Source organism: Erythrolamprus reginae, unplaced genomic scaffold, assembly GCF_031021105.1.
Source record: "Erythrolamprus reginae isolate rEryReg1 unplaced genomic scaffold, rEryReg1.hap1 scaffold_99, whole genome shotgun sequence".
NCBI lineage: Eukaryota > Metazoa > Chordata > Lepidosauria > Squamata > Dipsadidae > Erythrolamprus > Erythrolamprus reginae.
The window spans coordinates 5,436-149,614 of record NW_027248821.1 but is presented as its reverse complement, the minus strand read 5'-3'; the positions used below and the strand labels follow the sequence as shown (position 1 = coordinate 149,614).

Sequence of the window (144,179 nt, the reverse complement as noted above, 5' to 3'; positions counted from 1 at the left end):
GGAGGAGAGGTCAATTGTAGATAATCTAAGGTTAAAGGTTTGGGGGTTAGGAGTAGAAACACTATTGCTGAATAGAGAGAGAGAGAGAGAGGTGGGGAGGGAGGGAGAGAGAGAGGTGGCCTACTTCCCGGACGGGAGGGAACGCAGTGGGATAGCAAAAATGGAGCTCCACCCCAGAGCACCCAATTTGCACTGAAAGATGTTGAAAGAAAATGCAGGGCGTGTCCTGCATAAGCCACACCCACAGAGTGGTAGCAAAAATTTTGGTAGCCCTTCGCTGGAGATAGATCCTCATTTGACCCACCTCGGAAGGATGGAAGGCTGACTTGAGCTCATGGTGAGATTTGAACTGCTGAACTACAGCTAGCAGTTAGCTGAAGTAGCCTGCAGTGCTGCACTCTAACTACTGCGCCACCCCAACTATTTGCAAATATGCTATTTGCAGCTACACTTCTCTTATAAATAAAATAAAAATACAGTGATCCCTCGAGTTTCGCGATCTCACCTATTGCGAAACGCTATATCGCGAGTTTTCAACCCGGAAGTAAACTCCACCATCTGCGCATGCATGCCCTTCCACGCATGCGTAGATGGTGGAGTTTCCCCGCCGGGCAGAGGCTTCCCTGGGTCTTCCCCCTCTTGCCCCGGTAAGGCGCGAGCAACGGCGTGGGCGGGCGGGCGGCACGCGCGCAGGGAAACCCCAGGGCCGCTTCCCAGCTGGGAAGCGGCCCCAGCAACAGCGTGGGCGGGCGAAGGGCGGGCGGCGCGCGCGCGGACAAGCAGCAGCAGCGAGGCGGCGGGGAAACCCAATCTTCGGCTCCTCGCTGCTGCGGTGGAAGTAAAAACACCATCTGCGCATGCGCAGATGGTGTTTTTACTTCCGCACCGCTACTTTGCGAAAAATCGATCATCGCGAGGGGTCCTGGAACGGAACCCTCGCGATGATCGAGGGATCACTGTACTTCTTTCCGATCTGGACAAAACAGGGAGCTGAATGAGTTTTAGAAACATAGAAGACTGACGGCAGAAAAAGACCTCATGATCCATCTAGTCTGCCCTTCTGTATTTTATCTTAGGATGGATATATGTTTATCGCAGGCATGTTTAAATTCAGTTACTGTGGATTTATCAACCACGTCTGCTGGAAGTTTGTTCCAAGGATCTACTACTCTTTCAGTAAAATAATATTTTCTCATGTTGCTTTTGATCTTTCTCCCAACTAACTTCAGATTGTGTCCCCTTGTCCTTGTGTTCACTTTATTTATTTATTTATTTATTTATTTATTTATTTATTTATTTATTTATTTATTTATTTATTTATTTATTTATTTATTTATTCGATTTTTATGCCGCCCTTCTCCTTAGACTCAGGGCGGCTTACAACATGTTAGCAATAGCACTTTTTTTAACAGAGCTAGGCTATTGCCCCCACAATCCGGGTCCTCATTTTACCCACCTCGGAAGGATGGAAGGCTGAGTCAACCTTGAGCCGGTGATGAGATTTGAACCGCTGACCCTCAGATCTACAAGTCAGCTTCAGTGGCCTGCAGTACAGCACTCTACCTGATGATTAGTTTCCACAAACAGAAAACAATAACTTAAATCAAGGCGGGAAAACCACATCCCTACCAACAGTGGCATGGCAATTCTATATAAACAGAGCCAACACCACACTTACTAGCGCCTACTAGATCAAGCTTACATAATCGTATAATGAAACTTCTGCAAGAAAGCAACCAAGGTCAATGAGCGCCAGCAGGTCCTCAGTTTTGATGGAGGCTTTTTGAGTAATTTTTCCAGTAACTAAGGGTGTCTTTGATTAATATTTTGAGTTCTTCGAAGTTAACAAAGCGAATTCTGCATGACGAATGCAGAAACTGATAAGAACTGGTTCAAACCTGCCAAGGGGAAGAATCGTACGTGGATCTGAACTTTAGTAAACTCGCCAAAATCATTACAATGTGGGAAGCACACCTCCTGAATGGGACAAGTATTAACATGGACCGCGCTAAGAATGTTATGGGATGTATGTCACACCTAAAGTTCCTGGGCATGCGCACTGGATTGCCAGGTGAGTCAAATGACGCCAAGCGATGAGAGAACTCATTCAGAATAATAGAACAGGAGAATAACAGGGGTGTTAAACTTGCGATGTCATGTTGTCACGTATTGTGATTTTCCCCCCCCTTTGCTAAACCAGGGGTGGGCATGGCCAGTGTATGACTTATATGGCCCAGAGGCCACAAGCTTATTATTATTTATTATTATTATTATTTATTAGATTTGTATGCCGTCCCTCTCCATAGACTCGGGGCGGCTCACAATAATGACAAATCTAATAATTTAAAAAACACTAAAACCCCCATTATTAAAAGCAAACACACACACAAACATACCATGTATAAACTGTATAGGCCCGGGGGAGATGTCTCAGTTCCCCCATGCCTGACGGCAGAGATTGGTCTTAAGAACTTTACGAAAGGCAAGGAGGGTGGGGGCAGTTCTGATCTCTGGGGGGAGTTGATTCCAGAGGGTCGGGGCTGCCACAAAGAAGGCTCTTCTCCTGGGTCCCACCAAACGACATTGTTTAGTCGACGGGACCCGGAGAAGGCCAACTCTGTGGGACCTAACCGGTCGCTGGGATTCGTGCGGCAGAAGGCGGTCCCGGAGATATTCTGGTCCGATGCCATGAAGGGCTTTATAGGTCATAACCAACTTTGAATTGTGACCGGAAATTGATCGGCAACCAATGCAGACTGCGGAGTGTTGGTGTGACATGGGCATACCTTGGGAAGCCCATGATTGCTCTCGCAGCTGCATTCTGCACGATCTGAAGTTTCCGAACAAAGCTTGACCCAGATTTGTTGAAGGTGATACGTAAATTGCTTAGAGAGGGCTGTAAAACACTGTGAAGCAATATATAAGTCTAAGCGCTAATGCTGGTGCTATAACTGAGTCAATTGTCAAACATCCGAATGTAAATCACATGACCACAGGGATGCTGCAATGGTCATAAATGTGAAAAATAGCCTTAAGTAAAGACTATTTACTTAAAATTAAAAAAATAGTCTTAATATTACATCTGTCGCGGCCGAACTGTACAGTGGTACCTCTACTTAAGAATGCCTTCTACTTATGAACTTTTCTAGATAACAACCGGGTTTTTAAGATTTTTTTGCCTCTTCTCAAGAACCATTTTCCACTTATGAACCCAAGCCTGTGAAACTGTAACTGGAAAAGGCAGAGAGAAGCCTCTGTGGGGCCTCTCTAGGAATCTCCTGGGAGGAAACAGGGCCGGAAAAGGTGGGGAGAAGCCTCTGTGGGGCCCCTCTAGGAATTTCCTGGGAGGAAATAGGGCCAGAAAAGGTGGGGTGAAGCCTCCGTGGGGCCCCTCTAGGAAGCTCCTGGGAGAAAACAGGACTGGAAAAGGTGGGGAGAAGCCTCCGTGGGGCCTCTCTAGGAATCTCCTGGGAGGAAACATGGCCTCATACTCCCTGTGGTTTCCCCAATCGCATGCATTATTTGCTTTTACATTGATTCCTATGGGAAAAATTGTTTCTTACGAACTTTTCCACTTAAGAACCCGATCACAGAACGAATTAAGTTCGTAAGTACAGGCACTACTGTATGAGCGGTACACATGCATGTTGATTCGGTTGTTTGCCTTGTAGGGTTTAAAATGGGGTTTTATTGTCTTAATTTAATACAGTGGTACCTCATCTTACAAACGCCTCTTCTAACGAACTTTTCAAGATACGAACCCGGTGTTTAAGATTTTTTTGCCTCTTCTTCCAAACTATTTTCACCTTACAAGCCGCTGCTGCTGGGATGAAGGGGGGGGAGTTCCCCCTTTTTTGAAGAAAAGGGAGGGGCGGGCTTGGAGGGGGAAAAGACTCCATTTAAATAACTAGGAGAACAGCGTGCTTGCAGAGGCACTGAAAGGGTGTCTTTTGAAGAAAGAAAAGGGAGGGGCAGCTTGGAGGAGTAAAGATTTTGCATGCTTGCAAAGGCACTGAAACGGTGTCTTTTGAAGACAGAAAAGGGAGGGGCGCCCCCCTTGCCTTTCTTCCTTCCCACTCACCCTTTAGCCTAGCCTGGCTTCTTCCACCCGCCCCCTTTAGCTGCTCCTCCCTGCCCTCTGTTCGCCTCCCTTCTAAAGTTTGGGATTTTCCTGAAGGATTTGCAGGCATTATTTGCTTTTACATTGATTCCTATGGGAAACATTGTTTCGTCTTACGAACTTTTCACCTTAAGAACCTCCTCCTGGAACCAATTAGGTTCGTATGATGAGGTACCACTGTATTTTGACTTCTTTTATATTGTACTGTATTTTTCATATTGCTATGAGCCGCCCTGAGTCTCATTGCGAGTCGATGGCATAGAAGCCTGAATGAATGCATAAATACATACATACATACATACATACATACATACATACATACATACATACTACTTTGTCGGTGCCGTTGTGATTTCGAACAGTCATTAAGCAAACAATGTGTTGGTTATGGCCTATAAAGCCCCACATGCCATTGGAGTAGATTACTTGTGGAACCGTCTTCTGCATCATGTATCCCAGCAGCTGGTTAGGTCCCAAAGAGTTGGCCTTCTCCAGGTCCCGTCAGCTAGGCAATGGTGCCTGGCAGGACCTAGGGCAGGACCTTCTATGTGGTGGCCCCGGCCCTCTGGAATCAACTCCCCCCCAGAGATTCATACTGCTGCCACCCTGCCGGCCTTCCGTAAAGCCTTAAAAATGCACCTCTGCCGACAGGCTTGGGGCCACTGATCATTAACATGTAGCCCGGTCTATCTTTGAATGAATAATGTTAGGACAAAATGTAGAGGATTGTTTTTTTATATAATTTGAGATTTTAGAATATGACTTTTAAAGATTTTTTTACATGAGTCTAGATTTAACGGTTTTTAGTATTTTTAGTATTAGTATTTTCACATACTGTACTTTGTATTGGTTTTGTTGTAAGCCGCCCTGTGTCTCAGGAGAAGGGCAGCATAGAAATATAATAAATATTTTATTTATTTATTCATTTGTCCAATACACAATACATATGGAAGAGAATAGACATGAAGTAATATATATAAAGATAATATGTAAAAATAGAGGAGAGGATATATGAAAGAAGAAAATATATATCATATATGAGATAAAGGAAAACAATTGGACAGGGGACGAAAGGCACACTAGTGCACTTATGTACACCCCTTACTGACCTCTTAGGAACCTGGAGAGGTCAATCTTGGAGAGTCTAAGGGAGAAATGTTGGGGGTTAGGGGTTGACACTATTGAGTCTGGTAATGAGTTCCACGCTTCGACAACTCGATTGTTAAAGTCATATTTTTTACAGTCAAGTTTGGAGCGGTTAATATTAAGTTTGAATCTGTTGCGTGCTCTTGTGTTGTTGCGGTTGAAGCTGAAGTAGTCATTGACCGGTAGGACGTTGCAGAATATGATCTTGTGGGCAATACTTAAATCGTGTTTTAGGCGCCGTAGTTCTAAGCTTTCTAGACCCAGGATTGTTAGTCTATTTTCGTAGGGTATTCTGTTTCGAGTGGAGGAGTGAAGGGCTCTTCTGGCGAAATAAACTGTTGTAAATTGAGGACTCCCTGTACGTGCATCTAAACATACCTCCTCGTGAATTGTAAGGATTGGCAGGAGGTCATGAATAAAACAGAAGCATCATCTGAGAACGGCTAAATTGAGAAACCGGATACCGAGCGCGTCAACCGTAAGAGAGTTTCAGGTTCGCCCCAAATACCCGCTAAGAAAAGAGAAATTTCTTCTCTTCACAGGAAACAACATACACTGCTGAAAAAAATAAAGGGAACACTTAAACAGCCCAATATAACTCCAAGTAAATCAAACTCCTGTGAAATCAAACTTGCCCACTTAGGAAGCAGCACTGATTGACAATCGATTTCACCTGCTGTTGTGCACATTCAACTTTGTACAGAACAAAATATTCATTGAGAATATTTCATTCATTCAGATCTAGGATGTGTTCTTTGAGGGTTCCCTTTATTTTATTTTTTTGAGCAGTGTATTTATAAAGGGGTATTCCAGCCACAATTCAAAGTGCTGGTTATGACCTATAAAGTCCTTCATGGCATCGGATCAGAATATCTCCGGGACCGCCTTCTGCTGCACGAATCCAAGAGACCGATTAGGTCCCACAGAGTTGGCCTTCTCCGGGTTCCACCAATATCTAAAAACCCTTTATTTAAAAAGCCAAACATACACACAAGCATACCATGCATAAACTATATAAGCCTGGGGGAGATGGCTCAATTCCCCCATGCCTGATGGCAGAGGTGGGTTTTAAGGAGTTTATGAAAGGCAAGGAGGGTGGGGTCAATCCTAATCTCCGGAGGGAGCTGGTTCCAGAGGGTCGGGGCCGCCACAGAGAAGTCTCTTTATTATTATTAATATTTACTAAATTTGTATGCCACCCCTCTCCGTAGACTCTTCCCCTGGGTCCCGCCAGATGACATTGTTTAGTCGACGGGACCCGGAGAAAGCCAACTCTGTGGGACCTAACTGGTCGCTGGGATTTGTGCGACAGAAGGCGGTCCCGGAGATGACATTATTATTATTATTATTATTATTATTATTATTATTATTATTATTATTAACGCTCTCTACATGGGGCTACCTTTGAAAAGTGTTTGGAAACTTCAGATCGTGCAGAATGCAGCTGCGAGAGCAATCATGGGCTTTCCCAAAAACGCCCATGTCACACCAACACTCCGCAGTCTGCATTGGGTGCCGATCAGTTTCCGGTCACAATTCAAAGTGTTGGTTATGACCTATAAAGCCCTTCATGGCACCGGACCAGATTATCTCAGGGACCGCCTTCTGCCGCACGAATCCCAGCGACCGATTAGGTCCCACAGAGTGGGCCTTCTCCGGGTCCCGTCAACTAAACAATGTCGTTTGGCGGGACCCAGGGGAAGAGCCTACTCTGTGGCAGCCCCGGCCCTCTGGAACCAACTCCCCCCAGATATCAGAATTGCCCCCACCCTCCTTGCCTTTTGTAAGCTCCTTAAAACCCACCTCTGCCATCAGGCATGGGGGAACTGAGATATTCTTTCCCCCTGGGCCTCTACAGTTTATACATGGTATGTCAGTATGTATGTCTGGTTTTTATAATAAGGGTTTTTAGTTGTTTTATTATTGGATTGCTACATATTGTTTTTATTACTATTGTTAGCCGCCCCGAGTCCACGGAGAGGGGTGGCATACAAATCCAATAAATAAATAAATAAATAAAGTATTATTATTATTATTTAATATTTCTTAACAACTTTTTTTTTTTTTTAAGAGCTACTCTGGATTTTAGTTGCCGTATTTGAAAACAGAGCAGCCTCATCTACGATGGCTGTCCTTAGCAAGGTGTAAAAGCGAAAACAAAAGAGATACTGAGGCAAGATGGCTACGGCAGCCCCATTCTGTAGCTCCGGTAGCCTCCTCCTCCCATTTCTGGAGAAGAGAAAAAGAGAGTTCATTTCAAATAAACATTTCAGTGGATTCCAGCAAACTGCGAGTCTCGTTTGTTCTTTAAGGGCTTTTTTTCACGAAGGCTTTGAACCAAGATCATACATGAAGCTCTACAACTCAGGGAAGAAAATCTACAGGCAGAAATAAAAATAAATTAAATAAAATTAAGATCCACATGTTTCCAAGCTCAAACTCGGTCACACAACAGGTGTTAACCATCTTTTAACACACAACCTCCTTGCCTGCTTCTCCCTCCCTCCTTTTTGTCAGCACCTGTTTTTAGAAAAGACCAATAATTTTTATCAGCTGTTACGATACCCGCCGTGAACTGAAAACGAGACCTACTTCCTATCTGTTCTGAGTTGGGGAGCCTCTTCGTCCAATTTTAGTTTGCAGGCTTACCTGAGATTTAGGGAATTCCTTCGCTGGCTGTTGGTTGTTTTGTTTTGTGGCTGTCTTCTCTCCTTCCGATCAAGACTGTCAACTCTTCCTCCTTCCCCGAGGCTCATGTCAACATCACCCAGTGGGTTTCACTTTCTTCTTTGAAGACACTCCTAGGTTTAAAAAAAACAAAGAAAGAAAGAAAGTCCTTGTTTGAATTTTCCTGCTTAAGATTCATGTGTAATTTCCAGCCTCCAATACTTACAGGGAGCCCTTGACTTAACAATATTTATGTATCAGGGCGGCTCACAACCTATCAAAAGAATAATAATAATAATTAATAATAATAATAATAATAATAATAATAATAATAATAATAATTTATTAGACTTGTATGCCGCCCCTCTCCGGAGACTCGGGGTGGCTCACAACAATGATAAAACAATATTTATTATTTATTTATTCATTCATTTGTCCAATACACAAATACATAGGAAGAAAATAGACATGTGATAATGTAAAAAGAGGGTGAAGGTGAACTTAGAGGAGAGGATATGTGAAAGGAAGAGAATATATAAGATAGGTGAAAGAAAGGAAAGACAATTGGACAGGGGACGAAAGGCACACCAGTGCACTTATATACGCCCCTTACTGGCCTCTTAGGAACCTGGAGAGGTCAATCGTGGAGAGTCTAAGGGAGAAATGTTGGGGGTTAGGGGTTGACACAATTGAGTCCGGTAGTGAGTTCCAAGCTTCGATAACTCGATTGTTGAAATCACATTTTTTACAGTCAAGTTTGGCTTTGTAAAAGTACAAATCTAATAATTAAAACTATGGCTAAAACCCATTATCTTTAAAAACAAGCAATAGTACAATATCACAATCATTACCACACATAACTTTTAATGGTTAGAAGAGGGGCACGTGCTAGTTGCCCCATGCCTGGCGACATAGATAGGTCTTAAGGCTCTTGCAAAAGGCAGGGAGGGTGGGGGCAGTCCGAATCTCCGGAGAGAGCTGGTTCCAGAGGGCCGGGGCCGCTACAGAGAAGGCTCTTCCCCTAGGCCTCGCCAGACGACATTATCTGATCGACAGCATCTGGAGAAAGCCAGCTTTGTGGGACCTGATCGGCCGCTGGGATTTATGCGGCAGAAGGCGGTCCTGTAAGTAGTCTGGTCCGATGCCGTGTAGGGCTTTATAGGTCATCACCAACACTTTGAATTGTGTCCGGAAACCAATTGGCAACCAATAAACAATATATATATATATCTAAAAAAGTCAATTAATATTGATAAAAAACTTAAAAAACTCTAATAACATTTAAAAACATTCATTCCTATTCACACTGCAGGACATACTACACTCGTTGGCTAGGGGACTGGGGTGTAATGGCCCCAAGCCTGGCTTCACAGATAGGTCTTTAAACTCTTATGGAAAGCGAGGAGGGTGGGGGCAGTGCAAATCTCCCGGGGGAGATGATTCCAGTGGGCCGGGGCCCTCACAGAGAAGGCTCTTCCCCTAGTTGACGGGACCCGGAGAAGGCCAACTCTGTGGGATCTAACTGGTCGCTGGGACTCATGCGGCAGAAGGCAGTACCGCAGATAACAATAGCTTGTTTAGGGACCGTTCAACATTACAACAGTTCCGGGGGGGGGGGGAGTGATAGACAGTTTTTCACGCTTAAGACTGTTGCGGCGTGCCCTGTGGTCATGTGATCAAAATTCATCAACTAAGGCAGTGGATGGATGGAAAAGAAAGAAGAAGAGGAAGGAAAGAAGGGAGGGAGGAAGGAAGGAAGGAAGAAGTGGAGAAAGAATGGGGAGGGAAGGAGGGTGGGAGAGAGGGTGAGAGGGAGGGAAGGGAGGGAGGGAGGAGAAGGAAGGAAGGAAGGAAGGAAGGAAGGAAGGAAGGAAGGAAGGACATCAGTCTCTGGAGAGTTCATTCCAGAAGGCTGGAACTGCTACTATCAGCCCTCTCAAGTAAACAAGGCAGGGAATATGTCCAGATGAGCAAATGAACGAATCCCAACCACCGGTTAGGTCCCACAGAGTTGACCTTTTCCGGGTCCCGTTGACAAAACAATGTCATCTGGTGGGATCCAGGGGAAGAGCCTTTTCTGTGGTGACCCTGACCCTCTGGAATCAACTCCCCCTGGAGATTAGGACTGCCCCCACCCTCCTTGCCTTTCTCAAACTCCTTAAAAAAAACCTCTGTCACCAGGCATGGGGAAATTGATTCCCGTGGGCCGTTTCCGCTTTACGTATGGTTTGTATGAGATGTATGATTGTTTTTTATATTAAGGGTTTTAAATTGTTTTAACATAGAATAGATAGAATAGAATTTTTATTGGCCAAGTGTGATTGGGCACACAAGGAATTTGTCTTGGTGCATATGCTCTCAGCGTACATAAAATAAAATATACATTTGTCAAGAATCATGTGGTACGACACTTAATAATTGTCATAGGGGTCAAATAAGCAATGAAGAAGTAATATTAATAAAAATCTTAGGATATAAGCAACAAATTACAGTCATACAGTCAACATGGGAGGAAATGGGCGAAAGGAATGATGCGAAAAACTAGTAGAATAGAAGTGCAGATTTAGTAGAAAGTCTGACAGTGTTGAGGGAATTATTTGTTTAGTAGAGTGATGGCGTTTGGAAAAAAAATTGTTGTTGTGTCTAGTTGTCTTGGTGTGCAGTGCTCTTTAGTGATGTTTTGAGGGTAGGACTTGAAACAGTTTGTGTCCAGGATGTGAGGGGTCAGTAAATATTTTCCCCGCCCTCTTTTTGACTCGTGCAGTACACAGGTCCTCAATGGAAGGCAGGTTGGCAGCCATTGTTTTTTCTGCAGTTCTGATTCTCCTCTTTTAAGGGGTAGTGATTTCTGACAGTCTCAAAATGGGTGAGCAGTGTGGTCGGGCAGTAGGAAAAGCAAGTAGGATGCTTGGCTGCATAGCTAGAGGTATAACAAGCAGGAAGAGGGAGATTGTGATCCCCTTATATAGAGCGTTGGTGAGACAACATTTGGAATACTGTGTTCAGTTCTGGAGACCTCACCTACAAAAAGATATTGACAAAATTGAACGGGTCCAAAGACGGGCTACAAGAATGGTGGAAGGTGTTGAGTATATGTAAATAGTTAACTGAGGTAAAAAAGCTGTCTCCGGGCAGAAATTGTAAAAAATACAAGGTCGCGTCTGATTGGACCAGACGCATGACAGTTCCTTTTGGCGCGAGCTACAAACAGTATAAATAGAGCTGTATTTTCCACTAACAGCTCAGACGAGTTCCATGCTGGAGTCACTTTTCAAAAAGAGCTAATAAAGGAACCGTCTACCGAGTACTTGTCTGGTCTCACTTCATTTCATTGGCGACGAGAACCGAAGAAACCACGCGTGCAGGATGAACAATCTCCAGATCGGCCGGGTTCCTGACTTTTTCGACCCCCAAAAGTCGTCGTGGAGCGCCTACATGACAAGATTCGAAATCTTCCTTGAAGCGGCTGGAATGGGAAACGCCGAAGCCGACAGGAAGTGGGCTATTTTTCTCAACTATTGCGGTCAAGAAATCTTCGACCTCGTGCAGACTCTAACCGACCCGCTCCCGGCGAAATCCGTTCCATGGGACGACCTACAAGCAAGACTCGCAAATCACTTCAAGCCCACGAAGCCAGCCGTGGTGTTCCGACACCAATTTTCAAGAATGGCTCAACGGGACTCCGAGTCCATCAATCAATTCGCTACGCGACTTCGAACGGTGCTGTCAAAGTGCAAGTTTGACAGCCCGGAAGCTCGCCTCACCGACGCCCTTATCTTCGGGATGAAAAACTCCACCGTCCGTAATAAGCTCCTCACCGAGGACGAGCCTACACTCCAAGCTGTCATTAAGTTAGCTCAAACCGCCGAGGTCGCCGACGCGGCTGCAAAAGAGCTTAAAGAGCACGAGAAGAAGGAAACCGTCTCCAAAATCACCTCTTCTGATCTCCAAGCCGAGCCTTCCGACGACCTCAGCCCACCAGCCAGCGCCGACGACACCTGTCTCCTATTGGCAGCAGACCCATCTAGACATCCCAGATACCCTCGCCCCTCCACCCCCTGCTCCGGCTGCCGAGGGAACCACCCACGACAACGCTGCCCCTTTCGGGACGCCATCTGCTGCCGCTGCAACCGGCGCGGCCACATCGCCGAGGCTTGCAGAGCCCCCCTACCCGAGGAGTCCTTCTCCACTCCTCGGCCACAGAGATACAACAACCAGGCACAACAACCGCGGGACAACAGGTTCTCCAGAGGCTCAAACCGGAGAAACTACGCGGCTGCTAACCGCGACTACTCAAGAGGTAACGCACAACTTTACGTTAATAGCACAAATACAATGCAAGGGAACAAAATTGTAATCTCCCTGCTCCTCAATGGCAAGCCTTGCGATCTAGAACTGGACACAGGGTCTAAATATTCTATTATGCCTTGGGGCAAGTTTAAAATGTATATTCCTAATCTGCGTAAATCTGACTTAACGCAAACCTCATTGGTAATTAGAGATTTTCAGGGAAATGTCATTCCTGTGTTGGGAGAAGTATATGTGCCTGTACAATTTAAAAATGTAAAATGTTCTCTTCCAATAATTGTGGTTGCGGGGGCTAAACACTCTCTCCTTGGTCTAACTTGGATGTGCCCTTTGGGCATTGAAATCTCAGGGGTTTGTATGTTTAATGCTGATACTGATATTCCAAACTTTGTAAACGAATTCCCAGAGGTATTCAGCCCCACTTTGGGTACTTATAAGGGGACCCCTATCTCTTTTTCTATAGACCCTAACGTTCCCCCGGTCAGACTCAAGCCTCGAAGGGTCCCTTTACCTCTTCTACCCAAATTAGACCAGCAGCTAGATAAACTCATATCTCAGGGCATACTAGTCCCTGTTGAGCAAGGGCCTTGGGAAACACCCATAGTCACGCCACTAAAACCAGATGGCTCCTTAAGGGTCTGTGCGGACTATAAATCAACACTAAACAAAGCCCTCCAGCATCACCCATATCCAATCCCGGTGGTCCAGCATCTCCTTCATTCACTAGGAGAGGGGAGGGTTTTTGCAAAAATCGACCTTGCGCAAGCATACCAACAACTTCCGGTCGATGAGCCTACATCTCTGGCGCAAACCATTGTGACCCACAGGGGGGCCTTTAGGTGCACAAGGTTACAATTTGGGGTAAGCATAGTCCCCGGCATATTTCAATGCTTGATGGAGCGTTTATTGGCGGGTATTGAGGGAACTATCCCCTACTTTGATGATATACTTATTTCAGGACAAACCCAGTCACAACTGAATCAAAGAATCCGAGCAGTATTACAGAGGCTACAATCTAAGGGCTTAAGGGTCAAAGCAGATAAATGCGTATGGGGGACTGGAAGTGTTGAATTCCTGGGATATAGGATAGATGGTAACGGCATCCACCCCACTACAGAAAAATTAAAAGCTATAACTGAAGCACCCGAACCAAAAACTAAGACAGAATTACAAGCGTTTTTAGGCCTTCTTAATTTTTACTCTATCTTTTTGAAACAGAAGGCAACGGCCACAGAACCCCTACACCGGCTGCTTCAGAAGGGAATTCCCTGGACCTGGGGCATACCTGAATGCGAAGCTTTTGGTCAAATTAAAAAATTGTTGACCTCCAAGAGCGTGGTGGTTCAATATAGTTCAGTATTGCCCCTAAGGCTTACGTGCGACGCTTCAGCTTATGGGGTGGGTGGGGTATTGGCTAATGTAATGCCCAACAATACCGAAGCGACAATCGCATTTTTCTCTAGAACTATGTCATCCTCTGAAAGGAACTAAAGCCAACTGGACAAAGAGGCTTTGGCCTTAGTAGCAAGTGTAAAAAAATTGCATAACTATCTTTTTGGGAGGAGATTTGAATTAATCACTGATCACAAGCCCCTATTAGGTCTTCTGGCTTCTAACAAGCCAACACCTCCTTTCATGCCCCCCAGACTAATTAGGTGGGCATTGTTCCTCTCAGGGTACCAATATGACCTAATCCACAAAGGGGGAAAGTCAATAAATCATGCAGACGATCTAAGCAGGTGCCCCATGGCTGAATTAGTGGAAGACCCAACCCCATCAGAAGATGTATTACTTTTAGATTTTGAAGAAAACCCTTTGACTACAGCCAAAGAGGTGGCTGAGCACACCAAAAAAGACCCAATTCTGCAAAGGGTCATCAATTGCATACAGAAGGGTTGGCATGGAGACCCTGAGGAAGCACGGTTAGCAGATTTTAAAACTAAGAGGTTAGAGTTGTCATACATGAGGGGTTGTGTGTTATGGGGTGATAGAGTGGTCATTCCTGATGGTCTAAAACAAAAAGTACTCATTATGTTGCATGTGGGCCATCCTGGCATTGTCAGAATGAAAGGTTTGGCCAGGGGACATGTGTGGTGGCCAGGCCTAGATACCGACATTGAACAGCGGGTAGCCAAATTTGACCCATGCCAGGAGTCACGACCTAATCCCCCTAAAACTACTCCAACAGAATGGGAGAAACCCACAGGGCCATGGTCAAGAATACACATCGACTTCGCAGGCCCAATAGGGTCTCAGTACTTCCTAATTGTAGTAGACGCCTTCTCTAGATGGGTTGAAATAATAGCCATGCATAATATAACCACATGTGCCACTATTAAAGCCTTGTACCATTTGTTTGCAACTCATGGATGTCCAGATTTACTAGTCTCTGATAATGGGCCGCAACTAACAGCTAGACAATTTGAAATGTTTCTGAGCAATTTGGGGGGTCAGACACGCACTCATATCCCCTTACTCGCCATGGGCTAATGGTCTTGCAGAACGTTATGTTCGCGTAGCAAAGGAAGCACTACGCAGAGCAGGTCCAGGGGAAGTACAGCAAAATTTAGACCAATTTTTATTAATGCAACACATTACACCCAATTCTATTACCCATAAGAGTCTTGCAGAAATTTTAATGGGTAGAAAACTAAGATCTCCCCTGGACAGGTTGCACCCTCGGTATTGCACTACCAATTGTTATGATGTTATATCTGTACCACCAGAAAGAAATTTGTACCTTGGTCAGTATGTATTTGCTAAAAATTTTGATGGGGGGTTAAATTGGATCAAGGGAAAAATAATACAACAAACCGCTCCAAAAACGTATTTTGTACAACTTGAGGACGGCCGTATATGGAAACGGCACATTGATCATTTGCGAGGGCGCATTGAATCAAACCGTGAACAAACCGCTAACATGAATTCTTCCCCCCAAGCAGACTTTTGTACACAGCCTGATTTGTTGGATTTACAAATGGACTCACCCGGACAGGAAAGGTCCTCCGGCGACACCGAGCCAACTTCATCTTCTTCAGAGGTCGGTACGATGCCTGCATACTCGACTCAGCAGGCCAGAGCCCCAACTCGGGCCCAGCCACACTCAGGAGCTAGCAGCGAACCGACCTCCACCGTGGAAATTCCGGACTCAAATGATCTGCGCAGGTCAGAGCGAGCCTCGCGCAGACCAAGCAGATTGGCGGATTACATCACATGGCTCACTGATTGACATTACTACAAACTAAGGAGGGAGGGGTGTTGAGTATATGTAAATAGTTAACTGAGGTAAAAAGGCTGTCTCCGGGCAGAAATTGTAAAAAATACAAGGTCGCGTCTGATTGGACCAGACGCATGACAGTTCCTTTTGGCGCAAGCTACAAACAGTATAAATAGAGCTGTATTTTCCACTGACAGCTCAGACGAGTTCCATGCTGGAGTCACTTTTCAAAAAGAGCTAATAAAGGAACCGTTTACCGAGTACTTGTCTGGTCTCACTTTATTTCAGAAGGTCTTAAGTATAAAACATATCAGGAAAGACTTAATGAACTCAATCTGTATAGTTTGGAGGTCAGAAGGAAAAGGGGGGACATGATCGAAACATTTAAATATGTTAAAGGGTTAAATAAGGTTCAGGAGGGAACTGTTTTTAATAGGAAAGTGAACACAAGAACAAGGGGACACAATCTGAAGTTAGTTGGGGGAAAGATCAAAAGCAATGTGAGGAAATATTATTTCACTGAAAGAGTAGTAGATCCTTGGAACAAACTTCCAGCAGATGTGGTTGGTAAATCCACAGCAACTGAATTTAAACATGCCTGGGATAAACATATATCAATCCTAAGATAAAATACAGGAAATAGTATAAGGGCAGATGGACCATGAGGTCTTTTTCTGCCGTCAGTCTTCTATGTTTCTATGTTTAACCATTGGATTTGTACTGTTTTGTTGTGAGCTGCTCCGAGTCTCCAGAGAGGGACAGCATACAAATGTAATAAATAATAATAATAAATAAAATTCCATTTTATCGTAAGAGTCTTTTTAACAGAATCTCGCCAATCTGAAGTTAAAATGGTTTGCAAATCGGAGTCACCCCTCATAGAGGGGGAGAATCAAAGTCGATTCACTTTCCCTTTCTTTGTCTTACAGATAGTCTTAAGACCATAACCGACACCCAGAATGATGCCCAGGCCCTCTCCCTTCCTCCCACGAGAGGAACAGCTCACCAAAGAGAATAAACATGAACATAAACTTAGCAACCAGATAAGGAAGCTGCAGGCTCTATAATATCACCAGATGTGGCGTTATCTGCAGGGCCATAGGGGAAAAATAAAATAGAAAGTACTAGCAGTATGTACTCCGAAAATAGGCAGCCGGGAAAAAGGTGCTTTCCAGATTATTGTGCCAGGTGTCAAAGTACAAATCCTTTACCTGTTGATCCTGAATTGTTAAACTTCTGCTTGGTGAAATTATTTCCTGGCTGCCAATTCCCGTAACCTCAAGGTGGTTGAACTGGAGATGTTGGAGATCCAGGTTTCTCAACCATGGTGGCTTTAAGATGTAGGGACTTCAACTCCCAGAATTCCTCAGAGAGCACCAAGCCCCGCTCATTTCAACCCTGAGCTACAAATATTTCCCTTTATTATGATAATAATAATAATAATAATAATAATAACAACAACAACAACAACAACAACAACAACAACAACAGAGTTGAAAGGGACCTTGGGGGTCTTCTAGTCCAACCCCCTGCTTAGGCAGGAAACCCTACGCTACTTCAGACAGATGGTTATCCAACATCTGCTTTAAAACTTCTAATGTTGGAGCATTCACAACATCTGGAGGCAAGCTGTTCCACTGATTGTTCTGTAAGAAAAATTCTCCGTAGTTCTAAGTTGCTTCTCTCCTTGTTTAGTTTCCACCCTTTGCTTCTTGTTTTACCCTCAGGTGCTTTGGAGAATAGCTTGACTCCCTCTTCTTTGTGGCAAGCCCTGAGATACAGCTCATCTGTTTGGAACCCATATTGCATCTCAGACATCAACACCCTTGAAAATGTCCAAAGATACTTCACCAGAAGAGCCCTTCACTCCTCCACTCAAAAGAGAATACCCTATGAGACTAGACTTTCAATCCTGGGCTTAGAAAGTTTAGAACTAAGACACCTTAAACAAGATCTAAGTATTGCCCACAAGATCATATGCTGCAACGTCCTGCCTGTCGGCAACTACTTCAGCTTCAACCACAACAACTCAAGAGCACACAACAGATTTAAACTTAATATTAACCACTCCAAACTTGACTGTAAAAAATATGACTTCAGTAACCGAGTTGTCGAAGCGTGGAACTCATTACTGGACTTGATAGTGTCATCCTCAAACCCCCAACACTTTACCCTTAGATTATCTACGGTTGACCTATCCAGATTCCTAAGAGGTCAGTAAGGGGCGAGTACAAGTGCACTAGAGTGCCTTCCGTCCCCTGTCCTATTGCTCTCCTATACCTCCTATACCTTTCTTCTATTCCTATATCTCTTCTTCTATTCTTTCATTGATATGTTCTACTCCTATATCTTCTTTTCTATTATTTCTTAGATATATTTTGTATCTCCTCTATAACCTTCATCATGTATTTTACTATGTGTATATTGATATATACCCACTAAAACCCTCATTGTCTATTGGACAAAATAAATAAATAAAAAATTAAAATTAAAAATTAAAAAAAAGACTGCTATCCTGTCTTTCCTGGTCCTTCTTTTCATTAAATTAGCCATGCCCAGTTCCTGCAACCATTCTTCATATGTTTTAGCCTCCAGTCCCCTAATCCTCTTTGTTGCTCTGCTCTGCACTTTTTCCAACATCCTTTTTGCATCGTGGTGACCAAAACTGAATGCAAGTGTGGAAAGCAAAATTCAGACGCCTAGCAAGTGACTCATATTTATGACCATTTGCAATGCCCTGGGGTCATGCGATCCCCTTTTGCGACCTTCTGGCACGCAAAGTCAACAGAGAAGCCAGATCCACTTAATCAGGTTACTAACTTCCATAACTGCAATACAGTGGTACCTCTACTTACGAACCTAATTTGTCCCGTGACCAGGTTCTTAAGTTTGTAAGAAGAAGCAATTTTTCCCATAGGAATCAATATAAAAGCAAATAATGCGTGCGATTGGGGAAACCACAGGGAGGGTGGAGGCCCTGTTTCCTCCCAGGAGATTCCTAGAGAGGCCCCACGGAGGCTTCTCCCCATCTTTTCCGGCTCTGTTTCCTCCCAGGATATTCCAAGAGAGGCCCCAAGGAGGCTTCTCCCCATCTTTTCCGGCTCTGTTTCCTCCCAGGATATTCCAAGAGAGGCCCCAAGGAGGCTTCTCCCCATCTTTTCCGGCTCTGTTTCCTCCCAGGATATTCCAAGAGAGGCCCCAAGGAGGCTTCTCCCCATCTTTTCCGGCTCTGTTTCCTCCCAGGATATTCCAAGAGAGGCCCCAAGGAGGCTTCTCCCTGTCTTTTCCGGCCCTGTTTCCTCCCAGGAGATTCTTAGAGAGGCCCCACGGAGACTTCTCCCCATCTTTTCCGGCCCTGTTTCCTCCCAGGAGATCCCTAGAGAGGTCCCACAAAGGCTTCTCCCCGTCTTTTCCGGCCCTGTTTCCTCTCAGGAGATTCTTAGAGAGGCCCCACGGAGGCTTCTCCCCGTCTTTTCCCGCCCTGTTTCCTCTCAGTAGATTCTTAGAGAAGCCCCACGGAGGCTTATCCCCGTCTTTTCCGGCCCTGTTTCCTCCCAGGAGATTCCTAGAGAGGCCCCACGGAGGCTTCTCCCCGTCTTTTCCGGCCCTGTTTCCTCCCAGGAGATTCCAAGTGTGACTTTACCAAGGCCTTATGCCAGCCTGCAAAGTTAGCTCGCCCTACCAGCCGACTTTAGCTTTTTGCAGAGGCAGCTGAAGGCGAGATATTTTTTTTTTGTCCCGGCTCCACATCCTGCAGAAAGAGACAGACAGGCTGGCTCTCGGGAGGTGGGGCGGGGTGGAGGGGAGGGGTGCCAGTAGTATCTTGTTCAGATGCAGACGATGCAGGCTGTTGCAGTCGGCCTCCTGCCTCCTGGTGCTTTGCGCCCTCTCCAGCCAAGTCCAGTTAATCCATCCCTCCCTTCTTCTGGGAACCAGCTTGCCCTGGAAGGCAAGATTTCCCAGCAGTTCACACACGAGCAGTTTCCAGAAGTTTCAATCACAGGCCAAAAATGGATCCCACCCCCCCATGCCGAGGGGCACCAAAAGTGATGAAGGAGGCTTTTTTTTTTTGGGAGGAAGCCCTGCGCATCGCTTTTGAGATTTGCCATTGGATCCAGATCCCAGAATCTGAAAGTATTTCCGAGATGGTCCGTCGTAGGCGGCTTTGGGTTGGATTCCCTCCTTTCGGTTGCTCTGCAGCCTGGCTACCCTGCGAGAAGCGTACAAATCGGTGGTGAAATTTACTTACCATAACTAAGACGCCTTAAATATGATCTAAGTATTGCCCACAAGATTATATGCTGCAACGTCCTGCCTGTCGACGACTACTTCAGCTTCAACCGCAATAACACAAGAGCATATAACAGATACAAGCTTAATATTAACCGCTCCAAACTTGACTGCAAAAAATACGACTTTAGTAATCGAGTTGTCGAAGTGTGGAACTCATTACCGGACTCCATAGTGTCATACCCTAGCCTCCAACATTTTACCCATAGACTATCCACAGTTGACCTCTCCAGATTCCTAAGAGGTCAGTAAGGGGCGTTCATAAATGCACTAGAGTGCCTTCTGACCACTGTCCTATATCTCCTATATCTTTTCTTGTATTCTCTCATTGATATATTTTATTCCTATATTCGCTCTTCTATTCTTTCTCTAATTCTATTTCCTCAAAGGTGTCCTCTATTACCTTCATTGTGTATTATTGTGTTTTGGAACAAATAAATAAATGAATAGATAGATAGATAGATAGATAGATAGATAGATAGATAGATAGATAGATAGATAGATAGAAAGAAAGACACGGGCCTAGATTTTAGAGGTGGAAAACAAGGGAAAAATTATTCTGAACCACAGTATTGGACAGCCTCCAGTATGCCTGGGATCGCCATTCTTGCTGTGCCCCCGCATGTCCCTGTGCACCCTTGTGTGTGATTCTACTTGCACGCCTGCACGAAAACAAAGAAATCAGCGAAAATCACTGAAATCTCACACGGGGACTGTTGCACCCGTGAGATTTCTGCAATTTTTGTGCGTTTTTTTGCCTCTGTGCATGCGCGGAAGCGAAGAAATCGGCAAACATCACCAGAATTTGGTATGTGAGAGTACCCACGTGTGAGATTTTGGCAATTTCTCCCAATTTCTTTGCTTTCGCACATGTGCAGAAGCAAAACCTTGCACAGGGGTGTTTGTGCCTGCCGCCCCACGCACCGGCCTGCAGGAGCAATCCGGTAGGAAAAGGTACGTGCGGCCCTTCATTGACCAAATGCTACAGTAATATATTATTGAATAGAATACCCATGGAGCAGAATACTTTTTTTACAACCAAGTACACTTTTTACAAACTTCAAACTTGACAGCTTGAAAGCTAGTGGACTTCAACTCCCAGAATTCCTCCTCCAGTCATGCTAGCTCAGGGATGGAAGTCTTCATCTTGCCAAGTTTGAAGACCCTGGCATCCAGGTGCGGGCTACCAATCCCACCATGCACAGAAGTGAAAAGAACCCGGAAATGGGCAAAGGTAAGTGCCCGCTTGCCGCTGCCCACCGCTGTTTGTCCCCCTCCACTGCCCCCTCGCCACTGTTCATGCTACATGGTGCCTTTCCCCCCGCCGCCCACTCGCTGCCGTTCGCCCACCTCTACCCACGCCACGCGCCTCTCACGCCAGCTTCCTCCCCACTCTCGCCTGCTGTGCCACACTGTGAGAGGCCCGCCCGGTCCTTACCTTGCCTGCAGGGGCGCCGCAGGCATGGTGCTCCCCTGCGCTGCAGGCATCTCTCTCCTGTGGCGCAAGAGAACATTGCGTGGCCAGGGATGGGCAGCACCTGTAACAGGCAGGCCAATTTTGGCAGCTGCTGCTCTAGGCACCTCAGCGAGATTCCAGCTGCTGTGCATGTGCAGCAGCCAAAATCTCTCACGCGGACGTCTTTCCGGCAGCAAAAATTGCTGGTTTCTTTGCTTCCGCGCATATCCAGAAGCCAAAAACCCAGCAATTTCTTTACCGGAATCGCTCCAACTGCTCATGCACATCATCATCATCATCATCATCATCGTCATCATCATTATTATTATTATTATTATTATTATTATTATTATTATTATTTATTAGATTTGTATGCCGCTCCTCTCCGTAGACTCGGGGCGGCTCACAGCAATAGTAAAAAACAATATACAATAACAAATCTAATAATTAAAAAATCTAAAAAACCCTTATTTAAAAAGCAAGACATACACACAAACATACCATGCATAAACTGTATAGGCCCAGGGGAGATGTCTCAATTCCCCCATGCCTGACAGCAGAGGTGGGTTTTAAGGAGTTTACTAAAGGCAAGGAGGGTGGGGGCAGTTCTAATCTCCAGGGGGAGTTGGTTCCAAAGGGTCGGGACCGCCACAGAGTAGGCTCTTCTCCTGGGTCCCGCCAGACAACATTGTTTAGTTGATGGGACCTGGAGAAGGCCAACTCTGTGGGACCTAACTGGTCACTGGGATTCGTGCATGCAGCTAGAACCGGAACGGGCCTACGTGCTCCACTTTCCACAGCAGAGCAATGGCTCAGGGCTTACAGGCTGGAGCCCATGACTGCTTGCACCCCTTACTCAGGGCTCTTCAAACCTGACAGCTTTTAGACAACTGGATTTCAGCTCCCAGAATTCCTCCTCCAATCATGCTAGATGGGGTAATTAGAAGGCAAAAACACCTCGGTTTTTGTGAAAAACAGGCCATTTTCGGCCATTTTTTTCCGCAAAAAATGGGGTGGGTTTTCATTCTCTCTTTTTTTAATCTTTATTGAAGATAAATAGGGGAGGGGATACATAAAGCAAAAGGATTATGTGAATATTGGTACAAATGTATGTGAATTTAGAGTATGCAGTTATAAATCAAAATACACACTTACATAAGGAAAGAAAATAAGGAAGAAAATAAAGCTAAAGAGAGAGAAAGAAAAGGTGACCAAGGAGAGATTCAACCTGGAAACAAGGAAGAACTTCCTGACGGTCAGAACGATCAACCAGTGGAACAACCTACCAGCGGACGTTGTGAACTCCAATACTCTGGACATTTTTAAGAGGAAATTGGACTGCCATTTGGCTGGGATGCTATAGGGTTCCTGCTTAGGCAGGGGGTTGGACTTGATGACCTGCATGGTCCCTTCCAACTCTAACAATAAATAAATAAACAAATAAATAAAAAGAGAGAAAAGGGGGAGGGAAAGACAAGAGGAAAAATAAAAAAATAAAGAAAAGAAGTTTTTATTCTCACCAGGCATTGAATTATAGGTGTGGGCACTTGTGAATGTGCGATAGCATGCGTGCACACTCTTTCGCCACCCAAGGGGAAAAAAGGTTCGCCAGGAAGGGTGAGTGGGTGAGCCCACCCACGATTTCTGCTACCAGTTTGGGTGAACCGGTCTGAACCAGCTAAATAGCACCTCTGAATTGGACCATCAATTGAATGTGTGTGTTCCAGCTGCCCCCAAAGCCAAATGCAGTCCTGTGCTGCATCGACAGAGGGGAGCAAATGTCCTTTTTTTCAGGAGGCAACTTGGACCTTCTTGGTGACAGGCTTTCAAAAACTATGGAAGGAAAGAAAGAATGGTGGAGTTGCAGCAAGACCAAGAGATGGCAGGAGTGGAGCCGTTTCATCCTTTCTCCTCCTTTGCAAGACTAAAAATCCAGAGGACTTGGTTCTTTGCCTTGCGTGTCTTGACTGCCTCTTAGTGGTGTGTGCTTGACATACAGTAAAGAAGGATGCAAAAGGAGGTACAGTGTGACATTTCTGAACTTCTTTTTTGTTTCATTCAACTTATCTGCAGTGCAACTCAAAGGGCAGAATCCACGCCCCCCCCCCAAATGTTTTGGCTAACCAGACAGAAAACCTTCCTGCCTCCTTTGGCACCGTAAATAATTTTCTTTCTTTTCTTTCTTTCTTTCTTTCTTTCTTTCTTTCTTTCTTTCTTTCTTCCTTTCTCTTCCTTCCTTCCTTTCTTTTTCTTTCTTTCTTTCTTTCTTCCTTTCTCTTCCTTCCTTCCTTCCTTCCTTCCTTCCTTCCTTTCTTTCTTTCATATTTATCATACTTATAAGCCTTATAAGCATTCTTCTTCTTCTTCTTCTTCTTCTTCTTCTTCTTCTTCTTCTCCTCCTCATCCTCCTCGTCCTCGTCCTCTCCCTCCTCCTTTTGGGCTTCAGGCCAAGTCCTCAGGGTCTTTCAGAAAGCCAAAAATATGGGTGCCCCAAATCCCCAAACTATGGAACTTTGCATCCAGGTCATAAAACCTGTGTGTATGTTTTAACTTTGAATGGTCACTAAGCAAGCGGTCGTAAATCGAGGATTAAGTCTAGGCTTAGATTTACAATAACTTGATTGTTCCTTTATGTACACTAATTTGCATACATTAAAATGAAATTTCGTGGAATACAGCTCTCAAAGGGTCTCCACCCCCAATACAAACTATATTTGCCAGTTGCGACGTTGTTTGTTTATTTATTTATTTATTTGTTTGTTTGTTTATTTATTTAATTCATTTGTCCAATAAACAAATACATAGGAAGAAAAATAGACATGTAGTAATATATATAAGGGTAAAGTGAACTTAGAGGAGAGGATATATGAAAGAAAGAAAATATATATGATAAGTGAGAGAAAGGAAAGACAATTGGACAGGGGACGAAAGGCACACCAGTGCACTTATGTACGCCCCTTACTGGCCTCTTAGGAACCTGGAGAGGTCAATCGTGGAGAGTCTAAGGGAGAAATGTTGGGGGTTAGGGGTTGACACTACTGAGTCCGGCAATGAGTTCCACGCTTCAACAACTCGATTGTTGAAATCATATTTTTTACAGTCAAGTTTGGAGCGGTTCGTATTAAGTTTGAATCTGTTGCGCGCTCTTGTGTTGTTGCGGTTGAAGCTGAAGTAGTCACTGACCGGTCCAATCCATCGCGACCCCATGGACAACGTTCCTCCAGGCCTTCTACCATCCCCTGGAATCCATTGAAGCTCACGCCGACTGCTTCAGTGACTCCATCCAGCCACCTCGTTCTCTGTCGTCCCCTTCCTCTTTTGCCCTCCATTGTTCCCAGCATTAGGCTCTTCCCCAGGGAGTCCTTCTTTCTTGTTAGGTGACCAAAGTATTTGAAGTTCATATTCCGGCCTTCTAAAGAGCAATCAGGGTGGATCTCCTCCATGACTGACCGGTTGGATCACCTTGCAGTCCAAGGGACTCACAGGAGTCTTCTCCAGCATCAGAGTTCAAAGGCCTCCATTCCTTGACACTCAGCCTTCCTTATTATGGTTCAACGTTCACAGCCAGACACTGCAAATGGGAAAACCACAGCCTTGACTATATGTACTTTTGTTGGCAGGGTTTAGTTTGTTGGCAGAATATACACACTACATAAAAATGACAAAATAAATAAATAAATTCAAAATTATTTTATTTATTTATTTATTTATTTATTTAATTACATTTGTATGCCGCCCCTCTCCGTGGACTCAGGGCGGCTCACAACAACAATAAAAAACAGTTCATAACAAATCTAATAATTTAACGATTAAAAAAGAAAACATTAAAATCCCCGTTATTAAAGCAGACCTACACACAGACATACCATACTTAAATTGTATACGCCCGGCGGAGATATTTCAATTCCCCCATGCCTGACGGCAAAGGTGGGTTTTAAGGAGTTTACGAAAGGCAGGGAGGGTGGGGGCAGTTCTAATCTCCGGGGGAAGCTGGTTCCAGAGAGTAGGGGCCACCACAGAGAAGGCTCTTCCCCTGGGTCCCGCCAAACGACATTGTTTAGTTGACGGGACCCGGAGAAGGCCAACTCTGTGGGACCTAACTGATTGCTGGTCGCTGGTGTGGCAGAAGGCGGTCCCAGAGATATTCTGGTCCGATGCCATGAAGGGCTTTATAGGTCACAACCAACACTTTGAATTGTGACCGGAAACTGATCGGCAACCAATGCAGACTGTGGAGTGTTGGCATACTTAGGGAAGCCCATGATTGCTCTTGCAGCTGCATTGTGCACGATCTGAAGTTTCCGAACACTTTTCAAAGGTAGCCCCATGTAGAGAGTGTTACAGTAGTCGAACCTCGAGGTGATGAGGGCATGAGTGACTGTGAGCAGTGAGTCCCGGTCCAGATAGGGCCGCAACTGGTGCACCAGGCGAACCTGGGCAAACGTCCCCCTCGCCACAGCTGAAAGGTGGTTCTCTAATGTGAGCTGTGGATCGAGGAGGACGCCCAAGTTGCGGATCCTCTCTGAGGGGGTCAATAATCCCCCCCCAGTGTTATGGATGGACAGATGGAATTGTCCCTGGGAGGCAGAACCCACAGCCTCTCCGTCTTATCTACCCCCATATATTATGTCATGGAAAAATAGCACAGTCTAATTCAGATGTTTGACATTCAGATACATGCTGAGAAAAAGGAATCTTGTGAGTTTACCAGATTATTTATTATTTATTATTTATTTCTTCGATTTTTATGCCGCCCTTCTCCTTAGACTCAGGGCGGCTTACAACATGTTAGCAATAGCACTTTTTAACAGAGCCAGCCTATTGCCCCCACAATCCCGGTATGTATGTATGTATATATGTATGTATGTATTTACTTGACCTCTATACCGACTCAGGGCGGTGTACAACATAATAGGGAACAAAGCTGTTACAAAATCTGGTAATCCCGTTAGAAATATTTCGAAACCTCCTCCCAGAGTTTTGACTTAGTTTTGTAATCTGGGTCTGCCAATCCAGGATTCTTTCGTCTTTCTGTTTTCAATTCTGCTTTAAATCACTGGAAGGAGATGAACGCATCCCCTGGCCACATCTGTACAATTTGTGGCAGCCACAGCAGGTGTTCTGTGCCGCCCAATCCTTCATAGAAGTCAAATGAATGAATGAATAAATAAATAAATAAATAAATAATACACAATTCTTTCTTGCCTTTTTCCAATCTGGTTTAGCCCACCGGTCCTGCAGTTGTTAAAAAAGCCACAAGAAAGATTCCAACCCCATCCCCTCTAGGAAGGCGTATTTCAAAAGCCAAGTTCAAGCAAGGCAGGGTACATTGCTGAGGTTTCACACCTGCTAAATTTAGTGTTCAGGGTTACAGATCAGGAAAACAGGTCAGAGGAATATGATGGGGTTTACAGTATACAGTGGAACCCCGACATAAGAGCTGCTCTACTTAAGAGCAACTCGAGATAAGAGCTGGGAGGGGAGAGATATTTTTGTTCTACTTACAAGCCCAAATTCGAGATACAAGCGCCAAGGAGCTGTCTCCTGAAGCCGAACGCTAACTTCCGCGTTCGGCTTCAGGAGACAGCTGCGAAGCGGCACGCGTGTTTTAAAAGGTTGCAGCCGGCCTGGGGGGCTCGGGGGGTGCTTGCAGCCAGCCTGGGGGGCTTGCCAGCACCCCCCCGAGCCCCCCAGGCCGGCTGCAACCTTTTAAAACACGCGCGTGGCTTCGCAGCTGTCTCCTGAAGCTGAACGCGGAAGTTAGCTCTTTTTCTTTCTCTCTTTTACCTTCCCTTCCTCTATTTCTTCTTTTCTTTCTCCTTCCCACCTTCTTCCCTCCCTCCCTCCCTCCCTTCACTCATTCCTCTCTTACTCTCCCCTTTCATAAGTTTCCTTGCTTCCTTCCTCTGTTCCTGTCCCTTCCCTCTTTCTTTCCTTCCTTCCCACCCTCCGTCCATTCATTTATCCCATTCCTCTCTTGATCGCTTAAAGCCGGTCCCTGGTGCAAAAAGGGTTGGGGACCTCTGTCCTACAGGATTGGGTGGCAGAGAAGTTGAACATATGTAAATTTAAAAGTTTAAGAAAGTTTACAAGTTAAGTGAAAGAAACTTCATTATTCATTTATATGTACATGTACATTTCTTCATTAAAAACTTGTCTTTCTGCATAATTTAGACTAACTTTGTGAGTTTTTTGAGGGCTGGAACCAATTAAAATTATTTACATTAATTCCTATGGGGAAAAGTCGTTCGAGATAAGAGCTGCTCGACTTAAGAGCCCAGGTCAGGAACGAATTAAACTCGTATCTCGAGGTACCACTGTACTGTATATGTTATGGTTGACAGCAGCTTTCAGCACCAGACATAAAAATAGTACGTCTTTCTCTTTTTCCTGGTTTTTTTTTTTTAAATTGGAGATTGAACGGAATATTTCTCGCAGGTAAACTAGGATAAGCTTTGAAAGTCACCTCTGCCGTCAGGCATGGGGGAATTGAGGCATTCCCCTCTCCCCTGGGCCTATACAATTTATGTATGGTATGTCTGTGTGTATGTCTGGTTTAATAATGGTTTTTTAAAATGTTTTAAATTTATTAGATTTGTTGTGAATTGTTTTGTTGTATGTTGTGAGCCGCCCCGAGTCTACAGAGAAAGGCGGCATTCAAATCAAATCAAATCAAATCAAATCAAATCAAATCAAATCAAATCAAATCAAATCAATACTTTCTCCTAAACATCTTTTTCAGCCGCAATAATGTCAAATCCTGTCTGAACATTTGTCTGGCTGTGTAGTGAGCCGAGAGGGTGCAGCAGGTAGAGTGCAGTACTACAGGCTGCTAAAGCTGACTGTAGATCTGCAGGTCAACGGTTCAAATCTCATCACCGGCTCAAGGTTGACTCAGCCTTCCATCCTTCCGAGGTGGGTAAAATCAGGACCCGGATTGTGGGGGCAATAGGCTGGCTCTGTTAAAAAGTGCTATTGTTAACATGTTGTAAGCTGCCCTGAATCTAAGGAGAAGGGCAGCATAAAAAATTGAATTAATAAATAAACAACAACAACAGGGTTCTGTCCTGGGCCCTGTGCTCTTCAACATTTTCATCAACGACTTGGACGAGGGAATAGAAGGGCAACTGGTCAAATTTGCAGACGACACCAAGCTGGCGGCGGTAGCCAATACCCTAGAAGACAGGCTAAAATTACAGAAAGACCTAGACAGACTAATACAGTGGGCCCATACCAACAAAATGATGTTTAACATCGACAAAAGCAAAATCCTTCACCTAGGCAGAAAAAATCCTGGACACACAAACAGCCTGGGAGAAACCCCTCTTAGCAGTAGCGACTGCGAAAGAGACCTCAGAGTCTTGGTGAATAATCAACTAAACATGAGCCAGCAATGTGCAGCAGCAGCTAAAAAAGCCAACACAATCCTAAGCTGCATCAACAGGGGAATACACTCCAAGACCAGGGAAGTCTTAATACCACTCTACTACGCCCTGGTCCCACCACACCTGGAGTACTGTATTCAGTTCTGGTCACCACACTTCAAAAGAGACATTGAAACTCAGGAGAAGGTGCAAAAAAGAGCAACCAAGATGATTAAGGGACTGGAAACCAAGACTTACGAAGAGAGACTGAGGGAACTGGGCATGGATAGCCTAGAGAAAAGGAGGGCCAGAGCAGACATGATAGCAGTCTACAAGTATACGAGAGGATGTCACAGAGAGGAGGGGATCACTTTATTCTCCAGGGCACCAGAGGGCCGGATGAGGAACAACGGCTGGAAGCTGACCAAGGAGAGATTCAACATGGAGATAAGGAGGAACTTCCTGACGGTCAGAGCGATCAACCAATGGAACAACCTACCAGCGGACGTTGTGAACTCCAACACTCTGGACATTTTTAAGAGAAGATTGAACTGCCACTTGACTGGTGTGCTATAGGGTTCCTGCTTGGGCAGGGGGTAGAATTTGATGGCCTTCATGGTCCCTTTCAACTCCAAATTTGTGTTGTGAAGCAAAACATTTGTCAAGTGAGATTTGCCCCATTTTATGACCGTTGTTAAGGGAGTCCCTGCAGTTGTTAAATTAGTTTTACAGTTGTTAAGTGAATCTGGTTTGGCTTATCAGAAGGCCACAAAAGCTGTTCACATCACCCCGAGCCACTGAAACTGTCTGTTGCCAAGAATCTGAATTTTGATTGCATAACCCCAGGGAGGTGACATCAGTCATAAGTGTGAAAAACAGTCATACTTCACTTTTGTCAGTGCCTTTGATCACTAAATGAACTGTTGTAATTCCAGGGCTACCTGTATGCTATTCTTCATGTTTTAGCCTCCAATCCCCTAATCATCTTTGTTGCTCTTCTCTGTACTCTTTCCAGAGTCTCAACATCCTTTTTGCATTGTGGCAACCAAAACTGAACAGATTTGTTGTTGTTGTTGTTGTTTGTTTGTTTGTTTATTTATTTATTGTTAAACAAACAAACAAACAACAACAACAACAAATCTGTTCAGTTTTGGTTGCCACAATGCAAAAAGGATGTTGAGACTCTGGAAAGAGTACAGAGAAGAGCAACAAAGATGATTAGGGGACTGGAGGCTAAAACATGAAGAACGATTGCAGGAACTGGGCATGGCTAGTTTAATGAAAAGAAGGACCAGGGGAGACAGGATAGCAGTCTTCCAATATCTCAGGGGTTGCCACAAAGAAGAGGGAGTCAACGTATTCCCCAAAGCATCTGAAGGCAAGACAAGAAGCAATGGGTGGAAATTGAACAAGGAGAGAAGCAACTTAGAAGTAAGGAGACATTTCCTGACAGTGAGAACAATTAACCAGTGGAACAGCTTGCCTCCAGAATTTGTGGATGCTCCAACACTGAAAGTTTTTAAGAAGATGTTGGATAACCATTTGTCTGAAGTGGTGGAGGATTTCCTGCCTAAGCAGGGGGTTGGACTAGAAGACCTCCAAGTTCCCTTTCAAGTTCCAACTCTGTTGTTCTCAATTTCCCAGGATCCCCTCTGACCTTGGTTGCTGGGACATCATACAACATCTGGTATCTCAGGTCCTTGGCAAATATTTGATAGTTGCACAAAAATGCCCAAACCAGGCCAAACATTTTGCTGACTGTGCAACAAATCACTGCAGTTATTTTTATCATTAAACAATACAAAATTATAGGGCAATGGTTTACATTGCCTTATAGTTTTTGGAACAACAAAAAAAGGAAATTTATATTGGTTGTGCAAGAGTAAACTGTTTGGATTAAAGCCGTCAAAGCCAGAACATAAAAAAAAAGGCAAATGATTCAAAGTGCAGATTGTGCAAAAAAGTAGAAGAAACAGTACCCCAGCTTGTGCAAGAAGATTGCACAAAATGATTCTAAACAACAGAATACATACCAGTAGTTGCTGAAATTATTTACTGGAACATCTGTAAAAAAAACTATCATATGCCCGTAATGAAAACGTGGTGTGAATGTTGTTTTTAAAAAGTAGTTGAGAATGAGCATGTTAAAATATTATGAAATTTCCAAATTTAAATGCCATTAGATAATACACCAGATGTAATTAATTGAAAAGGAGAAAGTGTGGATAATTGATGTGGCAGCACCAGGGGGATAGGGTCACTGTAGATAGGGCTGCATCCATCCTTAATTATCTGAAAAGTCATTAAAATCAAGTAAGTTACCAGGAATTAGTCAAATTTAATCATAATGTACCGTACTTACGTCTCCACACATTATTTGCTTTTACATTGATTCCTATGGGAAAAATTGCTTCTTCTTAAGAACGTTTCTACTTAAGAACCTGGTCACGGAACGAATTAAGTTCTTAAGTAGAGGGACCACTGTATTGTCAATATAATTTATTTGGACTTCAGTAAGGAATTTGATAAGTAGGCCATAACCTCTACTAGATAAAAGTGCAAAAATGTGGGTTAGGACAGCAACAGATGGATTCAAAATTGGTTGACCAACCACAATCACTCAACTCAACCCTCCTTGCCTTTCGTAAACAACTTAAAACCCAACTCTGCCGCCAGGCATGGGGGAATTGAGATCCTCTTTCCCCCTAGGCCTTTACAATTCTATGCATGGTATGTATGTATGTATGTATGTATGTATGTTTGGTTTTTATATTAATTGATTTTTAATCATCAATACAAAATTACTATTGTACACTGTTTTATTGTCGCTGTTAGCCGCCCCGAGTCTCTGGAGAGGGGCGGCATACAAATCCAATAAATAAATAAATAAATAAATAAACTTGTGGTCCTCAATAGAACTTCATCTACATGAGGGAAGTATGCAGTGGAATATCCCAAGGCTGTTTTAGGCCCAATACTCTTCAACATCTTCACCAATGACTTGGATGAGGGGATAGATGGGGAACTCATCAAATTTGCAGATGACACCTGGCAGGAATAGCCAACACTATTGACAATTCTGGGAGTTGAAGTACACAATCCTAGGTAGCTTCTGCTCCGGCAATCTCACACTACTCACAAGAGCCTACAAAACTTTTGCCAGACCCATCCTAGAATACAGCTCATCTGTCTGGAACCCATACCACATACATCAACACCCTTGAAAACGTCCAAAAATATTTCACCAGAAGAGCTCTTCACTCCTCCACTAGAAACAGAATACCCTACGAAAATAGACTAACAATCCTGGGTCTAGAAAGCTTAGAACTACGACGCCTAAAACACGATTTAAGTATTACCCACAAGATCATATGCTGCAAAGTCCTACCTGTCAATGACTACTTCAGCTTCAACCGCAACAACACAAGAATACGCAACAGATTCAAACTTAATATTAACCGCTACAAACTTGATTGTAAAAAATATGACTTTAACAATCGAGTTGTCGAAGCGTGGAACTCATTACCGGACTCAATAGTGTCAACCCCTAACCCCCAACATTTCTCCCTTAGACTATCCACGATTGACCTAAGAGGTCAGCAAGGGGCGTACATAAGTGCACCAGTGTGCCTTTCGTCCCTTGTCCAATTGTCTTTCCTTTATCTCATATATCATATATATTTTCTTCCTTTCATATATCTTCTCCTCTATTTTATATTTTTCTTTATAGATATTACCTCATGTCTATTCTCTTCTATGTATTGTGTATTGGATAAATAAAAAGTATGAAAGTAGGTAAAGTTGGACATCAGTGTCTTGGTGTAACATACAAAAACAGTTCTGTCATTTATTCCATAAACTGCAGCTAAGGATTCCCAGATTTATCATGATGTGTGTGAAGAATGTTTCTTTCCCATGTCAATTGAGCCCCTGCAAAACGCTGAGGCCTAAAAAGGATGGTTTGGCTTTGGCAGAGTGCATTGTGTGAATCCAACTATTTGGTAGTTTGATAAATTATAGTTCAACTAGTAGTGTGAACATGGGGCTCTTGTCTTTATGACACAGCCATCCACACGGGACTCCATATTGCTAATCCTGCTACAGGCCACAGGATTAATCCAGGAGGCACAAGATTGGAGAAGGCATCTTCGGCGCGGCGTCGCCATGACAACCCCTCCATTACTGCATTCCAAACCCCACCTCCCCACCGGTATTCCTCTGCGCCCCGCCTCCTTCGGTCAAAATCCCGCCCTCTTCCAAGTCACCGCCCTCTCCTCCGGACGGTGGAGGGGTAGGAGGTGGGAGATCCTCCTTAGGGGACCCTTCGAACCAATCAGAGAAGGAGGGAGGCGAAGGGAGGGTGAAGAAAAAAAATAATAAAAGAGCGAACGGGGAGGGGAGGGGGAGTCTCCTCGTCGGCCGTCGCTCCGCCCTTTTTTTTTTTTGATCGCGCGCACATGCGCGAGGAAGGAGCCGGTTGAGCGTCAATGAGGGCGCGCACAGGGGGGGGAGGGCAAGAGGGGGAGGTAAACAAAATGGCGGCGGCGTGTTAGTTGCGGCGGCAGGAAGGCAAGGAGAGGGCGACGTTGGGTTGACGTTGGGGGAGAAAGAGGAGCAAACAGGCCCCCCTCCGCCGACGCTGCACCTAGGTGGGGACACGACCCCCTTTTTCCTCCGTAGGGCTCGTTGGAGGGAAGCTTACAGAAGAAGAGCGGCTCCCTTTCCCGGGTCTGCCTGCCTTGTCTTGTCTGTCTCTCAGATGAAGTGAGACGCCGCGGCCTTCTCTTTCTTGAAGTGGGAGGGGGGAGCCTTTTAGGGAAGACCCCCCACAGTGAGGAGAAGCCCGTCCCTGTCGTGGCGTTCTGGCGAGTGAGTGACAGGGAGGTTGAGGGGGGTTAATTTGGGAAAGGTGGGCGGTGTGTGTATATGTGTATGCTGAGGGGAGAGGTGGAAGCCTAAGAAGGGGAAAAAGGGGTTTTTTGAGGGGGGGTTGTGAGTTGAGTTCCCTTAATTTGAGGGGGAAAAGACTCTTCTTTGAAAGGAAATATTTTCACTTGCCCTCCAATTTCATACGTTGTAAGGTTCTGCGCGTTTGTGTGCAGGGAGAGGGAAAAAATCTGCATATTCTCTTTTTTGGGGGGTGGGAGATGCCTATTAATGTCTCTTCTTGAATGAGACAAACCGTTCACTGGAAATAGAAAAGTTATAATTAAAAGCCCCTTACTTACTTTCTTTCTAAATGGGAAATGGATAGTGATGAGCAATCATTAAAAAAACCACCAACACCACCAAATTGTTATTTTTACATGTTCAGTTTTAAGAATCCCTTCAGTTGGACCTCTCTTTTGCAGACAGATAAAAGTATTATAAATTTTCTTGAGTTTTTTTTTAAAACAAAAAGAACGGGCATTCTCCTTTGGTGTCAAGTGTGTATTTTGGATATAAAAAACTGTGATGATTTCCATGGCATCCACTCAATTGTAAAGAAAGTCATTAATTGAATTATTCTTTTTTTTTTAGAGGGCAGTTATATTTCCTGCAAAGTTGGGTTATGGCAAAAAGGGATATCTTACCGCCTTAAACTTGGGGAAAGGTAAGCCCTGTATATAAGGGCATCTTTTTGTATTAATGATCTGATTGGCGGGGGTAACAAGTCACCAAAAAAAAAATCTTATTCAGGAAAGAAGATAAGGTCAGTGTACTTACATTTTCCTCACATGTTTGACATGTGCCTTGCTTTCTGACTTTATGGGAACCTACTTGTTAACCTACTTGTTACTTTACCTGCTTGTTAAGAGTAGGAGCTGGTTTCTTTTTATTGTTACCTAGGAATAGCCTTTTTTAACACTCAGGCATATTGAGGTCCATTTTTTAATATTTAGCTTAAAAAGTGTGTGTGTGTGCATGTAACACGGGGAGCTTATTATTTTTAATAGCAAGACAGATCAGAACCAGGTATTAATAAATAATTTGAAGTGTCCTTACTGAAGTTGGATTTCTGAATTGATGATTTAAAGTATATATTTTTGCCAAATTAAAAAACAACTTAGAAGTTCTTTCCCTTTTCCAGGGAACTTACTTAATCTGAAGAAGTGTTCAAGATATCTTAATCACATCCAGCCCCATTTATGGTGGGTCCGCAGTACTGGGAAAACTGAGTAAGGTTTGCATTGCCTGCCTGCCTTGATATCTGAAGCAGTGGGGTGACACATCATGTGTCAGGTAGACCCCAGGTGGTTGAAGGATGCCCCTTACTAGATACAGAAGGCCTCGAACCTTTGTCAAGGGTGAAAAAGAAGCCGTTAAAATCAGTATTGAAAATTCCTTTAAAGAGACTTGGTTTCAGCTTCCCAACGGCTGAAAGGATCCTTCACACAAGTTGTACCTGTGGTGGCGAGGGCAGAAGTCACATCTCAACTTTCCACACCACACTTTGGAAACAGGCGCTGTCTTTCTTGCTCAGCAATGGCACACCCCTAAAAAAAATAGCAATTCTGATATTTTGATTTCAAATGTGGACAGTCTTTTGAAGATGACTTAGGTCACAAGGAAAAAAAAAGTTTGGACTTACTAAGGAAGACAAACTGATTTCAAAGACTTGGAGTAGCAGGACAGGATCAAAAAGTTAAAGCTAAGTGTAAATTGAGCAAACAGCTGCATTGATTTCTCTCTCCCCCCCCCCCCCCCACGCACGCTCTTTTAAAAGAGGCACTATAAGTTGGAATGTGGTGCTGGATCTCTGTAGGATCCCTCTAAGTTGATGGAAAAGTACTCATAGGTTTTATTTTTCATTTTAAATTAAAATTATACAGTCTTTTGGAAAGTTTTTATTTGCCTCCACTGAAAACATTTTTCCTCCTCCCAGTCAAAGATTTTGGGCACAAAAAAGTATTGGATATATCAGGAACTGGATTTATAACACATTTCTGCTTAGGGGAAAAAATCAAGATGGATCTAGAGGAGCCTCACCAATTGGGCATGTTTGTGGAAGGTGAATTGATGTCAGTGGGCATGGACACGTTCATCCACCGAATTGACTCTACGGAAGTAATCTACCAGCCGCGGCGGAAAAGGGCCAAACTCATAGGCAAATATCTGATGGGGATCTTCTTGGGGAAGGGTCTTACGGCAAGGTCAAAGAGATGCTGGACTCTGAAACTCTCTGCAGAAGAGCTGTCAAAATCCTTAAGAAGAAGAAGCTGCGACGGATCCCCAATGGAGAAGCCAATGTTAAAAAGTAAGTGTTTGCGTATACTGTACTTAACAAATACTTGCTGAGGGAATTTCATAACATACAAATGGAACTAAATAAACATTTACAATGTAACATTTGTACCTATAAATGTGAAATGTGAAGAACAGAAAAAGCTGCTGCCAGAGAACATTGTATAGATTGCCAGTGGGGAGCCCTATGAAATAGCTATTTGAGGTAGGGGTTGAGTGGAAGCCATTATACGTTTGTGGTTGTTGATCCTAGATTTTTGTTTAGAAAATTTTCTGAGTGACATTAAATATTAACATATGTCAGTGGCATCTTGTTGGGCTCTAAAATGGGAGGAAAGATTATGAATAAGAAAAGGATGCCAGAAGACATTATTGACTAGCATTGCAAGAACATTTAATTTTTAATTTATTTAAATATTTAATTTATTTACTCTTATTTATTCCAGCTATTTTTTAAAAAATAGCTCAAGTTGGCAAATGTATAAATACTCCTCCTTCCTCCTGTTTTCACAAGAACAGCAATCCTGTGAGGTGGGTTGGGCTGAGAGAAGGTGACTGGCCTAAGGTTACTCACCCAGCTTTCATGCCTAAGGCAAGACTAGAACTCTCTGTCTCCTGGTTTCTAGGCCAGTATCTTAACTACTACACCATACTGGCTCTATATGCTGCATCTCCCTTGGGTTGCCTGCATGCAGTTCCCTAATGCTGCTAAAGTTCACATATGAGGATATCCATGTTCCAAATTAAAATTTGAAAATTAAATTTTTTCTGTTGCCATGTTTATCACTTTTTCCAAAGGCAGTGTTTTACTAATACAAATGTAGGCTAACTTTTCTGGACCAGATGTCTTGTGGTTTGATCATGGAAGAGTGATTGCCCACAACTTTTTTCCAGCTTTAACCAGAAATAACACAAGGAAGCGAGAGGACTGAAATTGTGCGTTTGTTTAGCATATCAAACCAGTGCAATTTTACATTGTTTTAAAATTATTTCTTTTTATTGGACTTGATTTTTATGACTGTCTTGTTGAACTAACTCGTAACTGTAAATAGTACAAATGTACCTAATTAAACCCAATTCAAACATAAGGTTAATTAGCATAAATCTCACCCATAACCCTGTACCTATGAATGGTCACTGAATGAACTGTTATAAGTCGAGGACTGCCTGTGTACTGTCTTCCAAAATGTTGGCCGGCTGGGTCTCTCAGAGCAGGCCCTTCTAAAACAGGGGTCCCAAAACTTGGTAACTTTACGATTTGTGGACTTCAGTTCTGGGAGTTGAATTCCACAGGTTTTAAATTTGCCAAGTTTAAAGACCTCTGTTCTACAGTGTGGTGGCTACTCTAAAAAGTCCCTATCTCAGGGCTATCAACCCCTTTTAAATCTGTAGGAGATGGGTGAATATCCCTATCCTGAATGAAATGCTCTGAATAGGGCAAGAAGCAATCCTACAATGTGAAGTAAGCAAACAATAAAAAGCTTTTTAGACTAAAACTATGGAAACTAGAAAACTATGGGAAGCCAGTGCTGTGCCAAAAATACAGTATCCTTACTATAGTACCAGAGGTGAGTTCCTCCTGGTTTGGACCGCTCCTATGGAACCGGTAGTAACTTGGTGGCCTGGGTTGCTGGAACTGGCAGCAACCCAGCCCTGCAATGCCGTCAAACCGGTTCTCTCGGTGGTGTCATAGGTGCCACCATGTTGTTTTTTGTTTCTTTGCATGCGCAGAAGCTGTTTTTTCTGCTCATGCGCAAAAGCTGGTTTTTTAGCAGTGCAAATGTGCATGTGGGCCACAAATGCACCTGTGGGGTGTGTCAAGGAACAAATCGTCAATGAAGAAAACCAGAATCCACCCCTGGATAGTACTGCTCCCCAGCATGCATGCTGTAGTAATGATTTGCATTAATTGCAGCTTCTCAATTTTCTTCCAAGGGCAGCCTATGTAAATTACATTGTCTAATCTTGTGGTGATAAGAACACTGTTTACTTCCACCAGATAGGTGCAATCTGTGTACGGGCCTGACCTGGGTGAAGGTCTCCTTTCTAGGAATTGCTCTCTGTGGTAGACTAAAAACTCAAACAGATCTGTGTTGCTTGCTTTATGGTTTACATAGCTGAGTTATTCTTTGTAGCAATAGTTCCCAAGCAATTGGTTGGAGTCTCTCCGAGGTTGATATATTGGCATCCAGAAGTTATACACACAAGTTTATAAAACATAATATTCAGAAACCTTTTGGGTAACACAGCTCACTCGAATTGCCTCCAAAAACCAGGAGTCTAGTATCCTTTTCCGGCTTGACAAATTTTATTAAAAGATATAAGCTTTCTATGGTGAGCTTTAGTAAACTGATACTTAGCCATTCTTTACATCTGATAAAGCTGGCTGCAGTTCATGAAAGATAAAAGTTGTGAAGTCAGTTTTCTGAATTTTTTTACCACCATGGCTGTCTTACGATATCTGATTGGCCGGGTATTCTGAAAGCATAGTTTGCTAGACTTGGTAATATAAGTATCAAAAGTGTCTAGCTGTACTTTTGCATTACACATATGTAACTTCTTTGCAAGTCCCTCTCTGCGAAAGTTGGCCTTTGGGGACTTGATTTTGGAGAGCAGCTGTTTTGATTTAGTAGCCTGTAGCGAGAACCTAAAAAAAAATTGGGGAGGGGAGAGCTGGAATGAGGCATGCTCCGTCCTTCTTACTCTTGGAAAATAGTGCAGCACTATTAGGGGTCAGTTCACCCGGGAACTTGTTGCAAAGAAGACTGCCACTGTCACAACTGCTACTGTTTTTGAGATTCAGAATATCGTAGAGCTATTTCCCAGGTTTTAAATAGAACAGAACAGAACAAAACAGGAGAGTTGGAAGGGACTTTGGAGGTCTTCTAGTCCAACTCCCTGCTTGGAGGTCATAAAGAGGGGCAAAACTCATTTAACCAACATTTCACTTAGCAACATAAATTTTGGGCTCAATGGTGGTTGTAAATCTAGGACTAACTGTATACAGTGGAACCCCGACATAAGAGCTGCTCTACTTAAGAGCAACTCGAGATAAGAGCTGGGAGGGGAGAGATATTTTTGTTCTACTTACAAGCCCAAATTCGAGATACAAGCGCCAAGGAGCTGTCTCCTGAAGCCGAACGCTAACTTCCGCGTTCGGCTTCAGGAGACAGCTGCGAAGCGGCGCGCGTGTTTTAAAAGGTTGCAGCCAGCCTGGGGGGCTCGGGGGGTGCTTGCAGCCAGCCTGGGGGGCTTGCCAGCACCCCCCCCCGAGCCCTCCAGGCCGGCTGCAACCTTTTAAAACACGCGCGCGGCTTCGCAGCTGTCTCCTGAAGCTGAACGCGGAAGTTAGCTCTTTTTCTTTCTCTCTTTTACCTTCCCTTCCTCTATTTCTTCTTTTCTTTCTCCTTCCCACCTTCTTCCCTCCCTCCCTCCCTTCACTCATTCCTCTCTTACTCTCCCCTTTCATAAGTTTCCTTGCTTCCTTCCTCTGTTCCTGTCCCTTCCCTCTTTCCTTCCTTCCTTCCCACCCTCCGTCCATTCATTTATCCCATTCCTCTCTTGATCGCTTAAAGCCGGTCCCTGGTGCAAAAAGGGTTGGGGACCTCTGTCCTACAGGATTGGGTGGCAGAGAAGTTGAACATATGTAAATTTAAAAGTTTAAGAAAGTTTACAAGTTAAGTGAAAGAAACTTCATTATTCATTTATATGTACATGTACATTTCTTCATTAAAAACTTGTCTTTCTGCATAATTTAGACTAACTTTGTGAGTTTTTTGAGGGCTGGAACCAATTAAAATTATTTACATTAATTCCTATGGGGAAAAGTCGTTCGAGATAAGAGCTGCTCGACTTAAGAGCCCAGGTCAGGAACGAATTAAACTCGTATCTCGAGGTACCACTGTAGTGGCTTTTCTAATGGAGGAGGGGAATTGGGAGATTTACTTGTAGTGAGAAATAATAGAAAATACCAGGTGGAAGAAAACTGCAAGAGTTTGGCTTTGCAAGAGGACACATGAGGTTGTTGGAAAGGCTCCCCATAGGTGAGGCAATGATGATAAAACATTTATGGTGCCTGCGTCTCAGTAGACTTCCCCGATTGTAAAATCTCAAAGCTCACGAATTCTCTGCTGCATTTATCCTCCTGCCCACAAATGACATTCAGCTATAGAGAGTCATCTGTTAACAACCCATTTATTCAGCGACCGTACAAAGTTATAACAAAGGGGAGACTTGCAACCAGTCCTCAAAGTTGTGACCGTCGCAGTGTCCTCGCAATTATGGGATGATTTGGGCACTTGATTGCACCAGCGTGCAATAACAAACAACAGTTGTAGCATTCCCACAGACCTGCAGTCGCCTTTGGTGTCTTTTGTTGCTGACCTCTAAGGAGTGAAGGCATCGAGGAAGCTGGCAGGAGGTTGCAAATGACGATTGTGTGATGTTGTGCCTAACAACCAAGTCGCAATGGTCAGAACTGCCGCTGTAAGTAAGTTGGCACGGTCCAGCGGCATTGCGTTTTATGACTGCGTCATTTGGCGATGAGATTTCAATCCCAATTGCCATCATTAAACAGATGCTGCTATTTCTGTCACACTTGCTTGCAACTCTTAGCATTTTCTCATATTCCTGAGCTAAGGAAGCTCGTTGTGCCAATCTTGAAGAGACACTAAGTCTGTCTAGGACTTTAGGTGTCTGAGCAAGATGCCCTTTGCAAACGATACACATGGCTTCCCTTCATACAGTCTGATAAAGCTCACTGATCTTTAATTGGTTCCAAGCAAGACAGCAAGTTGACTGATGGTCTGCTGCAAGCTCTGGGTTTTATGACTGCAGCTTGCTGCTATTGCTGCTTCTCTCTTCTTGCTTGATGGGGGGAAAACCCCTCATCATCTGTAACTATTTTGTGGGGGTCATCATACACTGAAGCTGAATGCTTGGGGTGCATTTAGGGGTTTGATAGGGTTATAACCGTGAGTTAGGAACAGAATCCCACAGATTTCCTGCTTTCTCGATCAAAAATTATTGAAGAGAGGCAAGAGACTGGCCATTGCTTAGCTTGCTCATTGGGGAGATCACAGAGGATCTTATGGTCCATCCTTAACTTCCAGATCTTCTTCCTTTCCCGCACGATAATCTGCCCCACACATCTTCAAGTTGCCACGGTCGAGAAATGCTACCATATAGGTCAGTCACCTGGGTGAATTGATCTGGAATCTATAGTATTTATGAAATTTCTATACCACCTCATAAAGCCCCGCATAAATTATAGTTCTATGTCATATTCATGCAGAAGGAGGGGATTTTGATCAAAACGTGGATCTCTATAGCTTTGGGTGATCCCAGTTCACATGGAAAGGCATGTTCCGTAGATGGGAGGCTTTTTTTTTAAGCAAATAAAATGAACCCAAATTAAACAATCAAATAAATCAAATTAAACAGCAAGATTTTACAAGTGGGATAGTTTACCTATGCCACTAAAAGCATGTTGTTATTTGACTTCAGATTTGTAGAGTAAACTTAAAAAGAATTCCTTCCTTCTACCTATCTCACTTTTTGTGTCTTGGGTGATTTATATTCTCATAAAGAAACACATGAATACCAGTGTTCCCTCTAATTTTTTTTTTTGGGGGGGGAAGTATAGTGTCTGAGCGGCAGTCCCTTTGGGACTGGGCGGCACAGAAATATTAAATAAACAAACAAACAAACAAACAAACAAAAAGCCCACCCTGTTTTGCCTCAGAGAATTTCAAAATAAAATACTGTACTGTGTGTCTATAACAGTGAGCTCATATTAGGGCAACTCTATCAATGTCAAAATGCCACTTAAATAGTTGAGCTAGTTTCAAACTAGATTTTGATTTTCTTTCTCTCTTCCTTACTCCCATTCTTTTTCTTTTTCTTTTCCTTCCTCTCTTTTTTCTATCTTTTTCTCTCTCTTCCTCTCTTCCTCTCTCTCTCCTTCCCTGTCACTCTTTCCCTCTCGGCTTCTGGGCAGGTTTGGAAAACTCTGTGTTGATGATGATTTTTAAGTGAGCGATTGCTCACTGCTCAGCTTAGAGGGAACTATGATAAATACATGAATAAAAACATGAATTTAAAACAGCTTAAAACTTATCCAAGTAAAGATAAGTTCCCAGAAATCCCAGCCAGCAAGGCTAGAGGAAATCTGGGCATAGGTGTCCAGCACATGTTGGAGAAGTCTGATTTGTATAGGCTGCCCAAAATGTGCTGCTTTTGAACTATGACCAGGTCTTTTATTTATTTAATTTATTTATTAATCAAATTTGTATGCCGCCTCTCTCTGTAGACTCGGGGCGGCTAACAAGAGTAATAAAACAATATAAACAAATCTAATATTTAAGTTAATTTAAAAAGAAACCCCAATTTGAGAAACCGATCATACATACAGACATACCAGGCATAAATTTTTTATAAGCCATAGGGGAAGGGAATATCTCAATTTCCCATGCCGGACGACAGAGGTGGGTTTTAAGGAGCTTACGAAAGGCAAGGAGGGTGGGAGCAACTCTGATATCAGGGGGGAGTTAGTTCCAGAGGGCCGGGGCCGCCACAGAGAAGGCTCTTTCCCTGGGTCCCGACGAACGGCATTGTTTAGTCGACGGGACCCGGAGAAGGCCAACTCTGGGACCTAACTGGTCGCTGGGATTTGTGCGGCAGAAGGCGGTCCCGGAGGTATTCTGGTCCGATGCCATGAAAGGCTTTATTCCTTACCAAAATTAACTCTGGGTAAATGCAGCCTTTCCCCTGTCGCACAGCTTCCCTGTTGTCCCCCAGCAAAGAAAGTGGATGCTAGTGTTTAAAAAATAATAATTCAAACCTTATATGTTTTCTTAAATTAAGACTGACAAAGCAATCTGCTAGGATGCTCTTCATAATGCAAAGCTTTGTACTTTGAGCTTGGGATACTCTGGAGCTTGCTCCTGAAAATTGCAGGGACTTATCTGGGCAGTCTCTGAAAACTGGACATTATTGAATTGCAGGGGGGGAAATGCAGCTAAGCATGGAATTGCCTTGAATTGCAATAAATAAATTCGATGATGATAAAAAATAATAATAAAAAATGAAAAAGTTTAAGTGCTCTGTAACTTTACAATCCAAGCTGACAGGCACCTGTCACATAACCCCTCCCCCCCACTTGACAATTATCAGTAAGACAGACAAAAAAAGTTTGGATAGTGGACAGGGCAATCAGTACCTGGAGACAACAGAATAGAACAGTGTTTCCCAACCTTGGCAACTTGAAGATATTTGGACTTCAACTCCCAGCGAATGCTGGCTGGGGAATTCTGGGAGTTGAAGTCCAGATATCTTCAAGTTGCCAAGGTTGAGAAATACTGGAATAGAAGACAAGGAACTGGAGAAGTTAACAAAACAGAAGGCCCTGCAAACAGAAATAGGACAACTACGGTATGGTTTTTTTTAAAACAAACAAACAAATGTAATCCCAATAGTAATGGGTGCCCTGAGTGCAGTGTCAAAGCAACTGGGGCACCACTTGAACCAAAATGGGACAACTTGCCATGGCCAACTCACCATAGGACAACTCGTTGCAAGACAATTTAACAATCTCCGAGACTGCCTTCTGCCGCACGAATCCCAGCGACCGATTAGGTCCAACAGAGTGGGCCTTCTCCTGGTCCCGTCAACTAAACAATGTCGGTTGGCGGGCCCCAAGGGAAGAGCCTTCTCTGTGGTGGCCCCGACTCTCTGGAACCAACTCCCCCCAGAGATTAGAACTGCCCCTACTCTCCCTGCCTTTCATAAGCTCCTTAAAACCCACCTTTGTCGTCAGGCATGGGGGAACTGAGACATCTCCCCCGGGCATATACAATTTATGCATGGTATGTTTGTATGTATGTTTGCTTAGTAAATGGGTTTTTAAAAATATTTTAAACTATAATTTAGATTTGTCATGAATTGTTTTATTCTGTTGTGAGCCGCCCCGAGTCTGCGGAGAGGGGCGGCATACAAATCTAAATAATAAATAAACAAATAAATAAATAAATTCTATTAAAAATAATTATTTTAATTTTAAATATTTTAATTTCTGCCATTTGCGTCTCATTCCATCCCTCTCTTTGCATCCTTTCTTCTTGGCTTGCCCTGTGGCGAATTGGCTGTGGCAAATTGCCATAGACCACTTGAAGACCATGGGGATTGACAAAATCACCATTGATTGATTGCAAAAGGCAGCTTGACATGGAACAGCTACGCCTTTCAACCATACCTCTAACACTACGAGATCAACATCTGCCTATCCCGGGTCATTGGGAAGGACTGATAAGGCGCATAAAAATGTCAGATCCAGTCTGAACATCTGGCTGACTGAGACGAGCCATTAAAAAATAATAAAATGGGCACAGATCAGCAAACTGCAATTCCTGTCCCTAACTAAAGTCATTTGGGGATCTGCTTATCACTTCAGTGTGGATGGGGAAATTTTCCTGTCTGTATCATGTTGATTATCCTGAGCAAAGGCCGATGACCTTCAGCCGTGTGTATACAGACAGATACCAAGAATGTTGGCTGTTTCCTGTGTTTGTGTGATGGACAGGTGAGGGCATTAACCATGTTATCTTCTTTAACAGTGGATAACTCAGATATAGGAAATGACCGTAATTGGTAATGGGCAGGGATATGCAAAACGATCATCTTGTTTTTTCATACGGGTAGTCCTTAACTTACAACCACAATTGAGCCCAAAATTTCTGTTGCTAAATAAGTTGTTAAGCGAGCTTTGCCCCATCTTGCCGCCCCGGACCAGATTACCTCAGGGACCGCCTTCTGCTGCACGAATCCCAGCAACCAGTTAGGTCCCACAGAGTGGGTCTTCTCCGGGTCCCGTCAACTAAACAATGCCGCTTGGCGGGACCCAGGGGAAGAGCCTTCTCTGTGGCGGCCCCGGCCCTCTGGAACCAACTCCCCCCAGAGATTAGAATTGCCCCCACCCTCCTTGCCTTTCGTAAGCTACTTAAAACCCACCTCTGCCGCCAGGCATGGGGGAATTGAGATTCCCTTTCCCCCTAGGCCTTTATAATTTTATGCATGGTATGTCTGTATGTATGTTTGGTTTTTTTATATTAATGGATTTTTAATCGTTTTTAGTATTGGATTATTACTGTACGCTGTTTTATGATTGCTGTTAGCCGCCCCGAGTCTTCGGAGAGGGGCGGCATATAAATCCAATCAATAATAATAATAATAATAATAATAATAATAATAATAATAATAATAAGTTATTAAGTGAAATCAGTACAGTTGTGAAGTTAGTGGCACCATTATTAACTGAATCTGGTTTCCCCATTGACTTTGCTTGTCAGACAGTCACAAAAGGGGATCACACGATCCGGGGACACTGCCGACCCTCATAAATATGAGTGAGTTGCCATGTGTCTGAATTTTGATCACATGACCATGGGGATGCTACAATGGTGGTGTGAACATTTTTTTCCACAGCGCCGTTGGAACTGAACAGTCACTAAAGGAAGCTTTGTGAGTTCACACGCAAAGCTCCCCTCGTGTGATAAGTAGGTGCATGCGTTCATGTGTGAAGCTTTGTTCATGTGAATGGAGCACCTCCCCTGTCCACACAAATGGAGCTTCATATGTGCCACTTTCTCCCACTATCCAGGAGCATCACATAATGACACACAAAACTCCTTCTCCACCAAGTCTGGTTTTCAAACCTATTTACACATTTGCTTTATATCCTTCATACTAGTTTCTGCTCCTTCCCAAAAATGTGAGATAAAATATTATCCTGTAGAATATGCAAAAGTTTCCTGGTTTTTTTTTTTTTTTGTAATGGTGTGTGGCCTTCGTTACTTTAGTTTTAGGCAAGCCTGAACAGAACAGTCTGTTTCCATTTGGAAATAACCTTATGGCAAATAAAGGGAAACATTACAAGGAACTCTTGGGTAGTCATCAAATAGTTCTAGAACAGCAGTTCTAAATTTGAACAGAGCCGAGGGAAGCTTTGTAACTAAGGAGCTGGTGCTGAATATTCCACCATTAACCTTGGCAACAAAGATACGTGGACTTCCAACTGCCAGAATTCCCCAGCAAGCTGTGAAGTCCACATATCCACATGTCTTCCAATTTGTCAGTGTTTGAGAAACATTGTTCTAAGTGTTTTTATTTGCCCATTGTTCTGGTATTCCCCTTTCCATTTCACTTAAAGGTTTTGCCAAATTAAATCCGATGCATTTCCCCCCCTCTTATTTATTAGCGTTTTGTTTGGGTCCAATAAGTTATTGTTTTTTAGATGCTGATTTATCCTCTTTTTGAGTAGAGTCTCCATCATTTTAACTACAACTGATGTCAAGCTAACTGGCCTGTAGTTACCAGCTTCTTCTCTACTGCCCTTCTTGTGGATAGGCACAACACTGGCCATTCTCCCATCCTCAGGAACATCTCCTGTTAACAGGAATTGGTTAAACAAATCAGTCAGGGGGGTAGCAATGACAGATCTGAGTTCTTTAAGAACTCTGGGTCCAGATGGCATCCACCCCAGAGTTCTTAAAGATACGGTTCCACATAAAGAGCTGATAGATAAATTAGTGAAGATTGGACTTAATCCCTGGATAGTTCAGTGGATTTCAAGATGGCTGAAGCATAGACATCAGAGAGTTATTGTTAATGGCGAGTATTCTGAGCAGAGACAGGTTACAAGCGGTGTGCCACAAGGGTCTGTTCTGGGTCCTATTCTTTTTAATATGTTTGTGAGTGACATAGGGGAAGGTCTGGTAGGGAAGGTTTGCCTATTTGCCGATGACTCTAAAGTGTGCAATAGGGTTGATATTCCTAGAGGGGTCTGTAATATGGTAAATGATTTAGCTTTACTAGATAAATGGTCAAAGCAATGGAAACTGCAGTTTAATGTTTCCAAATGTAAAATAATGGACTTGGGAAAAAGGAATCCTCAATCTGAGTATTGCATTGGCAGTTCTGTGTTAGCAAAAACTTCAGAAGAGAAGGATTTAGGGGTAGTGATTTCTGACAGTCTCAAAATGGGTGAGCAGTGTGATCGGGCAGTAGGAAAGGCAAGTAGGATGCTTGGCTGCATAGCTAGAGGTATAACAAGCAGGAAGAGGGAGATTGTGATCCCCTTATATAGAGCGCTGGTGAGACCACATTTGTACTGTGTTCAGTTCTGGAGACCTCACCTACAAAAAGATATTGACAAAATTGAACGGGTCCAAAGACGGGCTACAAGAATGGTGGAAGGTCTTAAGCATAAAACGTATCAGGAAAGACTTAATGAACTCAATCTGTATAGTCTGGAAGACAGAAGAAAAAGGGGGGACATGATCGAAACATTTAAATATGTTAAAGGATTAAATAAGGTTCAGGAGGGAAGTGTATTTAATAGAAAAGTGAACACAAGAACAAGAGGGCACAATCTGAGGTTAGTTGGGGGAAAGATCAAAGGCAACATGAGAAAATATTATTTCACTGAAAGAGTAGTAGATCCTTGGAACAAACTTCCAGCAGACGTGGTTGGTAAATCTATGTTTCTATGTTTTGGTGAATACTACTGTGAGGCAGTCTTTCTGCTTCCAAAATCAAGAATCTAATTAGAGCATTCAGCTCAGTTTCCTCAAAGGGAAGGCTATTGTTTTGAACTCCTTTTTAACTGAGTATAGTTACAGAATTTAAAACGTTTGCTGAATTTTGCCTATTCATTTGAATGTGGCCTTAGTTTGTACAAGTACGGTGGCACCTCTGCTTAAGAACTTAATTCGTTCCATGACCAGGTTCTTAAGTAGAAAAGTTTGTAAGTAGAAGCAATTTTTCCCAGAGGAATCAATGTGTGCAAACCCATTAGGAAAAAAATAAAAGCTCAGAATTTGGGTGGGAGGAGGAGGAAGAAGAAGAGGAGGAGGAGAGTCGCTGCCGAAGGAAGATGGTGAAGTGAAGGGAATCAAAAAACCCAAAACTTTAAGGCTTAAAAAAAAGAGGGATTCTGAGGCAGCACCCAGAGAAAGGAAAACGCTCTGTTCACTCTGGGCTGCCCACAGTGAAGGGAATGTTTCTTTTCTCTGGGCGCTGGCAGAGGTTTAAAGTGGGAATGGCAGGAAACCCGCCGGGCCTTTGTGCCGCTCTCAAATTTCCTGGGAAATTTTACCGGGCTCGGGTTCTTAAGTAGAAAATGGTTCTTGAGAAGAGGCAAAAAAATCTTGAACACTCGGTTCTTATCTAGAAAAGTTCTTAAGTAGAGACGTTCTTAGGTAGAGGTACCACTGTACTATTAAGTGGAATTCTGCTTCTGGATAAAATACATGTACCGGTAAGAGAAATAAACTATTACCGGTAATTGGATTTTACCTTTGGTTAGCTTTGCAGGTTCTTCTGACACAAAGACAGACAGACTTCATGAAGTACTAATGGGTTCTATCTGGTACCTTACGCTATATTTCTCTTCTGAAATTTCTGTTTCTTGACATAAAGAATGCTTATAGAGAAATGGCTTACGGGTTGATTTTTAAAATTTTATCCTGCATTACATGTCGACTTAAGACCACTATTGAGCCCAAAGTTTCTGTTGCTAAATGAAACATTTATTAAGTGAATTTTGTCCCAATTTACGACTGTTTTTGCTATAGTGAATTGTGGCAGTTAAGTTAGCAAAGGGTGATCACATGACCTTGGGGCACTGCAACGGTCATAAATATGAGTCAGTTGCCAAGGGTCTGAATTCTGATCACGTGACTGTGATGCTACAATATATTGTAAGTGTGAAAAACGATCATTCTCCCGTGCCATCGTATATTTGAATGGTCACTAAATGAATTGTCGTAAGTCAAGGACTACCTGTACTTTATAATTTAAGATGGTGAACACATATAATACTCCTCCCGTCTCCTATTTTCCCTAAAAAAAAAACCCTTATGCTTTGGGTTGAGAGAGAATAAGCAGCCCTAAAGTAATCCAGCTGGTTTATTGTGCCTAAGGCGGAATTAGAACACAAAGTCGCCTGTTTTGTAGACTGGTGTTTCAGAGGAGGGTCTATGTTTTTCTATGCAAGAAGGTGAACAGGCAATTTAGGGCTGTCTTAATTCTGCCCTACGTGGGAGGACAATATCCTTGAAGTGCAGATTTAAGTGATATTAGTGCGTCCAATCTAGTGAGACACCCTGGGTGTTTACGGGTTTTCGCCCAGTTACAATAAACATTTTCTTAATCATCTTTGGTTACGTTTTCCTCCTCCACCCCAGCACTACTGTAGACTTAGACCAGTGCTTCCCAACCTTGGCAACCTGAAGATATTTGGACTTCAACTCCCAGAATTCTTCAACTTTAACTTATTATTATTATTATTATTATTATTATTATTATTATTATTATTTATTAGATTTGTATGCCGCCCCTCTCTGAAGACTCGGGGTGTCTAACAACAATATAAAAAGACAATGTAAACAAATCTAATATTAAAAACAATTTAAAAAAACCCCAATTTAAAAAAACCACTCATACATACAAGCATATCATGTAAAAATTCTATAAGCCTAGGGGGAAGGGAAAGTCTCAATTCCCCCATGCCTGACGACAGAGGTGGGTTTTAAGGAGCTTGCGAAAGCCAAGGAGGGTGGGGGCAACTCTGATATCTGGGGGGAACTGGTTCCAGAAGGTCGGGGCCGCCACAGAGAAGGCACTTCTCCTGGGTCCCGCCAAACGACATTGCTTCGTTGACAGGACCCGGAGAAGGCCAACTCTGTGGGACCTAACCAGTCGCTGGGATTTGTGCGGCAGAAGGCGGTCCCGGAGATATTCTGGTCCGGTGCCATGAAGGGCTTTATAGGTCATAACCAACACTTTGAATTGTGACTGGAAATTGATCGGCAACCAGTGCAGACTGCGGAGTGTTGGTGTAACATGGGCATACCTTGGGAAGCCCATGATTGCTCTCGCAGCTGCATTCTGCACGATCTGAAGTTTCCAAACACTTTTCAAAGATAGCCCCATGTACAGAGCATTGCAGTAGTCGAACCTCGAGGTGATGAGGGCGTGAGTGACTGTGAGCAGTGAGTCCCGGTCCAAATAGGGCCGCAACTGGCGCACCAGGCGAACCTGGGCAAACGCCCCCCTCGCCACAGCTGAAAGATGTTTCTCTAATGTGAGCTGTGAATCGAGGAGGACGCCCAAGTTGCGGACCCTCTCTGAGGCGGTCAATAATTCTCTCCCCCCCCCCCCCAATAGTTATGGATGGACAGATGGAATTGTCCTTGCGGGGCAGAACCCACAGCCACTCCATCTTATCTGGGTTGAGTTTGAGTCTGTTGACTACCCATCCAGACTTCCAGATATCTTCAAGTTGCCAAGGTTGGGAAACACTGACCTAGACAACAGATAGTGGTCAAATCAAAATACTGCTGCTGTTTTTTTCTCCTTCTTCATTCTTTGTCACTTTAACATTGAGCCCTGAAATGTGGCTTTTGGAACATTTTGAACAAATGTTATTACTGGGTCTACTGCAGTAAGAAAGGGAAGGAATTTTCGGAAAACCTGTTCTCAGTTCCTTTGCTGTCTTAGTATGATTCAGTGGGTTATAAGCCATCCTGAAAAGTCACTGACTAATAGAAATGGCACTTAAATTTATATACTGCTTCATAGTGCTTTGCAGCAGTCTCAAAGCAGTTTGCAGAATCAGCTCGTTGACCCCAGCAATCTGGGTTCTCATTTTACTGACCTTGGAAGGATGGAAGGTTGAGTCAACCTTGAGCCGGTCAGAATCAAACTCCTGGCAGTGGGCAGAGTTTGCCTGCAATACTACATTCTAATCATTGCTCCACTACAGCTCTTCTAATAACCTATAATGGAATGCCCTGAGGCCCTTGAAAGCCACAGTAGCCAGATGTTGATCTCTAGGGTATGATGAACCAAGGCCATTTAGGATTTAATAGGCTTAAGAGAATTATTGGTTTCTTTAAGTCCTTATAATCTCCAGCAGGATTTCCACCAACTAGTTTATTTTAAAAATACACATGGAAAGTAAACTGGGCTTTGGGGTTGAGCTTGACCCTTGATGATTTTATCTATTTACCTGCTGTATCTCCCCCCCCACACACCTGGAGTTAAAAGTACTCAAAACACTTTCTCTTCAATTTCCATCACAACAATAACAATATCAGGAACCCTCGGTTGTGAGAGAAAATGACTGGTTCAATCATCCAGTAAGTCTGAATGATTGAGAATACTTCGTCTTGGATATCCTTAGTCCGGATGTGTCAATTTCGATTTAATTGAAGGTTGCATCAGAGTTGTGTTTGACATTGGGGTGGGCCATGGGGGGGCATGGCCAGCTCAGCATCACTCACATTAGGTGCCTGTGGTGGGCCGAGTGCTACCAGTAAAAAGGGGCTCCCGAGCTCCGTTTCGGGCTGCGACTGCTTCCTATAACCCTCCGTCAGTGAAAATGGAGCTTGGGAGGGCCACCCGCAGGCTGGTCTTTCGCTGTTTCCAGGGCAGCTCTCCAGGTCAGATTTAAGCACCCCACAGGCCGGATCCAGCCCATGGGCCTTGAGTTTGACACCCCTGTCTTAGTCCTACTCCACTATCTTCATCACTAAATCAGAGGTTTCCAAGCGTGTCAACTTAAAGAGGTGTGAACTTCAAATCCCAGAATTCCCCAGATGCGTTGGAAAGCAAAAGTGTGAAAACAGTCATAGGCCACTTTCTTCAGTGCCGTTGTAATTTCAAATACAGTGGAACCCCGACATACGAGCAGCTCTACTTACGAGCTACTCGAGATACGAGCTGCGAGATTAGAGAAATTTTTGCTCGACTCACGAGCTCACATTCGAGATACGAGCCGAGAAGAGCCGGGCTGGCTTGCTTTGCTTCCGAGCGGAAAAGCCGTGCGTGTGTTTTAAAACATCGGAGCCGGCATGGGGAGGCTTTTAATCAGCCCCCGAGTCCGGGTTGGGGGCTCGGGGGCTGATTAAAAGCCTCCCCATGCCGGCTCCGATGTTTTAAAACACACGCGCGGCTTCTTTGCTGACTCCTGGCGAACTTCCCCGCTTCAGCCGACGTCTTTTCCCCTCAGCCCTCGGGCTTGCACGCATTAATCACTTTTACATTGTTTCCTATGGGAAACAATGTTTCGACATATGAGCTGTTCGACGTGCGAGCCTCCTTCCGGAACCAATTAAACTCGTAAGTCAGGGTTCCACTGTAGTTACTAAATGAACTGTTGTCAGCCGAGGACATGCAGCTTGCCAAAGTTTGATCCCCTAATGGCGAGGAAGCTTCTGTGGTTATATGTGCGAGGACCTGTTGTATAAGTCACTTTTCCCAGTGATATTGTAACTCCAAACAGTCGCTAAAACAAATGTAAGTTGAGCACTATCTATAACTTGATGTTTGTGGAGATTAATCCAGGTTTATGGTTATCCCAAAGGTGCTTTTTGAAGAGGCAATTTACTAGACCAGTGGTTCTCAACCTGGGGGTCGGGATCCCTTTGGAGGTCAAACAACCATTTCACAGGGGTCACCTAAGACAAATTTACCATGGTGTTAGAAACTAAAACTTCTATTCTGGCGCCTTGGAACATATTTTTACAATCCGACCAATCAGATATTTACAGGGGGGATGTCCCTCTGACCTTCCTGCCAATCAGCTTAAAGCTTTGTTGGCAGAATTGGAGCTAAACGTATGGTTGGGGGTCACTACAACATGAGGAACTTTATTAAGGGATCGCAGCATTGGAAAGGTTGAGAACCAATGAAGTAGACTTTTTGTGTTTTTCTTTGAAAACTTTTCTTCGCATCTCATCCAAGAAGCTTCTTCTTCAAAGAAAAACCAGAAAGTCCAGTTGCCTCTTGGGAAAAGCAGCTCTGGGAACTTCCTGTCTCTTGCTTTCTAGCTTTCTCTTGTGTCTGGCAGGTAAGACAGAAGCAGTCCTTATCCATAGCATGTTAGTGGTGGCTAGTTGTCATGTCGCGCATCAGGCCAAGATTGGGAGGTGGTAGCGGTCTTGAAACTCTTTGAGGTCTTGAAATTCTTCCAGTTAGTTCAAAACAGACCATTTGAAGCAAGCGATTTCACTGTCAAAACAATGTCCTCTAATTCAGTGTTTCCCAGCCTTGGCAACTTGAAGATATCTGGACTTCAACTCCCAGAATTCCCCAGCCAGCATTCGCTGGCTGGGGAATTCTGGGACTTGAAGTCCAAATATCTTCAAGTTGCCAAGGTTGGGAAACACTGCTCTAATTCATTTCAATGACATGACATACACAGAGTGCAGGCTTCTTCTTAAATAATTGTAGACCGTCTGTCCAGGCTTTAATTTCATAAGTTTTGCCAAAAAAAATAAAGTGTGTATGTTACAATTTTGACTTTTTAAAAAAAAAGTATAGAGGGGGAAAAAAACCAGATCTATTTTTGTGTTTCTGCTCAGCAAATTATTTGGCATTGGACATTTTGCCTCCCCTGAAGCCGATCATTTTAGCAAATTAATGGGGTGGTTGATCAGCTCAGGATATTTATTTATGCTAAAGTGGAAGGCATCGTTTCTAGGAAGGGGGAGGAGGAAGAAGTATTGGGAAGAGCCCAATTTAAGTGTCTTGCTGATATGCTAAGTTTAGACCATCGCATCTGTTGTTTCCCATCTTACCCCAGCCTCATCCCACCTCACTGAACAGCCGTTCCAGTTTTCTCTGTTCTCTGAATTAGATGTAGTCCTCGAATTACGACCACAATTGAGCCCTGCATTTTTGTTGCAAAGCGAAACATTGGTTGAGTTAGTTTGCTCCCATTTTATGATGTTTCTTGCTTCAATTGTTAAATGAATGATTGCGTTGGTTAAGTTAGTAACATGGTCATTAAGTGAATCTGGCTTCCCCATTGACTTTGCTTGTCAGAAGGTCGCAAAAGGGGATCACATGACCCTTGGTCATTGCAACCAAGCATCTGAATTTTGATCATGTGATCATGGGGATGCTGCAATGGTCGTAAGTGTGAAAAACAGTCATAAGTCTCTTCAGTGCTGTTGTAACTTTAAATGGTCACTCAATGATGACTCTAAAGTGTGCAATAGGGTTGATATTCCTGGAGGGGTCTGTAATATGGTAAATGATTTAGCTTTACTAGATAAATAGTCAAAGCAATGGAAACTGCAGTTTAATGTTTCCAAATGTAAAATAATGCACTTGGGGAAAAGGAATCCTCAATCTGAGTATTGCATTGGCAGTTCTGTGTTAGCAAAAACTTCAGAAGAGAAGGATTTAGGGGTAGTGATTTCCGACAGTCTCAAAACGGGTGAGCAGTGTGGTCGGGCAGTAGGAAAAGCAAGTAGGATGCTTGGCTGCATAGCTAGAGGTATAACAAGCAGGAAGAGGGAGATTGTGATCCCCTTATATAGAGCGCTGGTGAGACCACATTTGGAATACTGTGTTCAGTTCTGGAGACCTCACCTACAAAAAGATATTGACAAAATTGAACGGGTCCAAAGACGGGCTACAAGAATGGTGGAAGGTCTGAAGCATAAAACGTATCAGGAAAGACTTAATGAACTCAATCTGTATAGTCTGGAGGACAGAAGGAAAAGGTGGGACATGATCAAAACATTTAAATATGTTAAAGGGTTAAATAAGGTTCAGGGGGGAAGTGTTTTTAATAGGAAAGTGAACACAAGAACAAGGGGGCACAATCTGAAGTTAGTTGGGGGAAAGATCAAAAGTAACATGAGAAAATATTATTTCACTGAAAGAGTAGTAGATCCTTGGAACAAACTTCCAGCAGACGTGGTTGGTAAATCCATAGTAACTGAATTTAAACATGCCTGGGATAAACATACCGGTATATCAATTGTAAGATAAAATACAGGAAATAGTATAAGGGCAGACTAGATGGTCTTTTTCTGCCGTCAGTCTTCTAATGAGGTGTTGTAAGTCGAGGACTACCTGTAACTTCCTCCATGTCTCTGAATTTGGAATTCTTCTAGCATGGCAACTTTTGTTTTTTTGGAACAGTTTTTGCAATTCAGTGCAATTAATAATAATAATAACCCTCCATTTTTTCCTCCCCTCTCCCCTACCTGTCAAGTGGGGATTTGCCAGACTTGGAGTTAAAACAAGCTCACAGATCAGTGGGGTGGTGGGAAAGAATGTGCTTATTTCTAGCACTTATGAAATGTAGTGGTTTGTGTACACATTCCATGTTTGATGTCTTTCAGTAGGCAAAGTTTGAATTGCATAAAAATATACCTGCGTCTCCCAGCTGCAATAGGCTTTTTGGACATTGAGAAATGCCCTGGTGGACAAAGCCTTTTGAAAGACAAGCCTTCCCATTCCTGAATTTTGTTACCTCCTCAAATCTTAGAATCCAAGGGCTGGAAGGGACCTTAGAAGTCTCCTCTAGTCCATCTCCCTGCCAAGGACATCCTCATAATATCTTGGACAAAATCATTTGGCCAATCTTTTCTTGAAAACGTCAGCTATGAAGCACCCACAGCTCCAGGAGGCAAAGCTGTTCCCTTGATAATTGTCCAGCTGACCAATTTAGTGCATTCCTTTTAGCACAGAACACCCTCCCCTCCAATATTGCTAGTCAAGAAGCACTTCCAAACTAGAAATGTGTGATTATTGTTCATTTCCGCCAGCCTGGATAGACAGTTGATTTCTTAAAGATATATACCATTGTTGTTGGGGTTTTTTTTTCAACCTTAGCAACTTTAAAATGTGTAGACTTTGATTCTCAGAATTCTGGAAGTTGAAGTCCACACCTCTTAAAATGGTTAAGGTTGAGAAATCACTGTACTTTTAAAATCATCCTGGAACAGGGATGTCAAACTCAATTTCATTGAGGGCAGCATCAGGGTTGTATTTGAGTTTGGGGGCGCCTCTGGCGGCCTGAGTGATCTCCCAGTGAAAACAGTTTCCTGAGCTTCGTTTTCAGCTGCAACGGCCTCCTGCAACCCTCTGCCAGCGAAAAGGGAGCTCAGTTTTTGCTGGAAGAGGCACCCTGGGCCAGTCCTTCACTGTTTCCAGGGCAGCCCCACGGGCCAGATCTAAGCATCCCACAGCCACACCCAGCTCCTGGGCATTGAGTTTGACATCCCTGCTCTAGAAAGGTCTGTAAATTCTCAGTATACATTTAATTAATTCAAACATTTGCCTTGCCTTTGCCTAATTGCGTCTTGGGCTGCTTATATTTAAAATGTGATGTTTAATTGCACATAAATGACTTCCTTTATTTTACACAACCATGTGGGACCACATTAGTAGCTTTCCAGAGCTGCCCATGGACCCCGGCTTGGACACACCTGGTATAAACAATAAAAACTACTTGAATAGGATCCTCAAGCAAAGATTGGCTTCTGATAATTTCATGAACCTCTCCAAGAAGGGGCTTTTGTGAAAAGATGCTTGCTCTTGCCTTCTTCGGGGCATATTTCTCAAACTGAGTTAGCTGACTTTGAAGATGAATCGAGGTCAGAAGTCCCCAGAAACCCCTAGGCTGCGGGCCATGGAAGCAGCAGGCAAATGCGGCTCCACTCTCTCCCGCGATCCATAAAGTCAGAAAGCTTGGAGACCATGGGTCTAGGGCTGTGATGGTGAACCTATGGCTTGCACGCCTCCTGCCTTCTGCCGGCCAGCTGGTCTTTGGGTTTCTGCTGTACATGCGGGGGATGTGGTTGCATGCATGGGGGGAGTGCTTGCATTGCATTTGGGGGCCTTGCACGACACCCCCAGTTTGGTGCAGGAGGCTTTCCAGGCCCAAAATGCTTTTAAAAGCTGCAGATAGTAATCACTGTTTTTGAACAAGCAATCTGTCCCATAGAGGAAGCTTCTTCTAATCAGTTATCTGTAAAATAAAAATAAAAAGATATTCTCCCCCTCCCCCCTTTTGAAGTGGGTTTCTGCTTTCCGTCAGTTGAGCGGAGAGGAAATCGATTGAGAATCTCGTACATTTTCCAAGTCATTCCCAATAAAGCTTCAAGAACCCCAGGCGTTGTCTGAGAGCTTACGAAGCTAAACAGATTCGCTTGCTTGCCTGCTTTGGGGGATGCTTAATGGAGCTGAATCAAGATATAAATATGTTTCCCAAAGGGAAGAGCCTGGCATTTTCCTCCAGCCTAGAGCTGGATATGTGTGAGAGCAACCAAGGTCAGCTAGGGTGGCTGGGTCAGAGACACCCATCCCTGCATGAGAGAAGGTTTATTTTCCCTTTTTCTCTCCCCGCCCCCTTTGCTGATTTGGCCATCTGGCTGCAGTTGGCAGAGGTCCAAATTCTTACATCCTGCTTCGTCATGGTGACAGTAAACAGAAGAAGGGCTCCTTGCGTGAACCTGTCGGAAAGAAGAGGCCGGAAAGAGGGCAGTTTCTTGACTAGAAGAACTTCCTTAGGAAACACTGGCCGAGACCTCATTGGACCTCAGAATAAGAGAGTTGGATGGGACCTTGGAAGTCTTCTAGTGCAGGGGTCTGCAGCCTTGGCAACCTTTAGACGTGTGGACTTCAACTCCCAGAATTCCTCAGCAGCAAAGGGGTGGAACCCGAACTCTGAGAGTTGAAGTCCTCACGTCTAAACGTTAATTCCACGCATGCCATAATTCCACACATGCCTCCCCCCTCCTGCCAGCACATGATGGCACATCTGTTTTTCGCTTACCCAGGCTTCTGAGACTATAGGAGCCCAAGGAGGGCAAAAATGGAATTCCACACCCTCCAGGAGGCCCACCCGGAGGCCAGAAATGGCCTGTTTCAAGGGCTTTGAGTGCAGTTGGTCAGACAGTTTGTTTGTTTGTTTGTTTGTTTATTTATTTATTATTTAGATTTGTATGCCGCCCCTCTCCGCAGACTCGGGGCGGCTCACAACAGAATACAACAATTCATGACAAATCTAAATTATAATTTAAAATATTTAAAAAACCCATTTACTAAGTAAACGTACACACAAACATACCATGCATAAATTGTATATGTCCGGGGGAGATGTCTCAGTTCCCCCATGCCTGACGACAAAGGTGGGTTTTAAGGAGTTTACGAAAGGCAGGGCGAGTAGGGGCAGTTCTAATCTCTGGGGGGAGTTGGTTCCAGAGAGTCGGGGCCGCCACAGAGAAGGCTCTTCCCCTGGGGCCCGCCAACCGACATTGTTTAGTTGACGGGACCCGGAGAAGGCCCACTCTGTGGGACTTAATCAGTTGCTGGGATTTGTGCGGCAGAAGGTGGTCTCGGAGCTATTCTGGTTACAATCCATCTGGTGATGATGTTGTCTAACCAACATTTTTATACTTTTTCTAGTAGTTGATTATGGTCTACTTTATCAAATGCCTTACTAAAGTCCAATTAAATTATATCAACAGTATTCCTCTGTTCCACTAATTTGGCACTTTGTCAATGAATGCAAATTATATTGCCTTTTCCTGAGGAGGCCATTGTTTGGTTCTTCCTGGTCCACTTTATCCTCTCAATGATCCCTCTTTGTAACTTGAAGATGGATCTTGTTGATTGGCTCTACATCTAGTAGGAACATGAACTTGGGTTTCCCCGTGTTTAATTTACATTGCAGGATGAAGAAGAAAACCTATGAGGGGGGGGGGATTCTCCCATTATGTAATATGTTCAGTGTACAAGCTGTGTTGCAAGGTAGCCATCAATTTAAAATGGGTCGCTTAACGACTTCAAAGTTACAATGGAGTTGTATGTTGTATGAATGTTTGTCTGGTGGCGGGCACAATTCACAAAGCACTTGTTTTATGTTGTGTGTGTGTTTATATTGTAAAAAATCAATTAAAATGTTTTATAAAAAGGTTACAATGGAGTCCCCCTCTAAAAAAGCTGCTTATGGTCTGCTTCTGAAATTTTGCCTCTTCACCCAGCCCCCCCAAAGCCATATGACCGAATTTTGGGTGCTCAGCAACTGGCCTACATTTCCAGCTGTTTGCAGTGTCCTGCGGTCACAGGACTGCGATTTACAGCGTTTTTGCTGAAAACCGGCATTTACTTCTGGTGTTTAGCATAATGAAAAATGACCACAGTTATTCACTTAATATGGGTGACCCGCTTTATGGTCTTCATGACTTACGACTGTAATGGACAGGCTGTTGTAAGTTGTGGGCTACCTGTAACAACAGACCTTATGGCTGTTTGAAAAGAGGTTTCCTTCTGAATTAACAAGAAGATGAGGAAGAGCTCACTGGTCCACCCCACCCCACCCTCAAAATGCATGCAGAGTTTGAACTTTCGGGCTCTTTTTCCATATTCCATCTTGCTGATACCATCATCTAATACCCTAGTCCAGGGGTAGGCAAAGTTGGCTCTTCTATGACGTGTGGACTTCAACTCCCAGAATTCCTGAGCTAGCATGATTGGCTCAGGAATTCTGGGAGTTGAAGTCCACAAGTCATAGAAGAGCGAAATTTGCCTACCCCTGGCCTAGTCAAAGAACCACCAAGACCATTCCCACCAAACTGACAGGGCAAGGCCATTAAAATATAAATTTGAGGGCAACCCTTACTCCTTGCTAACACTGATGATGTTACTTACCATATTTTTTGGAGCATAAGACCCACCTTTTTCCCTCTAAAAGAGGCTGGAAATTTGGGTGGGTCTTATAATCCGAATGTAGAACTGCAGAAAAAACAATTGCTGCCAACCTGCCTTGCTTTGAGGACCTGTAGACTGCATGAGTCAAAAAGAGGGCGGGGGAAATATTTCCTGACCCCTTGCATCTTGGACGTAAATTGTTTCCACTCCTATCCTCAAAACGTCGCTACAGAGCACTGCACACCCAGATAACTGGACACAGGAACAGTTTTTCCCCGAACGCCATCACTCTGCTAAACAAATAATTCCCTCAACACTGTCAGACTCTTTACTAAATCTGCACTTCTATTCTACCCAATTTTTCTCATCATTCCTATCACCCTTTTCCTCCTTCTTAGGACTGTATGACTGTAACTTGTTCCTTGTATCCTAAGAGTTTTACTAATACAGGTATTGTTTCTTCATTGCTTATTTGACTCCTATGACAATCATTAAGTGTTGTACCACATGATTCTTGACAAGTGTATCTTTTTCTCTTATGTACGCTGAAAGCACCTGCACCAAGACAAATTCCTTGTGTGTCCAATCACACTTGGCCAATAAAATTCTATTCTATTCTAGCTTTCACCCCCAGTCCTAAGGAGGTGCTATGATCTTCCCGGCTTGCAGGAGTTTTTCATTGTTACTCAGAAGAAGGTTTTTCCCAGCCCTAAGTCTTTGCTGGCTTGTTTTCATTACTACTTCCTCTGAAGAAGAGGAGCATAAAATAATGCACTGAAGCTGGCCAGGCTAACCAGATGAATAACCTGATAGGTAGATTTCCCCCCACTATTTTCTTCCCCCCCCCCAAACTAAGGTGTGTCTTATACTCCAAAAAATACAATAGTTTGGTAATGAATAGTCTGCAAGAAAACCACCAAGTTCAGAGACTACCAAGGACTGCATAGTTACAAATATTCCTAGCCAGAAATATTCTCCTTCATTGGCACCACCAGCTTTTGCACACCCTCTCAACCTTTCCTCCCTCCCACCTTCCTACCCCTCCCACCTTGCATTCCAGTACAGCTGTTCAGCAACCTGCCAGCCCTCAAGCAAGGTATTTTAATTAATAGTTGCTCCTTTCCCTTTCTCCTTTCCAAAAGGATTTTTTTCTTCTTTCACATTAGGCCTTCTTTATTATTTTATTTATTTATTTTGTCCAATACACAATACATATTGAAGAGGATAGACATGAAGTATTATATATAAAGAAAAGATATAAAAGTAGAGGAGAAGCTATATGAAAGGAAGAAAAGATATATGATATATGAGATAAGGAGAGACAATTGGACAGGGGACGAAAAGCAGGCTAGTGCACTTATGTACGCCCCTTACTGACCTCTTAGGAACCTGGAGAGGTCAATCGTGGATAGTCTAAGGGAGAAATGTTGGGGCTTAGGGGTTGACACTACTGAGTTCGGTAATGAGTTCCACACTTCGACAACTCGATTACTAAATCGACTCCATTTTTCAGGCATCTTCAGTGAACAAATAGGAAGAATTTCCACAATGGATGGGAGGGAAAAGCAGGGGAGGTTGGTTGATTGCCATTTCAGAAAAAAATTAACCAGTATAATCTACTTTAGCAATGATCAGGGGCTTGAGAAGGAAAACGACTGCAGACTTGAAAACGTAATCCTCCCTGCCCACATTCTGGTATCGGGGCTGGAGTAGACTCAGCCTTCCATCCTTCCCAGATCACTCAAATGAGGACCCAGATTGTTGGGGGCAAGATATGGACTCCATAAAACCACTTATAGAATGCTGCAAATCACTAAGGAACGGCATAAAAATCTTAAGTGCTATTACTATAATTAACCTTAGAGGGTGAAATCTATTCTTCAACAGGAAGATTTGGAACCAGGAAGCCGCCACTAAATATGACTCGATCTCCATGTAGAGTCCTGTTTGACATGAGATGGTTGGCAAAATGTTTTTATAATCAATTTAAAAAAATAAAGCTGCTTCCTATATTCCTGTTCCTTGAGGGATTGTGGGAAGAGAGTTGAGTAGCAAAAAACCAACAGTCTGATAGTACCTAAACAGTTTTATGAAAACTTTTGTGAGCTGCAATCTTTGCGCTGACTTACATATCTCCAATGCTCATGAAAGTTTGAAGCTTTTAACAAAATTGATTACTCAGAAAAAACAGCTACTTTGTCCTGTTCTTTCAGGGGTGACTGGTTGTTAGCGGAACCAGAAATTTCTAGGATGCTATAAACGCTATCATTGATTATTCCTCCCAGCCATGAAAATCTCTACATTCCAGAAAGTTCATGTTGCCCCTTTAATTTTAAAATTGAGAACTGGCAATTTTGATAAGAATAGAATTTTAAAAGATCTGGTTTGGACATTGGGTAAATTCCCTAGAATGGAAAAGCAGTCCAGCAAGGCAGCGTATCGATTAGGGTTCTACAGATAGTCCTTGACGTAAGGTTACATAAATTGCCGTAAGTTATTGCATTTCTAAGTCAAATATGACCATTTTTACAATGGTTGTTAAGTGAACACTGTGGTTATTAAGCGAATGCTCCAATTGTAAGTACAAACCTCCGGAACCGCCTGCTACCGCACGAATCCCAGCGACCGATAAGGTCCCACAGAGTTGGCCTTCTCCGGGTCCCGTCGACTAAACAATGTTGTTTGGTGGGCCCCAGGGGAAGAATCTTCTCTGTGGCGGCCCCAGCCCTCTGGAACCAACTCCCCCTGGAGATTAGAACTTCCCCCTCCCTCCTTGCCTTTCGTAAACTACTCAAGACTCACTTATACCGCCAGGCATGGGGGAGTTGAGACACCTTTCCCCCAGGCTTTTTTATACTTTGTTTTATGTTTGGTATGAATGTGCTGTTTGGTTTTTTAAATAATGATAGGGTTTTATATGTTTTTTAAACTTAGATTTGTTCCACTATTATATTGTTTTTATTACTGTTGTGAGCAGCCCCGAGTCTTCGGAGAGGGGCGGCATACAAATCTAATAAATAATAATAATAATAATAATAATAATTAATAATAATAATAATAATAATAATAATAATTCCAATTCGGCGGGTTTTGCCAGAAACTGACATAAATGATCTCAAGTGGCGATCACATGACTCTAGGACATGGCAACCAGTTTTAAAATAAATGCAAGCCAATTGCCAACACTCAGATTGCAATCCCATAGTTGTGGGGTGTTAGTGTGATGGTCATAAGTGCAAGGACCCGAATTTTTCAGTATTAGCATAACTGGCAGCATAAACAAATGGTTGTAAATTGAAACTACCTGCATGTTAATGGCCCCTAATTTCAGCCAGCCTTGTGTCCTAAGAATACCATTAGCTTGATAATAGATGACCTCTTACTTTTATTATCCTGCTAACTTTTAGCTACAGAACCAGAAAGAATGTAGTTTGCTTTCTTGCTGTCCAGTTGTTGCTGAATAAAAAGATACAGCATAAAAAGAGCCAGGGTGGTGCAGTGGTTAGAGTGCAGCACTGCAGGCTACTTCAGCTAACTGCTGGCTGTGGTTCAGCAGTTCAAATCTCACCACCAGCTCAAGGCTGACTCAGCCTTCCATCCTTCCGAGGTGGGTAAAACGAGGACCCAGATTATTGGGGGTAATCTACTGATTGTGTAAACTGCTTGGAGGGGGCTATGAAAGTGCTATGAAGCAGTATATATATAAGTTTAAATGCTATTGCTAAAAACCCTTACAAATTTTTACAGCAAGATGCTACTTGTAAAAACAGGCTGTTCATGTTAATGGATTAATGTCAATGGTAGAAAAATATCTGTGGTGTAGTTTAGCCAAAAGTGGTGGCCTATCTATACAGAAATAGGGTTTCCCTGAATTGTTTTATTTTGATCATCTCCCTTCCGATTTCCTGTATTTCTATCACATAAGACGTGCATCGTCCCACAGCATAGCGTGCGAAGCTGACCACAGTATTCGCAGTGAGCAAGTCAGAAGTGTGTAGGAGATAGAGGTGTGAAAGGGGATTAAACAGGATATCCACTTGGGTAAAAATAAAGTGATTATTCTGCTGTTTGTAGGTACCCAGAATCCGAGAGCTGGCCAAGCAAACACCCCCAATTTAATCTATTACTTAGACTGTCAGTTAGTCATACCCCAGACTTAAATCAAATTGAATTGTCAATTGTCTGTTTATATAGTACAGATAGTCCTCGACTTATGAGTACAATTGAGCCCAGAATTTATGTTGCTAATTTGAGTTTTGCTCATTTTACGACCTTTCTTGCCACAGTTGTTAAGTGAATCTCTGCAGTTGTTAAGTTAGTGGCATGGTTGTTAACTGAATCTAATTTCCCCACTGACTTAGCTTCTCAGAAGGTTGCAAAAGGGGAATCACACAACCCCGGGGCTCTAACCATCATAAATGTCCCACAGAGTGGGCCTTCTCCGGGTCCTGTCGACTAAGCAATGTCGTTTGGCGGGACCCAGAAGAAGAGCCTTCTCTGTGGCGGCCCCGACCCTCTGGACCAGCTCCCCCCAGATATCAGAGTTGCCCCCACCCTCCTTGCCTTTCGCAAGCTCCTTAAAACTCACCTCTGTCGTCAGGCATGGGGGAACTGAGATACTCTTTCCCCCTAGGCCTATACAATTTATGCATGGTATGTCTGTGTGTATGAGTGGTTCTTTAAATTGGGGTTTTTTAGATTGTTTTAATATTAGATTTGTTTGCATTGTCTTTTTATATTGTTGTTAGCCGCCCCGAGTCTTCGGAGAGGGGCGGCATACAAATCTAACAAATACAAATATACAAATACAAATATGCAGCTGAATTTTGAGCATGTGACCATGGGGATGCTGTGACGGTCTTGTGAAAAATGATCACAGCTGACTTTTTTTCAGTATTGTCGTAACTTTGAATGGTCACTAAATGAACTGTTGTTAGAGGAGAACTCCAGCTCTTTTTGCTTTCCTCAACAAGCATGCCTCACGCCAAACCTTCCTATCCGCATTGCCATATCTTGACAGTTTCTCTATCTGTTTTCCCACGTTTGATAAATATTCTCCAAAGGTGCACACATTCAATTATTTGCTTTCGTTTTTCGCCACTTACGTATAGTGCAGTCACCGGCTCCATTGTGCCTGTCAAACACAAAAGCCTTGATTGTGTGATGTATTACCTTTCAGAACCAAAATTTTAACCTTGCAGTTTTTAGCTAAAATACAGTATACCATTATCCAAGCGCAAAGTTACATGTGCCGTCATGTCTCCAACTGACACACCTTTAACATTAGCATAAGCATTACTTATAAACACATTAATCAATCAAGGCAACGTGGAGCATCTTTGTTTTATGCTCTGCTTGGTATATTGTGTCATTCGTTACACATGGCATTTACTGTCATCCTTTACCACCCTTTAAACATGTGCAGTAACCACTTTTCTGTTCGTTTCCCACATAAAGCATTCCGCGATTCAACCCTTGTTCGCTGTCTTAAAAGCTTTCTCCAAATCTAAAAATGTACAGCAAACTTTCTTGTGTTCATCAGTTTCTTGGTGACTCTTTGACAAGTCAAAATCCGGTTTGCATTAAACTACATTGTGTTTGCCATTTTTTGTGTGAATTATTGCTAGTCAATCCGTATTTTGCCATATACTTTCCCCAGCAAACTAACGGCACCCTCCCCCCCATTGCCCTCTATGCAAGCACACAACCCCCCCCCCTCCCTGCGCATACACACAGGCCCCACTGAAGCCTGCTTTGGGTGACTTACAGGAACTATGCAGGTAGCCCTCAGTTTACAACCATTCATTTAGTGGCTGTTTGAAGTTATGGCGGCCCTGACAAAGATTAGATTCTAGATTTATTGGATTTATATGCTGCCCCTCTCCGCAGATTCGGGGTGGCTCACAACAATGGTAAAAAATACATAGTAACAAATCTAATATTTAGCAATCTAAATTACAGTTTTAGGTTAAAAAATCCAAAAGAAACCCCAATATATAAAAAACAAGCACACAGTCAAATCATACACAGAAACTACATGGGCAAGGGGGAGATGTTTCAATTCCCCCATGCCTGACGGCAGAGGTGGGTTTTAAGGAGTTTCCGAAAGGCAAAGAGGGTGGGGACAATCCTAATCTCTGCGGGGAGCTGGTTCCAGAGGGTCAGAGCCACCACAGAGAAGGCTCTTCCCCTGGGTCCCGCCAGACGACATTGTTTAGTCGACGGGACCCGGAGAAGGCCAACTCTGTGGAACCTAACCGGTCGCTGGGATTCGTGCGGCAGAAGGCGGTCCCAGAGATATTCTGGTCCAATGTCATGTAGGGCTTTATAGGTCATAACCAACACTTTGAATTGTGACCGGAAACTGATCAGCAACCAGTGCAGACTGCAGAGTGTTGGAATAACATGGGCATACTTAGAGAAGCCCATGATTGCTCTCGCAGCTGCATTCTGCACAATCTGAAGTTTCCGAACATTCTTCAAAGGTAGCCCCATGTAGAGAGCGTTGCAGTAGTCGAGCCTCGAGGTGATGAGGGCATGAGTGACTGTGAGCAGTGACTCCCGGTCCAGATAGGGCCGCAACTGGTGCACCAGGCGAACCTGGGCAAACGCCCCCCTCGCCACAGCTGAAATATGGTTCTCTAATGTGAGCTGTGGATCGAGGAGGACGCCCAAGTTGCGGACCCTCTCTGAGGGGGTCAATACTTCCCCCACCCCCAGGGTAATGGAAGGACAGATGGAGTTGTCCTTGGGAGGCAAAACCCACAGCCACTCCGTCTTATCTGGGCTGAGTTTGAGTCTGTTGACACCCATCCAGACCCTAACAGCCTCCAGGCACCGGCACATCACTTCCACTGCTTCATTGACTGGACATGGTCCACAACCAGTCCTTAAGACTTAACAATGGTTGCAGCTCCCCATGGTCACCCGATCAAAATTTGGGTGCTTGGCAACACCTGTCAGATGTTTTATGATAGCTGCAACACCCCAGAGTCAGGTGATCAGTATTGGTGACTTTCTCTGCCAGCTTCTGACAAGCAGAGTCAATGGGGAAAACTAGTTTCCCTTGACAACTGCAGAAATTTGCTCAACAGCCGTGGGAAGAAAAAAAAAGGAAGTGTAAAATCAGGCACGACTCACTAACAGCTGCCACGCCTATTGATTGATTTGATTTGATTTTTATGCTGCCCTTCTCCTTAGACTCAGGGCGGCTTACAACATGTTAGCAATAGCACTTTTTAACAGAGCCAGCATATTGCCCCCACAATACGTGGACCTCATTTTACCCACCTCGGAAGGATGGAAGGCTGAGTTAACCTTGAGCCGGTGATGAGATTTGAATCGCTGACCTATAGATCTACAGTCAGCTTCAGTGGCCTGCAGTACTGCACTCTACCTGCACCCCGGCTCTTAGCAACAGAAATGCTGGTCCCAGTTGTGGTCCTAAGTCAGGGACTGCCTGTATCCTCTCGGGGTATCCTACTGGTCTTTTTTCATCCCCCCTCCCTCCCAGGAACACCCCACAACTCCTGCCATAGTGAGGAAGAAAAAGACTTGGGGGTCTTCACATTCTTCAGCTCATGAACTCCATGATCTTTCAGATTGTTCATCAATTTCCCCACCACCACTAATTTAATGCTACTATAACAGTATCAAGAATGGTAATAAAAAAACAATGTCCTTGGACATCTACATTTACTCTTGGAGATCAGTATCTAGTACTGGTAGTCTAAACCTATGACCACAATTGAGGCCAAAATCTATATTGTTAAGTGAGAAATTTCTTTTGTGAGTTTTGCCTCATTTTGCAACTTTTCTTACTGCATTTCTTAAGCAAATCACACTAGTTGTTAAATTGGTAGCACGGTTTGTTAAGTGAATCTGGTTTCCCCATTGGTTTTGCTTGTCAAAAGATCACAAAAGGGGATCATGTGACTCCAAGGTGTGGCAAATGTTGAAAGCGGGAAAAAACAGTGGTCAGGCATCCCCCGTATGATTCTGGGGATGCTGCAATGGCCATAAGGGTGAAAAATAGTCACAAGTCACTACTTTCACTGCTGTTGTAACTTCAAACGGTCACTCAGCGAACTATTGTAAGTCAAGGACTACCTGTACTTGGGCAACCCTTCTTTATCAGAACCATAAAGATATTCTTAAAATCAGCAGTCTTTACAGGCACATTAAACAAGCCACTCCATATTTGTATTCATTTATTTTACACATATCTATCCCACTGGAATCAAAAACTCTCTACTACAGTCTGTATCATAGAAACACAGAAACACAGAAGATTGACGGCAGAAATCTTAATGGTCCATCTAGTCAGCCCTTATACTATTTCCTGTATTTTATCTTAGGATGGATAGATGTTTATCCCAGGCATGTTTACGTTCAGTTCCTGTCAGATATTTACCAACCACGTCTGCTGGAAGTTTGTTCCAAGCATCTACTACTCTTTCAGTAAAATAATATTTTCTCACGTTGCTTTTGATCTTTTCCCCAAGTTGCACGAAAGCCTCCAGAACCTTGGGGATGGTGAAAAACGGTCCAAAACGGCCCAACGGGCCTACCAGAAGTCCAGAGGCTTCAATGAGGCCTGTGCGCATATGGGGGGGGCAGTATGGGGGTTATGTGTGGGAGCGGCAGTGCAGTGGGGACGTTGCCAAAAAAGGTTCACCATCACTGGGTCTATATTTTGACATTTCTTTTTTTGGGGGGGGGGGGTGTATACATTTTTTATTGTTTTTCACACCTTACAGAGATTCCAATTTACATACCTCAAATTAAAATACAATACAATATCAAATGCCAAATTCTTAGTCAAATTAATCCACTCTCACATTTCTCTACTTATACTTTCTAACCTCAGCCGCTGTTACTATATTAACATTCTCACAGCATCTCTGACTTTTCGTGATTTTTAAAATAACTTTGGTATTAACCTTTAGAGCATTTGTTTCAATTCCAGCCCTATCACTACATTTGCTGTACGGGATCACGAAAATAGTCCTCCCAGCCTTCTCCTATTTCAGTTTCACTCTGAATAATTTTATCACTTTTATTTTTAATCCCATTTTATCACTTTTATTTTTAACCCCGTTCGATTGTGAAGGCTCCTGCTTAAACCCTCTTTACCCATTTTTAAAGCAGTATCTTAGTTCCTCCAAATTATTCTGCTTTTTTTCAACCTTCCTTGCTTCTCTTTGACTATATTTTATGCAACTGCCTTTCCCTCTCCTAACTTTTTGCAGCAGCCATGAAAAGCTTTCTTACTGCTTCTCAGCTCTCTTTGTTTCATTGCTCCATTAAGCACCTTTTTCCAAAGTAACCTCACAACACTTCTTTTGGTTCTCTGCAGTATACTTTTTTTTTTACTCTTCCGCATAATTCCCACATCCCCTTTCCTTAAATCCACTTCCCAGTCATTCTTTTGGCACAATGGTCCATCCTTTTAATCCTCTTCCATGCTTTCTCTTCCCGCAGTTGTTCTATTTTTAGTTCCGTTTTATTTTTTCCTTTTATTTTTTCCAAATTCACTGCCAGCAAATGATTGGCCCGCTCACTCACAACCTCTTCTTTTTCTGCCATCTTTCAATGGTTATTCTCAGTATTAGGACATATTTCTTTTCTAATAACTAATGGTTGTCTTTTTTGCGTATGATTAATGCATAAATCACATTATGGCAACTCTCTTTTTTAAAATACAGATGCTCACTAACCAGTCGCCATTCCCATTCATTCTTGGTTTCCAAACAGCTGAATAACTGTCTACAAACTCTCTTATCTCATTCCCTCCCGTTCATTCAGCCAGTCCATGTAGCAGAATATTTTGCCTGCTGAGTCACATACATTCAAAACATGGCCCAGTTTGTCCTCCAATTCCTATTTATCTTGCAGTTTATATTGATATTGTTTCCTAGTATGATTTGATTACTTATTGTACCATATGACTGTCACTGGGTGTTGTGCCTTGTGATTCTTGACCAGTATATCTTGTCTTTTTATGTACACTGAGAGCATAGGCACCAAAGACAAATCCCTTGTGTGTCCAATCACACTTGGCCAATAAACAGTTCAGTTCTGTTCTATTCTATTCTATTCTATTCTCTATTCTCCAATCTATTCTATTCTATTCTCTATTCTATTCTATTCTATTCTCTGTTCTCTATTCTCCATTCTATTCTCTATTCTATTCTCTATTCTATTCTATTCTCTATTCTATTCTATTCTCTATTCTATTAGAAACATAGAAACATAGAAGGCAGAAAAAGACCTCATGGTCCATCTAGTCTGCCCTTATACTATTTCCTGTATTTTATCTTACAATGGATATATGTTTATCCCATATATCCACTTTTAAATTCAGTTACTGTGGATTTACCAACCACGTCTGCTGGAAGTTTGTTCCAAGCATCTACTACTCTTTCAGTAAAATAATATTCTCTATTCTCTTCTGTTCTCTTCTGTTCTGTTCTATTCTATTCTATTCGCAATCCTGCATTTTCCACATCCTGGGAAGCAAAGCAGGGGTTTAGAGGAGGTGGGAGAACTTGCGCTAGAAAGAGAGCAAGCCATCAGGAAGAATCCTGTATCCCGGGTGTTGTGCCTGCTTTCTTTCTTTGGGGTAGGTGGAACAGCAGGCTTGCCTTCAGTTTCTCTCTCTTTTTTTTTTCCTTCCCCCCCTCTGTTCCAATGAAGTCCTTTGATCAACTGTTCTGTTTCCCTGGATAACACAACCCTTGAGCTTTTCTTCCTGTTTTGAATTTGCAGAACAATAGGGGAGAGTGGTCAGAGAGAGAGAGAGAAACGGAGGCAGGAAGTGTTGCCAAGCGCTGGCATCATGAGCCGCAGCAGATCTGGCTGGCGCTCACAGTCAAAAGGGGGGGGGGGGGCTGTCTCTGGAAATCAAGAGCATTGGGCAAATTGTGTGCGATTCCTCTTATTCGTTCAGGATTTTCTTCCCTCGACATTTATACCACATTTGGAATACTGTGTTCAGTTCTGGAGACCTCGCCTACAAAAAGATATTGACAAAATTGAACGGGTCCAAAGACGGGCTACAAGAATGGTGGAAGGTCTGAAGCATAAAACCTATCAGGAAAGACCTCATGAACTCAATCTGTATAGTCTGGAGGACAGAAGGAAAAGGGGGACATGATTGAAACATTTAAATATGTTAAAGGGTTAAATAAGGTCCAGGAGGGAAGTGTTTTTAATAGGAAAGTGAACACAAGAACAAGGGGGCACAATCTGAAGTTAGTTGGGGGAAAGATCAAAGGCAACATGAGAAAATATTATTTTACTGAAAGAGTAGTAGATCCTTGGAACAAACTTCTAGCAGACGTGGTAGATAAATCCACAGTGACTGAATTTAAACATGCCTGCGATAAACATATATCCATCCTAAGATAAAATACAGAAAATAGTTTAAGGGCAGACTAGATGGACCACAAGGTCTTTTTCTGCTGTCAGAATTCTATGTTTCTATACCTGCCCCAATCTAAAAGGATCATGAGCACGGACTAGTAAACAGAATAATAATAGTAAAAGCATTATTATTATTTTTTTGAAAAACAACAACAGAATAACAGAATTGGAAGGGACCTTGAAGGTCTTCTAGTCCATTTGTTGTGAGCCACCCTGAGTCTTCAGACAGGGGCGGCATACAAATCTAATTAATAATAATAATAATAATAATAATAATAATAATAATAATCTTCCCATTGAAGCAGGAGACTCTATGTCAGTGATGGCAGAATCTTTTTTTCCTTGGGTGCCGAAAGAGCATGCACGCATGCTATTGCACATGCGCGAGTGCCCACATCTATAACTCAATGCCTTGGGTGGGCGAAAACAGCTTCCTCTGCTCCCCGGAGGCCCTCTGAGGCTGGAAATGGCCTGTTTCTCAACTTCTGGTGGGCCCAGTAGGCTCATGTTTTACCCTCCCCAGGCTCTAAAGGCTTCCCTGGAGCTGGCGGAGGGTAAAAACGCCCTCCTCCATCCTCCCGTAGGCTCTCTGGAAGCCAAAAACGTGCTCCCAGAGCCTCTGTGCAAGCCAAAAATCAAATGGCCAGCACACACATTAGAGCTGAGCTAGGGCAACGGCTTGTGTGCCAGCATATATGGCTCCGTGTGCCACCTGTGGCACCCGTGCCATAGGTTCTCCATCATTGCCCTATGTCATTCCAGACAAATGGCTGCCCAGTGTCTTCTTAAAAACCTCCAGAAATGGAGCTGTTCCTCTAATTGTTCTATCAGGAAATTTCTCTTTATTTCTAGGTTGGGTTAAAGTAGTGTCTCCCCCCACCCCCAACCTTTGGGGCACTGGTGACTGGTTCTGTGGAGAGAGGTGGTCCCGCAGACTGGAGGGGTTGTGGTTTCGCATGCAGCCTGCATCCCACAGATGGGGCTTCTGGCATGCCGTGGTCTGGTGCCACACGGACCCGGGGTTTGGAACCCTTAGGTTAGAGCACATTTATTAAAAAGCATGTAACTATTTCAGGGCCAAACATTTATTGGAATAGTAGAGATTTCTCTTGCTTATCAAATGCAAGGGTGGTTGGAGTCATCGGTATCTCTGTGGGTATATTCCAAAGGTGGGATATTGTTGGAAAGCTTTCTAACTGCCCTCCTCATCATATACCTCCGGGAGAGGTGATCTTCAGGCCCCTCTCTAGATCAGGGGTCTCCAACCTTGGCCACTTTAAGCCCGGCAGACTTCAAACCCCAGAGTTCCTCAGAAAGCAAAGCTGACTGAGGAATTCTGGGAGTTGGAGTCCATAAGTCTTAAAGCAGCCAAGGTTGAAGACACCTGCTCTAGATCAGTGATTTTCAACCTTTTTTGAGCCGCGGCACCTTTTTTTACATTTATTAAATCCTGGGGCACATTGAGTAGAGGAGGGGGGGGGCGCCTAAAAAAAAGTTTGGACAAAAAAATTTCTCTCTCTCTCTTCCTCCCTTTTGCTCTATATTTCTCTCTCCCTCTTTCTCTCCCTTCCTTCCTCTTTCTTTTTCTCTCTCCATCCATCTTTCTTTCTCTTCCTTCCTTCCTCTTTTTTGCTCTTTTTCTCTCCCTCTCTCTATGTCTTTCTCTCTCTCTCCTTCCCTCCCTCTCTTTCTCTCTCTCTCTTGCTTTCTTTCTCTTGTTCTCTTTCTCTTGCTTTCTCTCTCTCTTGTTCTCTTTCTCTCTCGCTCGCTGTTTCTCTCTTTTGCTTTCTTTCTCTCTCTCTCTCTCTTTCTCTCTCTCTTGCTTTCTTTCTCTCTCTGAGCTTCGCGGCACACCTGACCATGTCTCACGGCACACTAGGGTGCCGCGGCACACTGGTTGAAAAACACTGCTCTAGATAACTGAGCCAGGTGGCTACTATTCTGACAAGGCTTTCCATGATATATCCTGGGGTTGTACCATAACCGGAGAGGGGCGGCATACAAATCCAATAAATAAATAAAATAAATAAATAAAATAAATAAATAACCGGCACTTCGAAATGGAAGCCTACCAGCAATCACTGAGGTGACTTCAAAATTCTTATTCCAGATTATGGATTGTCCTGCTAGGATTATCATTGTACACAAACAGCAGCTTCCCTGGTCTCTCTAAATGCAGAACCATGGGGCTGTATTCCATTAATCTGTCTGAATGATGGCTAATGGTGGTCATTAGGACATCTGGTTACACAGAAGGTTGTAAGTGGTGCACTGACCCAGAATGGCCTCTCAAAACAGCCTGGTACTGTTGCCCAAGTAACCTCTTTCAAACTCCTTCCGGAAAGGCTATTGATGCATACATAGTAATTCTCTTTGTGAGATTAAACTTGAGCTTGTTTTGCCTTGTCCAGGTCCTCACAGCCTCTAGAGATCAGTTAGTCAACGTGCAGCGTCTCTGGCTTGACCCAAGATGGTGATAAATTATTACAGGATAGGATGATGATGATGTTCATCCACGGTGGAGGACCCTGGCACCTAACAGGAAGAAAAATAAGAAAAATAAAACAAATTGAGATTAGTAGTATAGAGATGATATAAATGTGAATTCTTAGAACTGTACAATAGAGTAAAGTGCGAATTAAATATCAATGTGATTAACATCATAAGTATTAACATGCTATATTTGACCGACAATTTTTAGGCTAGATAAGGCAATAAGACATAGTACAAGGATAGGTTAAATAACAGTGCGTAAAACATAAGATTATCAAGAATTTATGCTGAAGATTTGTGTGAGCCAAAAATCAGCTGGTTTTTCAACACACATGCATTGGAGCTGAGCTAGGGCAACGGCTCGCATGCCGGCAGATATGGCTCCGGGTACCGCCTGTGCCCCCCCCCCCGTGCTATAGGTTCGCCATTACTGGTCTAGAGGCTGTTGCCCTGCTCACTTGGTGCGTATTCGATGTATGTGTGACTCTGTTACACTGAGAAGGCTGCCTACTATTTCCAAGTCACCAATTGCTTATTCTTTTTTTAAGGCCAGTTGCCGCTATTGTGCAGGATAGAAACCCTGGTTTTTGATGTAGCCTCCCTTTCCAGCCAAAAAAGAACTGACTAGAACTGAAGGAAGTGAAACAAGGACAGTTACAGGGGTTTGGAGGGATTTTAGAGGGAGATTGGAAACACTGGTTTAACCGAATTCTGAAATTAACAGAGGACGTACAGTATATTGGAGGCTGAAAAATGGATAGGTCACAAAGGAGAAGAGTAGACAAGGTAGTCCGGAATTCTCCAGCTGTCATAAAAATGCAAGTATGACTGCAGTTTCTAGTGAATCTGTTAAATTTGATGAAGAACACAGTGCAAAAACATCTATTTTGGATTCCCCTCTCCTCCTTGTCCTAAGAAAGCACATCAAAGCCATTGCCATCCCCTCGTTTCATTTTCCCCAGGCTAGCTCTGCAGATTGGTTTATTTTGCCTTCCCCACCCTCCACCCCCACCCCTTTGCCTACTGTGAAGGCAACAGCTCAGCTTTTTAAACTGCCTTGCCAGATAGTTTTTCTCCCTTATTGGGATTTCTGTAGATAGCTAGGTGATAGATGGATGGATGGATGGATGGATGACCTATCCAGATTCCTAAGAGGTCAGTAAGGGGCAAGTACAAGTGCACTAGAGTGCCTTCCATCCCCTGTCCTATTGCTCTCCTATATCTCCTATACCTTTCTTCTATTCCTATATCTCTTCTTCTATTCTTTCATTGATATGTTCTATTCCTATATCTTCTTTTCTATTATTTACTAGATATATTTTACTATGAGTATCTCCTCTATAACCTTCATCATATATTTTACTGTGTGTGTGTGTGTGTGTGTGTGTGTGTGTGTGTGTGTGTATATGTTTTCGTAGATTTTCACGGGTACAGGTATGACGGTCTTGGCATATTCGGGTTTCTTCCCGTGTAGGATTTGGAAATTTCTGGCAACGTTTCGACGAGGTCTCACTCGTCATCTTCAGGCTGGTGTTTCTGTCCTTGTCCTAGGGCGAATACTGCGAGACCTGAGCTGCCTTCCTTCTATAAATACTGGTGGCTGGGTGTGGTTTGATGGCTCAGCAATTGCCTGCTGTGTAGAAACTTCTGGTGAGTCAGTGGGGTAACAATATCAACGACCCCAATTGTTACCCCACTGACTCACCAGGAAGTTTCAGAGGCTTTTTTTTCAGCCTGTGAAACCTCCGTTTCAGAGGCATTTTTCTAGCCTGTTTAATAATTCAGTTTAGGTCCATACTAAAATGATCGCAGTTTTTCAATATCATCATCTAGATCTGCCTTAGGTTTTGAAAGCCATTGTACCTCATCCATCAAAATCTCCCCACTTCAAACCAGACTTGCTGGTTTGATTCTACTGCAATGCCAGTCTCTCAACTTCACCATCAATGAAGCGTTTTCTTAAATGAAAGTAAAACAATTCCTAATCTCAGCTTCTTTCATCAGTTACCTAACCCAAACCATTTGGGAGACTACATGGACAGTCAGCAGAAGCCATGGCTGAATGCAGGCTGTCACAGCAATTTTGGAATGTACTGAGCTGGCAAGCAACGCCAACAACAACAAAAGGCTCAGTTAGATAGATTTGAAATAATAATAATAATAATGAAAAGAATAGCAGCTTCTCACTAAAAATGTTGAAACGCTAACAAGGTAGTCAAGAGAAAAGTGAGGGTTGAGAGCAATAGAAATGGGATCAAGAAATGAATTAAAATCTCCAAGGCAGATGAGGTTCTATAAATGGATGGCTGGGTTGATGAATAGGTGGGTGGATGAATAGATAGTTGGATAACTGGGTGTAGGGATGGAGAGATGAATGGGTGGGTGGACTGGTGAATGAATGGAGGGATGAGTGGATGGGTGGATGGATGGAAGAGTGGGTGGGTGGGTAGAGGGGTGGGGGAGTGGATGTATAGGTAGGTAGATGGATGGATAGGTGGGTAACTGGGTGAAGGGATGGAGAGATGAATGGGTGAGTGGGTGGAGGGAGGGATGGATGGGTGGATGAATGAGAAGAATTAGAGTAGTTTTGGAGAAAGGAGAAGAAGGAGAAAAAAGAAGTTAAAAAAAAAAGGTTTGCAGGAGTTGGGAATGCTTAACCTTGCAAAGTGAAGCCTGGAAGGAAAAGATATAGTCTTTGAAATACAATACAGGCAATCCTCAACAGTGACCGTTCAAAACTACAATGGCACTGAAAACAGTGATTTATGACCATTTTTCTCACTTACAACCATTGCAGCATCTCCATGGTGACGTGATCAAAATTCAGACACTTGGCAACTGACTCATACTTACGACGGTTGCAGTTGTTCTCTTTTGCCACCATCTGACCAGCAAAGTCAGTGGGGAAACCAGATCACAACTGTGTTACTAGCTTAACAACTGCAGGGATTCACAAGTCGTAAAATGGGGCAAAACTCGCAACTGTTTCGCTTAGCAACAGAAATTTTGGGCTCAATTGTGGTCGTAGGTTGAGGACTTACCTGTATAATAGTATCTGAAAGGATGTCATATAGAAGAAATTGAAGACTTCCATTGTTACTGATTGGAGGACCCCAAGTAATAAATTTAAGCTACCAGAAGGAAGATTTCTGAGAAAAAAAAGTTCATATAATAAGAGTAGGGTTGAAATTCGACAGTTTCTTGAGAACTGGTAGCAGAAATTTTGAGTAGTTCATAGAACCAGTAGTGGAAAGTTTTAGTAGTTCAAAGAACCGGCAAATATCACCTCTGGCTGGCCCCAGAGTGGGATGGGAATGGAGTTTTTGCCATATCCTTCCCCTGCCATGCCCACCAAGCCATGCCCACAGAACCAGTAGTAAAAAAAGAATTGGATTTCACCACTGAATAAGAGCAGTTCAGCAGTGAAACCAACAATCAAGATATCTCCTTCATTGGATTAACTAAATATGGCTCTAGCAAAGGTTACACAGTCTAGAATTCCTGCATAGAGGAGGAGGTTAGTCTCTCTGACCTAAAGAGCCACTTCCGATTGTGTTGCTTTGTGAATGAGATTGTGTTACCCCCATAACACCCAAGTAAGGATCAGCCTGGCTGAAACAGTGCAGTTTGCCAAAGCCTGTTCTATGAACCCCGTGGATAAGCCATGGGGCTCAAATCTGAAAGTGTTTCTTCAGCCATGCTAATTTGTCCATTCAAATATTTGAATGTGTGATTGAGTCACAAAACTCTGCTGGATTAGAATTTGGGGACTCGGCTGGGGACAACTGGAGGATTGAACTGACCCAGAAAGAGACTGAGAAATCAACCGGCTCAAATAGATTTAGCCAACTATGTACGGTATGAGAGTAACAACAAAAGAGAATAAATATTTTATTTGGTGAGTTTTTTTATACTGTCTTCTGCCTCCTGCGTTGTAAAACCTTTTCTGCCTATTAAGTGAGATTAGATACATAGGACAAACACACAGACAAAGTCACTCAGCAAACTTCCTGTTCTATAAATATTTGAAAATCCAGATTTCCTCAGGGTAGGTCCAGCAAAAACCTTTGCTCATATCTGGATTAAATATGGCAGCTGATGTCTACGGAGAGTTTCAATCACCCAGCTCATGATTGTCCCAAAAGGCAAGTGGACTTCCTTGGTTTTTAAAATGTTTCACTATGACAACTTTTTTAAAAAAATTGCTTCTCATCCAAGAAGCTTCTTCATGGAAGTTGAACTTGGATGAGAAGCAAAACATTAAAAAAAAAAACCCAAGAAAGTTCAGTTGCCTTTTGAGGGTGGAAAAAAGCACCTCTGGCTGCTGACATTCCTGTTGATGGAGTTGTCCAAAAGCAGATAGAATATAGAATATATAGAATAGAATAAAAAAAATATTGGACAAGTGTGATTGGGCACACAAGGACTTTGTCTTTGGTGCATATGCTCTCAGTATACATAAAATAAAAGATACGTTCTTCAAGAATCATAAGATACAACACAATAATTGTCATAGGGTACAAATAAGCAATCAGGAAATAGTTAATATTAATATAAATCGTAAGGATATAAGCAACAAGTTACAGTCCTACAGAAATAAGTGGGAGGATATGGGTGATAGGAACAATGAGAAGACTAATAGTTATAGTAATGCAGCCTTAGTGAATAGATTGACAGTGTTGAGGGTATTATTTGTTTAGCAGAGTGATGGCATTCAGGAAAAAACTGTTATTGGGTTCTAGTTGTCTTGATGTGCAGTGCTCTATAGCAACGTTTTGAAGGTAGGAGTTGAAACGGTTTGTATCCAGGATGTGAGGGGTCAGTAAATATTATAAATAGTATTTTAAAATACTAAAAATAGTAAATAGATGGCTTCGGGGCTAAGAGATTAGTGAATTACTGCACTTTGTTAAACGAGTCGTGTGGTCATTAAGTGAATCCAGTCCATTGACTTCACTCATCAGAAGCTGGCTGGGAAGGTCATAAATGGCCATCACATGACTTGGGGATGCTGCAACTGTCATAAATACAAGTTGGTTGCCCAACACTTGAATTTTTATCATGTGGCCACGGGCAAAGGTTGTAAGTGTGAAAAATAGGTCATAAGTCATTTTTTTCAGTGCTTTGTAACTTTGAATGGTCACTAAATGGATAGTTGTACGTCGAGGACTACCTATATGATTATCTGAGGGACCATCATTGCGATGGCGTTCAAATGAATGCAACTGGCTGCCGTCATTTGCATTGGCAGCCCCACAGCATTAATCCTGGTGGAATTACTTGGAAAGAGTCGTAAATGTGGGAACCAGTCATAAGTCACTTTTTCCCGTTCGGTTTTAATTTTGAACGGTCACTAAATGAATGGTGGTAAGTTGAGGGCTACCTGAATATGTTTCTCTAGAGCAGTGTTTCCCAACCTTGGCAACTTGAAGATATTTGGACTTCAACTCCCAGAATTCCCCAGCCAGCGAATGCTGGCTGGGGAATTCTGGAAGTTGAAGTCCAAATATCTTCAAGTTGCCAAGGTTGGGAAACACTGCTCTAGAGTTTTGTACAGACTTCTGTGCAGTTTTGATCATTTGACCTTGGGGATTCTTCAACAGTCTTCCGTGCAAGGACCGGATGTAAGTGCAAGGACCAATCATAAATCATGTTTTATCAATGCTTATTCTATACAAAGAAATACACACACACACACACACACACATCGTGTATATATAATCCTTGACTTACAGCCCTTCATCTAATGATTTTGAACACTCACTAAATGGTTGTAAGTCAAGGACTACCCTTATATGTTTCTCTGTACAATAAGCAATTCAAAACATAACAAATCCATTCGCAGCGCAAGAACTTTTACTGTATTTTTGAGGCTGGGCTTGTCCCTTCGCCAATACATTTTCCTCTGTTTTTTCCCCCCTCTCCCTCTAGGGAAATACAACTCCTACGGCGGTTGCGGCACAAAAACGTGATCCAGCTAGTTGACGTGTTGTACAACGAAGAGAAGCAAAAAATATATCCTTCCTTTGGGCCTCCCCTGTTGAATTCTGGATTCCCTGGTTTTGTTAGTTTGTTGTTTTGTTTTGTTTTGTTTTTTTGGGTCTTCCTCATTTCCACGTGTTGCTTCTCTGGTTTCTAATGAGGTTTCCTCTTTCCACAGTTAAGATGCTTTCTCCACAAGACGGGTGTCCGTCATTCAGTGTTGTTTATGAGTGATGGTAGGAATTCTCTCTCTACCTTTTTCTGTCTAAGATCCTCTTATCGGCAGATGTCCAGAGCCCAATCTCAACCTTCTGTATTCAGAGCAGGTGATGGATCTTCTCCAAATCGGAAAAAATGCCACGTTTCCCAACCTCAATAACTTTGTGTGGATTTCAGATCCACAGCAGAAGGAATTGACTGGTTTTCAGAGAAACTAGAGCAAAATGCGATCACCTGAACTCAGGATGATGATGATGATGATGATGATAATGATAATAATAATAATTTATTAGATTTGTATGCCGCCCCTCTCCGAAGACTCAGGGCGGCTCACAACAACAATAAAAACAATATTATACAGGCACAAATCTAATATTAAAAAAAACTAAAAACCCTATCATAATTAAAAACCAAACAGCACATACATACCAAACATAAATTATAATAAGCCTGGGGGAAAGGTGTCTCAGATCCCCCATGCCTGGCGGTATAGGTGGGTCTTAAGTACTTTACGCAAGACAAGGAGGGTGGGAGCAGTTCTAATCTCCGGGAGGAGTTGATTCCAGAGGGCTGGGGCCGCCACAGAGAAGGCTCTTCCCCTGGGGCCCGCCAGACGACATTGTTTAGTCGACAAGACCCGGGGAAGGCCAACTCTGTGGGACCTAATCAGCCGCTGGGATTCGTGTGGTAGCAGGCGGTTCCGGAGGTAATCTGGTCCAATGCCATGTAGGGCTTTAAAGGTCATGACCAACACTTTGAATTGTGACCGGAAACTGATTGGCAGCCAATGCAGGCCACGGAGTGTTGTAGATACGTGCTGCAAACAGCTGCAAATGTGGCTAATAGGACAGCAATTAACTGTAATTTTTTAAAAACATCATTTTCCTACCTGTCCTCATATTTGCAACCAAACTTTGTGTGCCTGATAGCAAAAGCCTTCAATTGTGGAAGGGGAAATAAAAGATCTTATCAGCATAGGAGGGTTCAAATTGATTAATTAAAAGTTTCTAAACATGTAGTAGTTGGCATGGATCTACCACAATTTCGCCATGGCCAACTCGCCATCATCCGCTCACTGAGGCCAAGTTGTCGCAGCTAACTTGCTGTAGACAATTTCACACAACTCTGCAGGACATCCCAGCAGAAACCTACTCAACATAGGACAATTTGCCACGGGACAAAAGTGACACGAATATCGATGAAATAGACAGAAAGGATGCCAAAGGAAGGCGAAAATGAAAATAGGAATAACATTGAATTGTTGAATTAATGACGTTGAATTGTCCCGCAGCAAGGGGCCTCAGGACAAGTTGCCCATGTTGAGTTGTCCTGCAGCGAGTTGACCATTGGAAGTTGGCAAGCTGGCTGTGGCGAGTTGTGCCATTCGGCTTTTGCTGTGAAGAAAATCAGCTCAGAGAGAGGTAACTTGTTTAAACAAATCTCTCTATCCTGTGAGAGGTCAAATAAAGGGAAAACCGTGGGTCAGGCCAGAGATGGGATTCAGCAGGGAAATTTTAAGTACAGTGGTACCTCGGTTCTTGACCACAATCCGTTCCAGAAGTGTGGTTGAGAACCGATTTGGTCGAGAACCGAATTAATTCATCCCATAGGAAATAATGGAAATGGATTTAATTGGTTCCCAGCCCATTGACTTGCTGGGAACCAATTAAATCTACAGTATTTCCTCTATTTCCTAAGGGATAAGGATCTGATGGGACCGGGTGAGAGGGAATGGGAGTCGGAATCCCGACACGCCCCTCCTGGCCGCCCTCTTAACAGCCTCCCAGTCTCTACCTTGTAACTGCTCCAAGCTGCAGGAAGGGTAGGGCTGGCTGCAATACCGGCAGCTTTGGGGGGCTCCTTTCCTCAGCGGTTCAGTTCGGTACCTCCAGGCAGCTGCACCAACTTTTTCCTTCCCGGTGGCTCCGGCGGCTTCCCTTCGAGGAGCAGCAGCGTCACGAACGTCACGTGATGAAGGGAAGCCGCCGGAGCCGTCGCTGCCAGGAAGGAAAAAGTTGGTGCAGCTGCCTGGAGGTACCGAACTGAACCGCTGAGGAAAGGAGCCCCCCGAAGCTGCCGGTATTGCAGCCAGCCCTGCCCTGGGAGGCTGTTAAGAGGGCGGCCAGGAGGGGCGTGTCAGGATTCCGACTCCCATTCCCTCTCGCCCCGTCCCATCAGATTTTACATTTCGGATAGTAAACAAAATTTTCTGTTCAGTATCCGAATTTTTGTTTGGATACCGAAGCAAATTTTTGCAGAAAATTTTGTTCGATATCCGAAATGTACGCAAACCAAGGCGTTCGAGAACCGAGGTACCACTGTAGTTCAGAGAACTGGTAACTGGACCCCATCCCCATCTATTCTCTGCCTGCCAGGTCCCAGCTGATTCGGAGGAAATTGAGATTTTGCAGTATCCTTCCCCTGCTACACTCCCCAAGCCAAGCCATACCCACATAACCGCTAGTAAAAAAATTTGAATCCCACTGTACAAAGTAAGAGATAGTGACCAGTTGATCTTCACAGCGCTTCTGTCTCTGTGTTGTATCTTCACTTAGCAGCCATTTCACTTGGCCGCCAAGTCATTGGAATGGGACACGATGGCTAAATGAGGAGGCGGCGTGACCTCTAACTCGCTGATAGCATGACATTCTCTCCCCCAGCCCCAGTAGAGACCTTCAAATGTCTCTTAAAGAAATAAGTCTGTTCCTTTACCACCTTTTACAGCCAAGAACAAATTATAATTAAAGGCTGACCTCAACTTACAGCCATAATTGAGCTCGAGGTTTCTGTTGCTAAGTGGGCTTTCCCTCATTTTACAACCGTTCTTGCCCCGACTCTACGGAGAGGGGCAGCATACAAATTTAATAAATAATAATAACGTTTCATGAATCACTGCAGTTGTTCAGTTAGTAACCCTGTTGTCAAGTGAATCTGGCTTCCTCGCTGGATTTGCCTGTCAGAAGGTCTCAAAAAGTGATTGCATGACATTACACCCGTCATAAATACGAAACAATTGCCAAGCATTCAAATTTTGATCACGTGACCATGGGGATGCTGCAGCGGTCATTAAATGTGAGAAAACAGTCATAAATCACTTTTTTTCACTGCTGTTGTAACTTTGGTTACTCAGTGAATGGTTGTAAGTCAGGGACTACCTGCATGACGTTAAATCTTAGCACGGTATATCCTGGCTTCCCCTAACTCAGCGGTTCTCAGTCTATGGGTCATGACCCCTTTTTTTTGGGAGAGGGGGAGTCAACAACTCTTTTCACAGGGGTCGCCTAAGACCACCGAAAACATATTTCCAATGATCTTAGCAACTGAAATACCGCTCCTCTATCCGTCTCCAGGCAGGTCCACCCACATGCAAATAGACTACTGCAAAAAAAAAACCCACCCAAAAAACTGTACCTGTTCTGTCGAGCTCTCTGGTAGAATCCTCCCGAAAATTCACAGGTACAAATTTCAGACACACACATGTTTGAAAATTCAAAACAATGTTCTTTATAACGAAAATTCAAATAAACTAAGCACTCCCTTTTTGTATAGCAAAGAGCACTCGTCTCCAAACAACCGGGTAATTTGTACAAGTCCCTTATCAGTTCTTAGATACTTAGCTTGCAGCTGTGAGGCAATTCACAGTCCTTCTCCTTTCACAAAGTGAAACACACTTTGCTCTGCTTTAGTTTCAAAGCAGGGGAAAAATCAGCACACAAAGGTCGAAGTCAGCAGGCAGCCACGAAACACAACGATCAGATAATCCTACACAATGGCCAAACCCACAGGCTGCTCTTTATAGCAGCCTCACTAATGACCACAGCCCCACCGAACCACAAGTGGCCTCATTTTCTTTGATAATAATCTCTCAGTTGTTGCTGCCTATGCATCGCTCTCCCCATGTGTGGCTGTATCATTAACTCTTGTTCTGAATCCAAGGAGGAGCTAGATAATTGATCTCTTCTGAGCTGACTGCCACACGCACGCCCCCGAGGCACGCCCACGCAGTGCAGGGGGAAGCAAACCGGCAGTGAGGTAAGTTAGAACCCACCCCTGAGTTTCCTAATGTTATTATTGTATGGTATAGCTGGGGGCATAGCAACACGAGGAACTGTATTAAAGGCTCGTGGCATTAGGACGGTCGAGAACCACTGCTCTAACCAGCCTCCTCCCAAATATATTAGGATTATAATTCCCATACATGCTTTGCAATCTTTACATATTTTCAAGATTAGTTCCCTCCCTTTGGCCCGGGCTATTTGGAGAGCGTCCATAATTCATTTACAAAGTGGAGTACTTCCTTTGCATTCAGAAGTCTCTTGTGTCAATCACAAACCACTCCAGTTAAAAATGGATGCATGGTGGAGGTGTTGGGACAGATGGTTCTCCTGCCTCTCAGCTGAGATCGGTGTAGCGTAAGACTTGAGTGGCGTTAGACGCTGAAATGCTGTCAACCAGTGGAGGGCAAGATTTTCTATTACACGGGTCTCCAACCTTGGCAACTTTTAAGACTTGTGGACTGCAACTCCCAGAATTCCTCAGCCAGCTTTGCGAAGCTGGCTGAGGGATTGTGGGAGTTGAAGCCCACAAGTCTTAAAAGTTGCCAAGGTTGGAGACCCCTCCTCCTCTATTAAGTCTCATTCCAGGAACCTCCTTAACTCTTTCTCACGTATATGGTGATGGAGTATTGTGTCTGTGGCATGCAGGAGATGTTGGACAGCGTTCCTGACAAAAAGTTTCCAGTCTTTCAAGCGCACGGGTAAGTAGCAGACCGGCTTCCTGTCACTCAGATGTCACCTTGGCTGAGGAAGCCTCACGTGGAAATAAGGAAACTGGGCTGGTGATTCATGCTGATCATCCCTGATCATCGCGAGAAGGGGGACTTAACTATTACTTGCAGTTCAAGGGGTCGCCCCCCCCTTCCCTTGTTGGAATGAAGGAAAAATCCACTCACTTCCCATGCAGTCTTGGGTTCAAGCATTGGCAGTATCTAAGCCAGTTTAGTTTCCAGGCCGTGTTCCCATATTTCGGTATATCACACACACACACACACACTCACATATTCAGGATAGTGCTTTCAGCTTTGTGCTGGGATGCACAAAAGCACAAACCATAGCACGAAGCCAAAAGCACTAGCCTGAAGGTGATGAGTGGGACCTCATCGAAACGTTGCCATGGGAAAAGACCCAAATACACCAAGATCTACATAGCAATACCCGTGAAAATGTACGCAGGCAGCCAGGCAGACAGACAGACAGATAGATATAGATGATAGAAAGGAAGGAAAGAAAGAAAGAAAAAGATAGATAGATAGATAGATAAATAGATAGATAGATAGATAGATAGATACATACATACATACATACATACATACATACATACAGATATAGATGATAGAAAGGAAGAAAGGAAAGAAAGAAAGAAAAAGATACCGTAGATAGATAAATAGATAGATAGATAGATTAGATAGATACATACATACATACATACATACATACATACATACATATAGATATAGATGAAAGAAAGGAAGAAAGGAAAGAAAGAAAGAAAGAAAGAAAAGGATAGATAGATAGATAGATAGATTAGATACATACATACATACATATATATAGATATAGATATAGATGATAGAAAGGAAGAAAGGAAAGAAAGAAAGAAAGAAAATGATAGATAGATACATACATACATACATACATACATACATACATACATATATAGATATAGATGATAGAAAGGAAGAAAGGAAAGAAAGAAAGAAAATGATAGATAGATAGATAGATAGATAGATACATACATACATATATACATACATATATAGATATAGATGATAGAAAGGAAGAAAGGAAAGAAAGAAAGAAAATGATAGATAGATAGATAGATAGATAGATAGATAGATAGATACATACATACATATATACATACATATATAGATATAGATGATAGAAAGGAAAGAAAGAAATAGATAGATAGATAGATAGATAGATAGATAGATTAGATACATACATACATACATACATACATACATACATACATACATACAGATATAGATATAGATGATAGAAAGGAAGAAAGGAAAGAAAGAAAAAGATAGATAGATAGATACATACATAGATAGATAGATAGATACATAGATACATAGATAGATACATAGATACATAGATAGAGAGATAGATACATAGATAGATAGATAGATAGATAGATAGATAGATAGATACAGATATAGATGATAGAAAGGAAGAAAGGAAAGAAAGAAAGAAAAAGATAGACAGACAGACATATAGAGAGTGAAATGCTCCCAGCTCACTTGTGCCTATTGGTTGTCAAGAGAGCCAATCATGAAGGGAACGAGGGGCTCTGCCCACCTGCCTGGACGCCACCATTTGAGCATGTGCAGAGGGTAAAAGAACTCAAATACTAGGCAGGTGGCCAGAGTCTCGTGCTCCCTTCGCTCCCTCTGATGACCGATAGGCACGAGCGAAGCAGGAGCATTTCACCCCTGATATATATATCTGTGTGTTTGTATGTCAAGATGGTGAACATATCTAATGAACCCTCCTCTTCCTGTTTACCCCACAGCAACAACCCTAAAAGGTAGTTTGGACAGAGAGAGAGAGAGAGAGAGAAAGAAAGAAAGAGAGTGACTGGCCTAAAGTCACCCAGCCAGCTTTCATGCCTAAAGCAGGACTAGAACTTACCGCCTCCTGGTGATTGGCCCAAAGTCACCCAGTTGGCTTTCATGCCCAAGGTGGGACTAGAACTCTCCGTCTCCGGGTGATTGGCCCAGAGTCACCCAGCTGGCTTTCATGCCCAAGGCAGGAATAGAACTCCCTGTTTCCTGGTGATTGGCCCAAAGTCACCCAGTTGGCTTCCATGCCCAAGGCGGGACTAGAACTCCCTGTTTCCTGGTGATTGGCCCAAAGTCACCCAGTTGGCTTTCATGCCCAAGGCGGGACTAGAACTCCCTGTCTCCTGGTGATTGGCCCAAAGTCACCCAGTTGGCTTTCATGCCCAAGCGGGACTAGAACTCCCTGTTTCCTGGTGATTGGCCCAAAGTCACCCAGTTGGCTTCCATGCCCAAGGCGGGACTAGAACTCCCTGTTTCCTGGTGATTGGCCCAAAGTCACGCAGTTGGCTTCCATGCCCAAGGCGGGACTAGAACTCCCTGTTTCCTGGTGATTGGCCCAAAGTCACCCAGTTGGTTTTCATGCCCAAGGCGGGACTAACTCCCTGTCTGCTGGTGATTGGCCCAAAGTCAGCTAGCTGTTGAACGCATGGTCTCCCACCTAGCCTGGTGCCTTAACCAGACTGACAGCTCATGACATAATGCAGGCATCTTTCTATAAATTCTTAGTAACTGTTCTGTTTCAAGATTCCTGATATGGCATAAAATAGAAACATAGAAGATTGACAGTAGAAAAAGACCTCACGGTCCATCTAATCTGCCCTTGTACCTAAACATTATAAGAATCGTGGTCAGAATCAGACCGAATCATGGCTGATAACTCCTAACTGCTTAATAACATAGATTATTGTGCTTGCTCTCCAGAAACTTGATTTTTTTTTCCCCACCTCATTTTCCCTCTGCCTCCCCCTCATACCTCATGCAGGTACTTTTGCCAACTTATAGATGGCTTGGAATATCTGCACAGCCAGGGCATCGTACACAAAGATATCAAACCGGGAAATCTCCTGCTAACAACCAGTGGGACTCTAAAGATATCTGATCTAGGTGTGGCAGAGGTATGCTTTTGAACTTCCATGCTGGTTGTGAATTGTTATTATAACTAATCTGATGGCTTTAAGACGGGATTGGGCAAATTTATGGTGGACAAAACTATCTTTGGCTTCCAGTCATCCTAATTAAAACGCTTCCTCTAGGATCAGAAGGCCTCTGAATTACTAGGAAGCCATAGCAGGAACAGGTAACAGCAAGAGCACCTATATGCCACCTCATGGTGCTTTACTGCCCTCTCTAAGCAGTTTAAAGAGTCAGCCTCTTGCCCCCAGCAATCTGGGTCCTCATTTTACTGACCTCGGAAGAATGGAAGGCTGAGTCAACTTTGGGGTGGTCAGGATTGAACTCTTGGAGTGAGCACTGTCTTAATCTGCAGATACCACACTGCACCAGCCATGCAGAACACCCATGGGTTTCCTGGAAGTATCGCATTGTAGCTCTTTTGCATGACACAATTCTAATTGGAAGGGTCATTGGATGTCATGCCAGTTTAGAGCAGGCTAGCTGCAACTTGAATGCAGTACCCACTGAAAAGAAGATTTTTATTTTTTTAAAGTAAATATAATCTTTATTGAAGATAAATAGGGGAGGGGATGCATAAAGTAAAAGGACTATGCGAATATTGGTACAAATGTCTATGAGTTTAGAGTATACGGTTATAAATCAAAATACACAGTTACATGTGATCTGCCCCACGTTTTCAGAGAAGAGCGGCATACAATAATAATAATAATTTATTAGATTTGTATGCCTCCCCTCTCCGAAGACTCGGGCGGCTCACAACAATAATAATAACAGTGTTACAATGTAAACAAATCTAATATTAAAAAACATCTTTAAAAAACCCCCCATCATTTAAAAACCATGCACCACACGCATACCATACATAAAAATATAAAAGCCTAGGGGAGATGTCTCAATTCCCCTATAATAATAATAATAATAATAATAATAATTATTATTATTATTATTATTATTATTATTATTATTATTGATGATGATGATGCTGTGGCACAGATGATCCACTGGAACCTGTGCCAGAACTACCATCTACCAGTGGCAAACAACTGGTGGGATCATAAGCCCAAAAAAGTGATCGAAAATGAGCAAGCAAAGCTACTGTGAGACTTCCGACTTCAGACTGACCGAATTCTGAAGCATAACACACCAGACATCCTGATTGTGGAGAAAAAGAAAGTATGGACCATCGACATCGCAATCCCAGGAGACAGCAGAATTGAAGAGAAGCAGCTAGAGAAATTAGTGAAATACGAAGATCTAAAAATCGAGCTGCAACGACTCTGGCATAAGCCAGTGAAAATGGCCCCAGTGGTCCTTGGCACCCTGGGCGCAGTGCCAAAGTATCTCAGCGGACATTTGAAAACCATCAGAATTGACAAAATCTCCATCTGTCAATTGCAAAAGGCCACTTTACTGGGATCGGCAAACATAATTTGCCGCTACATCACGCAGTCCTAGGTGCTTGGGAAGCGCCCGGCTGGTGATGAAATACGAAATCCAGCATAGTGATCTCGTTTACTGTGTTGTATTGACATAATAATAATAATAATAATAATAATAATAATAATAATAATAATACATATATAGAAGAAAATAAGGCTAAAGAGAGGGAAAGAAAAAGAGAAAAGGAAGGAAAGAGAAGAGGAAAAATAAAAAAGAAGAAAGATAAATTCATATCTATACATTTATCAGATGTTGTAAATAGTGACAACTTATCTGTTGACCCAATTACTCTACAGCTTTTAAGATCTTTACTATCAATATAGATGAAAGTTTTAAGAAAAGAATATATTTAAAATGAGAGGTCAATGGTTTAAGTGCAGTACTGCAAGCTAACTCTGCCCACTGCCAGGAGTTCGATTCTGACCTCAAGGTTGACTCAGCCTTTTATCCTTCCGAGGTCAATAAAACGAGGGTCCAAATTTTTGGGGCAGTGTGTTGATTCTAAACTGCTCAGAGTGCTGTAAAACACAATGGAGTGGTATAAAAAGTCTTAAGAGCTATTGCTGTACCAGTATGCTACATTGCTATTTGCTATGTGACAGATTTCCCCAACCTTTTCGGCTCTATGGACTGGGGGAGGGAGGGGATAGTTCTGCATGAGTGACAGGCAAGTGTGCATTTGCACCAGCTCCATTTGCTTGAGTGGCATGCATGTGTATTCACCACTCACGCAAATTGAGCGTGCATGCATGCGCTCACCTACTCATGCAAGGTAAAATAGTTGTTTTGGAACGCTAAGGTAACCCACAGCTGTGGGCCTTCGTCCTGCTGTTGGATGGCTCAGATTGCCTGGCCCTTGGTTGGGTCTTGGATTAGGCATCTTTTATACCGTACATTTATTTCCCTGAATGTTTACAGCAGGGTTTCTCAACCTTAGCAACTTTAAAATGAGTGGACTTCAACTCCAAGAACTCTCCAGCCAGCCAGATAGGCGCAAGATACAGTGGTACCTCTACTTAAGAACGCCTCTACTTAAGAACTTTTCTATATAGGAACCGGGTGTTCAAGATTTTTTTGCCTTTACTTAAGAACCATTTTCTACTTAAGAACCCGAGCCCGAAAAAATTTCCCAGGAAGTTTGAGAGCGGCACGAAGGCCCAGCCTGTTTCCTGCCATTCCCCCTTTAATCCTGGCCATCTGGGCTGCCAGAGGAGCCTTTCAGTGGCGCTTAATGAGGCTTTGGCAGTCCAGAGCGAACGAAGCATTTTCCTTTCTCTGGGCGATTGGAGAGGGAATAAACCTATGCCAGCGCCCAGAGAAAAGAAACGCTCCCTTCGCTCTGGGCAGCTGAGGAGTCACCACAGCGAAGGAAAGACGCTGGCTACAAAGCAAGTGAGTGAGAAAAGAGGGGAGCCCTTCAGCATGGGAAGGAAGAGGAAGCAGGTAGCAGCAGCAGCCAGAGTATGGGAAGCAGCCTCGCGGTGGGTGTATTGGAGGCGCCTGCTCTTCCTCGTCACCTCAGAGTCCCTCTTTTTTTTTTTAAGCCTTAAAGTTTTGGATTTTTTTTTATTCACCTCACCTTCTTCCTTCAGTAGCTATTCTCTTTCTCCTCTTCTTCCTCCTCCTCTTCCTCCCACCCAAATTCCAAGCTTTTATTTCTTTCCTAATGGGTTTGCACACATTATTTGCTTTTACATTGATTCCTACGGGAAAAATTGCTTCTACTTAAGAACGTTTCTACTTAAGAACCTGGTCACGGATTGAATTAAGTTCTTAAGTAGAGGTGCCACTGTATACTGGAGAATTGCAGTACATCTGAGAACTAAAAATTACGCAACAAAGTTGTCAATATTCATTCTTGCACTTCTGAAGCTTTTCAGTTGACAGCTGTGTTCAGTTATCAAGCAATTTGTTTTGAAAGCCAGCACCCAAGAAATTTGAGCAGACTGAGGCAAATCGCTTTTCTAAGGCCAGGGTGACGTTGGCTGGTGATTGCGTTAAAGTATTTACAACCTAATTCTTTCTCTGAAGCATATTTGTTTTTAACTGAGTAAGGTAAAAACTCAGTTTTACTCCCAGTCTGCACCGTGGAGGCTGGGATAGATAGTGGGGCTGCATGGGGCCATCAGAACCCCCTAGATCAGTGATGGCAAACCATTTTTTTGCTTGGGTGCCAAAAGGGTGTTTGTGCCCATGATAGTGCACACGTGTGCCCATACCCATAATGCAATGTCTTCCACACACACGTGTATGCACAAACCCCCCCCCCATGCATGCACATACCCCTCACTGAAGCCTCTGGAGCAGGGGTGGGCAATTAATTTTGCCATGGGGCCGCATGAGAAATTGGGATGGTTTTAGAGGGCCGGACTAATATACAGTAGTACCTCTAGATACGAGCTGCTCCACATGCGAGTATTCCAAGTTACGAGCCACGACGCGAGCGAAATTTCTGTTCAACACCTGAGCACAAATTCGGGATATGAGCCGAGCTTCCACTAGGTGGCGCAAGAATCCTTGCTTCTAGTTATCTCTGCGCGAAAAACAAAGTCTAAAGGCATTCGTTCGAGATGCGAGTTGATCGACTTATGAGCTCGGGTCTGGAACGAATTAAACTCGTATGTTGAGGTATCACTGTAATTAACTCAGTTCTACCCAATACTGTAAAGACCCAGACCCTGGCCTGACCTAAACACCCAGACCCACTCTACAGGCCCCTAATTGTTTGCTTTATGGCAACACGGTGCACCACAGTCACTGCGCTGGAGTGTTTGCATGGTTTCTGTGCTCGGCCGCTCTCGGTAGGAGGCCGGGGTCTGCTCCAGTGCGAGGATGAAAGAGCTCACCGTGTCTGCCAGGACTCTCCCGGTTCCTGCTTTCCTCATGATTTATCAGGAAAGCAGGAACCGGAGGAGTGCCGGCAGACGCAGTGAGCTCTTTCATCCTCGCACTGGAGCGGACCCTGACCTCCGCGGACCGGTCACAGATAGCGGGCTGGCCGGTCACAGACAGCAGGCAGGACGGATGCGGCCCATGGGCTGCCCCTTGTCCAGATCTGCTCTGGATGCTATGGATGGCAAAAAATCGGCCCAATGGGCCTACTGGAAGTTTGTTTCAAAACTTTCGATAGGCCTGTTGTGCCGTTTTTCACCTTCCGCAGGCTTCAGGAGGCTTTCCTGAAGCCTGGAGAAGGTGAAAATGGCCTTCCCCGCCTTCCGGCAGGCCGAAAATCAGCTGACCAATGCGAGCATGTGTGCTGGAGCTGACAGAGGGCAACACCTCGCATGCCCTCAGATATGGTTCTGCGTGCCACCTGTGCCACCTGTGCTATAGGTTCGCCATCACAGCCCTAGATCAAGGGCGTCCAACCTTAGCAACTTTAAGAACTCTGGACTTCAACTCACAGAATTCTCCATCCAGAGTGGCTGACTGAGGAATTCTGGAAATTGAAGTCTACATGTCTGAAGGTTGCCAAGGTCAAATAACTCTGCCCTAAACAGAACAACGGAACCACAGTGGTCAGTTGCAGAACACTAGCCGTGGGATTTCCCACTGATTTTCATTAACAAATAAAATGTATTTATTCTTGGGTTAGACTTACTGCCCTTAAAATGCCAACCTCCCCTTTAATATTTCTTTTTTTTGTGTATGAAAGTTTGATACGGCCCAGTTGAACAACATGACTGCTGCTGAAATAATCATTTTACAATAATAATAACCCACAGCTGCCCCCAATTTTCCAGTTGCTGCTGAAGACATTTGCTTTCACCCTCAAATCAATTCCTCTTTGTTATCTGCTTGCCGCAGGCCTTGCATCCATTTGCTGAGGACGACATGTGCCGAACCAGCCAGGGGTCACCAGCTTTTCAACCTCCAGAAATTGCCAACGGCCTTGATACCTTTTCTGGCTTCAAAGTGGACATCTGGTCAGCAGGTGTCACGCTGTAAGTAAATGAGAATACCAAGCAGGATCCAAACCATTAATGTCAGCCACAGGATGGTTGCGACAGTGTCAGCCACTGGGATTCCTTGTGCTGCTAACCAGGCAAAATCATTTAAAGGGGCAATCCCCTGGTAAATACCCCTTGTCTTCTAGAATGGTACTTTGTTTATCTTGACCCTTTTTCCAGAATGGCAGCTTTCACCTGTGAAAGACTGGATAGGGCACAAAGGCATTTAGATATAGGTCAGACCTTGGTTGCTTATGTTTATGTTCTGTGATCCGCCCCGAGTTTTCGGAGAAGGGCAGCATACAAATCTAAATAATAGTAGTAGTAGTAGTAGTAGTAGTAGTAGTAGTAGTAGTAGTAATGATGAGGATGTAGGGAGTCTAGGCTAATTGCCTGCTTGACCTTCCTCTGGATTCAGGTGGTTGCTCTTCAACATCTTTCTTTCTTTCTTTCTTTCTTTCTTTCTTTCTTTCTTTCTTTCCTTCCTCTCTCTCTTCCTCCTTCCCTCTCTCTCTTTCTCTCCCTTCCTTCCTTTCTCTCTCTCTCTCTCTCCCCCCCCTCCCTCCCTCCCCATCTCTCTCTCTCTCTTTCTTTTTTTCTCAGTCATCCAGGTCACAGTTGTTCCAAAGTTGCTTTTTCAAAAGGCAATTGGACTTTTCTTTTTCGTGAAGACTCATCCAAAAAGCTTCTTCAGAATGTCTTCAAGGAAAAAACAAAATCCAAAAGTTCAGTTGCCTTTTGAAAAAATCCCCCCCACCCTTAGGGCAACCATGACCTGGATCAGGGGTTGACAACCTTGGCAATTCTAAGACTTGTGGACTTCAACTCCCAGAGTTCCTCAGCCAGCTTTGCTTTGCTGGCTGAGGAACTCTGGGAGTTGAAGTCCATAAGTCTTAAAATTGCCAAGGTTGTCGGCCCCTGACCTGGATGACTGAGAATCTCTCCATAGACATTTAGCTCTGCATTTTTGGATGAACACCTTTCAAATGGTGTGGGAGTATACGAACGGATTTCCAGAAAAGTTGCAGAATACCATATAGATTTTTGTGGAATGGAGCCATTTGTGCTTCAGCTTGAGATGCAGACAACACAACAACAAAAATCCAGTTCCCTTTGAAAAATCATCTTTGGGTCGGAGAGGAATTCTTAAATGCATCTAATCATTTCTTCTTTCCTCTCTCTCTCTGCTCTCCCTAACCCCTTCCCCCTGCTCCTCAGGTACAATATTACAACAGGCCTTTATCCCTTTGAGGGTGATAATATTTATAAATTATTTGAAAACATTGGAAAAGGAGACTACGTAATCCCTGAGGATTGTGGCCCTCCGCTTTCGGATTTGCTTAGAGGTAAGTAAGCGCTATATATATATAAATCATATATTTTTATGGAGAAACTTCCCTTGCACTCATCATTGGTACAAAAAGGCCAGTTCATCGGATCATTCCCAACTTAGTCATAGCGTGAGTTTCAGTTACTCCGTCCATCAGCCTCAATGAGTAAAGTGGTAGTATTTTAAAATACCATGGGAGATACCAGCAGTGTCAGGGATAGTAGCTATTGCCTTACTTTCTGTTCCCCCTTACTAGTAAAAGAACATTGAAAATAATTAAATTCAGGAAGGAAAAAAATATCCAAATGCCACAATAGGCTGTTAGTAAACTCTATTAATGTATTTACTCTAGGTTGTTAATAAACTTGTATTTTACCTCTTTGTTTTGTTTTTCGGTGCTTAATCCTTTAAAGTACTTTTTAAGATGTCTGGAGACTGTGCATTGAGAGCATACTCACCAAAGACAAATTCTTTGTATATCCAATCACACTTGGCCAATAAAGAATTCCATTCTATTCCATTCCATTCTATTCCATTCCATTCTATTCCATTCCATTCTATTCCATTCTATTCTATTGCAGCACATGAGCTGCATAATTAACATATTAGGAGGCCATGGAAAAAATTATTAGGTAGGGAAGGAAGGAAGTACTGGCTATTAATTGCTACTATCTCGCTTACAGGTTCCTGCCTGAACAAAAGTTGTTACTCTGTTAGCAGATTTATGTCAGTGTTTGCTTCCCGGCCATAAGTCAAATCAATTTGCAGGCGGTTGAGGAAGAACAGATAATGGTGTAGAAATCTTAGCATCACAGGCAGACAGGCAGACAGACTGACAGTCCTTTAGTTTTGGCTAACAGGGCAGAATGTGCTTCTCTTCAGCCTTCAAGAACCGAGTCCAAAACATAGTGACTATTTGAAGTTACAATGACCTCCCAAAGTTACTTGCCTGCACTGGCTGCCGATCAGTTTCCGGTCACAATTCAAAGTGTTGTTTATGACCTATAAATAATAATAATAATAATAATAATAATAATAATAATAATAATAATAATAATTTATTGGACTTGTATGCCGCCCCTGTCCGAAGACTCGGGGCAGCTCACACCAATAATAAAACAATATAGCAGTAAAACAAATCCAATATTAAAAAACATATATAAAACCCCAGCAATTAAAACCATACAGCACATACATACCAAACATAAAATATAAAAGCCTGGGGGAGGATGTCTTAGTTCCCCCATACCTGGCGATATAGATGGGTCTTAAGTAATTTGCGAAAGACAAGGAGGGTGGGGGCCGTTCTAATCTCTGGGGGGAGTTGATTCCAGAGGGCCGGGGCCACCACAGAGAAAGCTCTTCCCCTGGGGCCCGCCAAACGACATTGTTTGGTCGACGGGACCAGGAGAAGGCCAACTCTGTGGGACCTTATCAGCCGCTGGGATTTGTGCGGTAGAAGCCCTACATGGTATCTGTTCTGTTGGGCTCTCTGGTAGAATCCTCCCAAAAATTCACAGGTACAAATTTCAGACACACACATGTTTGAAAATTCAAAACAATGTTCTTTATAATGAAAATTCACTTAAACCAAGCCCTCTTTTGGTATAGCAAAGTGCACTTGTCTCCAAATAAACTGGTAATTTGTTCAAGTCCCTTATCAGTTCTGTGATACTTAGCTTGCAGCTGTGAGGCAATTCACAGTCCTTCTTCTTTCACAAAGTGAAACACACTTTGCCCTGGTTTAGTTTCAAAGCGGGGAAAAATCAGCACACAAAAGGTCAAAGTCAGCAAGGCAGTGATGAAACACAACGATCAGATAATCCTCCACAATGGCCAAACCCACAGGCTGCTATTTATAGCAGCCTCACTAATGACCACAGCCCCACCCAACCACAGGTGGCCTCATTTTCTTTGATAATAATCTCTCAGTTGCTGTTGCCTATGCATCGCTCTCCGCATGCGTGGCTATATCCTCCTCCCTGTCACTCATGTCTTCTTGGTCAGAGGAGCCTTCATCAGCAGATTCCACCGGGGGCAAAACAGGCCTGCAGCATGTGGATGTCTCCCCCACATCCACAGTCCTTGGGGCAGGAGCTGTGCCAGAGCTAACCAGAACAGTATCAGACCCGAATGCCGCACGAATCCCAGTAACTGATTAGGTCCCATAGAGTTGGCCTTCTCCGGGTCCCGTCGACAAAACAATGCCGTCTGGCGGGACCCAGGGGAAGAACCTTCTCTGTGGTGGCTCCAGCCCTCTAGAATCAACTCCCCCAGGAGATTAGGATTGCCCCCACCCTCCTTGCCTTTCACAAACTCCTAAAAACCCATCTATGTCGCCAGGCATGGGGAAATTGACATACCCCTAGCTGTTTCGATTTATGTATGGTTTGTCTGGATTGTATGATTGTTTTTTATAATTGTTTTTAAAAATTGTTTTTGTACACTGAGTATGCTGAGAGCATATGCATCAAGACAAATTCCTTGTGTGTCCAATCACACTTGGCCAATAAAATTCTATTCTATTCTATTTTAATATTGTATTTGTATGTGTTTTGCTTTGTGTGAGCCGCTACGAGTCCTTGGAGAGGGGCAGCATACAAATCTAATAAATTATTATTAATTATTATTGCCACTCGGTACCAAAGTTTCAGTAGTTCCCCGACTCCCACCCCACCGTCATGGGATCACATTTTGAGCACTCCACAACCACCTACCTTTATGGCCATTTGCAGCTTCTGGAGTCATATAACTGCAATTTACAACATTTTTGCCGAAAGCCAGCATTTACTTCTCACTGTAATGGAGGTATATTTGTATGATGGAATAGAGCAACAGCAACAGCACTCAGACATATACCATTTTACAGTGCTTTACAGCCCCTCTCTTAAGCAGTTTACAGAGTCAGCATCTTGCCCCCAACAATCTGGGTCCTCAATTCACCCACCTTGGAAGGATTTGCAGAGATTCCTAGGAAGCAAACATAAACATACAGGAAGCCCTCGACTGAAGATGAAACTCAAATACTTTGGCCACCTAACAAGAAGGAAGGACTGCCTGGAGAAGAGCCCAATGCTGGGGAGGATGGAGGGCAAAAGAAGAAGAAGGGGACAACAGAGAACAAGATGGCTGGATGGAGTCACTGAAGCAGTCGGCGTGAGCTTAAATGGACTCCGGAGGATGGTAGAGAACAGGAAGGCCTGGAGGAACGTTGTCCATGGGGTTGCAATGGGTCGGACATGACTTTGCAACTAACAACAACAACAAGAACAACAAAGGGGTGACTTGATCGAAATTTATAAAATCAAGGCATGGGATAGAAAAGGTGGATAAGAAAAATTATTTTCTCTACCACACAATACTAGGACTAGGGGGCCCTCCCTAAAGCTCATAGGTAAGAAAGCGAGGACAAATCAAGGGAAATATTTCTTCACCCAGAGGGTCCTTGGTTTCTGGAATTCACTTCCAGAAGAGGTCATGTCAGCTGTCAGCCTTGATAGTTTCAAGGCAGGATTAGACAGATTCATGGATGCCAAGCATATAGATGGTTATTGAAACGGATGTCCAAGTGCTGCCTCTATGTTGGTTGGGTACCATTTGTTGGGGGTCAGGGGAAAGGGAGGGTCTTGCCTTCTCTTTTTGCTCAAGATCCCCATGGACAATCGTTGGGCCACTGTGGGCCACAGAATGCTGGACTCGATGGGCTTTGGCCTGATTCAGCATGGCTCTTCTTATGTAATAAATATATGGCTGGGAGAGTTGGGCCATAAGGAAGGCTGAGTGCCAAAGAATGGAGGCCTTTGAACTCTGATGCTGGAGAAGACTCCTGCGAATTCCCTTGGACTGCAAGGCCATCCAACCGGTCAGTCCTACATGAGATCCACCCTGATTGCTCTTTCCAAGGCCGGATCCTGAAGATGAAACTCAAATCCTCTGGCCAGCTAATGAGAAGGAAGGACTCCCTGGAGAAGAGCCTAATGCTGGGAACAATGGAGGGCAAAAGAGGAAGGGGACGACAGAGAACGAGGTGGCTGGATGGAGTCACTGAAGCAGTCGGTGTGAACTTCAATGGATTCCACAGGATAGTAGAGGACAGGAATGCCTGCAGGAAGTTGGTCTGTGGGGTCGCGATGGCTCAGAAACAACTTTGCAACTAAGAACAACAGCAAGCCTTCATCTTGTAACTGGTTGCTTGGCATCCATTAGACGTTACAATGGATCTCCCCAAAGCTACAGGTAGTCCTGTTTGACGGGGCCCAGGGGAAGAGCCTTCTCTGTGGCGGCCCCAGCCCTCTGGAACCAACTCCCCCCAGAGATTAGAACAGCCCCCACCCTCCTTGCCTTTCGTAAGCTCCTCAAAACCCGCCTCTGCCGTCAGGCATGGGGGAACTAAGATATTCTTTTCCCCCTAGGCTTCTACAATTTATGCATGGTATGTTTGTATGTATGATTGGTTTTATAACAAGGGTTTTTAGCTGTTTTAGTATTGGATTTTTACTGTTGTTAGCCGCCCCGAGTCCACGGAGAGGGGCGGTATACAAATCCAATAAATAAGAAAAAATGATAAGACGAATAAGTCCTCAAATTACAACAGTTCATTTGGTGACCATTCGAAGGTACAACAATTCTGGGGCGGAAATGACTTATGACCGTTTTTTACTCTTACAACCATTGTAGCATCCCCATGGTCACATGGTTTTACATTTGGACGCTTGACAGCTGATCTATATTTACGACAGTCGCAGTGTCCCGAGGTCGCATGATCCTCTTTTTGCGACCTTCTGACAAGCTTAGTCAGTGGGGAAGCCAGATTCACTTAGCGACTCTGTGACTACCGTAACAACTGCAGTGATTCACTTAACAAATGTGGAAAGAAAAGTTGTGACATGGGTCAGAGCTCACTTCACAAATTTCTCACGGCAACAGAAATTCTAGGCTCAACTGGCTAAAATAGATAAAAAGTTTACACCCAGATGTTGGAAGTGCAAAACAGAACTCGGCTCTTATTACCATTTATGGTGGCGGTGTGAAAAAGCAAAGAACTTCTGGGAAAAAAATTAAACATTGGCTAGAAGAAATCCTAGGGAAAAATATAGAAAACCCCCCAGATCTTTTCCTATTAGGAATAGTACGGCAAAAACTTGAAAAAAATCAGACCTATTTGATTCTGCACATAACAACCGCAGCAAGATTAATATTTGCGCAATATTGGAAAAATGAAAATGTACCGACAGAGGAAGATATAATAGAGAAAATAATAGTATGTTCAGAAATGGATAAACTAACACCGAAAATAAAAAATAAGGAAGAATCAGAATATTAGTTTGTTTGTTTGTTTGTTTGTTTGTTTGTTTGTTTATTGGATTTGTATTATAAATGTTGGGGCAAGTTCTACTGCTGGCTGGAGAAAAGGACAAAGTAATAAATGTACATTTAGTCATAACAATAGTTGTAGGAGTGAAAAAGGTGTTGTTGTTGTTTTTTAAAAAAGATATTTCTTGGTGACAAATGGGTTAAGGGAAAATAGATATGGGATTAGATATATAAATAACATCAATGTGTATACCACTGGTCTACAATAGAATAGAATAGAATTTTATTGGCCAAGTGTGATTGGACACACAAGGAATTTGTCTTGGTGCAGATGCTCTCAGCGTACATAAAAGAAAATATACATTTGTCAAGAATCATAGAAACATAGAAACATAGAAACATAGAAGACTGACGGCAGAAAAAGACCTCTTGGTCCATCTAGTCTGCCCTTATACTATTTCCTGTATTTTATCTTAGGATGGATATATGTTTATCCCAGGCATGTTTAAATTCAGTTCCTGTGGATTTACCAACCACGTCTGCTGGAAGTTTGTTCCAAGGATCTACTACTCTTTCAGTAAAATAATATTTTCTCATGTTGCCTTTGATCTTTCCCCCAACTAACTTCAGATTGTGTCCCCTTGTTCTTGTGTTCACTTTCCTGTTAAAAACACTTCCCTCCTGAACCCTATTTAACCCTTTAACATATTTAAATGTTTCGATCATGTCCCCCCTTTTCCTTCTGTCTTCCAGACTATACAGATTGAGTTCATTCAGTCTTTCCTGATACGTTTTATACTTAAGACCTTCCACCATTCTTGTAGCCCGTCTTTGGACCCGTTCAATTTTGTCAATATCTTTTTGTAGGTGAGGTCTCCAGAACTGAACACAGTACTCCAAATGTGGTCTCACCAGCGCTCTATATAAGGGGATCACAATCTCCCTCTTCCTGCTTGTTATACCCCTAGCTATGCAGCCAAGCATCCTACTTGCCTTTCCTACCGCCCGACCACACTGTTCACCCATTTTGAGACTGTCAGAAATCACTACCCCTAAATCCTTCTCTTCTGAAGTTTTTGCTAACACAGAACTGCCAATGCAATACTCAGATTTAGGATTCCTTTTCCCCAAGTGCATTATTTTACATTTGGAAACATTAAACTGCAGTTTCCATTGCTTTGACCATTTATCTAGTAACGCTAAATCATTTACCATATTACAGACCCCTCCAGGAATATCAACCCTATTGCACACTTTAGAGTCATCGGCAAATAGGCAAACCTTTCCTACCAAACCTTCCCCTATGTCACTCACAAACATATTAAAAAGAATAGGACCCAGAACAGACCCTTGTGGCACACCGCTTGTAACCTGACTCTGCTCAGAATACTCGCCATTAACAGTAACTCTCTGATGTCTATGCTTCAGCCAGCTTGAAATCCACTGAACTATCCAGGGATTAAGTCCAATCTTCACTAATTTATCTATCAGCTCTTTATGTGGAACCGTATCAAAGGCTTTGCTGAAGTCCAGATAGGCAATATCCACGGCTCCACCTTGATCCAACACCTTTGTGACATAGTCAAAGAACTCAATGAGATTAGTCTGACACGATTTGCCTTCAGTAAAGCCATGCTGATTTGGGTCCAATAAGTTATTGTTTTTTAGATGCTGATTTATCCTCTTTTTGAGTAGAGTCTCCATCATTTTAACTACAACTGATGTCAAGCTAACTGGCCTGTAGTTACCAGCTTCTTCTCTACTGCCCTTCTTGTGGATAGGCACAACACTGGTTATTCTCCAATCCTCAGGAACATCTCCTGTTAACAGGGATTTGTTAAACAAATCAGTCAGGGGGGTAGCAATGACAGATCTGAGTTCTTTAAGAACTCTGGGGTGGATGCCATCTGGACCCATTGCCTTATTTATCTTTAATCTTTCAAGTTTCATGTGGTACGACACTTAATGATTGTCACAGGGGTCAAATAAGCAATGAAGAAGCAATATTAATAAAAATCTTAGGATACAAGCAACAAGTTACAGTCATACAGTCAACATGGGAGGAAATGGGTGAAAGGAATGATGAGAAAAACTAGTAGAATAGAAGTGCAGATTTAGTAGAAAGTCTGATAGTGTTGAGGGAATTATTTGTTTAGTAAGTAGAGTGATGGCGTTCGGGAAAAAACTGATAAATACCGTATGTAAAATAGTTGTGCGATAGGTTGTGAGCACAATAAGAAATCTAACACAGATTTGCCACACAAATGTCCAATGTTTTTAAATGTCTTAGTTTGTGTGTCATGTTTATAAATAAAAACTTTTTTATAAAAAAGAAAGAAAGAAATTCTAGGCTCGAGTCTTAATGACTGTGACATTCACTTAACAACTGCCAGGTTTGTGTAATGGCTGCCATGTTCACTGCAAAAACAGCTGTAAAACTGGGTGCCGTCATAGTTTAACAACTGCTATGACTTAATTGCCATATTTCTGGGGGTTCAGTTGTGGTCATAAGTCGAGGATTGACGTTAGTGGTGGACAAATAGCTCTGTCCTTCTGAACGTCAAGGCTCTTGTCAAGAAGCTGCACTCCCTAAAAGTAGCTGTAGATGGCGCTGCACGATGGGCTAATTGAAATGCTTCCTGCATTAAACTCACTTTGCAAACAGATCTTAAATAGGAGCCAGTTTATTTCTTCTCCCTCCCTCTCTGATGACCCTGATACTTCTCTTTCCCTTACCACCATCCCATCTGAGTTATGTTATGGCTATTTTTGATTCTGCATATATTTCCTGTGGCTTTCCCCCCCCCCCTCCATCCTCCCTAGATGTGTCCTTCTTATATACTGAGATTGTTACAGGTAAAACTCGAATACCGCGTGCAAAAGTTCATTTATTTCAGTAATGCAACTGAAAAGGCGAAATGTAATATATGAGAGAGACTCATTACATACAAGGCAAGGTAATTCAAGCCATGATTTGTTATAATTGGGATGATTATGGGGTACAGCTCATGAAAAAACCAAACCCACAATCTCAGAAAATTAAAATATTATCATACAATCAATAAAACAAGAATTATACATAGAATGATATCGGGCCACTGAAAAGAATAAGCATGCATATGTACTTGAACCGAGTTTTGGTGCTTTTGGCAGTGTGGGCAGAAGGAAGCATGAAGTGGTCCAAAATCTCCTGGTAGACGGCTGTGTTGACCCTGGACTTAATGAAGCACAATAGACAACACCAGCAGATGACATGGCTCCCCAAATCAACACAGACTCTGGAAGCTTCACACTGGACTTCAAGCATCTTGCAGTGTGTGCCTCTCCATTCTTCCTCCATACTCTGGGTCCTTGGTTTCCAAATGAGATGCAAACGTTTCCACAGTCTGTGTTGATTTGAGGAGCCATGTCATCTACTGATGTTGGTCCACCAAAACCTGGTTCAATGACCATGGGATTACTGTGCTTGATTGGTCAGCAAACTCGCCTGACCTTAACCCCATGGGGCATTGCCAAGAGAAAGATGAGCGATATGAAACCGAGACAATGCAGAAGAGCTGAAGACTGTTATTGAAGCATCCTGGTCTTCCATAACACCTCAGCAGTGCCACAGGCTGATAGCTTCCATACCATGCCACATTGAGGCAGTAATTGTTGTTGGTAATGACCTTTAAAGCCCTACATGGCATTGGGCCAGAATACATCCGGAACCACCTTCTACCACATGAATCCCAGCGGCCGATAAGATCCCACAGAGTTGGCCTTCTCCGGGTCCCATCGACCAAACAATGTTGTTTGGTGGGCCCCAGGGGAAGAACCTTCTCTGTGGCGGCCCCAGCCCTCTAGAATCAACTCCCCCCAGAGATTAGAACGGCCCCCACCCTCCTTGTCTTTCGCAAATTGCTCAAGACCCACCTTTGTCGCCAGGCATGGGGGTAGTTAGGATATTCCTTCCCCTAGGCCATTACAAGTTATGCATGGTATGTTTGTGTGTATGTTTGGTTTTTATAATAAGGATTTTTAGTTGTTTTATTAAATTGGATTGTTACATGTTGTTTTTTACCATTGTTGTTATTTATTAATTATTTATTATTTGGCCCCTCTCCGAAGACTCGGGGCGGCTCACAGCAAGTAGTACAAATCATAAATAATCCAATCAGTTAAAATATTTAAAGCTTTAAAAAAAACCATATACTAACTAACAGACACACACACAAGTCTGCAGATAGGGGCGGCATACAAATCCAATAAATAAAATAAAATAAATAAATAAAATAAAAGGGGCCTAAATCAAGTACTGAGTACATAGGCGTGCTTATACTTTTCAGAGGTCCGATATTGTCCTATGTGCAATCCTTGTTTTATTGGTTATATGTAATATTCTAATTTTCTGAGATGGGGGATTTGGTGTTTTCATGAGCTGAACCCCATAATCATCACAATTATAACAAATCACGGCTTGAAATAGCTTGCCTTGCTTGTAATGAGTCTCTTTCATATATTACTTTTCACCCTTTAAGTTGCATTACTGAAATAAATGAACTTTTGCACAATACTCTAATTTTTCAAGTTTCACCTGTATATGAGGCTATGCCGGAGCTTTTTGCTAGCGGTCTCTAGCTTGACAGACTGGGTTTGTTTTGACTGAAGGACTCAGGGTGGTGAATGGCGTCTTAAAATGCAAACGTATCCCTTTCTGCCCCCCTTTCCCTCCCCTTCTCACCCCAATTTCCCATTGAATAAAATTAGAGGCTGCAAGAGCCCCATCCACCATCGTTTCTTCCCCAACACGCCTTCTGATTTTAAAAAACCCAGCTCAAACGGGACGATCTTGCCCTGCTTTGAGTAGGAGACTTCGCCTGGAGCTTTGGGCGAGGCTGTCAAGCTCTCCACAGTTCCCATCGCTCTCTGGGCTGGGCAGGTTTGCCATTTCCGTCAAAAAGGAGTGACGACAGCCGCGAGCTGTCACCAGCACCATAAGTGCTGCAGTCATTCTTTTACAGTTTCCCCCTAAGTGTGATCACCGCTTCTTTAGCTCTTGACTGGATGGTGGGGGATGGAAGGATTTATATTCCTTGCAGGCAGCTGGTCATTTGCATCCAGTCAACGAAGCAGTGGAAGTGATGTGCCGGTGCCTGGAGACTGTTGGGGTCTGGATGGATGTCAACAGACTCAAACTCAACCTGGATAAGACGGAGTGGTTGTGAGTTCTGCCTCCCAGGGACAATTCCATCTGTCCATCCATAACCCTGGGGGGGGGGAATTATTGACCCCCTCAGAGAGGGTACGCAACTTGGGCGTCCTCCTTGATCCACAGCTCACATTAAAGAACGATCTTTCAGCTGTGGCGAGGGGGGCGTTTGCCCAGGTTCGCCTGGTGCACCAGTTGCGGCCCTACCTGGACCGGGACTCACTGCTCACAGTCACTCATGCCCTCATCACCTCGAGGTTTGACTACTGTAATGCTCTCTACATGGGGCTACCTTTGAAAAGTGTTCGGAAACTTCAGGTCGTGCAGAATGCAGCTGCAAGAGCAATCATGGACTTTCCCAAATATGCCCGTGTTACACCAACACTCCGCAGTCTTCATTGGTTGCCGATCAGTTTCCGGTCACAATTCAAAGTGTTGGTTATGATCTATAAAGCCGTTCATGGCATCGGACCAGAATATCTCCGGGACCGCCTTCTGCCGCACGAATCCCAGCGACCGATAAGGTCCCACAGAGTTGGCCTTCTCTGGGACCCTTCGACTAAACAATGTCGTTGGGTGAGACCCAGGGGAACAGCCTTCTCTGTGGCGGCCCCGACCCTCTGGAACCAGCTCCCCCCGGAGATTAGAACTGCCCCCACCATCCTTGCCTTTCATAAACTTCTTAAGACCCACCTCTGCCGTCAGGCATGGGGGAATTGAGACATCTCCCCCGGGCCTATACAGTTTATGCATGGTATGTTTGTGTGTATGTTTTCTTTCAATAATGGGGTTTTTAGTGTTTTTTAAATTATTAGATTTGTTTTTACATTCTCTTTGTTATTGTCTTGAGCTGCCCCGAGTCTACGGAGAGGGGCGGCGTACAAATCTAAATAATAATAATAATAATAATAATAATAATAATAATAATAATAATAATAATAATAATCCTTTTAGGGCACTGATATGGCGAATCTTTTAGGCACAGAGTGGCTAAACACGTGTGCATGCATGTGTATGTGTGTGTGTGTGTGTGTGCGTGTATTCACACTTCAGAGCACCAGAAACCTGATGACCAGCTGCCCGCTACACATGCTGGAATCCTGACAACCATCTGGCTGAGCTGGGGTGACGGTGCGCATGCCCACAGAGAACGCTCTGCGTGCCACCTCTTGCACCCGTGCCATAGGTTCACTATCACGGTTTAAAGGGGTCCTTGAAGCACTTGGAGGTTTATCCGTCCCCTCAGGATGACCTGAGTGGTGCTCCTGGTTCCTGTAGTCTGCAATTTTTCTGCACCTCTCTCACTGTCTGGATGGGTGCTGCAACCCAACAAGACCGACACAGACTTCAGAGGAGAATCAGAACTGCAGAAAAAACAATGGCTGCCAACCTGCCTTCCATTGAGGAGCTGTAGACTGTATGAGTTAAAAAGGGGCCGTGAAAATATTTGCTGGACATAAACTGTTCCAACTCCTACCCTCAAAACGTCGCTACAGAGCACTGCACACCAAGACAACTAGAGACAACAACAGTTTTTCTCCAAACGCCCTCATTCTGCTAAACAAATAATTCCCTCAACACTGTCAAACTATTAAGTCTGGACTGCTATTAGTGCTAGTTTTTTCTCATCATCCCTATCACCCATTTCCTCCCACTTATGACTGTATGACTGTAACTTGTTGCTTGTCTCCTTGTTATTGATTGCTTCTTCATTGCTTACTTGACCCCTATGACAATCATTAAGTGTTGTACCACATGATTCTCGACAAATGTTTCTTTTCTTTTATGTACACTGAGAGCATCTGCACTAAGACAAATTCCTTGTGTGTCCAATCACACTTGGCCGATAAATAATTCTACTCTATTCCTCTGAAAATCCATTCCGACTCAATTACCAGCTGTATGCAAGGAGTATAAATCCTTCCATTCCCCACTGTCAAGCCAGAGCTGAAGAATCTTCTTGGATGAGAAGCGAAACATCTTCAAAAGCAAAAAACAAGAAAATCCAGTTGCCTTCTGACAAAGCTCCTTTGGAACCACCATGACCTGGATGACCGAGAGTCTCTACAGACCATTTCTTGGCTGTGCATTTCTTGGCTGTGCATGGGATTTTTTAAAGGAATCTTCTCCAACCCTCGAGTTCCAAAAGCCTCAGGAACTTTTTCTATCCTGCTTCTGCAGAATCCCAACTTTTGCTTCCATTGAAGGTCACAGGGGAAAAAAACATTAGCAATGGCTAATGCTCAATCTCATGATTCCGGTACCTCCGGAATCGCCTGCTACTGCACGAATCCCAGCGACCGATAAGGTCCCACAGAGTTGGCCTTCTCCGGATCCCGTCGACTAAACAATGTCGTTTGGCGGGGCCCGGGGGAAGAGCCTTCTCTGTGGCAGCCCCGGCCCTCTGGAACCAACTCCCCCCGGAGATCAGAACTGGCCTCACCCTCCCTGTCTTTCGTAAACTACTCAAGACTCATTTATATCGCCAGGCATGGGGGAGTTGAGATATTCCTTCCCCCTAGGCCATTACAAGTTATGCATGGGATGTTTGTGTGTATGTTTGGTTTTATAATAAGGGTTTTTAGTTGTTTTATTATTGGATTGTACATGTTGTTTTTATTATTGTTGTTAGCCGCCCTGAGTCTACGGAGAGGGGCGGCATACAAATCCAATAAATTATTATTATTAATTATTATTATCGTTCCTTTCCTTTGGAGCAGGGGTCTCCAACCTTGGCAACGTGAAGACTTGTGGACGTCAACTCCCAGAATCTGCAACTCGAGGAGTTGAAGTCCCCCAGCCTTAAAGTTGCTTAAAGGTTGCAGACCCCTGCTCCAGAGGACGGTTTTGATTTTCAGCTGTCCAGCAACTGGGGAGCATTCACCCACAATGTGGCTTCCCTCTCCCCCTCCTCTCCCTCCTTTCCTTCCTCTCCCTCCTCTTCCTCATTTTTCTTTCCTTCTCCTCTCCGTCCCCCCTTTCCCTCCTTCTTTTCTCCCTTCCTCTCCCCTCCTTTTCTCCCACTCTTCCCCCTCCTTTTCTCTTCTTCCTTCCCCCTCCCCTTATTTCCCCCCATCAACCCCTCCTTTTTTCCTTGTTCCTCCTCCTCTCCCTCCTTCCCCTTTTTCTTTCCTCCCCCTCCCCCTTTTCCTCCCCCCTCCTTTTCTCTCTCTCCTCCTCCTCTTTCTTTCCTTCTCATCCCCGTCCCCCCTTTCCCTCCTCCTTTTCTCCCTTCCTCTCCCCTCCTTTTCTCTTCTTCCTTCCCCCTCCCCTTATTTCCCCCCCATCAACCCCCTCCTTTTTTCCTTGTTCCTCCTCCTCTCCCTCCTCCCCCTTTTTCTTTCCTCCCCCTCCCCCTTTTCCTCCCCCCTCCTTTTCTCTCTCTCCTCCTCCTCTTTCTTTCCTTCTCATCCCCGTCCCCCCTTTCCCTCCTCCTTTTCTCCCTTCCTCTCCCCTCCTTTTCTCTTCTTCCTTCCCCCTCCCCTTATTTCCCCCCATCAACCCCCTCCTTTTTTCCTTGTTCCTCCTCCTCTCCCTCCTCCCCCTTTTTCTTTCCTCCCCCTCCCTCTTTTCCTCCCCCCTCCTTTTCTCTCTCTCCTCCTCCTCTTTCTTTCCTTCTCATCCCCGTCCCCCCTTTCCCTCCTCCTTTTCTCCCTTCCTCTCCCCTCCTTTTCTCTTCTTCCTTCCCCCTCCCCTTATTTCCCCCCCATCAACCCCCTCCTTTTTTCCTTGTTCCTCCTCCTCTCCCTCCTCCCCCTTTTTCTTTCCTCCCCCTCCCTCTTTTCCTCCCCCCTCCTTTTCTCCTCCTTTTCCTCTCCCTCCTTTCCTCTCTCTCCTCCTCCTCCTCCTCCTCCTCCCACCCTAATGCATTTTATTTCAGTCTGTGACTCTCCCTCACTTGGCCTGGAGCGAAGGGAACTGAACCAAACCATCCAGCCATCTGCCCTGGGTTTCGGGGAAGGCTCATTGCTCTCCCTCACCCCTGAGCCCCTCGGGTAGCACAAACTGCACTAATAATGAAAGGTGTGTCGAGTGGGAATAAAGCTGGAGATCAAAGTCCTCTCCCCAGCCAGATAGATGTGTGGGAAGCTTCTGACGCCAGAGCTAGCAACAGTTTCTTCCCTACGTGGTAAATATTTGGCCAGCTCACTTGCCGGAGATCAAATCTAATATTTTCTCAAAGCTTTCGTTGCCCTGGGGAAAAAAAATATCGGATGCTCTTTCTTGATGAAGTCCTGGTGACCCCTTGCAACGATGGCACATCTTTAAAAAAAAACACCATTTCCAGTCTAAAACGTAATTGTGCTTCCCAGGTTACTATTTAGAGGCATTTGTGCATAGCCAGTAAAAAATTAACTGGGAAGGGAGAGGCCTGTGGAGAGTAGCAAAGTAAGCACTAATAGCTTTTAAATGAAGAGGAGTGTCTGAGAGAGGCAAGCTGATTTTAGATAGGTTGGGAAATACTTTAAATATAGAAAAGGATCCTAGGCTAAGTGGAGAACTAAGCAGGTAAATAGGTATCAGGTAGTATCCTATAGTTCCAGATTAGAGTCCTCGGCTGGTTTTTTTTCGCCTCCTGACATCTTCGGTTGTAGAATGGCATCAGACCAGGATATCTGCGAGACCGCCTTCTGCCGCACGAATCCCAGCGACCGGTTAGGTCCCACAGACTTGGCCTTCTCCGGGTCCCGTCGACTAAACAATGTCGTCTGGCGGGACCCAGGGGAAGAGCCTTCTCTGTGGTGGCTCCGACCCTCTGGAACCAGCTCCCCCCAGAGATCAGGATTGCCCCCACCCTCCTTGCCTTTCGTAAACTCTTTAAAACCCACCTCTGCCGTCAGGCATGGGGGAACTGAGACATCTCCCCCTTGCCCATGTAGTTTTTGTGTATGATTCGATTGTGTTCGATTGTGATTTCTTTTTTGGACTTTTTAACCTAAAACTGTATTTTAGATTGCTAAATATTAGATTTGTTACTATGTACTGTTTTTTACCATTGTTGTGAGCCGCCCCGAGTCTGCGGAGAGGGGCAGCATATAAATCCAATAAATCTAATCTAATCTAACCGACGAAAGGACCCTTTGCTGCTGAAGGCTTAGGAAAAGATCAAGTAGATCCAATGCATTGGAAATACACTGGGTGTCTTCCTAGATCAGTGATGGCGAACCTATGGCATGGGTGCCACAGGTGGTACGTGGAGCCACATCTGCTGGCACGCAAGGCGCTGCCCTAGCTCAGCTCCAACATGCATGTTTGTGCCGGACAGCTGATTTTTGGCTCACACAGAGGCTCTGGGACGGCGTTTTTGGCTTCCAGAGAGCCTGCGGGGGGGGGGGGGGGGGGGGGGCGGCTTCCAGCAGGCATGGTTGGTAAATCCACAGTGATTGAATTTAAACATGCCTGGGATAAACATAGATCCATCCTAAGATAAAATACAAGAAATAGTATCAGGGCAGACCAGATGGACCATGAGGTCTTTTTCTGCCGTCAATCTTATCTCTCTCTTTCTCCCTATCTATCTATCTATCTATCTATCTATCTATCTATCTATCTATCTATCTATCTATCGGATTTGTATGCCGCCCCTCTCCGCAGACTCGGGGCGGCTAACAACAGCAGTAAAACAGTATAACAAAATCCAATACTAAAAACAGTTAAAAAACCCATTATATAAAAACCAATCATACATACAAACATACAATGCATAAAATTGTAAAAGCCTAGGGGGAAAGTGTATCTTAGTTCCCCCATGCCTGGCGACAGAGGTGGGTTTTAAGCAGCTTACAATCTTCTATGTAAGCCGCCCAGAGTCCATTTGGAATTGGGCGGCGTATAATAAAATAAATAAAGTGTGGATTGGCGGAACCCGGCTCATTGACCATAGCGCAGCTGCTTGCGTTCCTTAAGAGATGGGTAACACCAGGCAGCCATCCAAACCTCTCTCACTGAATCACAGGGCTGGAAGGGAAGGCCTTGGAAGCCTTCCATGCAGTCAGGGGTTCCTACGGGTATGGTCAGATAGCAAAATTTTGGTCAGCTACACTGGTAGCTGTACCGGTAGTAAAATTTTGATTATTGAAGCACCCGTCACTCTTTTCCACTCATTCATCGAGAGCTGTGATGGCGCAGTGGTTAGAGTGCAGTACTGCAGGCTGCTTCTGCCGGCTGCCTGCATTTAGGCACTTTGAATGTCACCAAGCTCAACGTCGACTCAGCCTTCCATCCTTCCGAGGTCGATAAAATGAGGAGCCAGATTATTGGAGGGAAATACGCTGACTCTGTAAAGCCCTTAGAGAGGGCTGTAAAGAACTAAGCAGTTTAGAAGCATCATAGAAACATAGAAGACTGAGGGCAGAAAAAGACCTCATGGTCCATCTAGTCTGCCCTTATACTATTTCCTGTACGGTATTTTATCTTACAATGGATATATGTTTATCCCAGGCATGTTTCAATTCAGTTACTGTGGATTTACCAACCACGTCTGCTGGAAGTTTATTCCAAGGATCTACTACTCTTTCAGTAAAATAATATTTTCTCATGTTGCCTTTGATCTTTCCCCCAACTAACTTCAGATTGTGTCCCCTTGTTCTTGTGGTCACTTTCCTATTAAAAACACTTCCCTCCTGAACCTTATTTAACCCTTTAATGTATTTAAATGTTTCTATCATGTCCACCCTTTTCCTTCTGTCCTCCAGACTATACAGATTGAGTTCATTAAGTCTTTCCTGATACGTTTTATACTTCAGACCTTCCACCATTCTTGTAGCCCGTCTTTGGACCCGTTCAATTTTGTCAATATCTTCTTGTAGGTGAGGTTGATTGATTGATTGATTGATTGATTGCATTTATATGCTGCTCACTCCAAAACGGACTCTGAGTGGCTAACAACAGTCATAAATACAATGCTAGTAAAAGGAGCAATAAATACATCAAAGTATTTACACATACATACATCATGAAAATCATTTAAAAATATCATTTTAAAAAAATAGATATTTATAGTCAACCGTTATTCCAGGTTGGAAAAGCCAGGTCTTAACGGCTCTCCAGAAGACTAGTAGGGAGGAGATAGTGTGAATCTCTGGGGGCAGTTGATTCCACAGGGTCGGAGCCACCACAGAGAAGGCTCTTCCCTGAGGTCCCACCAACCGACATTGTTTGGCGGACGGGACCTTGAGAATGCAGACTCTGTGGGCCTTTACTGGCTGCTGGGATACATGAGGCAGGAGGTGGTCCCGCAAATACTCTGGCCCCGAGCTGTTGCTGTTGCTCACTGTCAGAAAATTTCTCTTTTATTTTACGTTAGATCTCCTTTTAATTATCTTCCACCCATTACTTCTCGTCCTGCCTCCTGATGCTTGGAGAAGCGGTCAATCTTTTCGTTACCATGATAGTACTAGAAGACAGCTATCTTGCCACCCCTACGCCTTCTCCTCATTAGGCTACACATATCTAGTTCCCCTAGCCCTTCATTCCACGATTTAGCCCCCAGACCCATTATTGTTGTTGTTGTTATTGTTACTATTATTATTGCTATTACTGTTCTCCTCTGCATTCTTTCTAGGGTACAAGCCTTCTAACTTGGCAACTTTAAGACTTGTGGACTTCAAGTCCCAGAATTCTGGGAGTTGAAGTCTACAAGTCTTAAAGTTGCCAGTTTTGGGGACCCCTACTCTAGGACCTCAGCAACTTCACTCCTTTAAAAAGCAATCACAAATCTTTCCTCTTCTATCATTTCTCTTTTTTTTCTTTTCCTAGTTCATTTTAAGTCATAATTTAAAAAATTCTATATATTTTTAAATGTTTTAGATGTGTTCTTTACTTATTATCTTACAATTGATATATTAAAGTATTTTATAAATAATGATAAAGTTAGTTGTTGTTTTTTTCTTTTTTACTTATTATAAATATAAAGATGACTTCTACTTTGAGAGGAGCGATTGTTGCTCCACTAAATGTTACACGTAATGTATGTTTTGTCTGTCTTTGCAATTTAATAAAAAATATTTTTAAAAAAGCAATCACAAATCTTTGCTGGGGATCCCAAAGCGGCTTAGCTTATATTCAGAGTGGGCCTTCTCCGGGTCCCGTCAACTAAACAATGTCGGTTGGCGGGCCCCAGGGGAAGAGCCTTCTCTGTGGCGGCCCCGACTCTCTGGAACCAGCTCCCCCCAGAGATTAGAACTGCCCCTACCCTCCTTGCCTTTCGTAAACTCCTTAAAACCCACCTTTGCCGTCATGCATGGGGGAACTGAAACACCTCCCCCGGGCATGTACAATTTATGCATGGTATGTTTGTGTGTGTGCTTGTTGGTAAATGGGGTTCTTTTTAAATTTTTAAAATATTTTAAATTTATTTGGATTTGTTACGATTTGTTATATTTTGCTGTGAGCCGACCCGAGTCCGCGGAGAGGGGCGGCATACAAATCTAAATAATAAATAAATAAATTAAATAAATACTCAGATGCATAGACTTCTCCTCTCAATGTCCCCCAGGCAGCATGGCTCCCAATGAGAATGTAGGGAGTTGGTGTGAGCGCTCAGTGTGTTTGCCAGACTCAAAAAACGTATTTGCCTCTAGTGAGTTAGGAAACTGAAGCAATCAAGCATGGACCTTTTCCACAAGATAAGTACCTTCCTTACTGAGCAGAACGCATGACTTCTTGGGCAGAGAGCTAGTGACAACTAAGAGCCGGTGGTGGCCTCACAAAGCACTTAAGCCACTTGTTTATTTTGTCCCCATCATCGCCCGCAGTCAAGCCTCTTTTGCAAACAGCTTGAAGTGCTGCAGAATAAAAAGAAGGGAGCTAATGGAATGAGTAGGTATTTACTAGCTGGCCCTCTGAACCACTTTGGGCCTGCTGGGGGTGAAAATTAAATTTTCTTCTTCTTGGTTCTGCAAGGCAAGTTTAAAAGCAGCGGTATTTTAATTAACCTAAGTCTTGGTTTGTCGGACTTTTTTCTTTTTATATCTTGCCTGCCGAGTGCCCCAGCTGGCATCACCCCCCCCCCCCTCCGTGTAACTCCAGAATCTTGAAAACTCAGAAGAGATATTTCATTCTTTGTCAGGGTGTTCATGAACCGATATAAGGGTGATAGTCATTAGCTCAGATGGCTTGGTCAACAGATTAAAAGTGTTGGTTATGACCTATAAAGCCCTTCATGGCACCGGACCAGATTATCTCAGGGACCGCCTTCTGCTGCATGAATCCCAGCGACCAGTTAGGTCCCACAGAGTGGGCCTTCCCCGGGTCCTGTCAACTAAACAATGTCGTTTGGCAGGACCCAGGGGAAGAGCCTTCTCTGTGGCGGCCCCGGCCCTTTGGAACCAACTCCCCCCAGAGATTAGAATTGCCCCCACCCTCCTCGCTTTCTGTAAACTTCTTAAAACCCACCTCTGCCATCGGGCATGGGGGAACTGAGATATTCTTTCCCCCTAGGCCTTTACAATTTACGGATGGTATGTCTGTATGTATGTTTGGTTTTTATAATAAGGGGTTTATTTATTTATTTATTTATTCATTTAAATACGTTAAAGGGTTAAATAAAGTCCAAGAGGGAAGTGTTTTTAATAGGAAAGTGAACACAAGAACAAGGGGGCACAATCTGAAGTTAGTTGGGGGAAAGATCAAAAGCAACGTGAGAAAATATTATTTTACTGAAAGAGTAGTAGATCCTTGGAACAAAACTTCCAGCAGACGTGGTAGATAAATCCACAGAAACTGAATTTAAACATGCCTGGGATAAACATATTTCCATCCTAACATAAAATACAGAAAATAGTATAAGGGCAGACTAGATGGACCATGAGGTCTTTTTCTGCCCTCAGACTTCTATGTTTCTATATTTCTTTGTGGCAGCCCTTCAAATATTGGGAAGACCGCTATCATGTCACCACTAGGTCTGTTGGTGATTCCTCACCCAAGTAGAGCCCCATGTTCAGAAGCAATGTACCACCAAATACCACTTGTTGGAGAAACAGTCCTTTGGGGAGATTGGTTGGGTCCAGCAGGTGTGGGTTTTTTTAAAGAAATTGTGTGGGTGGGAACAGCCAAGGTTCTTGAAGTGTATGTCATATGCCTGCCTCTCTTCTTTCCCCCAAAAAAGTTTTGAAATGATCTTGGAAACTTTTTAAAGCTCATTCCTGTCGGATGATGCACCTGTAGTCTGCGGAGAGGGATGGCATATAAATCCAATAAATCTAATCTAATCTAATCTGTACAGTATATTGAGCTGCCCTCCCCCAAAATGGTACCCATCAGATAATGTTCCAACTACATCTCCCAGAATTCCAAGCTCAGCTTAGCTTAGTCCGAGTTCAATTTATTGTCATTACACCTCGTGCAATGAAATTAAATGCCATCTTCAGTGTACATCATAACTATAAAAGTAAAACACAAACACACATCCTTTGCATTCAGCACAATTGAATTGAAAATCCCTGATATTGCATTAATATTTCACTGTGCAGCAGAGTTTCAATATAGTAACTGCTCTGGGATAGAAGCTGTTTTTCAGACTTTTTGGGCTTGATTTTATTATCTGTACTGTCCAGGCCAGATGGTAATAATTCAAAAACAGTGGGGGGGGGGGGGAGCCCAGTATGAGAATGGATCTTTAAGAATGTGCGCCGCCCCGAGTCTACGGAGAGGGATGGCATACAAATTTAATAAATAAATAAATAAATAAATAAATGTTTTGAACTTTATTAAGGCAGTGGGAGCTATGAAGCTCTTCCTCAGAGGGGAGAGAGCAACCAGTGATCCTCTTGGCAATGATGTTAACCCTCCAGAGCGCTGCCCTATCTGCCACTGTGCAATTGGCATAGCATAGACAGGTGCAGTGAGTTAAAATGCTCTCTTTGGTGCAGCTGGTTGAAGGCCAACAGTAGTTTTTCATTCAGCTGCTTTTTCCCTGAGAAGTCTCGGTTAACATAACCTCTGCTGGGCCCTTTTGACCAGTGCTGCAATGTGAGCGCCCCAGCACAGTTCCTTTTTTATGATAACACCCTGAAACTTAAAACTAGCCACTTGGTCTCCCTTGATAACCAAGAGCCGGATGTCTGATCTGTTCCTTCCGTCAGCTACTCTTTCATGTTCCTTGGAGGGAGTGGGGAGGACTTTGAACCCCTTCTTTACCCATTATTTGTGCCTCGGTTCCCACCTGATCCAGTTCCCACCCTGTTTTTTTCTTCCTTTCCAGGAATGCTTGAATACGATCCAGCCAAGAGGTTTTTCAATACAACAGATAAGGCACCACAAGTGAGTGCTCTTTTATGTTTGGTTGTTTTCCTCTCTCTCTTAAACCCCCCCCCCCCCCCATCCCTCCATAATTCTGCTTGGTGTCGTGAAGCTGTGTGCAATTTCTGTGTGTCATTTGCCACTTTGGGGAAGGGAACCAAACGCAAGCAGCTCTCCCCGTCCCCCTCCATTAAAACCAAAGCATCTGACGCTTTGTAAAGGAGTCTTTATTTTTAAAACAAACCTAATATAAAAAACATATAAAACCCTATCATATTTTTTAAAAACAAACAACACATTCATACCAAACATAAAACAAAATATAAAAGAGCCTGGGGGAAAGGTGTCTCAACTGCCCCATGCCTAAATGCAGGCTTTAGTCCTTCTTCCTTCCTATTTAGAAATATCTCAAAGTGGTGAATGCATATCATACTACTCCTATTTTCTTAACAACAACCCTGTGAGTTGGGTTGGGCTAAGAGAGAGTAAATGGCCCATAGTCATTCAACCGGCTTTCATATCTAAGATGGGACTAGAACTCACCATCTCCTGGTGATTGGCCCAAATCCACCCAGTTGGCTTTCATGCCTAAGGCAGGACAAGAACATACCATCACCTAGGTTTCTAGGCCATCACCTTAACCATTAAGCCCCAACTGGTTCCCATATATAACAGTTCTAGATTTTCTTTCCGTTCCTTTGCTTATCAAATCTAAGAAAAATAATTCTGGCTCCGTATTTTACTTTAAGAGTTTTCAGGATCAGAATAAACACTTATCACAATATTTCTCCTTTTGAAGAAAACCAGTGCCTAGTATTCATATCGCCTAGTGATTGGCCACAAATCACCCATTTGGGCTTCCATGCCTATAGTGGGAGTAGAACTCACTGTCTCTTGGGAGATTGGTCCAAAGTCACCCAGGGCAGCTTTTATGCCTAAAGAGGGACTAGAACTACACCAAACTGGCTCATGGACCCTTTACAAGGAAGGACCCTACATGGTTGCCCAGTTCCTTCCATATAAGAGCCTATGGCCTTTCTTTCTTTCTTTCTTTCTTTCTTTCTTTCTTTCTTTCTTTCTTTCTGTCTGTCTGTCTGTCTGTCTGTCTGTCTGTCTGTCTTTATTTATTTCCCCCCCTCTCTCTCTTTCTTTATTTCCCTCTCTCTCTTTCTTTCTTTATTTCCCTCTTTCTTTCTTTCTTTCTGTCTTTCTTTCTTTCCCTCTCTTTCTTTCTTTATTTCTCTCTCTCTTTCTTTCTTTCTTTTTTTATTTCCGTCTTTCTTTCTTTATTTCTCTCTCTCTCTCTTTCTTTCTTTCTTTCTTTTTTTTATTTCTCTCTCTTTCTTTCTTTCTTTCCCTCTCTCTCTCTCTCTTTCTTTCTCTCTCTCTTTCTTTCTAATGCAGGCAGAAGGTCTTTCACAACTCGGGGAGTCAGCCCCTCCCAACATCTCCCTGCATCTGGCCTTGTGCATTTTGACTGGGTTGCCATGACAGATCTGACTCAATCATCCACCCCGCCCCCTTGCATGCTCACTTCCCTTATCTTCCTTTGCTAGCCATGCACAATCCAGCATGACTGAATCGGTCATGCATCAGCCATTTTCCATTCACTCTCCTATTTGTCAGAAAGGAAGCCGGAAGTGGGTCATTTTCTGTTCTTCTTTTCCCCAAACGGAGGAGAGGCCGGGGAGAAATCAGACACCGATGTCTTAATGGCCATTGAAAGACAGAATTCGAGCATCACATACCTTTTTTGCTCAGGTTGGCCCCTCTGCTGAGAAGGGGTCTCCAAACTTGGCAGCTTTGAGACTTTGAGACTTCAACTCCCAGAATTCCTCAGCCAAGGAGTTGAAGTCCATAAGTATTAAAAGTTGTCTAGTTTGGGGACCCCTGATGTAATTGATTGGCTGAGTGGCCTGTTAAAATTCTCCCTGTTAAACCTGCCAGGCAAACAAGAGCTGCAGATGCAGGTAATTCTCAACTTACAACCTTTTATTTAGTGATTATTTAAAGTCACAATGGGGCTGAAAAAAAGTGGCTTGCAACTCATCTCCACACTTACAATCCTTGCTGCACCCCAGAATTGTGTGATCAAAATTCAGGTGCCTGGTACCTGGCATGTACAGGGGTACCTCTACTTAAGAACGCCTCTACTATGTCCCCAGGCACGTAATTATTGGCTGAAAATTAAAGGATGGATAAAAGATATACTGCAATTCGATTCCGAATTAAAACCAGAGACCTATCTTCTAGGGCAGTGGTTTCCCAACCAGTGTGCCGGGAAGTGTGCCGGGAAGAAGGAAGCTCAGCTTCTGGTCTCGCAACTTTTTGCTGAGAGTGCGAAGAGCAAAAGGTTGTGAGACCGGAAGCTGAGCTTCCTTCTTTGCGCCTTCCAAGTTTTCCGGCAGCTGCAGCGCCCCGCCCGGCTGGAGCTTCCCTGGCGGCGGCAGCAGGTGAGCTTTGGGGCCTGGTGGGAGGGGCGGCGGCAGTGGGAGGGCAGCGGCGGCAGCGGGCAGTAGCTGCTGGGCGGCGGCAGGGTGGTCGGCTGCGAGCCAGAACTCCAGGACAGAGGCACCGACGGCGGCGGCTAGACATGTTGCTGTACGCCGTACATGCTGGCATTGCGTAGCTGGCACTTGCCTGCTGGCTGGGCCGAGACGGAGTCTCCAGCCCCATGCCCATGCCCAGCGCAACGCCAGCATGTAGGGCGTCTAGCAACACGTCCAGCCGCCATCGGTGCCTCCATTCCGGAGCTCTGCCTCACAGCTGACCACCCTGCTGCCGCTTCACAGCCACTGCCCAATGCCGCTGCTGCGGCGTGGTGTACGAGAAAGAGAGAGAGAGAAAAAGAGAGAGATAGCAAGAGAGAGAAAGAGATAGCAAGAGAGGGAGAGAGAGAGAAAGAGAGGTGGGGAGAGAGAAAGAGAGAGAAAGCAAAAGAGAGAGAAAGAGAAAGAGATAGCAAGAAAGGGAGAGAGAGAAAGAGAGAGAGGGGGGGAGAGAGAAAGAGAGAGAAAGCAAAAGAGAGAGAGATAGCAAGAGAAAGAGAAAGAGATAGCAAGAGAGGGAGAGAGAGAAAGAGAGAGGGGGGAGAGAGAAAGAGAGAGAAAGCAAAAAGAGAGAGAGAGAGAGAAAGAGATAGCAAGAGAGGGAGAGAGAGAAAGAGAGAGGGGGGGAGAGAGAGAAAGAGAGAGAAAGCAAAAGAGAGAGAGAGAGAGAGAGATAGCAAGGAGAAAGAAAGAGATAGCAAGAGGGGAGAGAGTGGGGGGAGAGAGAAAGAGAGAGAAAGCAAAAGAGAGAGAGAAAGAGATAGCAGGAGAGAGAGAAAAAGGGAGAGAGAGGGGGGGCAGAGAGAGAGAGAGAGAAAGAGAGAGAAAAGATAGCAAGAGAGGGAGAGAGAGGGAGAGAGAGGGAGAGGGAGAGGAGAGAGGGGGAGAGAGAAGAGAGAGAAAGCAAGGAGAGAGAGAGAAAGGGGAGGAGGAGGGAGAAGGAAAGACATGGAGGAGGGAAGGAGGGGGAGAGAAAGAGAGCAAAAAAGAGAGGAAGGGAGAAACAAAGGATGGAGAGAGAGGGAAAGAAAGAGGAAGGAAGGAAGAGAGAGAAAGAGGGAGAGAGAGAGAAATAGAGCAAAAGGGAGGAAGAGAGATATTTTTTTTGTCCAAACTTTTTTTAGCGCCCCCCCCTCCCTCATGTTCCCCAGGATTTTGTAAATGTAAATAATGTGCCGCGGCTCAAAAAAGGTTGGGAAACACTGTTCTAGGGCTTGTTTCCAGAAGTTGTGAATGTTCCAACGTTGGAGGTTTTTAAGAAGAGACTGGACAGCCATTTGTCTAAAGTGATGATATAGGGTTTCCTGCTGAGTAGTGGGTTGGACTGGAAGACCTCTAAGGTCCCTTCCAACTCTCTTATTCCGTTATCTTTCAGTATCTGAGTCACAGATTGTTTCCATACCAAGAGGTCTTTCCTACTCCTCTGTTCCCAAAGCAGATATAGGCAGTCCTTGACTTAGGACCACAATTGAGCCCAAATTTTCTCTTGCCAAGCAAGACAGTTGTTTAAAGTGAATTTTGCCCCATTTTATGGCCTTTCTTGCCATGGTTGTTAAGTCAGTCACTGCAGTTGTTAGGTAAATCTGGCTTTCCACATTGACTTTGTCCAAAGGTCTCAAAAGGTGATCACATGATCACATAACGGGTGGAAAGTCATCAAGGAGAGAACTTAGAACTAAGAAGAAATGTCCTGACAGTTAAAACAATTAATTTGTGGAACAGCACAACTTCCAGTTGTGAATTCTCCAACACTGGAGGTTTTAAGAAGATGTTGGATGACCATGTCTGAAGTGGTGTAGAATTTCCTGCCTAAGCAGGGGGTTGGACTAGAAGACCTCCAAGGTCCCTTTCAACTCTGTTGTTGTTGTTATTACTATTATTATGATGACAATGATCCCGGGACTCTGGCAACTGTCATAAATACGTGCTAGTTGCCAAGTTTATATAGTAAGAAATATGAGTTGTTGTTCTGTCGGGCTCTCTGGTAGACTCCTCCCAAAAATTCACAGGTTACAAATTTCAGACACACACACGTTTGAAAATTCAAAACAATGTTCTTTATAATGAAAAGTCACTTAAACTAAGCCCTCTTTTGGTATAGCAAAGAGCACTCGTCTCCAAACAAACTGGTAAATTGTACAAGTCCCTTATCAGTTCTGTGATACTTAGCTTGCAGCTGTGAGCAATTCACAGTCCTTCTTCTTTCACACAGTGAAACACACTTTGCTCTGGTTTAGTTTCAAAGTGGGGAAAAATCAGCAAACAAAAGGTCCAAGTCAGTAAAGCAGTCACGAAACACAACGATCAGATAATCCTCCACAATGGCCAAACCCACAGGCTGCTATTTATAGCAGCCTCACTAATGACCACAGCCCCACCCAACCACAGGTGGCCTCATTTTCTTTGATAATAATCTCTCAGTTGTTGTTGCCTATGCATCGCTTTCCGCATGCGTGGCTGTATCATTAACTCTTGTTCCGAATCCAAGGAGGAGCTAGATAATTGATCTCCTTCTGAGCTGTCTGCCACACTCTCCTCCTCCCTGTCACTCATGTCTTCTTGGTCAGAGGAGCCTTCATCAGCAGATTCCACCGGGGGCAAAACAGGCCTGCAGCATGTGGATGTCTCCCCCACATCCACAGTCCTCGGGGCAGGAGCTGGGCCAGAGCTAACCACAACAAGTTGTATAAACTGATGCTTATTGTCATCATTTATGCCCAGAAAAAAGGGAGCAGTGTTTCTTTTCTCTGGACACTGGCAGAGGTTTATTCACTCTCCAAGTTCTGGACTGTCAAAGCCTCCTTAATCGCCACCGAAAGGCTCCTCTAGTAGCCCAGAAAAGCCCGAGATGGCTGGGATTAAAGGGGGAATGGCAGGAAACTGGCCGGGCCTTCGTGCCGCTCTCAAATTTCCTGGGAAATTTTTACAGGCTCAGGTTCTAAAGTAGAAAATGGTTCTTAAGAAGAGGCAAAAAAATCTTGAACACCCAGTTCCTATCTAGAAAAGTTCTTAAGTAGAGGCATTCTTAAGTGGGGGTACCATTGTACAAGCAAGCCAGAGATTGTCCTTTTATGTTGCCACGGGCTATGCAACCACAGTTGCCTTCATAACTCCTACCCCCAAAACAATGCTATAGGGCACTGCACACCAAACCAATTACACACAAGAACAGTTTTTTTTCCTGAACGGCATCACTCTGCTAAATAAATAATTCCCTCAACACTGACAAGCTATTTACTGATTCTGCACTATTATTTTTATTATTAGTCTTCTCATCGTTCCTTTCACCCATCTCCTCTCACTTATGACTGCAGAACTGTAACATGTTGCTTGTATCCTTGTGATTTATATTAATATGGATTGTTTCCTTGTTGCTTATTTGACCAATATGACAATCATTAAGTGTTGTACCTTATGATTCTTGACAAAGTCTCTTTTCTTTTGTGTATACTGAGAGCATCTGCACCAAAGACAAATTCCATGCGTGTCCAATCACACTTGGCCAATAAAGAATTCTATTCTATTCTATTCTACTCTATTCAGAACCTGCCGTCAAAGTGGTCCCCGTCCTTGGCTTTATTCTTTTTTTTTTAAAGAATACTTTATTAAATATATACATTAAAACAAAAAGATAACAAAAGACAACAATATATACATATAACATACAAAAAGAAAAAAGAATAAAGCATCTTGCTTTATACATGGAATATTTGGTATCATAGCTTAGTATCAGCACCACCTGAATAGTGGCGTAGTTGGTTTGCAGCTCATACATAGTACAGAACGGAATATTTTCCTTTTAATAGTTATTACATCTATATTACATATATATACAACCTTTGGTTTTCTTGTTAGTATATCCATTTTATTTCATTTTCTCAATGGCATAGTAATGCTTTGTATTAGTAATATTTTCTCTTAATATCAATTTAATTTCTCTCTCTAAATTTAATTTTTAAAGTTCCCGATTTTCTTTCATTTTAGCTTGTTTTTTGCAATCCAGATTTACCATCTGTCCCACGTTTTATGAAAGTCCTTGGCTTTATTCAATATAACATGGCTCCCCAATTTTCACCAAAGTTGAACTTTACAGAGGAGAAAGCCCAGAGAAATCTATCTGTCTCTGTGTCTTTTTCTTTCTCTGTCTTTGTCTCTCTGTGTGTCTCTGTCTCTCTTTCTCTCTCTCTCTCAAAATTAAAGCCTACTTTAAGGTGTAGACTTTTGAATGACCATATATTTGTCCTATTTCTTTTGAGTCTCTCTTCTTCTTTTGAAAAAAATGACAGCTAAAGATGGGCAAGGTTTGGCAGCAAGTCAAAAGCAAACATCCAACAAATTACATCAAATGAATCGGAGGCTTAAGGGCAGCTCTTCGCAAGGGTTATTCCTGAGTAATCCTTAATCCCCTGACCCAGGTGGGGACACACTGACCTCATAGGAGGCAGTGGATGGAGCTGATAATAATGAAGAATTCTGGTTCTTTCTCATCTTGTCTGATGGCTGCATAACCAGACCCATCGTATTGAACTATACTGGTTAAGTAGAGATAGTCTCTGACTTACAACAGTTCATTTACCAACTGTTCAAAATTCATTCATTCATTCATTCATTCATTCATTCAATTTTTATGCCGCCCTTCTCCTTAGACTCAGGGTGGCTTACAACATGTTAGCAACAGCACTTTTTAACAGAGCCAGCCTATTGCCCCCACAATCCGGGTCCTCATTTTACCCACCTTGGAAGGATGGAAGGCTGAGTCAACCTTGAGCCGGTGATGAGATTTGAACAGCTGACCTACAGATCTACAGTCAGCTTCAGTGGCCTGCAATACAGCACTTTACCTGCTGCGCCACCCCGGCTCTTATTCCAACGGCACTGGCAAAAATAGCTTAGGACCATTTTTCACAGTTAGAGCCATGATGGTCACGTGATTTACAGCTGACTCACATTTATGTCCTGGAGCCCACATGATCTCCTTTCGCGACCTTCTGACGAGCAATGCGAACAGGGGAGCCAGGTTCACTTAAGGACTGTGTTACTAATTTAACAACTGCGTTGATTCACTTAACAACTGTGGCAGGGAAGAGTCTTTTGGGAGTTGGGCGGGAGTTGGGCTCACATTAGAGAAACATCTTTCAGCTGTGGCGAGGGGGGCGTTTGCCCAGGTTCGCCTGGTGCACCAGTTGCGGCCCTATTTGGACCGGGAGTCACTGCTCACAGTCACTCATGCCCTCATCACCTCAAGGCTCGACTACTGTAATGCTCTCTACATGGGGCTACCTTTGAAAAGTGTTCGGAAACTTCAGGTCGTGCAGAATGCAGCTGCGAGAGCAATCATGGGCTTCCCCAAATATGCCCATGTCACACCAACACTCCGCAGTCTGCACTGGTTGCCGATCAGTTTCCGGTCACAATTCAAAGTGTTGGTTATGACCTATAAAGCCCTTCATGGCATCGGACCAGAATATCTCAGGGACCACCTTCTGCTGCACGAATCCCAGCGACCAGTTAGGTCCCGCAGAGTGGGTCTTCTCCGGGTCCCGTCAACTAAACAATGTCGCTTGGCGGGACCCAGGGGAAGAGCCTTCTCTGTGGCGGCCCCGGACCCTCTGGAACCAACTCCCCCCAGAGATTAGAATTGCTCCCACCCTCCTTGCCTTTCGTAAGCTCTTAAAACCCACTTCTGCCGCCAGGCATGAGGAAATTGAGATACTCTTTCCCCCTATGCATGGTATGTCTGTATGTATGTTGGTTTTACAATAGGGGCTTTTAACTGTTATATTGGATTGTCATATGCTGTTTACTACTGTAGTTAGCCACTGTAGTTCACTTAATAAATAAATAATAAATAAGAATAAAGGTCGTAAAGTGGGGCCAAGCTCACCTAACAGCTGTCTTGCTTAACAAAAGAAATGTTGAACTCCGTCGTGACCGTAAGCCCTTCCTGTAGCTGTCTGGCTCTTGTCAGGATGAAGCAATCAAGGGTAGGTGAGGCCTTAAATGGCTTTTCTTCCCATGCCACTGAGAATAGGGTGCCATTTATGTCTCTCTGTGCTATCTGTTCCACCAAGGGGTGTGATGCTGCATTGTTGTGGACAGTGAAGGCTGCTGGCTCAGCAAGAACTGAAAACCGTGTGTGTGTGTTTGTGTGTGTGTGTGAACCTCAGCTTCTCAGTGGAGCCTTACTGACTGAGAATAAATGGGGAGAAAGTGGCTGTCTTTTTTGCCATTAACCAAAAACAGAGCTTGGGCAGGTCTTCACGCAAGTCCTTGTGAATGTCCTTGGACGAAATAAAGGTCCGTTGAACTTTTTGCACAAGTCAGCGGGCTAGGGGATTCTGGAAGTTGCAAGTCTACACATCGTAAAGTGTCCGAGGTTAAGAAACAAAAGTAGCCTGCAAAAAAACCATTGAAAAGTCCCTGGTCCCAAAGCACTAAAACCTTGGTTTCCTTTAGCTGGTTCCGGAAAAAGCACCCTCAGTGTGAGCCCCCAATCGCCATCCCGCCCAGCCCGGAGACGAAGGATCGGTGGAGGAGTATGACGGTGGTGCCTTACTTGGAAGACCTTCACGGTTACAACGAGGAGGATGACGACTTAAGAGATGACTACCTGGAAGACGAGATCATTTACACTCAGGACTTCACCATGCCAGGTAAGGAAAGCGACCGGGACCGGAAGCGAGCAGGGATGGTGGACCGGAGGAACCTAAAATGGAGCAGAGCGAGTTTGGTGTCTTCTCTGGTTTGCAGCTGATGAGTTCTTCTTGGTATTTCCACCCACCCTGAGACTTTGTGTGCAGCTGTATCAGCCTGCTCAGGCTCCGTTTTTAAAACTGTCTTAAGTACAGTGGTACCTTTATTTATTAATTTATTAAATTTGTATGCCGCCCCTCTACGTAGATTTGGGGCGGCTCACAACAGTAATAGAAAAACAATGTACAATACAAATCTAATACAGTAGTCCCTCGCTATATCGCGCTTCACCCACCATGGGTTCACTTCATCGCGCGAAAGGCCAGGAGGGTGGGGGCAGTTCTAATCTCAGGGGGGAGCTGGTTCCAGAGAGGTCGGGGCCGTCATAGAGAAGGCTCTTCCCCTGGGCCCCGCCAAACGACATTGTTTAGTCGACGGAACCCAGAGAAGGCAAACTCTGTGGGAGAAGGCCAATCTTTACCAAAGAATACCTCTACTTATGAACTTTTCTAGTTAAGAACTGGGTGTTCAAGATTTTTTTTGCCTCTTCTCAAGAACCATTTTCCACTTACAAACCCGAGCTTCCGAAAGTGTAACCGGAAAAGGCAGGCAGGAGCCTCCGTGTGGCCTCTCTAGGAATCTCCTGGAGGAACCAGGACCGGAAAAGGCGGTGAAAAGCCTCCATGGGGCCTCTCTAGGAATCTCCTGGGAGGAAACCACCCTTCCTGTGGTTTCCCCAATCGCACGCATTATTTGCTTTTACATTGAATCCTATGGGAAAAAATGCTTCTTCTTACAAACTTTTCTACTTAAAAACATGGTCACGGAACAAATTAAGTTCATAAGTAGAGGTACCACTGTACTGGTAGTCCTTGACTTACAACCATTCATTTGGTGACTTTTCAAAGTTACCAGATCACTGAAAGCAATGACCTATGAACAATCCTTACAAATTAGGACTGTCACACCATCCCCCATGGTCACATGATCAAAATTCGGATGCTTAGCCATCCACCGGCATGTATTTGTAATGGTTACACATGTCACCCCGGGTCATGTGGACGCCAGTTGTGATCTTCCCTGCTGGCTTCTGACCAGCAAAGTCAATGGGGGAAGCTGGATTCAGTTAGCAACCACCATGAATGACTCGCTTAAGAACCGGAATGACTCGCTTAAGGACCGTGGCAAAAAGAGGTTGTAAGGGGGGTCTGACCCACTTAGCCGCTTTGCTTAACAATGGAAATTCTGGTCCCAGTTGTCATAAGTCAAGCAGCCCTTATGCAGGTAGTCCTCGACTTAACGACCACAATTGAGCACGGAATTTATGTTGTTAACTGAGACATTGCTAAGTGGGTTTTGCTCCATTTTACCCACTCTGAAGTTAGTTGGGGGAAAGATCAAAAGCAACGTGAGAAAATATTATTTTACTGAAAGAGTAGTAGATCCTTGGAACAAACTTCCAGCAGACGTGGTTGGTAAATCCACAGTAACTGAATTGAAACATGCCTGGGATAAACATATATCCATTGTAAGATAAAATACAGGAAATAGTATAAGGGCAGACTAGATGGACCATGAGGTCTTTTTCTGCCATCAGTCTTCTATGTTTCTAAGTGAAGCCCTGCAGTTGATCAGCTAGTAACTCGGTGGTTAAGTGAATCTGCTTTCCCTATTGGCTTTGTTTATCAGGTCACTAAAGGGGGATCCCAGGACCCTGGGACAAAGCAGCGGTCATAAGCGTGGACCTGTTGCCCAGCGTCTGAATTTTGATCATGTGAACAAAATTCCACAAAGGTTGTAACTATGAAAAAGGGTCATGTCCCATTTTTGTAATTTTGAGCTGTAACTAAATGAACTGTTGTTAAATCGAGAACGACCCGTGGCTTTCTTTACCATCAGCCTAGATGGGTTGCTTACAGCTGCAGAGATTGTCCTCTTGAGTGTTTGGGCAGCCCAGCTGCCCGTTTAGCATACAAGGCAACTGGGGTGGCCAGAAGGAATTGGGAGAAAGCCGCTTCTGGTTCAGGCCTCCTCTGCGTGTCCTCCCTTTTTCGACAGGATGGCCGGAAAAGGAAGTTAAACCCAACCCCCCCACCAAAAAAAAAATTGCACAGGTATAAGAATGAGTTCCTTTATATTTCTGTCCTTGGGCGTAGATGCTGCGGGGGTGCATTGCTTGGGAATTTTGAAAGAACCGACAGATCAGTATTTTAAACTGGCTCCTTCGTTGCTCAAAACCAGAGGCCTTCAAATATGGCAGCTTTAAGACTTGTGGACTTCAACTCCCAGAATTCTCCAGCCAGCCATGCTGGCTGGAGAATTCTGGGACTTGAAGTCCACAAGTCTTAAAGTTGCCATGTTTGAAGGCCTCTGCTCAAGACTTTGGTGTCGAACGCTCCGGCAATCCAGTCTGAATTGATGGTGCTTTTTTTTTTTTGCCTTGAACTTGGGATCTGTTTGTGCAGAAGCCTTTCTCTGCAGGAGGACTGGGACTGTCCAGTATGCCTGAGTCAACAGAAAGATAGATTTGGTGGAGTGTTATGGAAGCACAGAGAGAAGAGAATCCGCCCTCCCTTGCTTGAAAGGATTTTAGCTTTGGGTGACAGACCTCATTGTTGCTGGATGCTGTCTCAGGTGGCGATGTTGGATTGAAATGAGGCTTCCACCTGGTTTCGTTCAGAGGCGTCCTGGTGTACGGTTGCAGGCCCACACGAAGGCAGGGGGAACTCTCCCATTGGCCATATCCGTCTGTTTGGAGGACGTGAGATCAGAGACTCTGCAAAGATTCCTGTGTTGCTTTACTTCTTAGTTATTCCTCCCCACACAGGGATTTTTGAAACCTCTTTTTTCCCTCCGCCCTTTTGAAGTTTATTTTGGAGGCCAGCTCTTAAAATAGCTGGCTTCGCGCTGCATTCAGAAGATTTTTCGATTCTCCCATTAAGGTTACGTTTCCATCCCACTGTAAATTGCTTATGTTGCTGGCAACAAGTTGTAATGGCAGCCGAACTCTTATTTGAGAGGTGGGAGGGGGTGAGAGAGAGGTGCTGGGGGGTGCGGTGGTTTGGGAAGAAAATGTTTGCAAGGGGGAAGAATTCTAATCAGCAGTGTAATAATTTTGTATTTAATGCAAGTAGGAAGAATAGGTCTTACCTGGCTTTAAAGCATTTCAAAATGCCTTTTGACACCTGTGTTGTGTGGTTTAAATCAGGGGTCTCCAACCTTGGCAACCTTAACCCTGGAGGACTTCAATTCCCAGAATTCCCCAGCCAGCTGTTTCCATTGTTTGGTGCAGGTGTAGGCAAAGTTGGCTCTCCTCTGACATGTGGACTTCAACTCCCAGAATTCCTGCGCTAGCGTGATTGGCTCAGGAATTCTGGGAGTTGAAGTCCGCATGTCATAGAAGAGCCAACTTTGCCTAACACCTGGTTTGGTGTAACACACTTTTAAAAGATTAGAAGTAATGTAAGAAAATATTATTTGACTGAAAGGGTAGTAGATGCTTGGAACAAACTTCCAGCAGACGTGGTCGGTAAATCCACAGGAACTGAATTGAAACATGCCTGGGATAAACATAGATCCATCCTAAGATAAAATAAGGGAAATAGTATAAGGGCAGACTAGATGGACCAGGAGGGTTTTTTTTTCTGCCGTCAATCTTCTATGTTTCTACCACAGGGCAGATTTAGGGCAAAACAGAAGAATTGAGTCTGCTTTTGGATGTTACTAATGTTAAAGGAGACAACTCCACACTTAACTCCACTGAAATCACGGGTTCAGAGATCTGTGTGAGTGTTATTAAAGATCATGAACCAACAGTGTGAAGCGGCTGCAGAAAAAAAAGTCTAACATGGTTTGCAATCCCAAATATACAATCATGGCGATCAAGTTATAAGATGCTGTATTAGAAAACCGTGAAAGATGATGCTTTAAGCCAAGGTTTCTCAACCTTCACAGCTTGAAGATGCGTGGACTTTAATTCCCAGAATTGATCCCCACCCAGCCATTGCCAGCGTAGTTTGAACTACCACGGGACAGATGACGGGCAGTGAAGGCATGTGCCAGAAGGGAGTGTGTGCCTGTGCTACACACACACACACGTGCCCACAGCCATTTCCCTCCCCACCACGCATGCGCCCCACATCCCCGCACTGCTCCTGTCCATGCCCACAATCCCCCGCACATGCGCAAAGGCCACACTGAAGCTTGGGATGGTGAAAAAACAGCCATACAGGCAAACCAGAAGTTCAAAAAAATGGACTTCCAGTTTGTCCCTTGTGCTGTTTTTCGCACTCGGGAGTGTTCAGGGAAGCTTCCTTGAAGCCTCCGGAGGACGAAATGGCCCCAAATCAGCTGGCTAATGCGTGCTGGAGGTGACATAGGGCAACTTGTGTGCCCTCCATGCCATAGTTTTGCCCTCTTCGCTAAGCAGAACATTGACTTGCAAGCACATCTTTTTCACCCGTACCTTCTTAACTTCTGACACATGGGCATTGCTCACAACAAGAGTGGGCACAGCCTCTACAAACCTGCTTTCAAAGACAATTCCCCCTCCGTCAAAAACCCCGAAGGCCACGTCCTCCCCTTGGATTCCCCTGCAGGCTCCTTCCTCTGCCTCTCATTCCACCCCCCAGATAATATATGAACACCCAGACACACCCAGAAAGGAGGGGCAGCTTGGCCTAGTGGTTAAGGCACCAGCGGGAGGTGGTGAATTCTAGTCCTGCGTTAGAGATAAAAAAACCATCTCGGAGACTTTGGGCCAATCACAGGGTGATGATGAGTCTCATCCTGTATAGGAAAGCTGGCTGGGTGACTTCGGGCCAATCACAGGGTCATGATATATTCTAATCCCGCCTTAGCAGTGATGGGCTCCTATGAGAACAGTCAGGAACGCAGTACTGGTAGCAAAATTTGGAACTCCACCCCCAGAGCACCCAATTTGCACAGAAAGATGTTGAAACAAAATGCATAAGCCACGCCCACAGTGTGGTAGTAAAATTTTTGGTAGCCCACCACTGCGCCTTAGGCATGAAAACCGGGCGGGTGGGCCAATCGCCAGGCCACGGTGAATTCTAGCCCTACTTTAGGCATGAAAGCCTAAAGGACTTGGAATCAATCAGCCCGACTCACCTCGCAGGACTGTCGTGGGGGGAATAGGAGTAAAGTGTGTTGGATATGTCAGCTATTTGTGAAAAAAATAAAATAAATAAAGCTGGGATACAAAGAAACGGGGTGCCTCCTGTCGGGGGGGTCCCCCGCGAACCCTGCCTTGAGCCTACTCTGCCTGTGTCTCCTTCCCCCTCCCTGCTGATGGCTCCCCTGTTACCTTTCCCCAGGTGAATACGAGGCAGGGCTTAGAGAGGAGGAAGAGAACAGCAGCGCAGAGCAGGAAGGATTGCTTACGTTCTTGTTCGGAGACTGCGACCAGCTGCCCGGCGTGGAGGAAGGAAGGAGTGAGAAGCTTAGCTTAGAGGTCCCGAGAGAGCAGGACGATTCCAGGACAGCTTGTTTCTCTTCCAACTAGAACCGTTGGGGGTCTGGGGGATTGGGGGGGCGCACAGCCAAACTTACCTCGGGCTCTTTTCCTGCGATGGGGTATCCGTGCCACGGCCTTCAGTGGCACAGGGAGGGATCCACCGCCCTGTTTAATCGGGATACTTTTGGCACTGGGAGTTTTTTATCCTTTCCCCTGTCTTCCTGAGCCCCAGTTATGCCTCACAGTCTCCCTTGCCATCTGCCCAGGGCCCCGGGAACACATTCTTGGCCCGACAGCTCCCCGTCTTTTTTTTCCCCCCAGGAAAAGGTAAGGGCACAACAGTGACCTCCTTGCTCTGGTTGGCAAAGACAGAAGGGCAGTCCTCAAAACCTGTTCCCAACAGAGTTGGGAGCCCCGCACCCAAGGCTGTATAATAACCCTGAAACTCAGAAACAAACGCTCTCCCCTTGCATAGCCAGTGAGGAGGAAATGCAGAACCTACGTGGGCTTTTTGTTATTGTTTGTTGTTCCGTTTTCTAAGGAGGTCCTTAAAGCCTCCCGTTTTGAAAGAGTTGCCAAGCAGCTCCGTTGGTTGAATGGTGAGGTGGCCTTGGACAGCATCAGGCTCCCTCTCTTTCTCGTCTTTCTCCCCTCCTATGCCACCTCTTTTACTCTGGGTTGTGTACGCCAGGGTTTCCCAACCTTGGCAACTTGAAGATATTTGGACTTCGCCAGCGAATGCTGGCTGGGGAATTCTGGGAGTTGAAGTCCAAATATCTTCAAGTTGCCAAGGTTGGAAAACACTGGTGTACGCTCCCCAACCAGCGGCCACCGATCCCAAACGTCATCCAGTTTGGCAAGCTTGGTTTAAAGGAAGCTGAGTTTGGGGTGGGGGCCTTGTCCGGTTGCTAGCCGGACGGGTTTCACAGGAGCAAACCACACGCACACACAAACACACATGAGGTCCCTTGCTGCTTCTTTAACTGGGCATCAGAAGATATTAGGAGTTACGTAAGGCAAGATAGTTTGATTGCCTTACCTGCCCAAGCAGGGGAGGGCATCACAACGCCCTTTTCCCCAACCTGGTGCCCTCTGGATCTCTCGGGATTGAGGGTCACGTTCTAACCAAGTATCTCTCCATCTTGGCAATTTCCGATAGGCGGACTTCAACTCCCAGAATTCCCCAGCCAGCAACGCTGGGAGTTGAAGTCCACCTATCAAAGTTGCCAAGACTGCTCTAAATCAGGGGTCTCCAACCTCGGCAGCTTCTCAAACTTGTGGACTTCAACTCCCAGAGTTCCTCAGCCAGTTTCGCTTTTGATGCGCTGGGCTGAGGATCTCTGGGAGTTGAAGTCTTAAAAGCTGCCAAGGTTGGAGACCCCTTGCTCTGAATCCAATGGCCAACACTGAATTGTGCGTGTGTGTGGTTTTTTTTTAAAGGCTGTATTTCAGACCTGTTTCCACCCCCAATCTCACAAAGGTTGCCGCAGCACAGCTTGTGCCTCTCTCAGCCTTGCCCATTGCAGGAAGACGAGTGCGGTTCCCCTTGTGGGCCCAACAAATGATTGTGGCAGCATTAATCGCTGCTATTACCTGCTGCTTTATGCCGACAGCCTCTGTTCAAAGCCGGTTTGGGAGCTGTCAGTCAGTGGGCTTGATGTGCCATTAAGGAGAAAGAAGATGATTTCCGCAAGCCTCTCTTGCTGCTTGAATGCCTCTTAAAAGTTCTCCCATCCCACCTACACAACCACACATCTCTTGTCTTCTATTGTGTTCCTGTTTCGTTAAGGGTTTTTGAGAAAAGTTGGGTGTGTGTTTTTTTTTTAAAAGAACAACCTTTCCTGACCTGGTAAAATCAGCTTTGTTTCGAAGAGCAAAATAAAGACTTTTTTCTCTTCTCGTAATTTTTTTTCTCCTTTAAAAACCCTGCCTTTCATTTCATAAGCTTTTTCAGTTGAGTTCAGATCAATTATCTTGAAAACTCTTCCCAGAGATAGCAGGGGCGGGATTTTATATTCAGTGACAATACCTTGCTCCCCATCCAGAAGCTTAGTTCGAGTAACAAAGGACTCAAAGACACACTTTGGGGGAGGGCAGTCTAATGGAGGATACAAGAAAAAATGGCTATCCCTCCCCAAAAACCCGCCACATTTTTTTATCCATTTAAAAAAGAATTGCTGCAGTTATAGGAAGGGAAGACATCTCTATCGGAAGGGAAAGCAAGTAGGATGCTTGGCTGCATAGCTAGAGGTATAACAAGCAGGAAGAGGGAGATTATGATCCCGCTATATAGAGTGCTGGTGAGACCACATTTGGAATACAGTGATCCCTCGATTATCGCAAGGGTTCCGTTCCAAGACCCCTCGCGATAATCGATTTTTCGCGATGTAGGGTTGCAGAAGTAAAAACACCATCTGCGCATGCGCGCCCTTTTTTCCATGGCCGCGCATGCACAGATGGTGCAGCAGCAGCGAGGAGCCGAAGATCGGGGTTTCCCCTTTGCGTGGGCGGCGGGGAAGACCCAGGGAAGGTTTCTTTGGCCGCCCAGCAGATGATCTGCTCGGCAGCGCAGCAGCAGCGAGGAGCCGAAGATGGGTCTTCCCCGCCGCCCACGCAAAGGGGAAACCCCGATCTTCGGCTCCTCGCTGATGCCCGCTCGCCCGCCTGCCGCCCGCCGCTCAAGAGCAAGAGGGGGAGAGATAGAGAAAGAGAGAGAAGGAAAGAAAGAGATGAGAGAGGGAGGAAGAGAGGGAGGAAGAGAGTGTGAGAGAGGAAGAAGCAAGATAGAGAAAGAGAGAGAGAAAGAAAGATGAGAAAGGAAGGAAGACAGTGACGTCATCGGGTGGAAAAATCGCGATATAGCGTTTCGCAAAGATCGAGATCGCGAAAATCGAAGGATCACTGTATTGAGTTCAGTTCTGGAGACCTCACCTACAAAAAGATATTGACAAAATTGAACGGGTCCAAAGACGGGCTACAAGAATGGTGGAAGGTCTTAAGCATAAAACGTATCAGGAAAGACTTCATGAACTCAATCTGTATAGTCTGGAGGACAGAAGGAAAAGGGGGAACATGATCGAAACATTTAAATATATTAAAGGGTTAAATAAAGTCCAGGAGGGAAGTGTTTTTTTAATAGGAAAGTGAACACAAGAACAAGGGGACACAATCTGAAGTTAGCTGGGGGAAAGATCAAAAGCAACATGAGGAAATATTATTTTACTGAAAGAGTAGTAGATCCTTGGAACAAACTTCCAGCAGACGTGGTAGATAAATCCACAGTAACTGAATTTAAACATGCCTGGGATAAACATATATCCATCCTAAGATAAAATACAGAAAATAGTATAGGGCAGACTAGATGGACCATGAGGTCTTTTTCTGCCGTCAGATTTCTATGTTTCTAAAGAAGTCCCCATTTCACTCATCCGCGCATTTAGAGAGGGATTGGAAGAACGATGAGATCCTAATCTCCAAGAAACACACAACTGAAATGTTTTGGCCCATTGAATGAGCTGGTACAAACTTTGCAGGCCGTGGTACCACTCTGTCAAGCTCAAAGAATCAGGACGCCGCATATTAAGTTCCAGTTAAAGCCCTTTATCACTCATACCTATACACAAAGCGTTTGGTCAACCATCAACATCAAACTGATGGTAAGAGTTAATAGAATTCAAGTAGGATTGCACCTAGGCCAGCGATGGCGAACCTATGGCACGAGTGCCACAAGCAGCACACACAGCCATATCTGTTGGCACACGAGCCGTTGCCCTAGCTCAGCTCCAGCGTACATGTGTGTGCTGGCCAGCTGATTTTTTGCTCACAGAGGCTCTGGGAGAGTGTTTTTGGCTTCCAGAGAGCCTCTGGGTGGGGAGGACATCTTTAGCCTCCCCTGGCTCCAGGGAAGCCTTTGGAGCCTGGGGAGAGTGAAACACAAGCCTACTGGGCCCACCAGAAGTTGGGAAACAGGCCGTTTCTGGCCTCCAGAGGGCCTCTAAGGCAGGGGTCCCCAACCACCGGGCCGCGGACCAGTACCGGGCCGCGGGGCATGTTGCACCGGTCCGTGGAGTCAGCAGCTGCCGGCCCTCCTGCCGCCGCCCCTTCCCTCCAGCACTTCGCCTCCCGCCGGGCAAGAGGCCTCGGGAGGCAGGTTCTGCCGGCCACAGGACGATGGATGGGACAGAGTGGCGGGAAGGACTGAGAGGCTCAAGCCTCTTTTGGCTTCTGCCGCGGGGTGCTTTTGTGTTTTTGGCTGGGGGGAGGCAGGAGGGCCAGCCTGACCCCCTCTCTCCAGCGCTTAGCCTCCCGCCGGGCAAGAGGGCTTGGGAGGCAGGTTCTGCCGGCCACAGGGCGATGGCGGGAAAGAGGGGCAGGGAGGACCAGCACCCCCATGCTTAATCCCGCCCCCAACCACACCCCTTTCCGCCCCCACTGGGCCATAGAAAAATTGTCTTGCTGAAACTGGTCCCTGGTGGAAAAAACGTTGGGGACCACTGCTCTAAGGGATGGGGAAAGCTGTTTTCGCCCTCAAGCATTGAATTATGAGTATGGGCACTCGGGCATGCATGATAGCACACACGCACGCACTCTCTTTCGGCACCTGCGGGAAAAAAGGTTCACCATCACTGACCTAGGCCCTTTATGAGTACACAAGGACTCCATGCTGATTCCTCTCTTGACTCCACCGCATGTTGTCTGTCTTCTTTCTACACAATCGGAGTTATTGATAGCACTTTAAAACAGGGTCTGTTGAGTGCGAAGTGGGCAGGTGTTGGTGGCAAACAGATCTCCATGACGTTTAATAATAATAATTACGGTAATAATTTATTAGATTTGTATGCCACCCCTCTCCGGAGACTCGGAGCGGCTCAGAACAATCACAACAATATGCAAATCCAATATTTAAAAAGAAACAATGGATTTAAAGAGCCCATCATTAAAAACCATTCAATACAATCATACCATTCATAAAACTATATGTGCTCAGGTTATCTTAGTTACCCCATGCCTGGCGACAAAGATGGGTCTTAAGTAACTTGCAAAAGGCAAGGAGGGTGGGGACAGTTCTAATCTCCAGGGGGAGCTGATTCCAGAGGTCTGGGGCCGCCACAGAGAAGGCTCTTCCCCTGGGTCCCCCCAGACGACATTGTTTAGTCAATGGGACCTGGAGAAGGCCAACTCTGTGGGTCCTAACTGGTCATTGGGATTCGTGCGGCAGAAGGCGGTCCCGGAGATTTATTTATTTATTTTATTTATTAGATTTGTATGCCGCCCCTTTCCGTAGACTCGGGGCGGCTCACAACACAATAAAACAATTCATGACAAATCTAATAATTTACAGTTTAAAATTTAAATAGTTAAGAAAACCCCATTTTTAAGCAGACATACCTACAAGCATACCATACATAAATTATATAGGCCCAGGTAGACATCTCAATTCCCCCATGCCTGACAACAAAGGTGGGTTTTAAGGAGTTTACGAAAGGCAAGGAGGGTAGGGGCAGTTCTAATCTCTGGGGGGAGCTGGTTCCAGAGGGTCGGGGCCGCCACAGAGAAGGCTCTTCCCCTGGGGCCCGCCAACCAACATTGTTTAGTTGACGGGACCCGGAGAAGGCCCACTCTTTGGGACCTAATCGGTCGCTGGCATTCGTGTGGCAGAAGGCGGTCCCGGAGATAGTCTGGTCCGATGCCATGAAGGGCTTTATAGGTCATAACCAACAATTGTGACCGGAAACCGATCGGCAACCAATGCAGACTGCGGAGTGTTGGTGTGACATGGGCATATTTAGGAAAGCCCATGATAGCTCTCGCAGCTGCATTCTGCACGATCTGAAGTTTCCGAACACTTTTCAAAGGCAGCCCCATGTAGAGAGCGTTAGAGTAGTCGAGCCTCGAGGTGATGAGGGCGTGAGTGACTGTGAGCAGTGAGTCCCGGTCTAAATAGGGCCGCAACTGGTGCACCAGGTGAACCTGGGCAAACGCCCCCCTCGCCACAGCTGAAAGATGTTTCTCTAATGTGAGCTGTGGATCGAGGAGGACGCCCAAGTTGCGGACCCTCTCTGAGGGGGTTAATGATTCCCCCCCCCAGGGTAATGGACAGACAGATGGAGTTGTCCTTGGGAGGCAAAACCCACAGCCACTCCATCTTATCAGGGTTGAGTTTGAGTCTGTTGACACCCATCCAGACCACAACAGCCTCCAGACACCGGCACATCACTTCCACTGCTTCACTGACTGGACAAGGTGTTATGCCAAAGCTGTTGCAACTAAAACTTCAGTGCTGTTTGTGTAAGGGAAACCAGCTACTATGGGGAAAAGGAATCCTCAATCTGAGTATTGTATTGGCAGTTCTGTGTTAGCAAATACTTCAAAAGAAAAGGATTTAGGGGTAGTGATTTCTGACAGTCTCAAAATGGGTGAACAGTGCAGTCAGGCGGTAGGGAAAGCAAGTAGGATGCTTGGCTGCATAGCTAGAGGTATAACAAGCAGGAAGAGGGAGATTGTGATCCCGCTATATAGAGCGCTGGTGAGACCCCATTTGGAATACTGTGTTCAGTTCTGGAGACCTCACCTACAAAAAGATATTGACAAAGTTGAACGGGTCCAAAGACGGGCTACAAGAATGGTGGAAGGTCTTAAGCATAAAACGTATCAGGAAAGACCTCATGAACTCAATCTGTATAGTCTGGAGGACAGAAGGAAAAGGGGGGACATGATCGAAACATTTAAATATGTTAAAGGGTTAAATAAGGGCCAGGAGGGAAGTGTTTTTAATAGGAAAGTGAACACAAGAACAAGGGGACATAATCTGAAGTTAGTTGGGGGAAAGATCAAAAGCAACATGAGAAAATATTATTTGACTGAAACAGTAGTAGATCCTTGGAACAAACTTCCAGCAGACGTGGTAGATAAATCCACAGTAACTGAATTTAAACATGCCTGGGATAAACATAGATCCATCCTAAGATAAAATACAGAAAATAGTATAAGGGCAGACTAGATGGACCATGAGGTCTTTTTCTGCCATCAGACTTCTATGTTTCTATGTTATCGCAATGTGATTTAACATGGGAGAAGCCTAGCTTGGTTCCTTGCTTTGCTTCCTTCTGATTGTAAAAGGGTTAGGTAGCCGTTTCTAGCTTCTTGCAGCCACATTAAATTATAAAGGTGAGAGTCATTTGTCCTCTTAAGGCCCAGCCTGACGTCTGCCGCCTGTAGTTCTGCATGGGGAAAACCCCCTTTTCATTGCAATCGAGTTGGAGCATACAAAAACGACATTTGCAGGAGGGAAGATTAATCATGTGGGCTCGTGAGGATTAATTCAGAATTAATTAGGCCCCAGAAGGGCAAAGAATTAAAATTTGAACGTGCATCAGAATTCCCCCGTTCTGCCAAGCGAATCGGAACGTGACTAATAAGAAAGAAATTCTCAAGGGGTGAAAAAAATCCTCTTAAGTTTGGTAACATTGCTAAACATCCAGCTTGGTTGGTGGTTTGCTTGCAGATGGGATGTTTCATTACCCAACTAGGTAACATCATCAATGTTAGTGAGGAGTGTGGTTGCTCTTTCTTTATACTGGTACTTTTAACCACAACTGAGCCCAAACTTTCCATTGCAAAGCAAGGCAGTGAAGTGAGCTTTGACCCATTTCGTGACCTTCCTTGCTGTAGTTGTGAATCACTGCAGTTGTTAAGTGGATCAACCAAATGGATTGATCAGGGAAATGCAGTAGAGGTGGTATATCTTGACTTCATTAAAGCATTTGACACAGTAATATCTCATCTTACGAACTTAATTGGTTCCAGGATGATGTTCGTAAGGTGAAAAGTTCGTAAGATGAAACAATGTTTCCCATAGGAATCAATGGAAAAGCCAATAATGCGTGCAAGCCCATTAGGAGAATCCAAAACATTAAGGCTTAAAAAAAAAAAATCGGTGGGCAGACGAAGCTGAGGCGAACGGAGTAGGGGGAGGGACAGCGAGAGGTGGCAAGAGGTGGCAGTTCCAACGAAGCAAGGCGAAAAGAGCCTCTCCTGAGCTCCATGGGTCTTTCCCTCCCGTTTTTGCCCACCCCGTTCTGCTCATTTCCCCCACACCTTTCTCCTCTCTTGAGCTCCATGAGTCCCTCCCGTTTTTGCCCACCCCGTTCTGCTCATTTCCCCCACACCTTTCTCCTCTCTTGAGCTCCATGAGTCCCTCCCGTTTTTGCCCACCCCGTTCTGCTCATTTCCCCCACACCTTTCTCCTCTCTTGAGCTCCATGAGTCCCTCCCGTTTTTGCCCACCCCGTTCTGCTCATTTCCTTCACACCTTTCTCCTCTCTTGAGCTCCATGAGTCCCTCCCGTTTTTGCCCACCCCGTTCTGTTCATTTCCCCCACACCTTTCTCCTCTCTTGAGCTCCATGAGTCCCTCCCGTTTTTGCCCACCCTGTTCTGCTCATTTCCCCCACACCTTTCTCCTCTCTTGAGCTCCATGAGTCCCTCCCGTTTTTTCCCACCCTGTTCTGCTCATTTCCCCCACACCTTTCTCCTCTCTTGAGCTCCATGAGTCCCTCCCGTTTTTTCCCACCCTGTTCTGCTCATTTCCCCCACACCTTTCTCCTCTCTTGAGCTCCATGAGTCCCTCCCGTTTTTTCCCACCCTGTTCTGCTCATTTCCCCCACACCTTTCTCCTCTCTTGAGCTCCATGAGTCCCTCCCGTTTTTTCCCACCCTGTTCTGCTCATTTCCCCCACACCTTTCTCCTCTCTTGAGCTCCATGAGTCCCTCCCGTTTTTTTCCCACCCTGTTCTGCTCATTTCCCCCACACCTTTCTCCTCTCTTGAGCTCCATGAGTCCCTCCCGTTTTTGCCCACCCTGTTCTGTTCATTTCCCCCACACCTTTCTCCTCTCTTGAGCTCCATGAGTCCCTCCCGTTTTTGCCCACCCTGTTCTGCTCATTTCCCCCACACCTTTCTCCTCTCTTGAGCTCCATGAGTCCCTCCCGTTTTTGCCCACCCCGTTCTGCTCATTTCCCCCACACCTTTCTCCTCTCTTGAGCTCTACGAGTCCCTCCCGTTTTTTCCCACCCTGTTCTGCTCATTTCCCCCACACCTTTCTCCTCTCTTGAGCTCCATGAGTCCCTCCCGTTTTTGCCCACCCCGTTCTGCTCATTTCCCCCACACCTTTCTCCTCTCTTGAGCTCTACGAGTCCCTCCCGTTTTTTGCCCACCCCGTTCTGCTCATTTCCCCCACACCTTTCTCCTCTCTTGAGCTCCATGAGTCCCTCCCGTTTTTTCCCACCCTGTTCTGCTCATTTCCCCCACACCTTTCTCCTCTCTTGAGCTCCATGAGTCCCTCCCGTTTTTTCCCACCCTGTTCTGCTCATTTCCCCCACACCTTTCTCCTCTCTTGAGCTCCATGAGTCCCTCCCGTTTTTTCCCACCCTGTTCTGCTCATTTCCCCCACACCTTTCTCCTCTCTTGAGCTCCATGAGTCCCTCCCGTTTTTTCCCACCCTGTTCTGCTCATTTCCCCCACACCTTTCTCCTCTCTTGAGCTCCATGAGTCCCTCCCGTTTTTTCCCACCCTGTTCTGCTCATTTCCCCCACACCTTTCTCCTCTCTTGAGCTCCATGAGTCCCTCCCGTTTTTGCCCACCCCGTTCTGCTCATTTCACCCACAGCTTTCTCCTCTCTTGAGCTCCATGAGTCCCTCCCGTTTTTTGCCCACCCCCGTTCTGCTCATTTCACACACAGCTTTCTCCTCCCTTGAGCTCCATGAGTCCCTCCCGTTTTTGCCCACCCCGTTCTGCTCATTTCACCCACAGCTTTCTCCTCTCTTGAGCTCCATGAGTCCCTCCCGTTTTTGCCCACCCCGTTCTGCTCATTTCACACACAGCTTTCTCCTCCCTTGAGCTCCATGAGTCCCTCCCGTTTTTGCCCACCCTGTTCTGCTCATTTCCCCCACACCTTTCTCCTCTCTTGAGCTCCATGAGTCCCTCCCGTTTTTTCCCACCCTGCTCATTTCCCCCACACCTTCTCTCTTGAGCTCCATGAGTCCCTCCCGTTTTTTCCCACCCTGTTCTGCTCATTTCCCCCACACCTTTCTCCTCTCTTGAGCTCCATGAGTCCCTCCCGTTTTTTTCCCACCCCGTTCTGCTCATTTCACCCACAGCTTTCTCCTCTCTTGAGCTCCATGAGTCCCTCCCGTTTTTGCCCACCCCGTTCTGCTCATTTCACACACAGCTTTCTCCTCCCTTGAGCTCCATGAGTCCCTCCCGTTTTTGCCCACCCCGTTCTGCTCATTTCACCCACAGCTTTCTCCTCTCTTGAGCTCCATGAGTCCCTCCCGTTTTTGCCCACCCCGTTCTGCTCATTTCACACACAGCTTTCTCCTCCCTTGAGCTCCATGAGTCCCCCCTTCCCCGTTTTGCCCACCCCGTTCTGCTCATTTCACACACAGCTTTCTCCTCTCTTGAGCTCCATGAGTCCCTCCCGTTTTTGCCCACCCCGTTCTGCTCATTTCACCCACACCTTTCTCCTCTTGAGCTCCATGAGTCCCTCCCGTTTTTGCCCACCCCGTTCTGCTCATTTCACCCACACCTTTCTCCTCTCTTGAGCTCTACGAGTCCCTCCCGTTTTTTGCCCACCCGGTTCTGCTCATTTCACCCACAGCTTTCTCCTCTCTTGAGCTCTACGAGTCCCTCCCGTTTTTGCCCACCCCGTTCTGCTCATTTCACCCACACCTTTCTCCTCTCTTGAGCTCTACGAGTCCCTCCCGTTTTTGCCCACCCCGTTCTGCTCATTTCACCCACACCTTTCTCCTCTCTTGAGCTCTACGAGTCCCTCCCGTTTTTGCCCACCCCGTTCTGCTCATTTCACACACAGCTTTCTCCTCCCTTGAGCTCCATGAGTCCCTCCCGTTTTTGCCCACCCCGTTCTGCTCATTTCACCCACAGCTTTCTCCTCTTTTGAGCTCCATGAGTCCCTCCCGTTTTTGCCCACCCCGTTCTGCTCATTTCCCCCACACCTTTCTCCTCTCTTGAGCTCCATGAATCCCTCCCGTTTTTGCCCACCCCGTTCTGCTCATTTCCCCCCCACCTTTCTCCTCTCTTGAGCTCCATGAGTCCCTCCCGTTTTTGCCCACCCCGTTCTGCTCATTTCCCCCACACCTTTCTCCTCTCTTGAGCTCCATGAATCCCTCCCGTTTTTGCCCACCCGGTTCTGCTCATTTCACCCACACCTTTCTCCTCTCTTGAGCTCCATGAGTCCCTCCCGTTTTTGCCCACCCCGTTCTGCTCATTTCACCCATAGCTTTCTCCTCTCTTGAGCTCCATGAGTCCCTCCCGTTTTTGCCCACCCCGTTCTGCTCATTTCACCCACAGCTTTCTCCTCTTTTGAGCTCCATGAGTCCCTCCCGTTTTTGCCCACCCCGTTCTGCTCATTTCCCCCACACCTTTCTCCTCTCTTGAGCTCCATGAGTCCCTCCCGTTTTTGCCCACCCCGTTCTGCTCATTTCACCCATAGCTTTCTCCTCTCTTGAGCTCCATGAGTCCCTCCCGTTTTTGCCCACCCCGTTCTGCTCATTTCACCCACAGCTTTCTTGAGCTCCATGAGTCCCTCCCATTTTTGTCCACCCCGTTCTGCTCATTTAACCCACACCTTTCTCCTCTCTTGAGCTCCATGAGTCTTTTCCCCATGCAGTTTGGAAGGGGGGAGTTTGTCGCTGGGATTCAAAGCAGCGCGCTGGCAAAAACGAAGGGAATCCCAGGAAGAGGAACCTCAGGGAAATCCCAGCACTTTGGGGCATCGCAGGGGCAGCTGCTCAGGTTCGTAAGGTGAAAATAGTTTGGAATAAGAGACAAAAAAATCTTAAACACTGGGTTCGTATCATGAAAAGTTCATATGAAGAGGGGTTCGTAAGACGAGGTATCACTGTATCTCATTCCATCCTTATTGAAAAAATGGTCACGTGTGGGGGTTGACAAAAGAACAGTTAGATGGATCCAAAACTGGCTTAGTGATCGTACTCAAAGAGTGGTAATAAACGGTTGCACATCCAATTGGAAGAATGTTTCAAGGGGGAGTACCACAAGGGTCTATCCTAGGCCCAGTGCTATTTAACATATTTATAAATGATCTAGATGAAGGAATTGAAGGAAAACGTATCAAATTTGCTGATGACACAAAGCTAGGCGGTGTTGCTAATACTAAGCAAGATAGCGATAGGATTCAAAAAGACCTAGACAGGCTTGAACAATGGGCTGAAAACTAACAGAATGGTATTTAACAGAGAGAAATGAAAGATCCTGCATCTGGGCAAAAATAATGAAAACAGCACATATAGAATGGGAGAAATATGTCTGAGCAGCAGCACAGGTGAGACGGACCTGGGTGTATTGGTAGATCACAGATTAAACATGAGCCGACAGTGTAAAGCAGTTGCAAAAAAGGCAAACACAATCCTGGGATGCATCAAGAGGAGCATAGAATCTCGCTCATGTGAAATAACTATTCCTCCCTACAGTACTTTGATACAACCACACTTGGAATCCTCTGTTCAGTTCTGGGGGCTCCAATTTAAAAAGGACATTGATAAACTAGGGCAAGTTCAAAGGAGAGTTACAAGGATGGTGAGTGGTCTGGAAACCACGTCCTATGAGGAAGGGTTAAAGGATCTAGGGAGGTTTAGTCTGCAAAGGAGAAGACTGAGAGGAGACTTGATAGCTGTCTACAAATATCTGAAGGGCCATCAAAGAGCAGAGGGGGTCAGCATTGTTCTCACTAGCACATGGAAGGACTAGAAACAATGGAATGAAACTGCAAAGGAGTAGATCTAGATGAGATATCAGAAAAACTTTCTAACAGTAAGGGTGATAAACCGTTGGAACAGCTTGCCACAGGAGGTGGTGGCTCACCTTCACTGGAGGTCTTCAAACAGAGACTGGACAGTCATCTTTCTGGGATAGTTTAGTGAATCCTGCATTGAGCAGGGAGTTGGACCCGATGACCCTGGAGGTCCCTTCCAAATCTATGATTCTATGAAGTGTTTAACACAAGTGAATTTGCCGTCCCCTGTTGATTTTGCTTGTCAAAAAATTGCAAAAGGTGGATCACATGACTCCTGGACACTGCAGTGGTCATAAATATGTACCAGTTGCCAAAGCGTCCAAATTTTGATCAGCATAATAGAACATAATAAAGTGTTGGATGGGACCTAGGAGTCTTCTAATCCAACCCCCCTGCTCAAGCAGGACACCCTATATCCATGATGGCAAACCTATGGCATGTGAGACTTTACCATGTTTCAGCTCCAGCATGCATGCATGCACTGGCCAGCCGATTTTCGGCCTAGGGAAAGGCTGTTTCATCTTCCGGATGCTTCAGAGAAGCTTTCCAGAAGCCCAGGAAGCAAAAAAAAAATCCCCTAATGCAGTGTTTCCCAGCCTTGGCAACTTGAAGATATCTGGACTTCAACTCCAGAATTCGCTGGCTGGGGGATTCTGGGAGTTGAAGTCCAGATATCTTCAAGTTGCCAAGGTTGGGAAATACTGCCCTAATGGACAAACCGGAAGTTCTGAACAACGCACTTCCAGTTTGCCATTGTGCTGTTTTTTGCACTCCAGAGCTTCCTGAACGCTCCGGAGTTCAAAAAATAGCACAATGGCAAACTGGAAATGTGTTTTCCTAAACTTCTGGTTTCCCCATTTGGGCATTTTTTTCAGGTTTCAGAAAGGCCTGGGCATATGCGCAGGGGGGTAGCACGTGGGGAGGGGAGAGAATGGGTGTGGGCAAGTGCACACATGCTAGCATACCCATACACATCCTTTGGC

At 44.3% G+C, this 144,179-nt stretch overlaps 2 protein-coding genes across 2 annotated transcripts in view; one reads left to right on the top strand and one right to left on the bottom strand.

Moving 5' to 3' along the window:
- The window catches only part of LOC139156204 (protein strawberry notch homolog 2-like), a gene marked incomplete at its 3' end in the record, with an annotated part of 137,738 nt that extends 120,986 nt beyond the window's left edge, over positions 1-16,752 (bottom strand). Inside the window, exons 1-3 of the mRNA XM_070731484.1 lie at positions 16,670-16,752; positions 8,160-8,207; positions 7,916-8,067 (exon numbers count right to left, since the gene is read on the bottom strand). The remainder of the gene's footprint in view (positions 1-7,915; positions 8,068-8,159; positions 8,208-16,669) is intronic.
- A 16,341-nt stretch (positions 16,753-33,093) lies between these two features.
- LOC139156205 (serine/threonine-protein kinase STK11-like) lies at positions 33,094-130,432 on the top strand. The gene is given in 13 exon segments (XM_070731485.1): positions 33,094-33,437; positions 34,089-34,161; positions 34,639-35,664; positions 35,667-35,805; positions 79,158-79,241; positions 84,094-84,183; positions 87,035-87,167; positions 92,434-92,570; positions 93,795-93,922; positions 115,614-115,642; positions 115,644-115,672; positions 124,657-124,853; positions 130,230-130,432. Coding segments are annotated over 11 exon segments (1,302 nt in total). The 5' UTR covers positions 33,094-33,437; positions 34,089-34,161; positions 34,639-35,516; the 3' UTR covers positions 130,418-130,432.
- The last annotated feature ends 13,747 nt before the right edge of the window (positions 130,433-144,179 follow it).